A 125,649-nucleotide genomic window follows, 5' to 3' on the forward strand; every position below is an offset into this window, starting at 1 on the left:
CATTTCTTCCCTAAGAACAACCACATCTGCAACTGCTAAACAGCATGACAGCAATGGACCAGGAAAATTACGTCTGCTCTAGCAATCTAGATTTTTTTGCTTCTTCCTACCACTTTTCCCGTTTCTTCCCATGCTTTTACTGCCTTCGCCTGGCTCTGAATGGTGAATGCAGAGACTGTCTCTCTGCACTGGCAGGGTCTGCTTTGCTTAAAAGCTCATGAATTATCTTTGATGTTCTGCAAAAACCATTTTTTTTGACACACATATTAAACTCCAGAACTGCCATGAGTGTCAGAGGAGATATGAATGCGATATGAGAATCCACCCAGGTCAAGAGTGAGCAAGAAGCATATACAGTGACCTTTGTGAAGGTCAAGTCCTGCAGATAAGCCACGATATCATAAAAGCCATTAGCACAAATTGTTTTTCTAGCGAGAATCCCAATCTCTTTCCCCCCTGTGCATTTGAAAATACAACTCACACACATAAGGGGTGAACCTAGAACCGCTATTGCAGTGACACCTGGAGACCTCAGAAGCCAGCAAGGCCCTGTTGTGCTGTCATATGGAGACACGTGGTAAGTCCCTGACCTCAAGTAGGATAAATAGGCAGGGCAGAGAGGGCAGAGTAGGGACAGGCAAAGTGTTGCCCTGTTGGGCAGGGGAAAAAGAATTCAAAGCCCTTTCACTAAAAATTTATTATTGCACTGGCCACAGAGAGGGATTCCTTTGCTGGGACTGATCGGTCTGGCTGACCCCAGACTTCCAAAAAAGCACATGAACTTCTGTGTTTTTAAGTACGCTAAAGGCTTTGACTTTCCCTGATCCAGCTGCAAAAAACACCAGCTTTCTTGACATCTACAACTGTGGTAATGACTCATTGTCAGAGCAAACATCTGTGTCTCATCTAACATATGGTGCAGCACAAAAAGGGACCAAGTTATTCTGTAAAGAAACCAACAATGACCTGCCGATCAGGCCAAGAGGAGGAAGGCTTCAAGCTGGTTTGCACTGCTCTACAGTCTCTAGAGTACTATTAAAATGTACAAGGATGTGCAAGACCTGGAACGGGGATCACATGCCCTTTTGTGACCTCATATGCTGCATCCAAGTTAGAGATACTGAGCACAACTTGTGAGCAGCCAGCTGCTTGGGAAGCAGCTCTTGGATTCAGCAGGAAGGATTAAATCCTGCAGGGCAGGAGTAGGATCTCCTCTGAAAGGTAAAAGTCCCAACAATCACTGTACCGAGACTGCAAGGAGTCCAGGAAGCTCTGCACACCTAATTCTGGCAGCGAGAGCTTCTACTTTCAACCAACCAGTAGAAATAGCAGTGACACTTGTTGGATGTGTGCAGAGTGGTGTGTTTGCTCTCTCAGATGGAGAAAGCAGGATGAGCAGGCAGAGTTACCGTAGCCCGCTGAGATCCTGCTCCATGTCCTTAGAGCTAAGTGATGCTGTGGGTCACACTGGGAAGGGCTGTCTTCAAAAAGCCACTGGTGGTAGTGGGGACTCCATCTACCCTGGGACATGGTTTGAACAATTGCACCATGGGGTGCAATTCAGAAGGACCCTGTACACAATCCACCTGTCCTGTGCTGGCCATGAACCCCCAGCCTCCAACACGGCTCCAGTCACACCAGCTTTGGGGGTGAGCCTGGAAACTGGACTCAGCTATGGCCCAGCTAACTGCAAAATGCCATGCTGGGGGACAGTTGAGTCATTTTGGAGTCTGGGAGCCTGGATATCATGCTAAAGGTTATTTAGCCTTTGGGTACCTCTGGTCAGGGCCCTGGCTTTGCAGCAGGCAAGGAGGCCAGCTGGCTTCAGATCACCAATGTCACCAGAGTCAATGACTGGCATCTGTTGGGAAAACTGAGCCCAGAAGCATCCTGCTGCATTGTCACCAGCATGTTACCTCTGAAGTCATGTCTAGCCCAATCTCCTACTCAAAGCAAGGTCTGCTATGGGAATCAGACCAGGTTCTTCAGGGCTTTACACAGCCTGGTCTTGAAAACATCAAAGGACAGAGACCGCACAACTTTGCCCTGTCCTGTCCATCCAGGCAAAGAGCTGATCTGGGCATCCCACCAAGCAGACCCCCACCTCCTTTCTGCCATCAGCCCAGGTAATGAAGCCATGGGTAGCTCTACTCTTGAACATGGGGCCTACACGTCCACTGGATCTGAGCCTGTAACACCTCCAGGACCAAGGAAGGCTGACACATCCCTGTGTACATGAGAAAAGCTCTACAGACATCAAACATGCTAAAATGCTAAAATGCTAAAAGTCCAATGTTGAACTTGCTAAAAGAGTCCAGAGTTGTACTTGCTGCCTCTGCTCATTGCCAGCCTGGTCCCTGCCTTTCCAAGAGCTCTAATACCCTGCTTGGCTCCCTGCTGTTACTAGCAGAGGAGCTACCTGCTCTTTGAGTCAGCCAGAGCCAAAACACTGCAGATGAAATGAGAACTGCCGTCCCAAAGGATGTCATCTCTTGGTGGCTTGGCCTCATGAGGGAAGGATAATGCAGGAGCAGAAACTCCTGCTTCAAAAGGTGCCTCCACACGGCAGCAGAAGGATCTTGGTAGCAGTGAATTGCCACAGCCTTCAAAGGGACCTGGGAACCTGTCTCGGATACTGCTGCCGGGAAAAGACAGCCTGGACTAAAGGGGACACCACTTTCTGGTTGCAGTGTTGGAGTCTGTGTGGGGCTGGATACTTCTGCTTCCACACACGGGTGTCACATGGAAGGCTTGCGTCCTTCACTTGCAGGTGAACATGGATACACGCAGTCAAAACATAGCCAAGAGTCTCCTTCGGGCAGTTTGATGGACACTGAGGGTGAAAGGAACATCTTTCCAGTGAACTGCGTGATGTTTGCTTCTCCAGCACTAGCAAGGCCCAATTTATGTGGGGTGCTCCAAGTGAAAAAAGCAGAAAGCTCCCCAGACTGCTTTGGGTTGGGTTTTGGAGGTTGGATTGGGTTTGGCATTGAGATTCATGGCCCCAGTGAACCTAAGGACTTCCAAAAACCTAGCAGAGCATCACAACCTCAACTCCCAGCTGCTGCTGCTGAAAACCTTGCTTTGGAGTCTTCAGTCTGGGATGGCCAAACACCTGGCCACATGTAATGAAAGTGTATTCTTAAAGTGGGAAAATCATAGAATCATAGAATAGCTTGGGTTGGAAGGGACCTGTAAAGGTCATCTAGTCCAACCTCCCTGCCGTGGGCAGGGACATCTTCAACTAGATCAGGTTGCTCAGAGCCCCGACCAACCTGACCTTGAATGTTTCCAGGGATGGGGCATCTAACACCTCTCTGGGCAACCTGTGCCAGTGTTTCACCACCCTCACCGTAAAAAATTTCTTCCTTATATCTAGTCTGAATCTACCCTCTTTTAGTTTAAAACCATTCCCCCTTGTTCTGTCGCAACAGGCCCTGCTAAAAAGTTTGTCCCCATCTTTCTTATAAGCCCCCGTGAAGTATTGAAGGGCCGCAATAAGGTCTCCCCGGAGCCTTCTCTTCTCCAGGCTGAATAACCCCAACTCTCTCAGCCTTTCATCATAGGAGAGCCGTTCCATCCCCCTGATCATTTTTGTGGCCCTCCTCTGGACCCGCTCCAACAGGTCCATGTCTTTCTTGTGCTGAGGGCTCCAGAGCTGGACGCAGTACTGCACGTCGGGTCTCACCAGAGCAGAGTAGAGGGGCAGAATCACCTCCCTCGACCTGCTGGCCGCGCTTCTTTGGATGCAGCCCAGGATACAGTTGGCTTTCTAGTCTGCGAGCGCACATTGCCAGCTCATGTCCAGCTTTTCATCCACCAGTACCCCCAAGTCCTTCTCAGCAGGGCTGCTCTCAATCCCTTCATCCCCCAGCCTGTATTGATACCAGGGGTTGCCCTGACCCACGTGCAGGACCCTGCACTTGGCCTTGTTGAACCTCATGAGGTTCACATGGGCCCACTTCTCGAGCTTGTCCAGGTCCCTCTGGATGGCATCCCATCCCTCAGGCATGTCAACCGCCTCACTCAGCTTGGTGTCATCTGCAAACTTGCTGATGGTGCACTCAATCCCACTGTCTATGTCATTGATGAAGGTATTAAACAGTACTTGTCCCAATACGGACCCCTGAGGGATACCGCTTGTCACCGATCTCCATCTGGATATTGAGCCGTTGACCACAACCCTCTGGATGCGACCGTCCAACCAATTCCTTATCCACCGGACAGTCCACCCATCAAATCCATACCTCTCCAGTTTAGAGAGAAGGATGTTGTGGGGGACCATGTCAAAGGCCTTACAGAGGGCCAGAGAGATGACATCTGTAGCCCTTCCCATGTCCACTGATGTAGTCACTCCATCATAGAAGGCCACTAGGTTGGTCAGGCAGGACTTGCCCTTGGTGAAGCCATGCTGGCTGTCTCGAATCACCTCCCTGCCCTCCATGTGCCTTAGCATAGCTTCCAGGAGAATCTGCTCCATGATCTTCCCAGGCACAGAGGTGAGACTGACTGGCCTGTAGTTCCCCGGGTCTTCCTTTTTTCCCTTTTTAAAAATGGGGGGTTTGTTTCCCCTTTTCCAGTCAGTGGGAACTTCACCGGACTGCCACGACTTCTCAAATATGATGGATAGTGGCTTAGCAACTTTGTCCGCCAGTTCCTTCAGGACCCGCAGATGGATCTCATCGGGTCCCATGGAGTTGTGCACCTTCATGTTCCTTAGATGGTCTTGAACCTGTTCTTCTCCTACAGTGGGCAGCTCTTCATTCTCCCAGTCCCTGCCTTTGCCTCCTGCGGCTTGGACAGTGAGGCTTCAGCACTTGCCGGGGAAGACTGAGGCAAAAAAGTCATTGAGTACCTCAGCCTTCTCCATATCCCGGGTAACCAGGTCTCCCATTTTGTTCTGGGGAGGGCCCAGTCTTCCTTTTATCCCCAACGCACCTATAGAAGCTTTTCTTGTTGCCCTTAACGTCCCTGGCCAGATTTAATTCTATCAGGGCTTTAGCTTTCCTAACCTGTTCCCTGGCTGCTCAGACAATTTCTCTGTATTCCTCCCAGGCTACTTGTCCTTGCTTCCACCCTCTGTAGGCTTCCTTTTTGTGTTTGAGTGTGTCCAGGAGCTCCTTCTTCATCCATGCAGGCCTCCCAGCGTTTTTGCCTGACTTCCTCTTTGTTGGGATGCGTCGCTTCTGAGCTTGGAGGAGGTGACCCTTGAATATTAACCAGCTTTCTTGGGGCCCTCTTCCCTCCAGGGCTTTGTCCCATGGCACTCTACCAAGCAGATCCCTGAAGAAGCCAAAGTCTGCTCTCCTGAAGTCCAGGGTAGTGAGCTTGCTGTGCGCCCTCCTCGGTGCCCTAAGGATCTTGAACTCCACCATTTCATGGTCACTGCAGCCAAGGCTGTCTTGAGCTTCACATTCCCCACCAGCCCCTCCTTGTTGGTGAGAACAAGATCCAGCATAGCACTTCTCCTCGTTGGCTCTTCTATCACTTGGAGGAGGAAGTTATTATCGACGCATTCCAGGAACCTCCTGGATTGCTTATGGCCTGCCGTGTTGTCCCTCCAACAGATATCGGGGTGGTTGAAGTCCCCCAAATGACCCAAATATCTCAGATATCACTGCAAAATCCCTCTTTCAGTTTCAGATCCATTGAGGAGGGGAACAGTTCAGAAGTTATTCTTTCATCTAAATCAAATTTGGGTGTTCGAATGCTCCCCTGACATCAAAACCAAGGTAAAAGAGCTTGAACAAAAATCAGGGACATGGAGAAATCTCCTTCCCTCCTTCCCTCCCTCCCAGTCAGACACACAACCGCTGCCCAAAGTCTCAGGCAGTCTTCTTGGACCCTGCACCACTGTCTCTCCCCCACAACCTTCTCATCTGCATCACTACCCTTTGCCTCCTTAAGTCCAAACCCATCTGCTGTCTGGACCAGACCCATAACAGGGCACATGGTCTATGGCCACTTCTTGTCCCCACGTGTTGCCCACCAATACTGAGATGCAGCTGACTTCACACCAAACTCCTCCTGTGGTCTTGTCCTCCATCCCAAGCCAGATCCCCTCCAAGCCTATGGCCTCCTACCTTCTTCTTCGTCCTGCTCACCTCAAACCAAGACCTCAATGCTTAGCCTCTGCTTTCCAACTCCTTGACCCTGTTCTCCCCAATTCCTCCTCAAGAGGAGCCTTCCCTGCATCCACCCCATAAACCTCAGCAGCCTCCTTTTTCTCTTCCATGCCTTCTACATCCTCCATGGCCCAAACCATGGGTGTTTTAGAGCCAGCCCACCCCAGTGTAGGGAACCATTTGGTTTACTCCTGCTCTCTTATGGGATCAGATGTGACAGCAATGAACACAACAGAGGCAATATACAGAGACTGGACTTCAGATCTAATGACTGGGAACCATTTCAAGTGTTAATCATTCTTCTTTGTTGTTCTTTATCCAAGTTGAAGCTAAATCTTAATCTCCTTAATCCCAGTATTTCCATGTGAAAGGTCTCTGGGCAATGTGGGAAATAAACTCATTTATTTCTCTTAGAAGTTATGTCAAGGAGCACGAAGGGAAGATCCGCATAGACAGGAATTTTTAGCTACAGTCCCCCAGGGTGCAAGCACCGTGTTCTTTTTTCAAACCTGATTAATTCTGCATCAGTTGGGCACATTATAGACACCATTTTCCTGAAGTCTACAGTGTATTCCCTGGGCCACAGCTGCTGCTTCTGCCACTACTTGCTATTTGTGGAGTGATTGCGTCTGACAAATAGCAATGGGAGAGATTTCAGGAATGACTCAGAGGCAAAGGCAATTTCACATCCAATTTTACATCCAAGGACAGCTTTTCACTGGTTACAGACGTATGAATGAATAAGGCTTATTCCTGTCCCAGCACCCTCTTGGGATCTTGTTGAATGTCACATTTAAGCTATGGGCAGTCCATCACCCTTCAGCTTTTCTCTACTCCCGGCAAAAGGGACAATGACTGTCAAGTCCTCAGCACATTTCTTGAGTTTCTGCCAGGCTGGTGACAGTGTGCTGGGTTTGGATGTACCCTTTTTTCCCCCTGGAGAAGCTGCCAGTGATGGGTGTCTCCATCCTGTCCTACCTTTGTGAGTCAGCAGGATTTGCTCACTGGCTTTTGTCTCCCAGCCTGGATGTCCTGAGACAGCGCACGTAGATGTGCTGGGATCTTGCTGATTTGCTCATCTAGGCGCCGTTTACACCTGCCGTTTGTGCAACCCTTCTGCTGTTTGTCCCTCCTGGTGCTTCTACACCAATCTTCATCCATTCTTCATTCTTGCCAGTGTCAACATTTCCATTATAACTCCCAACGCACGCAAAATGCCTTCTCCCGCTGACAGCATAACACCACCTTCACAATGGGGAAAGATGTTGCCACACAGGAATCTGCGCACACAGACCGCAGCTGAACCAAACTGGTCTGAACCTTGTCCCTTGTCCTTTCAGGCCCACAAAAAGCAAATCTGGGAGCAACACACACTCTTGTGCCTCTCAGCAACCAACTAAAATGTGGGAAAAGACAGGAGAATGGCATTGCCCGGAAGCAGTGCTATTCAGCTATCTGGATAGATGAAGATTTGCTTGATGGAAGCTTAGAAAGGCATGTCCATATACGCTCAGCAGCAAAATAGATCTGAGACATTTCAAACACAGTCCCAAGCTCCTGTGGGAAATATTGCAGGATCAGCAAATTCAGGCTATTGCTCTTCAAATCTCTTCGCTCGAAACAGCTGTAAAGTTTTAGCCACTATGGTGTAACTAATGTATAACCCTGAGACAGCGTTATATGTTCACACCGAGCTGTCCTAGGGGATCATTTCTCTTTGCTGATAGTGCATTGGTGTGAATTTATCTCAGGAAGGGCTAAGACAACAGCAACCCTCCCTTCCTCCCCTCCAGCACCATTCAGCAGAGCACAAGCTCTCTCTGTCTCATCCTGGGGAGGTCTGTAACATGCTGTCTCCTCCTGTCAGCTCTGTGGCCGTATGCAGCCCTGGCATGGTACTACCTCTTCCACTCCTCAAAAGCCCAACTAGCCTGTGCTCCCTTTGGAATCAAGTTTCTGTGTTTCATCACCAGAGATAGATGTTGGCCTCCTGTGTGCCACCTCGGAGGAGACAGCACGTCCACAAGTTTCACAGCACGTGGCACTGCTGGTGCAACCTGCCAAGGTCAGCATGTGCAGCAAGGGCACGGTAAGAGCATCCTCAGGCTGGAGTGACAAATTAGCGATAGCAAGCAGCCAACCTGGCAATAATGAGTGCTCAAGCACCATCAGAGTAATGAGAATTGAGACTGTTCCCCTTCAAATCTAGTCCTTCCCGGAGCGCTAGCCAAAGCCCATTCAGGAAATAAAGCAGCAAGCGGCAGATGTCAGCAGAGTAGCTTGCAAGCTGCAATGTTGCCGAGTTTCTGATACAATCCCAGAGCTGGCATAATCCTCAAACAATTAAAAATGGATCTTGAGTGCGCAGTTTCCAAAGCACCCAGGATATTAACTACTAGTGACAGAACATCAAGCAGGGTGGTATATAGCCACAGTACTGTCTTCCCTGCACCTGCAGAACCCACCTGCTAATGGAGACCTAGAGACCCCTTGTCCTCCACTGTGGGTAAAGTTGCCCCTGTTACCACGTCCCTGCTAGCTCTCCACCTCTGCCTCTGCTTCTGCAAAGCAAGGAACATCATCCATACTGCATACCATGGGAACACAGAGACCTGGGCCAGACTGTGCCTGCCATCTCAGAAAACCATGTGGACAGGAGCTGCTGTTGCTCCCAGGTTTTAATTTTAATTTTCAGAATCTGGCTTTGTTCCACATCGCAACAATATTCCAGAAGTTTTTGGGTTTGGGGCTTTTTTTCCGTAGAAGAAAATTATGTGACAGGTGATATAGAGGAGGATGGAAGGGGAGTTTCTTTTTTTTAACTGGGATTCAGTTTTGATATGCTAACTTTGTGTTAGAACACTACTATTTCACAAGTTGGAAACAGTCTTCTCGAAACACAGATTCAAAAAATATCTTTCAGAAATACTAAAACTCAGCTTTTCTCTATCATTAGAAAGTGGGCAAAATCCCCCCAGCTCCAGGAACCCCCCACTTTGCAGTGGAGGCGCATTGACCTCCCAGGGGAACATCCTGCTACATGTACATCTATCGCTGCGTGATCAGGCTGATCTGTGGCTACAGGCAGCGACGCACACAAAGCTGTCGTCCAAACACAGGGTAGGAAATTCAGATGGGAAACCTTCAGGGTGAACATGACAAGTGCCACCCTTGCAGTTCTGAGCAGCTTCCCTCCGATGTACTGCCAGAAGCCAACCCTTGACCACCACCAGCTCCTTTGCACTCCAAATATTCCTTATATTCCTGCTATAATTCCCAACCCTGGAAATTACACATTTGTGCATCCCCTTCTAGAATTTGCCCATTCTGCCATTTTTTTTCTCCTCTCAGGAATAGCCTTGAGTACCTTCACAAACAGATGTGCAGTAGGTCACCCCTACCTCTTTTTCTATGGTCTGACTCAGGCTGAGCCTTTTCTTCATGGCCTTTTGAAAGTAACGTGTCTCACAATGCCAAATCACTGCCCTCCAATTTCAGGAGGACTAATAGCAGAGATGATAATTAATATGATGGAGGAGCAACAGTAATTACCAGTAGATATCAACGCCTATTTTTACTGCCATTGTTATTAATATTAATAATAGTAATTGTTGTTATTCCTCTGGCAATTAGAAGAGTAATAGTGTTATTGCTGTTATTATATACTGTTGTCATTGACCTGTAACCCTGAAGCACCTCAGAGTGCTGGTCATGGGTGAGGACACGCTTTCTATGAGCCAAGCCAGCCATGGTGACCCAAGCCTCAAAGGACAAGCCAAGAGGCAGTTTGGGGAGATGCTGAAATGGAGATGAAGGAGGTGGGGACACGTGATGTCGGTGTCAGCACCTTGGCACGAGCAAATGGATGCTAGTGTGAAGGTCGGGGAGTCAGGAGATCCAGGAGTCTCCACCACAACCTTCCCACATGACCTCCAAGCAGGCATTTGGAAAGCCATCAGGGACAGGAGGCAGCTGCAAGTTACAATGCTTAATTGTAGGTGTCTCCATGGGCGTTAGGTGCCTGATCTCACATTACAGCCACCAAGGAGCTAATCAGCACCGTCAGTGGAGACTAATAAGCAATTTAACTGACTGGATGTACAGCTAACCCACTTGCCTAAACATAAGCACCACACGCTATGTGAGATGCTGGGTCGTACCTCTGACTGAAACCCACTGAGTGTCTTCATGGCGCAGTTCCCCATCAGTTATATAGAGAAGTTATGGCTCACTCCTCTACAACTGTGTGTTTCAACATGCCATCCTCCATGATAAGAGGAGTCCAGAGCTCTGCGCTTGACTGATAGACATCAATTATGTCACTAACAACGTAAGAGTTTTGTTTTGTGGTAAAGCCACGATGCTCAGCGCTTGATTTAACTCACAGTGCTGGGCTCCTATATGAATCTTATGTTTGGATGTAAGGTCTCAAGATGAGCCAAACACTACATACATATTTTGCATATATTTGCACACTTCAACCCATCCTGGAAGCCTATGACATCTGTGGATGAGAAGACAGTCCAGCTCTATGTGCTGACCACATCTCTAACAGTAATTCACCAGCTACCAGTCAGGAACTTTGCAGAAACCAGTGTTGGTCCTGCAGGCCACCCTCTGCTCTCCAGGAGTGACTGGGAGAGGGAGAAAAGGGACTCCTTGTCCTCCCCCCAGGTATGAAGCAGGTTGTACTAGAGACCTCCCAGGGTCCGCTCCCACCTTAATTATCCTATGATCGTAGGTTTCTGCAACAAAGCATGGATGTCCCCTATGCGCCCAGTGGTGTGGCCTCATGCCAGGAAGGGCGCATTAAGGGGCAGGTTTTTGTTGATTCCAGAATAACAGCATTTGTATCATTTGTCCTTCGCTCACATCTCCTCTGTGCCAGGAGGCCTGGGGGGCTCTGCCCTGACAGCAAAACCCAGGTTGGACTGGGCAGACCTGGCCGTGGAAAGCCTGCCAAGGCAGGGTGGCTGGGGCACACCACCACCTCAGTCCAACTCTGGGCAACAGCACAGCAGGGCCAGAGCGTTATCTTTGGCCCCTCTCCAGCAGGTGACTGACCTTCCCGCTTCTGAACGGGGCTTTTGCCAACAAAACACATGACCAATATTTATTTGCGAGCCAGGCAGATAATAGCAGTTAACCCGCTGCTATTACAGTCGCTTTGTGAGGATGACAACTTTGAGCCTGGACTATGGCTACACAACCAGACTGGCTCCCCATCCCAGGATGCTTTTTCTTTTTCTGTACCCAGGTTCTCCATTCACTGTATCTCATAGGACAACCTCCCTCTGCTCAGCTGGTCTACCCACACCATGGACAGACACATCATTCCACAGGACCATGAGTGGTGCGGGAGAGGTATAAAAAACAAAGCTCCTCCCTGTTAACGTTGGTGATGCTTGTTACATGGAGTCCGTGATTTCCTCCTCTTGGCCCAGGGCCACGGGAAGGACTCTTTGTTACTCAGCGCCTTGTTTAATCATTTACGCCACGGCAAAGTCAAGGTGGGACAGACACCGTGTTCTCAGGACCTCAGTGCTTGGGGAGGTATCACATTGCCAGGACCCCCCAGCCTTCCCATCCTGCTTCTGCAACCCCACACCAGGCTGACCTGGGGACTCACCCCCTGCTGCGGCAGAGTCCTCCTGAAAGGCCGGGTTATTTGGAGCAGGGTTCAAACCGCTGTTAAGGTCCACACCCAGACACATATCTGCCAGGTAATGCCATTCCTGTGCTTCACACTATGTACCTACTTGACCCACACCCAGTTCCTTGCCCTCCCCACCCAAGGAGAAATTAACTCCTTCCTACTCCCTGTCATACCCAGGGAGTCCTGGCCATTACCTGGTGACCGGCTAACAAACACAATCTCCATGCCACGATGCTGACACTCTCTCTGAGCCCCAAAAGGTGCCACTGGGCATCCTGGTCCCTCCCCTGGGGTCAGGAGCACCTCTGCACTCCCCATCCCCAGTGCCATGCATTGGGGGTATTCACATTTCTGGTGGGTGAGCCCCTGGCCTTGTGCTCTTAGGAGAGCTTTGCAGGAGGACAGATAGTATGTGGTATAACAAAGAGCTAGCACAGCGTGCAGAGCAAACACCTGACGTGGCAGAGAGCTGATACAACATTAACCCATCAGTATTTTATGCAGAAGCAAGAACCAGCAGCAGGGCTTGGTCTAGGGTTCTCTTTGCAACATGTACTGTTGACGCAGTTCAAGGAGCTCTGTGCATCGTACGCTCACAGCCCCAGAGCCCCGAGCACTGTAAACACTGTGGGAACAAGAGCATGGGTAAGACATAAACAGGAAGACTAAGAGATCACCAATGGGAGGGCCTTGTTTCCAAAGTAACTGGGTGTATCTTCAAACCACTGAGAGCAGGATTGGGAAGGACATGAAGAGGTGACCTCTTCCTTCCCTCTGCCCCAAGGCAAGATCAAGCATGCTGAACCAGTCCTGAGAGCGTTCAGTTTAACCTGCCCTTGAACATCCAAGGCCACAACATTTGTTGCCCCCAACCATGCCAAGTCCCTGCCTCAGTTTCCCTACCTGTAAAGGAGGAATGACCAGAACAAGTCGATCCATTGCTGGATTATTTGAGGAGAAGGAAGTAGGGAGGGAAGCCTTTGGCTGATGGTTGATGATTTGCAAACATCTGGTGAAAAGCAAGAAATAAGCATGGAGTATTGTGTACATATGGGTGTTTACACCTGTTGATATGGGTTTGATACAGCTGCAAAGCACTGTCAGTGTCTTATGCAAGACGGTCCAGGTGTGCACACATGTGAACGTTTAGTTCTTCTTGTGCTCCTCCGAGCATAAGATGGACATTTGCCTTGCAGAGGAGTTCCCAGTGACTGTGATCAGATTTCCAAGGGATACCAAGTATCTCCTTTTAACTGTAGCAAACTTTGCTTTTGTATTTTATTGATCATGGAAAAGGGTAGGAATCACAGGGCTGGACTTTTTATAAAAGGTCAATATTTGGTAGATTGGGCCAGCATCCTACTTCAGCAAGGAGAGTGGCAAGAAGATTATTATTTGTGCCCAATACTGCATATGTCTGATGCCCATGTGAGCACGTGATTGCAAGTACACTCAAAAGTGTTTTAAAAAGGGCAGCATTTTTATGGCATTAATTGCGATATCCTCAAGGTTTGGACTCTACTGCTTTGGAAGACATCCTGAGCCTCCAAAGCTGGTTAATGTGGGTCCAGGTCTCTGGTCAAGACCAAATCAACACTTTGCCTGAATTGATAACTCTCAATCCTGTGCAAAATCGTGCCATCAGCTTGGGCTTGAACATTCATAATGCATCAAGGCACGCCTCAGACAGGCTCTGTGTGTAGCAGACATCTCAGAGCGCCTCGCAGATGTCTACCAGCCCCTCCTGACCACTGCGGAGAGACATTGCAGGATCTGCCCAGGATCTACAGGTTCTTGGTGTGATTCTCCAGTGCCCCATATTAAACATTATGGCTTATCCCTGTGCAAGCAAGCATTTACCTTGCTTCTTACAGGTACCATCTCCTACCCAGCCATGTGAGAGACATGGGAAATGGACACCACCTCTCCCATAGGACCTGTCAGCCTAAGCCAGTGCCTCAATGACTATGTTAGATATAACTAAAAGCAAGAAGAGAGCCTATTTGGAGACAGGAGGTGGTGAAGGCTACAACACAGGCTGTGGTTCATAGAGTCCTTTGGGTGCTGGGGCTCATTCAGAGGCACAAGCCTATTTCAGCTGGCTGAAAGCACTATCTGATGGGCTGCACCTTCACTGGAAAACCTGGGGAGCCACAAACAAAGCAAGGCTGAAAACCAGGCTTTTAAGCCCAGATACTCTCCTGCACTGTAACAAGCATTCAAACATACATCCCAGAAACTTCCAGTGACTCCAATTTGCCAAAAGGTTGGGGGAAAAAAGCAAAGACAAGTAGGATTTTTTTCTCAAATTTGGACAATAGTTTTGGCACCTGCGAGAAGACCAGAGCAAACTTAATTGGAGTTGGTTCAGTGTCCTATACCTTATTATGTTCCTAATTTAGCTCTTAAGTCACTGCTCCAGTCACTACTTAGAACACTAAACTTGTGTCATTAAATCATCTCACAGACCTCTGGGGAACGTTAAGACTCAGGATGGCCGCTCAGCATTACTGTGCAATTTAGCTCTGTTTAATTCCTGTTAGCTGAGAAAGATGATGAAAATGTATCTAGGAGACTGGTCATCAGCAATACAGCTTCTATTCTTGACAGATGCACAAGCCCAACTTTCCATTGATAGTAATTGCTGAAAACTAGGACCTCATGATTTATCCAAGGCTCCTAAGAGCTTGATATCTGCTGTTCTTCCGGCATGGAAATGCAGAGTTTAAATATAAAACCTGCCTTTAAAATTTCTGCGCAATCCAATCAGCCAGTAAATTTCTTACAGATGATAGCACACTGATCCTGGCATAATCCAATGTTTCATAAATGTCTTAAAAGATTAAGGCATCATTTTCTGCCCAAATGACAGAGGAGATTCACATCTCTGCAGAGTAAACACTGGCAACAGTCTTGCATAAGAGCCAGCAATATTGCTAAAATTCTCCTCTGTGCTTCCTTACAAGGGCAATTACATAATCAGAAGCCTTCACCTATCAAAAGCAATCCTTTTCATTAAAAAAGATCCTCTGGTTTAAGTGCACAAGCACACATCAAATGGGAAGGAAGGGAAGGTAGCTCGATGACATCTCCTGACAGACCGGGAAAGAGGATTTTTAACCATTTAATAACCCATGCCTGCTTGCTATTTTCTTTCGTTCATTTCTAGCTCCAGTTCTAAGAGTATGTTTGAAGGAGTGCACCAAGACCCTTTGACTCATGAATCATGGTCCCCAACGTGCAAGGCTCTGTGCTTTCAGAGTCGCACGTGCCCCATGCTTCTTTGTAAGACGAGGATTGTACCTACAAAGGAGAAGGGGTCAGAGCAAGACTCTGGCTGAAAGACCGGTGGGTGCAGAACTGCCAAAGAAGCCTCACTTGATCCTTGCCAAAACTCTGAAGAACTAAAGACACCATCCTGCTCAGCCAAGCTCCTTTAGAGACAAGTAGTTCTGCTGCTCCCTCTGCCAAAGGGTCCCTTAGCTCCTAGTTTATCCTAAGCCCTTATGAGATCTGCAAATTAGGGCAATTACTGCTTGAATCTTAAGGTCAGCACAGGCAGGAGCAGGTGTCTGCATCTGAGCTTGTCATCTAGACTCTGTAGCATCCACAGGGAGACAATGCCTAATAAGAGATGTCCTAGTCATGCTTGTTTCTCTCAAAGGGTGAATCTGACACAACCTGTAACACTCCTACTATTTCTCTGCATCAGCTCTGCAAACAGATTCAGCAATGGGCACCATTGGCACCACCTCCTGATCAGTAGAGAGCTCCAGTCAGCAGCTGTCTCAGGACAAATGACATCAAGAGCCATATATGTGTCCTGAAGGACCATGTCCAGTTATAAAACCATCAAATATGCTAACTAACGTGTTACAAAAGATCTCTGCTGTGTTGGTAACAAGAGCCGCTGGGAGAGCTTGGGCTCTAACACAGTTTGCTGCCTCAAAGAAAAGCCATGGGACCTCTTGCCCTTACTGGGGCTTCCTCTTGAGTTGGTGGCTCAGGTTAGGATGCAAATATTGTCCCCAAGGAAGATAAGGCCAAATTGTGCAGGGGCCCTGAGGATGCCCATCTGGGTTTGGGATGGGCCTCACATCTCTGTGCTTATCGCCTCTTCATGATTCATCTGCAAGGGGAAAATAAAGGACTGAAAGGACCGGATTTAATACACGCGATCTCCTCTAAGGCAGCTGAGTGAGGGATGTAATTCACTGAAGTGCCTTCCCTCAGCAGGAGAGACCTTCCTGACTGCTGCTAATGAAATAGCAGGAAACAGTATTTTCCTGCTCAGACCTAGCAAGCAAACAGCACAGAGGGGGGATTTTTGGCAGAGTTCCTCTAAAAGAGCAGAAGGTAACATGGTAATTGGATGAAGGCAAATCAGAAGCAAAGAGAAGGAGGCCATGACAGCAAGGTCGCTAGGGAGGAGGTCAGAGTCTGCAAGACAGCTCGCGACAGAGTTGTGAGCTGGAAAGGGAAGGGAAGGGAGCAAAAGGAGGAAGAGATGGAGCAAGGAAGAAATGAGTCAGGGACGGAGGGGCAGAAGGTGGGTATCCCCAGAGAGTTTCCACCTGGGGCAGAACTGGAAGAGTCCTGACGTACAACACTGCTATGACCTGCTAATGTTTCTGGGCCTCCTAAAGGGACCATCTCCTCTACAGAGCAAAAACGTGAAACCAGATGGATTTTGGTCAGATTTTTATTTCTGAAAAGATCCCACTTTATATGCAGGCTGATCCAGTTGTGATCTAAAAGTCCCACGTTATCTTTCACTGCTGTTTCTTTGGCTTCAATTCAGGCCCCTTAAGTTTCAAGGCTAAAATGATGCAACATCCCCCCACCACGACCCACCCAACCTCAATACGTTTCTCCAGCAAATAAATTCCTGCCTTTGAAGCTGCAGCTCATTCTCATGGTGGCAAAAGGAGTTGATATAACTAGCATAGAGACATGTACCAAGGCTGGAGGATACTGCTGTGGTCCTCCCTCCTATCACCAGTATGACCCAGATCACAAAGCCATCTTCCTGCAATGGTACGGTTTCCGTGCTGTATCAGCTCATCCAATCTAGGACTTACAGAGGGGGGAACTACAAGCCCAAGAAGATATGGGAGAGGACCTAGCAAACTTGAGGACCTAGCAAACCCTTGCAAATCATTCACTGCAATGGACAAGTTGTCCTTGGAGAAATGGAACAATGAAACCTGGTTTTTTAGAGATCGGAGGGGTTTTTAGAGAGAGATTTTGGAGATTTTTAGAGATTTTCTGCTCTGGGCTAATATGTAATGTACTCATAGCATTGTATTTCCATTAGTGGAGGCACTGAAGGAGACTTTTCCTCTATCCAGCAACCAATATTGCAAAAGTGGTAGGAATTTTGGTATCTAAGATCCTTTGCACTTCACCAGACTTGGCTGAAATGGGTAAAGGATTCAAAAATATGGAAGAGTGAAGGGGAAAAAGCACATCAAGAGAAAGCAAGGCAGTATTAGCTTTTTATCTCTAGTATATCAGAAATCAATATCCTTAGCTATTGACTGTGATATTCATTAGCTATTGCAGGATCTGGCCTTGAAAAGCTCTGAAAAGATGGCTCAGTAATTTCAGAGGTTCAAGATTATTTTGCCACTTCCAGTTAGTATTTTCAGGAAAAGCTGGGCACACACTGAGAGGAGGAGAGTAAACACAAGGCAATTGTCTGACTGATTTTTGACATACATTCACGCGGGCGGTTGTGCAGTCAATAGACTCATTGAAAGTGTGTTTCAAAGCCAGGCACGAGATTGGTTGCAGAAAACAAAGTTTTTGTTGGAAAGCATTAGCACTGGAACTAAATACCTGTTGTGCTCTGCCCATGGGAAGGCTGCAGCTTATCTCCCCAGCAGCGAGAAAGCAACCCAACCCTGCCAGCAAAACAGAAGACAGCAGCGGGATTAATCAATAGCGCTCAAAGAAGAGAAAGTGCAGGAACAAGCTGTTGATACTGTACTCAGAGGACAGATATGCTCTAGGAAGCCACTTTCAAATACTTTAGGATGAGACGAAAAAAGGCTTTTAAGATCATTTAGACTTTGCAAATGATCCTTGCGATCGAGTTTCCATGGGTCTGGGGAAAGTAACACACAGGCTGTGATGGGAACTGGGGGCACCACTCCATCCTTTTGAGCCTCAGCAGGGTAAACATAATACTGGGACAGTAGAAATGTCAGAGCCTGCACCGGGCAGAAGAAAAGGAAAACTGCTGATGTTGCAACCAAGGGGATTGAAAAGCTGAACTGACTTAAAGCAGGTCACTTCCACAGAGTTTGCAAACTGCCTTCAAATTATCCGGTCAAATGAACATTAGATAAGCAGAGAGTCTTTTTGGGCCTTCAGGGGAATTCAGACAAGAAGGTTATTCAGCAGCTGGGTGATGACTAAAGCTTTCTGAGGCAGGTGGGGGATAAATCACTGCTGCAAACCAAAGACTCAGCTGGGGCTGCAGGGCAGGTTGGGAGGGCATCTGAGAAAACCTGGGTGGCTGAGCTGGGGCAGGGACAGGGGCAGGGTCCGTCCTGCCCAGCTACCACATCCCTGAGCTCTTTGAGGAAGCTGATTTCAAGAAGGGTTTTTTTTGCTTGGATTTGTTTTTCAGCTAGGTTTCCTAAGTGGCTGGGAAATCCCCTTAAGCAACCACTGTGCATGTCTGTAACTCTCCCTCTACCCAACAATTTTTACCCCATCAACCCAGGGCTTTCAGAAGTCCAGAGGAAGGTTTTTCCTACACACACTGTGAAAATGGGAGGGCAAGGAAAGCGAGGTGTTTGGGATCAAAGGGTTTGAGCAAAACGTCATGGGGTCACAGTCCCTCTGTCCCCTCCATAATGCCAGGAGAGAGGACCAGTCTCTGTAGAAAAGCTGGAGGATGCCCACCCTCAAACACACATCAGATTGTGGAGATGGACAGGAGATGGAGAGCATTCCCATCTGGTGGGGACCATCTCTGCCTGCCTGAAGCCAGGGCTGGACCTGCTCTGACACCCTGGTGAACACACTGAGGCTGTGCACAGAGGGACCTGGAGAGTACCGCATCTGTGGTCTGGCACAGGACTATCATAGGAGATAGCATGGCTGAGACAAAGAGGGATGGGATATAGGAGTCTGGCTTCTGCCAGTGCATCACTGCAGAGCTGGGCAAGCTGCCTGTTCTCTTATGCCTCTAGTTCTGGCAAAAACTAGGATACAGATCTGTCTCCACATTGGGCTCTGAAATCCTCTGAAGGAGGCAAGGTATGTGCGTTAGCCATCACAAGCCTATCCTTGTGACCCTTGAAAAGGGAAAGTGCACAGTTTCTCCTGCAGCCAGCGGTTAGCAGTGCCACATAAGTCAGCTGTTGATGATTCAAAGTATATCAGTAAGGTTAATGAAGGACACTGAAGTCATCGCCTCCCCCTTCTCTTTCTTTTCCTCTCCTTGTCAAAATAAAGATCTCCTTCTTGTGCTATCTGAGAACCACAGAATAATTTAGGTCAGAAAGGACCTCTGGGCATCTCCAGTCCAATCTCCTGCTGTAAGAAGGGTTATCTTCAAAGTTTGATCAGGATGTTACCTAGGTGACTTCTGAGTATCTCCAGGTGTGGACATAGCACAGCATCCCTGTGCACCTGTCCCAGCGCTTACCCATTCTCAGAGTGAAAAATGTTTTCTTTGCTGTGCAGAGGACTGTAACAGAAATGTTCAGACTGGAGTGAATGGGGATGTTTTGTGTGGACGCACCAGAAGGAACAAATGGCAGGGGAAGGGCTACACAAATGGCACATGCTGATGGCACTTAGCAGAACAAGTCAGCAAGATGCCAGCACATCTCCATGCACCATCTCAGGACATCTAGGCTGGGAGACAAAGGCCAGTGAGTAAGTCCTGGTGACTCACAGACATGGGACAGGATGAAGAGATTCAACAGAGGGCATCCCTTGTCCTCCATGGCATTGCAGGGAATCCTTGGACACAAGTGTTTTGGTGGGTGCACTCTTCTTGGTGCTCGTGGGCATGAAGGTCTGAATGCAATGAATGGCAACGTATTTTGTTTAAAAATTAAATCACCTTCCTCCCTACAAGGTCTCACATCATGCATTACTACATTATCACAATGTCATTTCCTATAGCTGCAACTTGTGTTTGTTGCCTCATCCTTTCACAGTGCACCTCGGAGAAGAGACTGACTGTCTTCTCTATAGCCTCCTCTTAAGTAGCAGAAGACAACAATTGCATTCCCCTGAGCATCTTCTTTCCCAGGCTGGTCAAAGCCAGCTCCCTCAGCCTTTCCTCATGTGTCTTGTGGTCTCCACTGGACCTGGTCCAGTTTGTTGGTCTCTCCATTGTACTGGGGGACCCAAAATTGAACGCAGTCCTTCAAACAGAGGGGAATCATCACTTCCCTCAACCTGCTGGCTATGCAAGGAACCTGCAAGGCACGAGTATGGGCCCTGCAGGAGGACACTAACTCCCACTAAATTCAGCGATGGGTGAATCAAAGTCATCTCAGAAGACCCTAACAGTCTTGCTATCCCTTCCTGCACCATGTCTTCGGAAATCTTATCTGAGAATGAGACAACAGATATATCTTGTTACTTGCCAAATATCTGACTGTGTGAACAGCAAGAACAAGCTCTTGCATCTTTGACGGCAAAGCTTTAAGTATTTGCTGACGCGAACTAACATTCCCCACTCCACTCTGTGTGTCTACTCTGCTCTGCCTGATAAATTGGCTCCCACATCTTCATGTCTGCTGAGCAAAATCTGATTAGCAGCAAACCTTAGAGAAATGAACAGTAGAAAGTTCCTGCTGGTTTGGAGATGAAAGGGTGCTTTTAAATCATTAAGAAAATATGATTTTTTTTTTCTTGTTCCAAAGCAGGAGCCCAGATCAGCTCTTAATTATTTCCTCACCCCTACAGCCTCCATCGGCAAGTTATTCCCCTGGCTGATTAAGCTCATCGTGGTCCAGAAGCAAGAGGAGCCTGCAAGACAGGATGTCTGGGTTCCTTTCTGAAGTCTGTCCCTGACCTGCTGTGGGAAACACAGCTCAGCCCTGCTCCTGATGGGCCACGGTTGCAGATGTCGAGACCAAGTCTGCCTGAGAGGTGGTTTTATGCAGCATGCGTCACTGCAGCTGTGGTTTCCACTGCACTTATCATATGGCACTGTCTTATGGAAGTGTCAGGAAGATTAGTTGATGTTTGCTCAGCGCTGGACAGATGCGAGGAGAGGGGAAAGGTCCCCTGCCAGCTCTTCCTTCTCACTGAGCAAATGTAATTCTCTCTCATGATGTTTTCAAGCCCTGCCAGAATCCCTGTGCTTGCCTTTGCCTCCTCCCCTCTGGTGGCCCTTGCAGACCAAGGTCCCAGAGCACAGCCTCTCCACCCAGCACAGCAGGAACCTTCTCATGGGAAAAATCAGCACTCTTAAAAAGCCCTTCTTTCTCACACCTTGCTTTTGTGTCCGTGAGCTCCACTCTGGACAAGCTGAGAAACATCCTTGCCCACGAAGCTGACTTGGCCATCAGCCCTGGGGCATGAAAAGTGTTCCCCCTCCCAGCTCTCACTGCCTTCCTCAGACTGCGCTTGGGCTAAAGCAAGCAGCACAATGTCCCTTTGTCTGAGACAGTGGGGGCGGAATTGAAAGTGGTGACATACTACCACAGAGGTGACACACACCACAGTGCCACTGCAACAGGCTGCAGTTCAGCCTGGCTGCCACTCGCTCTGTGCACACTCTGCAATGCAGCAGCCTTTCTTCTGTGGGTGGCCAGCCAAGAGCTACAGTAGTTCAAAAGCACAAAGCCAGGACCTGCCTCTGGCAGGGACATCCCGTTCGTTTCAGCTATGGTCCCACTGGGTTTTTCATTCTCCATGCTGAGGGTTATCTGCATTCATTGAGCATCTCCTGATGCCTCGAAGTCCAGTCTGAGCTGCCAGACAGTCTGCAGCTGGGCTGCTGTGTCCTGCAGGTCCCTTCTTCTGTCTGGGCACAGATCGAGGTACAACACATGCACAGCTTGTAGGAAGCACCAGACAGACCAAGTGTGGCCGAGCTGGTCACTCCTGCAGCCCCATGAGGCTGGGTATGTCAGGAGCTCCAGCTTTGCGACTGTGTCCTATGCTATGCAGACCTTCCCTTCTTCCCACCATGTTCTGATCTTCTCCCCAGCTGACGTCCCTTCATCTTTCTCTTTGCCCTAGCCCTTTCGCTAGCCACGGCCTAAAGAAAGCACATGCTGCTCTGCCCCACACTGCCTCTCAAGAGAGCTGTGGCCATTTTTCCAAGCCAACGCCACCACAGTGGCAAACACTGTGGTTTTAATGAGCCCCATGGGCAATAGCCACCATGAATGCAGAAAAGCAGCAGCCAAGCAGCGGCATGAGTCTGCACAGCTGAACTACTCTTTGAGGAATGAAGAAAGAAATCCCGTTTTATGTGACCCTGCACTTGCCCTGCTCCACTCCCTCTTTGCTGCCTGGAGTGTAGGCGTTGTGATGGCTTTGTCCACAGGAATGAGAGGCAGGTTAGCTCTGAACTAGCTCTGCTCTCTCACACAGCCCGGTGCCTGCAAAAATCATAGAATCATAGAATCATAGAATCATTAAGGTTGGAAAAGACCTCTAAGATCATCGACATTGCTACCAGCTGAACCAGCTGATGCTGAGTGCTGAGCCCATCTCTGATGCTTTTCTGGGTCACAGACAAGCACAGCTGTTGGGCAGGGGTGCTCCAAGAGCAGAGGGGCAGCAGGGATACGAAACCAGCAGCATCACTTCAGGAGAGCAACACACATCTGGCTGCAGCAGGGAAAAGAGGATGAATAAATGCACTCGCTTCCAGCTAAAGATTGACTTCAGTGAACAGCTTTTGACTTGATGCCAATCCCAGAACCGGCAGATGTTGAGGAAAAAAAAGCAACCCAACAACAAAAGCCCAAAGTGAAGCATTCCCATAGTTGCAAGGGGAAGTTTCATGAGGCCTTGACCCACAGGATTTTTTTAAACCTTATCTTTTAAAATAACCAAAAAGAGGGCAGCCAGGAGATAGGAATCTCAGTAGTTGAGACGACCTTCATCCAACCAAGCTTTCAAACAGTCCTGAAACTTTTCCCACAAGGTACCTGCTAGACTGACCCAGCTGTGAACAGCCTCTCTCCATCCTGGACCCTCTGCTGAGGCAAGGCTCCTGCTGTGGCCAAGCTTCCCAATGGAGTACGGCAGTATGAGGCATCAAGAATTTATGCAGAATGCATCCACCTCTCATGAATGGAGAGCTGCCTCTCAGTGTCACGGCCCAAGCTCATCCAAGCCTGGTTGTGCCGCCAAGTCGAGCAGTAAATTGGGCTCCTGCTTTTAAGAAGAAAAGAGTTTCTGCAACACACTGTGGTGCCTGGCCGCAGCTTGCTAGTTAGCACGGGAGAGGTTGCCATGGCACTGCAAAGTAGGAAAATTTCTGGGATGATTAGGATTAAGCATCAGCTTCCCAAAGACCAGGCTCCCCTCACCAAGCACCTCTCTGGTGTTTCTGCCGGGCCCTGCTCTGCTTTGCGTGGGCACATCCGAGCGCCAAGGGAGCACCTCAGGAAAGGGTCCAGGAAAACACAGGGGTGGGCTAAGCGCAGGACCCCCGCAAGCTTTTCTTGCAGGGAAACAGGTGTGTTGCAGACAGAGACATTGCACATCTACCGGTCTCCCTCCTTTCAAGCATCTCTTTTGCTCAGTGGTTTGTGGCCAGCTCAAAGTCAAGCCATAAGGATGGCCCCCTCATCTCAGTATCAAGTTTTCCCCACATTTATTTGCATGGGAAGCAGAGATTTTGTAAGCAATGCTGCACAGCACCTCCCTCACCGTGTAATGGACCCACATGGCTTCTCAAATGACTCTGGCTAAGAGGGACCGGTGACCAGCTGTTGTTTCACGGAGTCACAGGATTTAAGGCACATGGGATGTACAGTGCTAAGCAATCTGCCCTCTTGCAAAACCCAGCACTGACCGCCTCTGCCAAGCCATCAAGTTGCTTCTGAGCAATAATTTTGCTGCCTTGATTTAGAGATTTCCAGCAATGGAGAAGCTACCGTCCACCAACTACCCCAGGTGGCTGGTCACAGTGGTTTATAGCCTCCACCGGTTAAAAACAGGAGGGCGTCTGACTGAATCTGAACATATCTGGCCTCTGCTCCAGATCACTGGACGCGGTTTGGTTTTCTCAGCGTGGCGGGAGCGTTGTTCAGCCCTTAGCACTTCTTTGCATCAACCTCATCCAGGTCAGCTCCTTTGCTTCTGCACTTCACCACCGCTTTGGGCACAGCTGTGTCTGGTCATCCCCAGTGGCTAAGAAGAGCCGTGCTCTGTTCCCTGCTCTGATCCCCTTGATTTCCCTCAAGGCCATATGTTACACAAGATCTTCGCAGATGTTCAAACAACAGAAGAGCCACCCGAGGGCTGGGAATGCCAAATCAGCATCCTGCCTCTGCCGGGCAGATTTCTCTAAAAGAAATCATAGTGGGGGTGCAGGACGGACACACAGGTCCTGTGGATGGTAATATCTGGGTGTATTTTTAGAAGAACTCAACATCGTGTGCTGTCAGAGTCTCCAATGACCCCCCCACACATTTTCAGTGATCCTGGTAGTGCCAGCAGCCTGGGACCTCAGTTCCAGCTGTCCTGCCTTCTTGCTGCCCCATGGGTAGAGGCAGGTAATCTGTCCCCAGAGCATCTCATCCTTCCAGTAAGAGACTGCTTTCAGCCTGGAGATAGACATTTTCAGTGCATTCAGGTCCAGCATGCAGCTTGTTCTCCCCAGGAGCATCAGATCCCTGGGGACATTCTGGGCATCTGCAACTCCCCGTGCCGGAGGTGGGGGCGGGGGGGAAAGTCTGGGTCTGCCTTGTCCTCGAGTCCAAACCCCAGGCAAACGGGTTGTTGAATCCCGCGTGACCTCAGTGACCTACCAGCTGGAGACCTTACCCCCAGTTTCCGTCTCGCGCATCTCCGTGGCCATTTCATCTCTGCTCTGGTTATCTCACCAATGCTGTTTTCTGATTTAAGTCGAACTCTTCCCCAGTATTCAGTGCTGTCAGAGAAGCCACTTTGCCTTTCAGCCACCAATTTCACGGACGTCTTTGAAATGCCAGCTCCTGCCAGGTGGGACACTGCAGGATCCCTGAGCAATGGAAGAGCCGCAGGGGTGATCCACGTAATGCCTGAGCTGCAGCCGGATCTCGAGAGGAACAAGAGAGGGAACGCTAGCGTGTGAGATCTGACAGGCTCATAACAAACCCAGCTGGCTGGCACACACACCAAGCCCAAAACACCCCAGGCCACCCCCCCTCCCACCCTCCTGATACCATCACACCCCTCCGCATTTAATTAAAAAAGGATTAAAGCAGGCTGTAAGGACGTGGGCGATGGCTGAGGCCAGGGGGTGCCTTGCAAACCTATGCCAAGTCCCACAGCTGGTGCTGGGACAGTGGGCTGTCTGCTGGTGATGCCAGCTTCTCCAAGACTAAGGCAGGTCTAATCTGAGACCCAGGCAACTTATCCAGGCTGCTTGCCTCTGGTAGTGCTGCTCTGCAAGGAGAGCTACAGGGCAAGGATGGGATCAGGGGTATAGGAGCCTGCAGGGAAACGTTTATGCTGCTGGTAAGAGAACAAGCAATGGTTATGGCATTCCTCCGAGGCCTCCACGCTGTCCCGTTGGCCCTTCCCTGGGCTTGTGTTTGGCTGTGTCTCCTTCCAGAGCTCACACCCTTATCCCGTGCGAGCCACCTGCAACCATCCCAGCCTGGCAGTGAGGTTCGGCTCAGGCAAGCAGCTCTGTCGCAACAGTGCAGGCCGTTCCAGCCCGCTCCCCATTTCCCAAAATATGAATGTTTCACCAGGGCAGAGCTCAGAGGCTTTTTCCAGGCAGACAGATGCCAGGCAGGTAGGTCCTTCCCAGATCCAGCCTCACAGAAAGCCCTGGGGACGTGTCTGTGGATGAGGCACAGTGCCAAGGAGTCCCCCATCTTACCTGGCTGGAGCAGCCATAGTCATGGATGGCTGAAAGTCACCTCCGCACAGGAGTTAACCCTGGGATTAAAGCCTCAGTGTCAGTGAGCTTCACCTTCAAGAGGGACACTTATTAACAAGAAGGTGGAGAAAACCCTAGCTGACTCTGAGGCCATTCCTCCCCCATGCAGAGGTCTCTGGGAGCAGAGGCAATGGCATACATGGGTAGCTCCCACATGGAGAGAAGTAGAGGGCAAAGCTCAGCAGGAAGGGTAGGGGGAAATGGAGAGATTGTAAAAGCTGGAATTTGCTAGCACAGAAACGAGGACATGGGTCTGGGTCTGAAACCCACCCCTGAGTGATGGGACACGCTGTGTGGTGGCAGGAGAAGAGACGTCTCAGGCTAATGGATGGACCGTACTGCACCAATGTTCCCGTTGGGAGCCCCTGGCCTCTTGGCTTGTATCGCTGCACAGAGTACTGACCTGCAGGATGCAGGTTGGTCCCTCAGCAGCAGCTTGATGGCCCACCCAAGCCTATAACATGGGGCCAGTCCCTGCAGGGTGGACAGGTGAGTCCGTGGCACATGTAAGTGCTCCCCATTTTACCCAAATCAGTCTCACATCCCCTAAAGCATTTCAGTTCAGCCCCAAACTCACCTCTTTCACAGTGGCTTGGCCATAACAAACCTGAAGAGCTCAAAGAAGTCCCTCATGACCTTTTTAGCTCTTTCTGCTATGAATTCATTGCCTTCCCCTTCTCCTTTTACCTCCATAGCCTAAGAGAGCTCTGCTCCCCTCAGAGCAGGCTGCTCTGCCTAGGATCTGACCCCTCTTTTAGGTATTTCTAAATGCTCTGAGTCCCAGCGGCCTCGGTAATTGCTACTAACCTGTAACCAACCCATCATCCTGTCACCCAGCCTTGGAAAGTTTTCTCCCTCCTTACCTCGCACTTGCCAGAGACCAGCTGATTCATCCACTATCTGCCTCAGGCAACCCACGCAGCCACTGATGATTGAGTTACTTAACAATTAAGCAAAGCCTTAAATCTTTGCAGCACTTAACATGTATTGACTAATTAATCCAAGCACCTATCTGAGGTAGGTTAGTTCAGTCTTGCGTGTATCTTTCAAACATGCCCATGGCTGCCTCGCGGGTCAAAGGCAGAGGCAGTTTTGCGGAGGTGATAGGAGGTCCACCAACCCCATTGTCCACACCTCCAAGGGACCCATGCAGCACTGCCCCTCTGCGTTGTAGGACCCTCTGAGACTTCAGAGGTCACCGGGCCCAAGGGACCATGTCCCCAGCCCAGGACTCTTGCAAAGCTTGCCCTTGAATGGGCTTTTCTCCTGCGTGGTTGCTTTGTTCTCTGGTTCTCCCCCTCTCCCACCACCAGCAGGGCACCCTGCACATCCAACAGCTGAAGCCAACTTGCTTGGACAAGCAACCAGCCGCCTGAGGCTCTGCCAGACCTCGAGCGCAGGTGGGGAAAACCTTCCCCTGGGGTTCCGCTGCAGCCAGCCACGATGCGGGAGAACAAACCTGGCCTTCAGGACGGTGACGGGAGAGCACAGTACGCTGCTCCGCTGCATCCTGCTGCAAGTGCCGTCCAGAGGGAGCCAGGCTTTCCCCGCAGCCCACCGCATGAAGCCTATTCACACAGGCTGTCTCAGCCACATCAAAACCCACGTCCCAGTCTCGGCTGTCAGCGGGGAACGAGGCCAGGCGTGGGAGGCAGGGAACCCGCTCCCCGTGTGGATGAGCTGCAAAGGAGCTTTGTGGAGATGAGCGGGCTGGGGAGATGCAAGGATGCACCCGAGATTGCACAGAGAGACCGTGGCAGAAGTCAGTACCTAGATGACTCCCAGCCCTGGGATTCAGGCGAGGGAAAGGGAGGAGGTTTGCCATAGCTAAAGCTATGGGTAGAGACTGGGAGAGCTGAGCTGGGTTCCCAGCAACACAAGCCTTGGGGCCTGATCCTCTGCAAATCATCTAACTTCTCCCTTTTTCCTCCAACACAGTCACTTTTCACCTAGCCAAGACTAAAAGGAAATGCCATGTCCTTGTGCCACACAGGTTTCCAACCATTAGCTAAGGCCAAGGCAGACATTAAAACTCCTGGCCATGCCATGGTCCTCTTGCACTAATGTGTACAGGATCCCCCCAGCACAAGGACAGAGACCCCAGAGGCATGTGACGCTGTTTGACTCCCTGCCACCAAAAGGTTTCAGCTCATCCGAGTCCTCCGAGCCGCTCATGCCCTTTCCCTGCCTCCCTGTCACCCCAGGGCTTCAGCACAGTGACACTCCCTGTCCCTGACAGGGTGATGAGGCTTGAGAAATGCTTGATGCAAAGGACCTGGCAGCAGAAAGGCACTCTGCCGACCTGGGAAGTTGCAAAGCAGCCAGCTAGAAGGGAGCTTAATCTGAACAACCTTGCTCAGAAAAGCCAGGACCAGCACAGTCAGGATCTGCTCAAACCATGTGGTGTCTATAACAGCAAGGTACTGGCTTGAGTCAAAAAGCATCAGCGTGCGCATTATAAAGGTATCTCTGCTGCTCGTAATGGTACCCTTCATATGCCCTCCAACTCATGCTGCTGAGGACGGGGTTCCTGCCTACCCTGTGGATATACCATTTGCTTACTTTTTAACATGCATCTAACACCACCAAAGGGAGAAGAGAAACTTCCTCTCCCTATGAAATTCACCCCAGAAAATCCTGAGTTGTAAAGCAGAGGAACTTGTAGACCAACACTTTACCTCTGGGTCATAAACCATCACTTATATTAGGAGTGATTTTTTTTTTTCCCCTTGCCTGAATATGTGCTGATCTCATTCATCTTGGGAAAAGCACAGGGTGTTCTCATCCAGGCTATACCTGGCAAGCTGCATACACTGTAACAGAGGGACCCAACTTCTGAGCAAGCTCTGCAGTGGCTGCTGCTGGGCTTTTTGCGGTTTATTTCTTGAGCGAGAGGCCGGCTTCTTCACCTGGCATTCTTGAGAGAGATGAAGGGTAAGTCAGAAAATCAGCTTCATGCACTGCAAACTGCTTTCAGCCATGGCAGAATTAGCTCAGGTCGGGATTTGCTGGAAGCCGGGCGAGAAACGTCTGCAGGGCTTTCTCCCCTCCACCTCCCCTGGAGGGAGAAAGCAAGCAAATGTTTTTAACGTGCTGCATGGAGGGAGGTTGCAGGAGCTGTGGTACCCGGCATGGCTCAGCAAGCACTGCCGGGGAAATCAACAGGGAACGTTCCCGATGCTATTTTAAACATCGGCAGAAAACGCTAGCTAGCAACACTGAATTCGACGGGGCTGCATAAAGCCAAGAGCAGCGGCAGAGGCTTGAGCTGCCTGCCTGTACAGCAGGGATCCCACACACCGCAGAGCGAGCTGTTTGCACCGATGTGCGGGCTGCTCGGTCGGTCGGTTTGTTGATGTATTTGCTAACTACGACGTTGCTTTGACATGTCAACCGGCAAGCCAGCATCTGGATGCCTCGGCGTCGTGCAGGCACCTCCGTTTCAGCCCTGGGGAGAGCAGCTTAGATCCGCTGGCCGGGGTTAAAAATGAATCGCAGCTAAGCTGTTCAAAGGGATCCGCGCTGCCGCCAACGTGAGTGCTCCGCGCCCGCCAGTGCAGGTGGAAGTTGCATGCCTGTCTCCCAGGGGAGATGCAGCTCTTGCTGAAAAACACCCTTGCTCTACCGGCTCTCTCTGGAGCCTCTTGCCTTGCTTGCCTGGGAGAGGATGGAAAGAGGGCATGTTGCAGGATTGCCACAGCCGGTGGGTGCTGCTAAAGGCAGTATGTGAGATTAAAGGTGGTATCTGAGAATAAAGATACCGCAGCAACCTCTAGATTAAGAATAATGAATATTGCAGGTCTGGCTACTGCAGGAAAAGTCCCCTTTGTAAATCGTGCTGTCTGGAGCGAGAAGAGCAATTACGTGGATTCTGCTGCAGCTCATTTTAGTCGGGTTAATTTGGGAAGAGGATGTTTGCTGGCAGCTAAAGGAGATGCAGAATTACCAGACCAGGCTAGTGTTTGGAAATGGTATAATAATCTCAAGGCAGAGGAACATGGTTCGGTATGATTTATCTTCTGAGATAGTCGGGAGAGGAGATACCTTAGCTTAGAAAAATATTTTCAAAGACAGAGCCTGTTTTGCAAATCCCAGATACCACGATGATGGGCATTGCTAAAACCAGCTGTCTTGCCTGCCGTCTGAATGCCAGGCCTTTCCAGAAACAGCTCTCAGAGAAAACACTCAGTTGCAGGGGAGTTTTTGCACGCCCTGGTTTTGTGGTGGGTACGTGTGTGTGTGTGTGTGTTTCGGGGGAGGAGGCGTGAACTGCTCGTTGTACCCCGAGTCTGACTTTGCAGCCATGGTATTACTGTAGCTGTGACAATGGGTATTACACAGGGCTGTGCATTTAACAGGAGAGCCCCGGCTGGGTTTAACGTAACGATCGTTCCTGGTGCTTTCAGTGCTCACAGTTTGGGGCATCTCATAGCTAAAACTGGTGCCTGTTTCTCAAAAGCTGGTGTCAAATGCCCAGTGCTACCAGGGGACCTGGATGCAGCAAGGACGCGAGGTCTGAGCTGACAGGCAGCTCCAGCTGGGGTGACGTCGCGAAAATGCCGAGGAGGGCGAGTTGGCAGTGTTGATTTGGACAGACCGGAGATCGGAAAGGAGGGCAAAGAGCAGCGAATCCTCCCGGAGATCGGGGATCCAAAGGGAGAGGTGGCATTTGTGTGTGCTGGGACGGTTCCTGGGGTGTGGAGGGGGCAAGTGGTATGTAAGTACACAGACACGGACATGTCTGTGTACTTGGAGCGGTTGGTTTTGAGGGTGCTCACGAGCCATGTCCGGGACAACCAGGGGATCAGGCCCAGCCAGCACGGGTTCATGGAAGGCAGGTCCTGCTTGACCAACCTGATCTCCTTCTATGACCAGGTGACCCGCCTAGTGGATGAGGGAAAGGCTGTGGATGTGGTCTACCTGGACTTCAGTAAAGCCTTTGACACTGTCTCCCACAGCATTCTCCTAGAGAAGCTGGCGGCTCATGGCTTAGACAGGTACACTCTTCACTGGGTAAAAAACTGGCTGGACGGCCGAGCCCAGAGAGTTGTGGTCAACGGAGTTAAATCCAGTTGGCGGCCGGTCACGAGCGGTGTTCCCCAGGGCTCAGTGCTGGGGCCGGTCCTGTTCAATATCTTTATCAATGACCTGGATGAGGGGATCGAGTGCTCCCTCAGTAAGTTTGCAGATGACACCAAGTTGGGCGGGAGTGTTGATCTGCTGGAGGGTAGGAAGGCTCTGCAGAGGGACCTGGACAGGCTGGATCGATGGGCTGAGGCCAACTGTATGAGGTTCAACAAGGCCAAGTGCCGGGTCCTGCACTTTGGCCACAACAACCCCAGGCAACGCTACAGGCTTGGGGAAGAGTGGCTGGAAAGCTGCCCAGAGGAAAAGGACCTAGGGGTGCTGAACATGAGCCGGCAGTGTGCTCAGGTGGCCAAGGCGGCCAACGCCATCCTGGCCTGTATCAGAAATAGTGTGGCCAGCAGGAGTAGGGAGGTGATCGTGCCCCTGTACTCGGCACTGGTGAGGCTGCACCTCGAATCCTGTGTTCAGTTTTGGGCCCCTCACTACAAGAAGGACATGGAGGTGCTGGAGCGTGTCCAGAGAAGGGCAACGAAGCTGGTGAAGGGCCTGGAGCACAAGCCTTATGAGGAGCGGCTGAGGGAACTGGGGTTGTTTAGCCTGGAGAAGAGGAGGCTGAGAGGAGACCTCATCGCGCTCTACAACTACCTGAAAGGAGGTTGTAGCGAGGTGGGTGTTGGTCTCTTCTCCCAAGTAACTAGCGATAGGACAAGAGGAAATGGCCTCAAGTTGCGCCAAGGGAGGTTTAGATTGAACATTAGGAAAAATTTCTTTACTGAAAGAGTGGTCAGGCCTTGGAACAGGCTGCCCAGGGAAGTGGTGGAGTCACCATCCCTGGAAGTATTTAAAAGACGTGTAGATGAGGCCCTTAGGGACATGGTGTAGTGGGCATGGTGTGTTGGGTTGACGGTTGGACACGATGATCTTAGAGGTCTTTTCCAACCTGTATGATTCTATGATTCTATGTGACGGCAGGGACTGCCCCCCATGCTAACTCATCGGTGTATACAAAGCCACAAATGAGAGATTTTGTGCACTTGCAACAAAAGGGACCTTTGCGGCTTCCCCACTTCTCTATTAAAGTTCGCATTGCAACTCTGCTTTAGCTCTCCCTCCAGAGGGAAAAGAACAGTTGTTGTAAAGGCTGATTTTTTAAAAGCAGTAGCACACGGAACCTAAAGCACAACCTTCCTCCTGCATAACTTTACTCTGTTCTAAATTCCCAGTTGCTGTTTCAGGACTGATCATAACCAAACCATTTGGCAGCGTAAGGGCACTTCCTCTGCAGAAGTAGCAGTCTGCCGTGGATTGCTACTTCATTTTCTTTCACTACAGTTTTTTCACTAAATTTATGTATTATTTTGTTTAATGCTGTTAAGGACAAAGGGCCCTCTGTACTGAGCAATCACATTAAAACATGCCTATTAAACCTCACCCTGTGAAACCACAGGGGCTGACTGCTGCAGGCTTTGGTGGCCGTCGTGCTGATGTTTCTAGTCTTGAAGATTCCAGGAATCGAGCGTAGAACAACGTCGCTATGGTCGGAAAGGCTGGAGATCTGGTGGTAGGAGAACGAGAACGGTGCATGAGGAAAGGCTTGCAGATCTCTGGCTTGCAGGAGACCATCCAGTTGCCTTCACCTAAGGTGGAAAAGGAAACAGAGTGAGGGCTGTCCCTCCACGGCTTGTTGATAGTTTGTCAAGCAGGGATTGGAAGGAGGCTCCAGTGAACAATTGGGCATTCCTGCCATTTCTGTCCTCCAGCACCCAACGCTGATTCATAATCTGGATCTCCAGGAATCCCTTCATCCATCTCTGAAGCATGGTCACTGCTTTGCCTTGCAGGGATCGGAAATTTGGTTATAATCTTCTATAGAATTGGGTGTAGCATTTTAGCCCTCCCTCCTTCCCACCATGGAGGGACTAAGCATCATTAGCAAACTGATCTTGGCTGAGCTTCTCTCCTGGACTGACATCCACAGCGTGCCTCTCTCTACCATGAAGTCGTGTGTGAGTGCAAGCTGCTCTGAGAAGATGGATCCAGACCCAAAACTAGCTGAGGGCAAAGATCTCCAACATCGCAGAGCAAGGGGGATTAGATCACATGCAAAGCAAACACCTTGCCAGTGGCTGCACGCATACGCTGAAGCAACCACATATCCCACAGCTCCAATACAAAAACATTGACCTGAACGGCAGCCAGGTCATTTTTAAAGAGAATGCACCGTTCTTGAGCAATTTTTCCAGCACAGCCCACGCAAACAGGTTTTCCTTGAACACCGCACGGCAGCATTTACCATCTCATGCCAGCTTTTTTTTTTCCCTAATTGTAAGGGGTGGGAGGGCTGTCACGTATCACTTAGTGTCTCCGTGCTGGTGAGCACAGAGTGTGAGTGGTGTATCCTCAGGGACACAAAATCCAGCGCTAAACCATTTCATGTGACCAGTTCTGCCAAAGTCAGACAAGATCCCACTTTTCCGCAGAAATCTGAGGCCTTCAACTTGGCACACATATACCCGTCTAATAACATGGCCTTCCTCTTCTCATCACCACAACAGCCTTCCCAGGAAGGGCACATTGACTCTTCCCAGTTTGCATGCAGTGGGTTGCACTGCAGAAGCGGCGTTGATCCTTCAACACTGGCACTAGCTATTGGTTTCTGTGATATTTTGCTAAATTAGCTACATTCTTGGTGGTAAAAATGGGACGTGGTGGGAAAATAGATAGTGTCTGTGAAGTCATGGGCGTAGCTAACATCCCACGCATTTCTGGCCCAACGTAGCCTGTGCCCACTCTGACCTGGAGTTTAAGCTACTGTGAGAACAGGGAGTTTTTAAGGCCTTATTTGGCCCAATTTATCAACTTCCACCGCACAACAGTACCTCGGGGCTGTATCACCAGATACGTTAATTGTACTTCTTGGTTAGTGGTGAGTGATGAACCTGTGTTATTCCTAATTAAGAGAATTATATGGGAGAGCTGGAGGGGTGTTTCTAGGAGAGCAGCTCTGCTCCTTGAAAAACACCCCTCTTTGATCCAAGCTTGCGATCTCATCACGTCCCTCATTTTTGCATGCAGGAGGGACGGGGAAGCGAAAGCAGCACTGCCTCTCCTGCTGTCTGCCCCTTCGAACCCTGTACATTGGCCTGATTTGAAGAGCGGCAGAAAAATTGTATTTATTCTAGACAATCTAATAAAAATCTCCCATGTTGTCTCATTCAGTAGAAAACTGATATTCTATTTCTTCCTTGATCAAATTTGATCACCCTGAAAAGTCCATTAATTTTAACCTGCCAAAAAAGGACTGGGGGATATAAAACTTCAGCCCCAAACAAACAAACAAAAAATTAGTAGAAATTGAGTATTTTCCTTTATTCGCACTAAATAATGCTCAGAAGTGGCAAATGCCTAGGGAAAACTGTTTCATCACACAGTTTTACAAGGGAGAGAAGAAGCAAATCCTATAGTCATGCAAAGGTGGATTGAACCCTGTCCCTATGCAATGCTGGAGGCAGATTGAGTAGCCTGCTAGGTCTCCTGTACCTCTCCTGTACTTCTCCTGTACTTCGTCAGACCTGTTTCAGGGATTTGACATAATTCTTAGCTAACTGTCAGGCACAGGAGCAGCTTCTGGCTAGGATCACGACTGTGTCTTTAGCTGGGACTCCTGTGTTTGCTGTATTCATGAACATCGAGCAAATACCTGTTAGGAGAGAGAGAGGATGAGCCGGGTTCTTCACAGTTTGTAGTCCGCGGGCCACTCATCACTGCCAGAGGATTCACTGTGCTTTGGCAGGGAGGAGAGGGAGTTTCAGATAACAATTCTCACACGCACAAGCCAACAGAGAAAACAATGATAAACACACAAAGAAAAACACGGCTTAACTTTGCTTTAGCGACCTATGAAAACCACAGCAGCAGTGCTGCACAAGGGGGGATTTGCACACTTAAGTCCAAAGATTAAGTGGCCGCGGGAGTGAAAAAACATTGACAACTGCTAATATATTATGCACTATTTGTCTGAACATCCCGGGCATCTGAATTTTCCCCTTAGTGAGCTACATTAGGCTGCAGAGCAGCCTGCTGTCAGAAAGCTTTGGCAGTAACAGTGGAGAGGCTGGATGCTCTTGGCATCCATTTTGACAAGTCTATTGTGCAGATGGATTCGCAGACCCGCACTAGGTACCGAGAACAGTGGCCTCTTCTGTGACCGGGCAAGAGCTGTGGCTCTCCACACGTTGTGCAGTATCCGCTTCGGCCTCCGGCACAAAGCCCTGTGAGCAACAGAGCTGGGACCACGTTGCCTCTTTGTATGAAGTCTGGGCAGACACATCCAGGTCACTCGCTCCAGACAGCATTCATGACCTGCTTTTTTGCCATCTTCCAGTTGCCCGGAGGGGAGCTCGGTGCCTTGGCAGCAGCCCTGCCTCTGTCCCCACGGTCCCTGGGCTGTGCTGCCTGCTGGAGCATGGCCGGAGCGTGTGGCAGCTCAGGCACTTGGGAAGAGGCCACCACGTCCTGCTTGGATGTGATGTGCCTCACGCCACGGTGCCTTTTGAGTTCATTTAGGCACACAGCTCATTCTTCACTGGCTGAAGGGAGATCCAAGAATAGGATTTAGCTGTAGCTCACCTTCCCCTTCCTTTTCCTCCTTGATCCTTTAGGAGGAATAAATGCAAAAGAGAATGAAGGTCATCCATGGCCAAGGCAAGTCTACGCTAATCTCTCTCTGGAGCCTTGGTGGAGTCCAGCATTCAAGCTCTGGGAAGTGTTGGGAAATGGATAATTGAGCAGGAAGGGCCAGATTTTGGTAGCTGTGAAAAGGAAAGGCACACTTTACCCATGCCATAGAGTGAAAGGTGAGGATTTCCCTCTGCTCCCAGGCTTTGGACACTAAGGTACGTGGGTTGGCAGACTGGAAGACAACAGACTGTGCCACGCTTCTTGTCAGGCTAACAGGGAGGGACCACACTGGAGAAAACACAATGGCTCGAGGATGACTTTCACACTCATGGGGCAGCTCACTTCTGTGCATACCCCTCCTGTGCTTGCTCCCGTGGCATTTTTAGTAGATGGCCTTGTATGCATTTGAGAGGGAAAGAAAATCTGTATGATACTCCATTCTTCTAGAAGATCTTCTCTTTTGTTTCTGAGGCCAGCTGTTCATCTCAAAAAAGACTTTTCTCTGCCATCCCAGAGAGAGAACTGGAAATGCAGGATCAGCTGAAAAAGATGAACTTGCTGCAAGCAAACCCAACACCCTCTGCAACATCGAAGAGACCGGAAACTTCGTTTGCTTTGTTTCTACACAACTGATCAATTGAAACCAATCGATGAAACACTGTTCCTGCCTCCACCCCGCAAGGCTTGTGGTGCCGCCTGATCTGAACAGCAGATCGGCGTTAGCACACACACCAACAGACTCTCCTCCAGTGAGATCCCAAGTCCTCCTGCAGGCTTGTTTTGGCTCTCAGTAAGGAAAGGCCAGTTCAAAGCAATCATCCCAGGTGACAGGATATCTCATGGATGCCTAAAGTTCAGCTTGGATAAAACAGAGTTTTTGACATCCCTTTCCTCCCAAGCCTTCTCCCTAAATCTTCTAAAAACAGTGGGCAACACAAGGTGTTATCTGCCATGCAGACATGGCTCCTGAATGCCACCTCACACCTCTTTTTCAAGGTCCATGAATTTAGACTGCTGTAGATTTTTTCAAGCCCAGCTTCTCCAGTCCTGCAGGTAAATCTCTTGCATACCTCTTCCTTCCTCTGTTACTAAAGTACCTTCCATGGGCCCTGCTCACGCTTCACTCTTACCCATTCAGGATACTACCGTGGAGATTTTTCCCCTAACCTCTCCCTTTTGTCTTGCTTCCCAGTCTGTATCCCTCCACTGGCTCCTCCCTTCCCATAACATCAAACTCAGATCTTCAGTCTCTTCTCTGACCATGGTGATTCCCACCAACAAGCCCACGATGGCAACCTCTGTGGCCAACCTCCTCATACCTTCTACCACGTGTCTTTGGAAGGGCTCTTCAGAAACATCCACAAATCAACCCCATGACAGCCCCCCCAGTCCCTGATAGAAACACATCTTTGCCCCCAGTACAATGCTCAGGTTGCCACACAACATATTGACAAACATCGCTTTCCTTCCCGTGTGCCTCTCTGTGGCTGAGCCCACCCATTTTCCTATGTCTCAATCTTGGAATAGCAAACGTAAGGGTTTGTTGCATAGCACAGCTTAGCCCAGCTGCAGCTTCTCGTCCTATGGCAACAGAAACCAGGAATAATAATAGCAAGGTGGTGACTCATTAAAACCAATAACCTCAATAATTAGGCTTACTTAACTTTTCCAATTGTATAAACAACTAAAAAAAAAAAAAGATCTTAAGCTTTTCCAATATTTTTTATTTTTCCGTTTTCTCACACAGAAATTGTCAGCATTGGGCACTTGTCTCAATCAAATTTCCTCTCTACACAACAGTAAATTCTCAGAGTGAGGTGAAACGTTTGCTTTGCCCATATTCTGTTAGTGCTAAAGACTCTCCAGCACCTCTTTGCTTCTGAGCAAGGAGGAGCCCAGCTGCAGCCCTGCCTTGGTGCAGACACTGTTCCAGCTGCCGTTGCTATAGGAAAAAAAAACAAAGGCAGAACTGTCCAAGTTTCAAGTTCCTGAAAAATCTGTTTAAATCAGCACGGATAGAGTCTGGATGCAAATTTCTTTCCTGATCTGATGCTCGGTGGGTGCATCTCTGCCATCCACCACTGCATTCAGCTGCTGCCGGTGGTCCAGCCTCTTTTCTGCTATCCCTGCTACCTGCCCCGCTCTAAATAACTCTTACCTGCCTATCACCTCTTGCCAGAGGCAGAGAAGAAGGCATGGACCAAGACAAGAACTGCCTGTGGGATTAGGAGAGCGTGTTTGTGGGACAAGGAGCCATCAGGAGGAGGAAAGCACTTGGGAGAAGGCACCTGAGGGACAGATGGAGAGGCAGCCTGGGGGCAAGTGGGGCAAAGAGACTGGGACAAGGTGGCTGGTGAGATAAGGAGGAGTCCGGATGGAAGGGGGTGGAACAAAGGAGACAAGGAGCCAAGGAGGAGGATATGAGAGAACTGGGCTGAAAAGGGGACAAAGGGACCAGACTGGGAAGAGAGATGGGCATCAGATCCCTAAGCAGAGCCTCACGCTCCTCTGTCCTTCTCCTTGCGTTTTGGGCACACCAGGACCTTGTGTTCAACTTTGTCTTTTTTTTAATTGCGAAGGATCTCAGTACCCTGCAGCTCCCAGGCAGACTGGCAGCAGGAGTGGCTACTGAACCAGCTCTGCCCTGGAAATGGCTGCTTAGACCCCAGCAGGGCAACTGCCCTGATGCCAGCATTGGGGAAGCCTTAGTGTAGACAAGACCTCAAGAACTTGACCTCCAGGCTGTCAAACCTGTCCCATAGCCCTCACCCTCCCCCCAAAAAAACCCCAATGAGTAGAATAATATGGTGTTAAAAATGGAAAGTGCTTATGGAGAGAGATCAGCTTGCTTTGTTATGCAGTTTTATGGAGTTCCTTTTGATGTAAATGTGTGAAATTACACATTTACTGCAAGATTCCAATGTAGCCATGGCAACGTGATTATCAAACAGTTGCATATGGAAGTGTAAATCCATACAGGTTTCTGTCTGGCGAGATTAAACTGCCTAGGGACAGGACTCAATGTACACGAAGCCAAGGCCCTCCATGTCCAAAAGGAATCAGCTCTGGCTTCTGTGCCTGGGAAAATTTCATTTCTTTGCATCCAAATTGTCTCCATTCAGCTGGGTTCACCACCAAGCAGATGCAGAAGGGCAGCTAAAGAAGCCAGTACCCTCAGCAGAGACGTACCCTCAGCAGAGACGCAGCATCATGCACCTCCCTGCACACTGCTACACGGGGCAACTCTGCCTTCAAGGCTGGTTTAAACAAACTCCTTTGCTCATCCTTGCAAGGGACAAAGAGAGTTCAGCCAGGAGCTGTGTCTCCGAAGAGTAGGTTTAAGTTACACCTCGAGCAATCATCAGGCTGTATTCATAGATTTACCATGCAAGAAAACAGGCTGAGCAGCCAACAGCACCGTGCTCAGAGCTGCCAGGGCATTCCCCCACCCACAGTTCGCTTATGTGACAGCGATCTGGTGACATCCGAAGAGGGGATGAGCAAACCTTGCATGCGTACTGGCTGCAAGTAGAAAAAGGCTGTGCCCTTACAGCCTCAAAACCGTGACCTTGCCGGTCATTCCTTGGAAACAGAGCCCGTCAATTAATTTTCCACAGCCACCAGTTACAGACTAAGGCACAGTATCGCAGCCAAGGAAAGTTTGTCGCAGTCTTCTGCCTTCTCCCCTGGACACGAAGCAGGATCCAAAATCTCATGTAGTGGTGTTTGCACGTGGACCGTGCGCAGCTCAGAGTCCTGTCATGTCCAGACTGATGAAACAACCGCAAAACTGTTATTAAAAGAAAAAGAAAAAAAAAAAGGGATGTGCTCCCCAGCACGGAAACAGGCCAGTGGGGAGGAAATAAAAGTTTTAAACAGACCTGCAAAGTTTGGCTGAACTTGGCTGTAAATGAAAACAGTAGTGGAAGTGCACAAATTCGTCCTTGTTTTGCTTTTGTCCAGAGACTGGAGGTGGCTCTTTCACGAGAAACACAAAAGTAGGGCACAGTCCTCCAGCAGCCACCCAGAAGGTATTCACAGCCCTGAGGTTTGGGCATCTAAGGCAGGAGCCCTGGCATCCCTCTGTAATCAGCAGAAAAGCAGGTTATCTCCACGACAAGGTGGTAAGCAGCTTACTTGGACACCTAAAACATCTGATGGCAATGCCCTCGAGCTGTCATATAGGAATTCACAGGATGGCTTCCTCGGTAGGATGTTCCTATAGTTAGTTAACCTCTGATCCTTATTTCCAGCAGGAATATCTCTTGTTTCTGTCTCCAGCAAATGGCTCTTGCAGGGCTTTGCCTAATAGATTAGACAGCCTGCTCAAACCTGGCATCTTCTTCTGCCACAGGTATTTCTGAGGACCGATCAAATCCCTTTTAACCTTCCCTCCTGCAAGGCAAACATACCGAAGCTCCACCACGCTCTTGTTTCCAAACCTTCCCAGTATGTGAAATCCCAGATCAACTGTCCTCCTCAGTTTCTCTGCATCATGACGTTTTATAGCAGAACCTCTTTAGTTTTTCTCAGGGACTATTTTAAATAGTACTGTTTCACAGGAAATTTTTGGCTTGAATAAAATATAGGCTCTCGTCTCTAAAGACACCCCTTTCTCAGTAAACACGAGGCTTTTGATTTTAAAAGTGACGAATATTGTTTCTTAATTTAAAAAAAGATTAATTTCCCTAAGCCGTTTTAGAAAATTTATAAAAGCTATTGCTGTGCTAATTGCTATTACCCAAACAATTTTCACATCAGCTCCTGCCTGTGGCCATGCAGATATGGGTCATTCTGCATACGGACCTGCCATTCCAGGCTGCAGCAGATTAAGTATCTGATTTTTGGTTAACCATGAATTATCGCTAAAATAAAGGCACCACAGCCCTACCGTTAACGCTGCCTGATACAATGCCCAGACTCCCACAACGTCGGAGTGCCGGTGTACTGCTGAACCGTCCAAGCCATGCTGCCACGGCATCTGCTCCCCAAACTTGGTCTCTGCTGCTTGAGAAGATGGACCAAGCCCCTCTAAGAGGGGAGGCGAAGCTGCTGCCTGCATCTCCTCGTTTCCCTCACTGCACTGCCCTTTGTAGTCCTTTGATCTCCATAACCGGAGAATACTAATGGGAACGCTAGAGTCTGAAGTGGCTTAAAGCCATTTTCTTTATTGCTGGATTAGTGCTGGGAGGGTATGAAATCTGCCAGCGCTCGGCTCAGAGCAAGTCAAGAGCTTTCTGCTGCTCGCAGACATGAGTATGCTAAGCGTACTGGCCTGCATCACTGCAGCAGCACGGCTAACTGCTTTTATGAATGGAGTTAAAAACAACAGATGCTGTGAAGCTGTTGCTAAGAAGCTTTTTTTTTTTTTCCTGGTGTCCTGACTGCTCCGGCCAATGTAAGCCACAGCACTCCCGAGTACCGCACAGCCCTGAAATCAAGGAAGTGGGCAGGAAAAGAAAAGCACAGGTTCCCTATCTGTTCTCAGCCTGCGTTTAGTTGAGCAATTATACAATTCCTGATCTGCGATTATTCCTGGCAAGGTTTATTCATCTCATGGGAGACTTCTGGAATAACACGGTGCTTTTGTAGGGAGTGTCAACCACCAGGCGAACGTGCCTTCCAGATCTGATTTTTTTTTTTTTAAATATGTAAGTAATTGTTTCTTTAGAGTTTGGTCTTTGCCTTTTAATGACTCACATTTCTACCTTGTCAGCTTTCAACACAGGCCCTGCCCTCCCTCCCAGTACTACAATCCTCCCAGATCTCACCCACTGTGCCAGGTCACCCAGGGTGAAATCGTGAAAGACGAGAATCCATTTTGTCAGTGCCCTGTCCAGATGTTCTGCTTACGGGGGCTGCTTTTAGGGGGCTGCAGAGACTACGGGCACGGCAATCAGAAGGCATAAAAAACGAGGTGCAAGCCTGCCTCTAACACATTCAAATAGAGGTTTGTCTGTAGTTTATTATTTGGACAAATCCAGATGCATTTTCACGGAGACGGCGACAGACTCTGATCCCCAGTACTGCTTCTGTGCCAAGTGTCTCATTCCTGTTCCAGCCTCCCGCAGTGCAAAAGTGCTCTTCAAAATAAAGAGGGAGAAAGCTTAAACATTCATAAAACTAATTCTTTAGCTTTAACCTCAGTGAAATATGATTGCACCTTTTTAAGAGGCTTTTTTTTGTATAACTTTTCCCCCTTCACTCCTCTCCGAAAAATGTATTCAGCTTAAGGCAGGGAGCAATTATGGAAAATTTCAGGCTGAATGGTTAAAGCATGGCCAACTTGTAAAGTAATTGGAAACATAGAAGGGAAAGTGTTTGGCAACATGGGATAAAAGTTTGCTATGTAAGTGGAGGATTCTTTTTTATTGCAAGCTCTCCTCTCTCTGATATGTTAATTGTGTTTTGCCTGATCCCTTGACAGTTCATTAATTTTTTGTCCAATTGCAGGCTGTTGAGTGCAGATAAATTTCAGGCTATTATGGGAACACCCTAGAAGTTTGTATAGAAAGGAAATTCTCTGTTTCCTGTATCATCCTTCTGGGGATCTTGAAAGAGTTCACAAAAGCCACTTAAGCAAACTTTCTTTGCTGGATAACGGAAGGAAAGGAAACTGTGAACAAGCAAACACCACTCAATTCCATGAGACAAGAGATACTCATAGGTCATTAGAGAGAAAGTAAAGTCAATGAATGCAAGACACACACACACACACACAGAGAAAGTATTTTGTACTCTAAAAATAATGGGAATTTCTGCACCTGCACACTATTTCTGAAATATAAAAAGGTAAATCATGCCAACCGCCAGTGAGACGGGTGGTGGAATATCCGTCCCTGCAATGCGTGAAATCTTTTTGAAGTGTATCATGGGCTAAGTTGGAAATGCTCGTGGATCAGCTGAACAGCTTCACTTTCTCCTGTCATTAACAACACAGTTGCCAAAGGTCTGCTACAACCAGCTCTGTATTTTTTGTCACGTACAGATCGAAAGCAAAGGTCTGAACAGCTGTAAGTTTTCCTGGGGCTGGCTTCAAGCACAAAATGCAGATGGAGCTCAGAGGGCTGGGGTAAAACACAGCTTCAGGTGTGCAAATGCAGCCTCTGCCTCCAAACCCTGGAAATATTGGGGACTACAATTTATAGGCTTGTCCCTGTATCTGAATTTTACGCCAGTTTTCTAAGGATGTGAGATTGGTCCAACAGTATTGCTCCCTTTCCTTTCAAAAGGACAACTTTTAAACCTCTTGGCTTCAGCTGCATTTCAGAGGGAGATCAAAACCAGAGAGTGGATGAAATGGTGCAAGTTTGTTAAAATAAGTGCTTAGAGGAGGAGATTTGCAAGTGGCTCATGTGGAATATGGATTTTGTGGTATTTGATATGAGGAAATCCACATGGTGGAGAAAGCTTCTACCTGCTTAAACCACAGGAAAACTTCTGGTTGAAGTTTGCAGTCAACAGCAAGGCACAGACCTGTAAGAAGAAATGGTTTACAGGAATACTTGGATAACAGTAAGCAGAGCAAGGAGGGAGGAAGGGAGTGAAAGGGAAGCAGTACAGCAGCATCTCTCATTTCTGGGAAGTGAAGTTCAAAACAAGCCAGAAGGGATGACATGAAGCTGACATCCCCTACAAAACCCACTAACCCCTCTCAGAAGAGGAAGAGTTTGTCCAGCAGGGTGACTGAAGATCAATATGAAAGGACGAGGCCATCTGACAGGTCATTTTCAGGACTACCTGTTAGGAAAAAACAATCTAAATTTCAGCTCAGTTCCGTGCCCCATAGTCCCTGAATACTCCTCTGAATTTCTCCAGCCACACTCCAACCAGAGCCTCACCAAACCACACTGAGAGGTCGTGGGGAGCAGTGTTGCTCGTCAGGGGTCGAAAAATAAACCTCTAAAGGCAATGTCATGGGCTTGTTGGGCATCTCAGAAGGGAGGAGAAAGACAGAGTGAACTACGGAGCCAGCACCAGCAGGTCTCCAGTTCGGGTCTGATAGATGATAAAAAAAAACGGGAGGTGGCTGGTATCTGCTCTGTACCTGTTGTATCATTGAAGAAAGGATTTCTGTCTCCAAGGGTGCTGACTGGCAATTCCTGAAAGGCATTTAAAAAAATATCAATTGTGAAAACATTTTTTCTGGCAGATTCTGCAACATATGCTTCTGGTCTGACCAAAACCACTAACAGGGAAAAAAAACGGAGTGAGGAAAATACATGAAACTTTTGCCAGCTGGAAAAAAAATATTTTGTTCAAATTTGGAGCAATCCATTCAGGCCAGTTCTTGTTTAATTGGGACTGGGGAGGGCCTTTTTTTGCAGAAATACAACTGATTACTTGTCAGGAAAAATCCAAACTCCTCAAAAACATTTCTCCTGGTCTCTTCTCAAAGTTCTCTGCAGCAACAGTGCTTCCCTGGGGAGCTTGTTAAACCGCCCAAATAACCTCATTGCTAGGAACTTTCTCTCCTCTCAGTTTTATTAACTTATTTATCTTAAGCCATAATCTCTCGAGTCTGCTCTTGAGGTTGCAAATAATCTCCATTCAAATACTTACCTTTTGAGCTTCTGTCATCTTTCTGTGCTTTGGCCCAGGTGAGCGCTAAGACATCCTTATGGAGAGCATCCGTCTGTACCCAGCATAAATGCATTGCCAGTCCAGAAAAATGGGCTGAGACCCATTCAAGGAGAAAGGATCTTTATTTCTGTTCTGAGATATTCAGAAAATACTCCCTGCTGCATTTTATTCACTAATAATAGGAGAAGAAAAACAGTAATACAAAACTTTTGGTCCCACCAAAGCAGCCCTGGGTCTTTGAGGTGCTTACGTTAGGAGCTTAGTCGCTAGGCTCCCTTTAAAAATAAGAAAAGAAGCTGCTGAACTGATAGGATTGCCCAAGTAAGAAGAGCAGCAGGGAAGCACGTTTCTATTACCTTCCTGGTTTCTTTGCTGTTGGCACAGTGTTCACACACAGAGCTCTACAAAAGAGCAGTGCCACCTCCAGGTCCTCCTCCAGCAGATTGTGTCGTAGCCTTGGGAAGATCTAGGAAGTCTTTGAGGAAGATGATGAAAATGCTTGAGAAGGAACTGGAAAGTGCAGCTGTTTTTATAGGGGTCAGAAGTGAGAACTGGAGGGTGACTTACCCTTGAGTACTGCATCCAGCTCTGGAGCCCTCAGCACAGGAAAGACATGGACCTATTGAAGCAGGTCCAGAGGAGGGCCACAAAAATGATCAGAGGGGTGGAACACCCCTCCTGTGAAGAAAGGCTGAGACAGTTGGGGTTGTTCAGCATCGAGAAGAGAAGGCTCCAGGGAGACCTTATTGCTGCCCTTCAATACTTAAAGGGGGCTTATAAGAAAGATGGGGACAAACTTTTTAGCAAGGCCTGTTGCAACAGGGCAAGGGGGAATGGTTTTAAACTAAAAGAGGGTGGATTTAGTCTAGATATAAGGAAGAAATTTTTTACAGTGAGGGTGGTGAAATGCACAGATTGCCCAGATAGCTGATAGGTGCCCCATCCCTGGAAACATTCAAGGTCAGGTTGGTCGGGGCTCTGAGCAACCTGATCTAGTTGAAGATGTCCCTGCCCACGGCAGGGAGGTTGGACTAGATGACCTTTAAAGGTCCCTTCCAACCCAAGCTATTCTGTGATTCTATGATACCCCAGGAGAGACAATATTATGTGAAAGGACCTGACCGTTATCTGTCAGCCTCTGCAAGCTGAAACAAGGTTGAGGACTGTCGCATGAGTCAATGTGTGTGGTTTATCCAGCAGAAAACTATTCCTTTTTTTATGTAGGGTTTCCCACCAAATCAGTAGATGAACTGACTCATCCTGAGCATATACAATCAGTGGATGAGAAGGAAAGGAAAAGTTTCTCCTTTTGGGAGAAACTAGCTTTTAAATCATTTTAGCTGTGAAGTGAAACTAGACCCCAAGAACAGCAATGTGCAGTATCCACACTGTCCTTCAGGTAGAGGGACTTCCCCAAATCAAACACTGCACGAAAATTGATGACTGGGGTGATATTCAGTTCTAGGAAAAGGGAAAAATTGTTGAACACAACTATTTTAAGTTAATTCCAAAAACTGTGAATTTGTCAGTTTCCAGCCAACTTTTAGGGGGGGAAGCCATTAAAAAAATCTCAGTATTTTGCTGGGGATTTTAATTTCCACTCCAATCAACTTTGGGCATTGGAAATGCATTTTATTTTTTCCTCAAAGTTTAAAATCACTGTCACATGAAACACTTGGGGATCTGCAGTTATTTGGTTGTGTTTGGAAATTCAAGCAATTAGAATAAAAAGTATTCACCCAATTCATTTCAGTTTCTCGGTCACAACTACAACAACAGTCTGCTCGGGGTTATTCTTGAAACTTGGGTTGCTTAAGTCATTTAAATAGATTTCTATTTCAGAAACAAAATGAGAGCCAACAATTTCACAATTAAAAGCTCGAGGGCTATAAAACTTGGCTTCACCTAAGACTCTTAACATTGTTTTTATTATCTTAATCACTAGGTTCTTTACATACTAATTTTCCATCCCATTGCCAACCAGTGCCAATCCAACTCACTTTTCCATCACCCAGGTGAGCGTTACTCATGTTTTCAGGGGAATGTTAAAAAACCCTGAATATAGTCAGCACAACAGTGTCTATTTTTGCGACTGCTCATGGACCTCTGCTAACACTGAGTCATAGCTGCAGAAGTCACTAGCTTAGGTGTAGCTCCTTCTGAGTTGTTTCCCAGGATTTTCCAAAAATACAGAGAAGGCTGTCGGTTTTCCAGATGCAGTTTTGATGACACAGGGCTAAACAATGTGAAATCCTGTCTATGCTGGGACCCAGAATATTACAAACACCAATTAGGTATGTGACCGATTAGGCAAGGGGAGAGATGAGATAAATCACAACACGTGGTTGTAACAGGCCTTAGCAGAGCAAAGAGTAAAGCGAGTCCTCCAGGAAGGCTATAGAGGCTTCAGGTCCCACCTGGGTGATCAAAACAGACGTGCCCAATAACACCTGCATACTTTGAATCCAGCTGTAGCTAAAAGGCTGCAAAACAAGAAGGCAGTGTGAATAGGGATAAATGCTCAGTTAACTAGAGGTCATGTTTTAGTGTCTAGAGCTATAGACTAAGCATTTGTGTTGTGACCAGATAAAATACAGTATTTTATTCTGCACTGGACTAGCCCAACTGGCTATCATCTATAAATTAAACCATGAAACGTTGTGCTGTTATGAGAAAGCATTAAGGAACCAAGATCTCTCAGGTGAAACTTCAATAAAGTTGGCTTTCCGGCAGGCTGCAGGAGCCTGTGCAGCCAGAAAACTAGCCGGTCTTTTTTCTGTATTCACCAGTGTAAACTGGTAATAATACCGGCCAGCTTTCACCAGGGTAAGGCTAATGTGAATGAAGTCACTTGAAAATCATCCCAGACTTAAACAGCCTCCTGTACTTCAGGCTTTGGTTCAGGATTTTGGTCCTTTGCAAACCCAACATGATGAAAATGTATCCATTTTTCAATTTGGCTTTGAGTAAAAACAGAGAGACCAAAGTACAAATATCCATGTGCAGCAATGGAAACCTCATAAACATCATAGTCATGGTTTAATATGAGGCAGCTCGGAAGGAAAACTGACTAATCTCAGCTCATTGCCCAAGCGGAGAGAAACAGAAAGAGTAAATAGCATTAAAAAAAGAGAGGTTCCGATCTCTCCATTGCAAGGGAAGAAGTAACTGAACAAGCCCTGCAATTCTCAAATGCTGTCTAGCAGCATTTTAACTGCTCTTGGTGCTTAAGTGAGAACTGAAAGCCGCTGTTCTTGAAGGCCTGTCAAGTCATCCCTTGTCAACTATAAACTGCACTGGAGCTTAATTCCTCACAGTTTTATTGTGAAGATAATTATAGACCACATAAATTCAAGAGGCAGGATAATTTTGCAGCTGTTAATACCACTTTTTAGCTGTGCAAACCAGGAAAATAATGACAGAGAGCTCTCATTCTTCAAATCATGAACTCATGATGAGACCTCAAAAGTGGGAGCAGCAGCAAACGCATCTTACAGCCTGTATTAGCATCTTGCCAACATAACTGCTGTCAGCTTGAGTCTCCACCATAAGCCGTTTGTTTTCCATATGGGGATGGTGTGGGAAGGTATAGCTACTGCTTTTATTCCAGGTTTCAGCCCAGGAGAAAGGCAAAGAGATCCTACACCTGCACCGCCCTGTTTGCTTAGGACTGTTGACATTGACCTAGGGTGACATGAGCCAACTGGCTCCAGATGGGTAAACTTTGGGCACAAGACAGGGCAAAGGGCTGGGTCTCACTCTATAGCTGCAGGTCCTGTCTGAAGCCATTTGGCTCTCAGAATTCAAAGTCAATTTTGGCTACCACGGGCAACCTAAATTGACCAGCAAATCTGCCTGTCTGGGTCCCAGTCACAAACTCGCACGCAGTATCCTGCTGTCCATGACTTGCTTGCGTCCAGACAAAATATCTTTAGTTGGCTTGCTGTAAGTCTACAGCCCTCATCCGACAAGCAGAAACCAGAAGCATCCCAATGTTTTTTGGGGGGAAAAAAAAGCATCAAGGGACAAGGGCCATTTTACACAGCCATTAAAGTTCCAGTTTAATGACAGCATATGTTGGGAGAGGGTGCGAAGAAGGATAAACAGCAGTTTCAAGCCCAGAGCACTGGTTTCCCATCTCACCTTTTGTGAGAGAGACACTGGGGATAAGTTACAGACCAAACGTGTAAAAGTTGAGACTCATTTTTCATGTCCTGTTTACAAGTGTCCTGGCTGGGAGACCTCACCTGGGCTTCTGGGTGCTCAGATTTGCTTCAAGTCTAGCCTCAGGCTTCCCAAATCCATGGCCGCTCCCCATTAGGAGACACCTCTAAGAGTTGGCTGTGTCAAACATCATTAAGTCTGAAAGCAAGTCAAAACAATCCCATGGGCTTTTGTCCATCCAGATGAAGAATTACCTTTTTTTAAAGTCACAGCTTTCAAGGGCTTAGGAGCAGCAGCAGTCTCATGAGGTTTGGATAATCTAGGAATCCCTGCGTTTCATATAAAGCAATTCACACTAGATCTGAACACTGGCAAACAGTCAGCTAAATCCATTATCGCATGATAATGCTCAAACATTTCATTAATTCCTAACCAGCTGTCCTCTGCTCCCTTACCCCTTTCATCATACAAACATTTCTTTAACTGTCTGAGGGAGGGGAGAGGGAGGATCAGACGCAGCCTCGTAAAATTCCTTCACCCGCTTTGCCTGCGGCAAGTTATTTCTTTTGACACGCATGTAAAATAATATTGGGGGTGTTGTTTGTTTGGCTTGGCTGGATGGTAATTTTCATAAGAATTTTGTAAGCCAAGTACCTGTGAAATGGAGTAGAGAGAACTCACGGCAGCTTGTTGATGATCCTGCCATCTGGTTAATTAACGTATGTCATTAAATAGGGAAGACCCCTTGCTCCAATTTCTATGCCAAGACAGAGGGCAAGGCTTTTAGATCAGGATATTGCTCTCCAGCGTTCAGAAGTCCCGTAGATATATTTTTTTTAAAGTCCTTGGGTACTGCATGCCAAACAAACCAGTGGAAGCAAGGATAAGTGAGGGATCAGTACCTTGGGGGTTTCTCCAACTACATGACTCACAAAATGGAAACAAGTATAATAAGAGACATAGAAAAATTTTAAGGTGACTTCTAGATGCTTTCTTTAGGGAAAGCTCTCGCTGAAGTGCCTCAACTCGCTATACATTGCCTAGGGATGCACCGAGGAACAGGACTCAAACACCACCCTGCTGAGCAGGGAGCCACTAAAGGCAGACCCTCCCGAACACTGGGAAGGAAAGCGCGTCTCCAACCTCGCTCTCCGCCACAGTTTAGGGGCTTTTCTCCCAGTCCCACAAACATCAGTCCCTCTCTCACGCAAATGTAGCACACGTCTGGACAGCACATCAGTCTCTTGACTGACACTTATTTCTCCCCTGCCAAGACTTGAGGATACGTTTATTTATTATGGGTTAAATATTTGGAGTTGAGTAAGAACCTCAGAGGGAAAAGGTGGGTCTGCTTCCTTGGATTTTTTTTTCCACCCCCTCACTCTCGTCATAAAAAATTGGATTTTTTAAACTCAAATGCACTTTTTATGGAAAATTACCCTTTCTGTCTCTAGGCTCAGCTAAGAGCTGACAGTTAACAACTCTCAAGCAAAAATAACATGAGGAAATACAATGGAGAAATATCTGGACACGTCTGGACATGTCTGGACATTGCTGGAACAGGTCTAAAATGTCAGGGCGAGGTAAGGACCATGCTTCGCCACAACAGCAGGCAACAAAAGGACAAAAAAAAAAGGGGAGGGGTGTCACTTATTTTAAAGCGAGGTGTCAAAACATCAAGGTAGCCCAGACTGCCACAAATCTATGAGTAACAAGAAGCACATTTTAGAAGTTGTCACTACACCACATCTTGAGATCCTTTCTCGGTGTTTTCAGTTGTGTTAGGGTCTCATGTAATTTCCACTAAAGTCACTGAAGTCTTTTCTCTTACCACGAGTCATTAGACTTTTCTACTACTATAAATATAGGTATATTTTGTTTCTTCTGTGGAATAAACGTTAATGTTTTATTAAGCTATACTTCATACATTCAGTTGTGACACAATGGATGTCGTTTTACTGTCAAGAGTAGGTGTTACACTGGGCTGTCGTCAGTATGGTAGCTTTATCTTTACCATTTGGCCAATTAAGAGAATTATTTCACCACATTTTTTTTCAAAAAGCTAGCAATATCATTATAGTATTTATAAACTCCAGTAGTATGTCAAAAACCCCATCATTCTTTGAATAGACTTTGGGAATCCTCACCAGAGGATGATTAATTTAGTGAGTTGTGCATGATTGTGGTCATGCATGCTTTTCAGTCCTTGGTCTGAATTAGCCTAAAAATAAATACATATTGATAATAACATGCTGGAATAAAAGATTAATGCCATTTTTTTTGTTTCTTTAGGGCTTGCAATCACAGTATTTTTGTTAGACTCAAGATTCATATTGCTTTTTAATAGTGCGTAGATGTGTACAGTTCTTCCATTTTGCCTTCTGTGGTTTTCCTTTTTCTTAAGTCTGGTATGCTTCGTGGTTTATTTATTCATGAGCTGCAAAGAAAGAAGTTCACAATAAAAAAAAATTGTTTTGGAATATATAGTTAACGGCGTGTCAAGAAACAGAAAACAATTACACTTATGCAACGGAACGTGCATTTTTACATGCCACTCACACACTACTTTATGCATCCCCAGTTTATGTAAGTAATGAAAATTAAATATTACGCTACCCTGCCTAATGCAGTCAGCACAATTAAGGCTAGGAGACGTAAGTAATTGGGAATGAAAAACCACACGCCCGTGCTAAAAAAATGTATTCTTTTATGGCAAGTTTGCAGGGGGTGTTTACAACGCGGCAGGACTATGGCTGCAATCAGGACTGAAGCATTTTAATTTCCTGGGGGTTGCTGGATGTTGTATATTGAGCATTGCATATTATAGACGTGACGAATGCTAATTGCACCCTTGCACAGAGCGGGCGATGGTTGCCTGGCACGGCACACCCCATTAAAGCGCTGGGCTGGACGTGTGGAGAGGAGGCTCGCGGCCTCCGGTGGGTGTAGCGCAGCAAAGGCAAGGTGGGGAGGCAGGATGGCACCTCGCGTGTGGCCAAACCTGAGGAAAAGGTGTTATTTTTCCTCACGATGAAGGAAACTTGCGACAATTTTGGGCCGGCGTGTTTGCAGTAGCTCAGGTAGGAAAGGGCATCCGTTCCAGCACTTTCAAAGTTGTTACGTTTGGAGCCGTACTCGGCACAACTTTTTCGGACAGAGGAGAGGAGCTCCGCACCACATGGCCACCGAGTTTCTGTGGAAAACGCGCTCTATCTCGGTGGGGGCTGTTCAGGTGGCAGCTTCCAACCGCCCTCTGGTCGCCTCTCGGCGACTCAACGGGCTCCCTTTCCGGCCAGGAAACCCCCTTCGGCCCCAGGAGAGGTGCCGGCGGCCTCGTCCTTCCCGCCCGGCAACGGCCGCTACACCTGACCCGCCCTCGGCAGCCGCCCGCTGCCCTCCCCGGCTCCCCTCAGGTGGGAGCGCCGCCCGCGCCCCCCACCCCTGGGGGGATGCCTGTGCGCCCCCGTAGCCCGCCCGCCCGTCGCCCTAGCAACGCCCCCCGCCCGCCCGCGGCCGCCCCCCGGACCACGCCCCCTCGCTGCATATTCATGACCCCCGGCGCGGGGAGGGGGCGGGGGCGGGGAGGGGGCGGAAGCGGAAGCGGGAGACGGTTTCCGAGGAGCCCGGTATAAAGCGGCCGCTGGTGCCCGGTGTCGCCCGCCGCGCTCGTGCCGCCGTGAGTGACCTCGCCCCTCCCTCCTCCCCCTCCCCCCCACCCTCCCCGCGGGCTGCTGCGGCCACCTCCCGGCACCGCCGCCTCCCCCGCCGCACGGAGCAGGTCCCGGGTGCAGGGGGAGACCCGGGGGCAGGTAAGGGGGTCGGCGGGCGAGGGGCCTCGGCGGGCGGTTGAGCTGTAAGGGGTGCCTGGAGTGAGGAGGCGGGGTGTGAAGGTAAAGAGTGGTTGGGGAGCTGTGGGGTGAGGGTTTGGGGCGAGGGGGACGAAGGGCTGGGGAAGGTGAGGAGGGGTTTGGGGCGAGGGGGACGAGGGGCTGGGGAAGGTGAGGAAGGGTTTGGGGCGAGGGGGACGAGGGGCTGGGGAAGGTGAGGAAGGGTTTGGGGCGAGGGGGACGAGGGGCGGGGGAAGGTGAGGAAGGGTTTGGGGCGAGGGGGACGAGGGGCGCGGGAAGGTGAGGAAGGGTTTGGGGCGAGGGGGACGAGGGGCGGGGGAAGGTGAGGAAGGGTTTGGGGCGAGGGGGACGAGGGGCTGGGGAAGGTGAGGAAGGGTTTGGGGCGAGGGGGACGAGGGGCTGGGGAAGGTGAGGAAGGGTTTGGGGCGAGGGGGATGAGGGGCTGGGGAAGGTGAGGAAGGGTTGGAGAGCTGTGGGAGAGAGATGTGGGTTGGACTGAAGGTAAGGAAGGGATGAGGAGCTTTGGGGTGAAGGAGTTATGGGGCTGGGGAGGTGAGAAAGGGATGAGGAGCTTTGGAGTGAGGCGTATGTGGGGCTGTAAAGATGGGAACGCATTGAGGAACTTTGGGGTGAGGGAGATGTGAGGCTGCATAGGGGGGAAAGGGATGAGAAATGAGGAGGGAGAGTGAGATGGGGGAGACATGGGGCTGCAGAGGTGGAAACTGGAAAGGGTTGAGCTCTGTGGGGAGGGATTGGGCCAAAGGAGATGTGGGGCTGCAGCGGTTGGGAAGGGATGAGGAATGAATGATAGGATGAGTAAGGTGGGGGTTGGAGAGGCTTGATTGGGGTGTCTGGGTTAGTGAGGTGAAGATCAGATAAGAAAGAGGTGGTGAAGTACCTCTTTGGGATTATGTTGGGTGGTGAGTATGCTGGAAAAGGACTTGACAAAGGGACCAAAGATGGGAATAGTGTAGCTTTTCAGACTATTAAACTTCACTAGTCTGTCATTTGAATAATTCCACACTTAATCTGTAACCTGATCTTGATGCTTTACCATAAAACAGTTGAGTCTCACCTCACCTAGTCTGATATGATGGTGGGAGAGTACTCGGGGAATACATTACTTAGCACTTAACTCTTAAATCTCCCATGAAAGCTGTAGTTTTCCTTAAGATCATGTTATCAGTGATTTGCAACTCTAAGATGCCCTAATTTAGCACCTTTAGCAGGTGCAGAAACTATGTTTGACCTTGAAAAATACTCTCCCTGTGGGGCACTTTCTGTTGTAGTGATTGGCCTCCAGTATTCTCTATGTATAGAGGAAAAAAGGAGGGGAGGAAAAGATCTAGCCAATGCTCTGACTTGGCACTGGGTGCAGTGAGTGAATCAATGTTGCTAGAGCTTGGCTAATGCAGTGAATTACAAATGGGAGAGTATAGGAAAGATATTGCAGGATGTTGAATGTTGGACAGAGGAGGTGATTTCTCCTTCAGGAAAGGAGAGATTACAAGAAGTGGACCTACAGGTATAGGCAGCACTGTAAGTGCAGAGCACAGATACTGCAACATTATGAGGATTTGTGAGAAGAAATTGCACTGTTACAGCATGTATCCTTACTGCTCTCTAAAAACTGCTCCAGTATGATCTGCGTCATGTTCCACTGCCTTGATCAGACAGTTCTACTAAAATATTTAATGAAATATGGCTTGAGCAGGCACTTGAGCTCAAAGAAAGAAAGAGCTGGTGAATACTTTCTGTTTCCCTCCAGAAGTCAGGCTTTTTTGTAAATATCTGGCAGAAGTGGTTGCTGATGTGATTATGCTGACATAGCTTGTGTGTGCCTTCTTCCCCCACACCAGTATTGCAAAAGATAAGGTCTTCCTCGCTTGGTTTGTTTAATGATTATACTGGATTGACGAAATGTTCAACAGGCCCAATTTTTCCCTTCCTAAATAAGGAAAAGGACTTCAGATAAGAGATTAAGGTATTTAGTTGACGCTCTGGCTATAAATGCTTCCAGAAATACTTTTTACTGTAAGTTCGAAAAGCCGACACTACCTTAAGCTCCTAAAACTGCATCCAGTAGTCTCTGAGGCATCCAAAAACATCTATGAGTTCCTATGTCTGTAAAGGTAATGGCAGCTGCTGTCTTGGAAGTGAGAGCTTTATTCCTGTATTAATGAGATTAAATTGGGTATTTAAGGGAGTTTTCATGACAAAATAACAATTTCCGTGATGTAATGGATGGGATCAGTGGAACAACTTCTATTTTAGTTAGCTATTTGTAATATCAGAGGACAGTTTACATGGGTTGGCTCATGCCTCTCTGAGCAAGTAAATGATAGCAGTTCTTACACTCAGTTATGTGTGACTGAGGCATCTTCAGTAAAATTGAAAACGTATGGTTTTATAGATAACCCTCTTGCGTAATGCACGTTAACTCCTGTGGGAACCTGCTGCTCTCTGGGAGTTTGTCATTGAGAAAGGGATGAGCAGTATCTGCTGACATGATCTTGTTTGGATGCTATGGGGACTGCTTGCAATCGAAAGCAGTTCTCTCCCTCAAAGCTGAAATGTCTTAGCAATTCAGTCTGTTTTAAATACACTTGTATTGTACTGCCTTAAGCTGACAAGGGAGGATATCTTTTGCTGGAGGTGTCCTTCATTAGTGGTGAGAAGGTGGTTGGAAGACTGACACAGCTGGTGAACTTGCTGCTCCTGTGTCATGTTACAACAAAATTTATGAAGTGCAACTTTGTTCATGTGCCTTTTCAGTGGGGCAACACAAGTGGAATATTTACGTGGCTTCCAACAAAGCATGGTGTAACTCTGACTGAAACAATACACATGCTTGTATGTCTCAGTACATGTGACATAAATTTTTCAAACTGAAGCAAACGTGTAGCCTATTTGAGGAGCTTTCTGAAGCAACTGCCTTTATTCTGCCATCCGGAAATACAGGCTCTGAGGAGCTTAGAGAAAGCAGGCTGAATTTGGACCCATCTCAGAAGGCTGTGACCTCAGAGGTTAATTACCTTTAAACTCACTCCAGTCCTGGATTCATGGACAGCTAGAAAGCTAGGTCTTGGTAATTTAATATTGCTCTGCTTGTGTGCTAAGGCTGGAATGTGTGGACTCTGCCTCTACCCCTGTATAAACTTGTTTTAGATGGATCATTCCTAAAAGCTATGAGAATACTAACATTGGATGGTACCTGCAGAATATTTCACCAGCGAAAACTGCATGTAATGTTCAAAAAACCTTCTTGAAGTCAAAATGTGTTGCCAACTGGGTAGCTTAGAAAAGATGCTTAAGCTTTAAGAGGCATCTTATAAATGCCTAGGTGGGAAGCTGACGGCTGAAATGACCTACTAGTTGCCAGGTAATGCCTGCAGTTGTGAATACAGCTGTATGTAACACTTCTGTACTTTCAGCAGACACTAATTTAAGCAATAAACAGTTCCTTTACACAGTACCATTTGATCTTGTCTAGTTTAATCTGTAAATTCTGCCTGTGATGTACTGCTGTCGTTCTTAGTTGAACACCTCATGACTTCAAGCTTCAATTCCTAGAGAAGGTAGACAGTCTTACCCACAGTATGTGGGCACCTCTACTTGTGTGTTAAGCAAAAGCAGTGAAATCCTTTCTCACTGCCCATCACACGAAGCTGCAGCCGGCAGTTCTTTTTGAGCTTAACTAGCAGTCTGTACTGTTACTCCTAACAATAGAAGCCACCCTAAAATACTTGCATCAAATGATCAAGCAGTGTGTGTTGAGCAACAGTGCACATGCTTGAGATAAAAACAAGTTTCACTTGCACTTCAAATTGACTATAATGTGGTGGTTAGTGTAAAAGCACGCTGAAGAGAGGCAAAGCTACTTGAGTTGAAATGGGGCTTTCCAGTTGATCTGCCAGGAGAGCTGGTGGAAGTGATGAGGCTGTCATGTGATGGAGGGGGAAGCTTCAGCAGCTTGCACAGTAACTGGTAACATGAAGAACTGTTTGTGTGCTGCACTTTAATTTTACAAGGGTCTCTCCCATGACCTTTACCTGTAATACTTGCAAGATCCAAGGCTGCGACCTATTCCAGCTATAGGCATAAGATTCATCAAAACTATGCTGACAATGGCATAGCCTTGTGTGCAGTTGTTTCCATTACAGAAGGCTTAACTGATTTGATAACTATTCTGTAAGAGCTCTTGGCCCTTCAACTTGCAGCACATTGTCAGCCTTACTAAACAGCTTCTATTCAACAGTGTGGTTAACTCAGGGAATACAGAGTGCAATGATTGTCACTTGGCTTAATATACCAGCGCTAAACTGATATGAGTGTTTGAAACAATACTTTTCCGAAGCAGAGCATTACTCCTGCCTAATAACTGCTTTAACGAGCCCAATAAACTTTCTAGCATGGCTGTGTATTTAAGTTGCCATACAGAAGCAGAAAATACAAATGATTCTAGCAAATCCAGTTCCCAGAAAGTTGAAGCAGAATGCCTGCTGTCAGGGTGAGTGACACAATGTGTGTAGCTTGACAGATAGCTGGTGTTTCAGTTCAAGAGTCACCTTCCAGATGGGAGATCCTGGACAGCCCAGGAACCAAGCCTGGAAGCAGACTCTGTTAAGCTGCGGAGCTCTGTGCTGTGAACTAAAGACTTTACGTGCTTTTGGTAAGCTGCTGCTGGTCAGGTGACTGTTTTACAGTCAGCAGCTTATCAGTTACCCACACATCTTGCATTTGGGTCACAGCCCTGCTCGGAGTAACCACCCAAAACTTCCACTGGTAAAGGATATTACATCCTCCAGCTGGGACTGTGAGGGTCTCTTGAATCTAACACTGAATAGTTATTGCTATCTTGAATAAACTGGTTATTCTGTCATGCTTCTGTAACACAGTTCACTCCTCCAAGTGGAATAAGATACTCTGTGTATAAAAGAGCTGAGTTCATACTATTAAATCTAGACCTCTGATAGAGTTGCCGGAGACTGAATTTGCCTCAAGCTAAAAGCTGAACTTCAGGCATCTCAGCAATGGATTCAGAGCACTGCAGCGTCTGAGTCACGGAGTGGTTTGTGTGCTGTGAACTGCCATCTTAGGGAAACTGGCACACAGTAGCTTAACTAAAGCCCCTTAGTGCTGGTATTCTGACAAGTGCTGTAAAGTCATTTAGACTGCGTCTGGCCTACTGCATTATAACAACTTGGGAGAAGTAGCCAGGTTTCTCATCAAACTTGCTCTTGGCAAATGACTCTGGCAAGCATCAGGACACAAGGCTTTCGTTGGGTAATGATTTGGTTTGGCTTAGGAGCTGCTGCTGACCTTTGTTTGGCTCTTACTGGCATGTAGTCTGCTCAAACATGATTCTCCATATATAGGTGATGTGAAGTTGGTCTCCACAACATGGACAACTAATAAAACTCTCAAAACGCAGTTAGAGCTGGGGAAGACTTGCTTTCCAGGACTCCCATCTATGAAGGATATTAAACTTGTCTCTTTAGCTTTAGGACACCTGGCTGGCTTGACACTTTAGGATTGACTAGCGGTCTCTTTTGGAGTGTTATTTGAAGACTGACTGATCTGGAGGCCTGAGGTGCTCTGGAAGTGGACAGAGACCTACTTTCCTTGCAAGACTGAAATTGTCAGTCAGTAGCTGCTCCTCATATAGCAAGGCATAAAAGGGTAGGAGATAAACAAAACTTAGTCCTAAGGAATAGACTGAAGATGCTTTTAAAAATATTAGTGTGTAAACAGCAGCAGGAAAGCATTACCCCTGAATTGTTTTGCTAAACTATATCTGAGGTGGATTTTATCAATGTTCTGGGGAGAGCAAGACTGGCGCTCTTAGCAGAGTGGAGAGAGAACCTAGTTTCCTCATCTTGTTTTAAATGAGAGCTCTAATGTTTTTGTAACTGAAATTGAAACCAGTGTTATGCTGACCCTGCATATTTTCTATCCTCTGCTGGCTGGCCTGGACTACTTCAGCATGCAGTATAGTTCATTTATTTTGGAGACTTGAAAACAAGCCATTATCACCCTTCGGTGCTAGATAAATAAATGATCTAACTGGGAGCTGAACCCAAAGCGCTCTTTTACAAAAGCACAACTCCATGTCACACTTATCTTCTTCATTCTCTCCTTGAATATATGATCAGTCTTCCTGGACCACATCCAGAAACCAGTGGCTTAACCCAACAAGCGATGACTACAGAACAGTCAGATTTCTATGCCATTTAATTTGCTATCATCACTTATACAGAGCAAGCAGTCTTTAAGAATACACTTAATCTGAGGGCTGTTTAACCTACAACTTGCTTATCAATCATATGGGAGTACAAATAGGAGGAACAGGAATCAACTATTAAAGTAGTGTCGATGCTGGATCTTTGCTTCCAGGTAACAAGAGCTTCAGGGTTTGGGATTTTTTTTTTGTGGAGAGGGAGAAGGCATGCGTGCAGGGTAAAAATACTCCCCTTTTATGAGGTGAATATCTGAGCAAGTACACTGGCCTGTGCAGTCTGGCTCTGGGTACTCCCAGAGGAGTGATCTGACAGTCTGAACTATTGCTCCTTAGAGTAGTGTGGCTGGCCAGCTAAATCCCAAGAGTTCAAAAAATAACCCAAAACAAATGCACAACTTGCTTTAACACCAACAGGTCTAGTGCACATGTCCTGTTTGCTGTCTGAAATGTGTCTGGGGGAATCAGCTCGTGATGTAGGTTTGTTCTTTTTCTTGGCTCTTGTTCTGCTCCTAACTTTGGTGGAGAGAGGGAAAAGGCTTACACTTCTCAGTACAGGAGTTATCCTGATTGTTTCCAACATCATAGCACTTCTGTGGCTCCGGCTGCCATTCACATGGCAGATTGTCACAGCCTTAAAGTCAAAACACTTAGCTCCTTCAATGGGCTGAAAAGGGGAGTGATCTGACAGTTATCTGTACCCTTTGCTCCTACAGTTATTGCTGGCCTTACAGTTGGAGCTTTTTCTGCTGCTTTGCTTTCAAATCACCTTTCCAATTTGTCATCTTCTAGGTATGGTCTGTTTAAAACTCTCAATATGCAGCTGTGCATGCAGTAGACTCTCAGTCTACTGGAGAAATGGCATTGAACTAGATAATGTGTGTCCTCTTCCAGATGGTCACTCTTGGGATAGTTTGTGTGGCAATTTAGGATGCCATTTGAAAATAAGCCTTTTGACCCTATAGTACTAGTAGGATCTCTAATCTTTGTATGCATATGAGCTGGACTGGAGTGCTAGATAAAAGTATATCTACCATGGCCTTTCAACTGTGTAGTAGTCCCCAGTTAAGCTGTAATTAAAAGGGTTTGGGTTCCCATCCAGTAAATCTTGTGCTAGCATCTTCCATAGATGCCTATTCATCTGGTGGGCTTGATGTTAAATTGGTATTAATTCTTTACTAGTTAGGAACAGTAGAATATATTTGTGGGCAAGTAATAGTCTTTGGTGTGATGACTTAAGATAGAGCCTTACTACTCTGTTTCAGAGTATTCTTAGCCTGTTCATGGCTAGATCTAATTAATAACACTTTGTCTATGTAAAACCTAATGTGTCTCAGGGATGTTCAGTATAAACTTGACTCTATACTCCTTGAACAGATTTCTTTGCGTCTTCCTACCTCTGCACAAGTCACTTCATGGAAAGCTACACAAAAAAACCCAGTGCTAAATAACTACAAACTACTAAACATAAATGTTCATCAGACTACAAACTTCCAGCTCATTCCAGCAGCCCAACACTGCACAGTATTTCCCTGAGCTGCACTTAGCAGCTTTCTCTTCCTCTTTAACTATGCTCCTAAATTAACACTTTCCAAGAGATCAGTTCCAGTTCTGTGTTAAGGCTGGTTACTGAATAACTGGTTGTAATGAATGCCTAAATTTATCATTGGTACAATAATAGCTACACTGTTCCCTTAACTTCAGCCTCTTTCAGAAGCTTTTGGTTAACAGACTCACTGTCTGGGTGGCTTTGTAAGGAGTCTGTGTAGGTATTTCTAAATATCTCACTTGCAGGATCCTTCAATGAACTTAGCAACAAGTTGCCTTGATTGTGGATCACAACCTCATTCTGCCTACTCGGAATTTAGTAATTGATGTGTCCCTGATGGCATTCACCAATCTTTCAAGTTTTAGGGGCTTTTCCACTGACAAAGCCACAGGCTGGTAAGTGGCCCATGGTCAAACATTCCTATTAGACAAAGCTTTAAGTCCCTGCATAGCAATTACTGTATTAAGATGGCACATACACCACAGCTTATAAAAGACAAATTCTTTAAGTGAGTAGGGAATATGACTTCACATTACATGCAGAATTTGCTGCAGTCCAAATGATTTGGAGATCTTGCCTCTTAGGAAATGGAATAAGAAAGCTGCTGCAGTTCTGTGCTTCAAGCATTCTCAGTAAAATTGCTTTGTGGTTGAAAAGAATAGGCTGACCTAGAGAGGTGTTCTAGGAGAGGTGTTGGTAATAGTTAATTACCCAAGCTTTAATACTAAGGGTATATTGTCTAATAAGGGCAGGGTCTAATGTTAATGTGTTTAAATACTTCAGCTCTGTATTTATAACAGCTCCACCATGCAATATACTTTCCATCTGGCATCTAAATTAGTGTGGTCAGGGTGGAAGTACTGTGCAAATGAAAGCAACACTTTGTTTATCTCCAGTAGCTGCATTCAGTTCATTAATATTGCATCTACCTGTAATTTAGAAAATGAGTGGAAGCCTGCCAGTGACAAATATTAAATAAAAATGTGTTCCTTGTTTTTGCTTCAATGACTGTCCAGCATTCTTTCTAATTCTTACGTGGTGTGATAAGAATGGCGCTTACCTTAGTGCCATTATAATGCTTCATTTTCTTGCTCACTGTTGATGTAGGGATTAAATAACTTCCTTTTTAATTGTCTGGGTAATAGTGATATCTTTTCAAATAACAATAAGAATACTGGCCAATTCTTGGCTTTCACTAAAGAAATCTTTAAAATATTGGACTAGACTGAGAGCAAACCAGGAAGCCAAGGCTGGAAACTTCTCAGCTCCTTCGTATTTGATAAATCAAGTAAAAGCCCAGAACTTACTTTCATTAATTTGTTAGCCTCACAGGACAAACTGTAGCTCTATAAGTTGTTTGATGTGAGCAGCTAAGACTAAAGCTACACAAGTCTGTCTTTTTGCATCCAAAAAGGTTTAGGCTTGTAATAATGCTGTCACCCTTCCAACCTTGCAGGAAGGAATGAAAATATAGAAGGCTTACATGACCAATGAATACATCTCAAATTGTTTATATCTGGGCTTGTAGTTTAATGTTAGATCTGCATTCCCCAGACTTCTAAGTAGAAGGTTAGGGACAGACTTAAACTGCAGATTGTGCAGGGAAAGCCTGAAAGTCTGGGTAGCTTTTTCTCATCGGTTAGGTGCACAGTTTCACTCATAGCATATATGGGGAGGATGTATCCAAAGTGACAGACAAGTGTCACTGTTCACAATCTAGTGGGATTTGGAGTATGACTTTAGTGTATAACTGCCAACACTTTTGAAATCAGCTTAATCACAGCAAATGGTAGTCACACCTGCTCCACATGGTAGGAAGTGTTTAATAGAGGCATGTGAGAAGGCACATACATGTATTCAGTTTATTTTCCATACAGCAAAGAAATCTGGGATCAGGCCTCTCAAGATCTGAAGGCTGATAACGCTTTATTTGCATTGGGGAAAATTTCATTGGGGAAAATAGAGGATATAGTTGCACATTTTGTATTCATCCTGTTTCTCCAGACTTCCTGTATGATAAGTGGTGAGCAAGGGCATACTAAGTCCTCAAAGGAAGGTGAGTTGAGAAAGTCTTCTTAGCCAAAACTTTTTTGGGTTATCTGCAGTCAATGCAAACTGCAGTGTATAAGTAGGAAGAACTTTACAGACACCACATGAATTCTTTTCCTGCAGGATTTATTTTTTCCTAGTAAAACAATAATTCGTTATTCCCTAACTGTCTACCCCAATTAAGTTAACTTAAACTCGCTGCAACTTGATTGAAAACCAGAATGCAAGCTAAGGATAGTAATGTGTCCCATCATGGCTGTTTCAATGTGGAATTGCAACTTAGAAATTTAAGTATCTTTTGGCTTAAAAATAAAGGTTTAAAACAAAATGGAAGTGACCTTTTGAGCTATGGCTGTTTTACTATATGGTAATCTGTACTTCTCCAGAGAAGTTCATGGGTGAAAAATCTGCCCATTTACTTTGCAGAAATATTTTTATGGAGGAAATGCGTCGGACTTAGAAAATTGCTACTGGAAGAACAAAAACTTAAAGCTCTTGCAGGATAATAAATGTATTTCACTTAAATGAGACAACAGGGATGTGGTGCCCCTGTTTTTTCTATTAACTCTTGACTGCTACACAAAGCAACATTAAGAAACTTAAAGTCTGTTTAGGCTTTTAAAACCTAAAACATTTAAGAATATGCTTAACTGCTCATTGCTTTAATCAAATCTTATTCCTCCCAAAAATCTGACAGGTGATTGTTCAAACAGTAAACAAATTAGTTTATTGCATAAGCTGGTACTGTAATTGGAAAAGTAAAATGACTAAGCACAGCATTCTTAGTAAAGCTGCCAAAATAAAATACAGCTCAGAAGGGCAAGCTACACTTTTCATTAAAAATAAGCTTCAACAACCATGAAACTTTTCACCCTAAGTGCTTCCTCACTCTGACAAGTGACTAAAATGTATAATGTCAAATACTTCCATGTGCTGACCAATAACTTGGATCAATGTTAAGATCTTTGTCAGTCAAATACTAAATGTACTTTCTTGTTCACAAGCTACAAGAATCGAACCGTTTTCTTCCTCAGTTTCCTGTGTTATTGCTGAAGGCCCACAACTACACATGCAGCACATGTACATGTCTGTGCCTTTGTGGAATCTGGTAGCTAGGCAATTTTGTGTGTGTGTGTGCTCACAATTGAAGATGCAAGAATTGCAAGGAGCAACCTCAGCTTGTAGAGCCATGAGAAAGTTATCAATGAGTGTGGCAAGGAAGGAGTGAACCTGTTTTTTGTCTTTTTCATGATGGATAACACATCTGTTACTGATAGCATGTAGAGAATATGCTATAATCCTGTTTACAACTTGGGCCAATCGTTACTTCTCTGATGGAGAGATCACTTCATGTTGTCCTTTCAATGGCTTTTACATTTGAAACCTACTGTCAAGCCTTTGTTTAAATAAGTAGCATAATCTATGCCCTTCAGACTTGTAGTCATGTCTTCTGGTTCTTGTCCTTTCTATTATTTCCTCCCCCAGCTTTTTCTCCTTGGCTCAATCTGTTTATGTACAGCATGCTTTGCTCACTGAAGTGGTCAGGTTGAATGTTGTTGTGTTTGATGAGGAATCATTAGTCACGTGAGGTGATCCTTACCTCTAGTATAACACTAGGATAAAAGTAAGAATATCTGCTTTCAGTAGGATACTGACTCGGGTTCTGTTCTCTGCTATAATCCACAGGTCTTCCTGAAAAATGTGTAATCCCTTCTCTAGTTAACCTGCTAGCAGGAGCAGTCTTTGAATAACTATTTGCAGATTTTCTGTTTTTATTTCAGACTGTCCTTTGCAGTCCTTACAGATCTCTGTTCGGTAAGCCTGCTCTCAGTGCATGAGCTGATGATACTCCTGGACTAACACTGGAAAGCTCCTGAAACCCTACTTAGAAATACTATTTTGGAGTCAGCTACTCTTCATAGCAAAAGTTGTGGAAGCTGTTGTAATGTTCTCTAAGTCCATCTGAGTGTCCTACCCACTTCTGTGGCGGTTTCATCTAAGGTTGCCAGAGCCTTAATATAGGGATGCATGGCACCTACTACTGCTTATTAATAAGACCTGTGAAATCCTACATAACTGCTAATTTATTAAAACCTTCATGTGTTTCAGAGTAGGATTCTTCCTGGAAGACTCTTGAGTGACCAAATTCAGGCAATTCCAGTTGTCTAGAATCGATTCTAAAAGTCTCTAACTGAAACCAGAGAAGACCTATAACAATCCATCCAATAGCCAAAGTGCTTGCAACAGGCTTTTTAGAAATTCTAGGCAAAATGAATGTCACCACAGTCTGACCTGGATAACTCTGCCAGTTGTTCAAAGCCTGTCACTTGATATTTTTGGTTTGCCTGTTCTTAACAGCCATCTACTTTAAGCAGGTGTAACACTTCAAATACTTAGGACTAATATGTACATCGCTATGTCAAGGACTTAGCTCTTCAAGGACTTCGCCAAGTAAAGTTGTTCCTTAACCTGAATGACAAGTCTGTTAATTCCAACAAACTGTTGCCTATAAACACCTTGCAAACAGTGAGGGAACCAGCCCAAAGCAGCGAAATAATTCGGGGCAAATGTGCTATCCCTTATCAACTCTGTGTGTCATAAATGGATTTAGTAAGTTCTGATGTTAAAGAAAGGAATCCTGTAAGTACTAACTATCTTCATGGGAACTGGGTTGGAAGCCAAGCCACTATCTTGTACCAGAATAAATTGATAAGAGAAAGTATTCAGTTTAAAAGTAGAGCAGTTCTTTAAAGAAATAGTCTGTAATCTTTGAAAATATGAGATTGGGTAATATTATGCAGTATTCATTCAAATACTTGCAGTATTCATTCAAGTACTTGCAAAACCAAAACTTTGGTTTTGCAACTTCAGCTCATCCCTTTGTTGTAGGAATTATGACTGTCCTCCTGTTTTCCCCCATGGATGTAAGCCTGTGATTTCCTCTGCACCACAGAAATAAAGCATCTGTTTCTGAAATTTATCTAGTCAAAAACACCTAACAGCTTCAACCAGGTGCATGTGTGCTCACATCATACTTTATCTGACCTCTGCATATGATTAGGTGTTGGTCTCTTCTCCCAAGTAACTAGCGATAGGACAAGAGGAAATGGCCTCAGGTTGCACCAAGGGAGGTTTAGACTGGACATTAGGAGAAATTTCTTTACTGAAAGAGTGGTCGGGCCTTGGAACAGGCTGCCCAGGCAAGTGGTTGAGTCACCATCCCTGGAAGTATTTAAAAGACGTGTAGATGAGGCGCTTAGGGACATGGTGTAGTGGGTATGGTGGTGTTGGGTTGATGGTTGGACTCAATGATCTTAGAGGTCTTTTCCAACCTTAATGATTCTATGATTCTATGATTAGTGATGCTCCTTACTTGGGTTGCTGCTGTTGTCATCTCCTGGAAGATGAACATCAAGTCAGTTTTGAAAATGGAGAAATTAGTATATTATAGCAAATAGAAGCCACCAAGAGTTGATCAGGGAGCTGGAAACATAACATCTAGAATACTGTAAGGTCAGGCTCAGCTTTCTTGAGGAGCAGTGAGAAGACTCCGCATCCATTATACTTTTAGGATCAGAGAACAGAAAGCAATGAAAGCTTAAAGCAAAGAGCTGAATGCCCTAGCTTGTGATATGCCTGTTCTCAACAGCTTCTGCTGAACCACAAAGAAGATTAAACCAGAGCAAAGAGCAGAGGCTAAAAATTTTGTAGCAGTGTTTCTTCTACCATACAAGCAGAGCAGCAGAGGTGAAGCCAGACTGAATGCGAGTGGAGCAAGATGAGGAAAAGTCAGTGGTCCAACCACAAACTTTAAGCAGCGTAATAAAGGTGTGTGGATGACAGAAGATGAATGGAGAGCTATTTAACTATCTTCATGAAGCCCATGCTGTTGCTATGTGTTATTACTCAAGAATGGTCTAATAGTTTAGAGAAGGCTCCTGTCAAACTGTTGAGATGCATAAGCGGATAGCTTCAGTGCATTAAAGGCAGCTCTCAATTTGGTCAGTTCTTCCTCTGATATGTTCTGTGAATAGCCATACAGTCCCTGAGATAGGAGGTCCCTTAATGTTAGGTGCCTGTTAGACTAACCTTAAAGACTTCTCTGAGCAAGACATTGCTGTTCCTGTTTATCCTTCAAATCAACACTCAACAAATTTCACTTGCTAGTCTTCAAGCTGTAGTTGGTTTGCATTTTAAAAAATTTAAAGGAGATACTCAAAGTCTTCATCTATATTCACTTGACCAGTTCTGGGGTCCTGAATTTAAGTTGTAGTTGATATTTACATTGAAAGTATACTCAGTAGACTATGGAATCCCTTTTATTTTCCTTCTGAAGATGGCTTACACTAATTGCATGTGTATTTTGGTGTCTCTTTAAACAGTAAAGGCACAAAACCAAACCTATTTTGTCAGGTGTTCAGGTTGCTACTTCTTTCCCTATCTGCCAACTGATTTCCTACTTGGCTTTGAGACTTCGGGATCTATCCAGGGTAATAGAATGAGAAAAATTATTGCTTGTTCTCTGACTCTAGTAAGTAGATGATCTGATGCCTTTCTGAGGATATTAGATGTCTAGCAGGATAACCTGCCAACTCAGCTGTTGCACTGAAGTATCATGCTATTCTATATACTGAAATTCTGGCATTTCCCTCATTGTCCTGCTCTTCTCATATGCTGCTTTCAGTACCTGCAAGTATTAAAGCAGCTCTACCTACCTACAGAAATACCTGTGATACTATCTGACCGCAAATTCATTCTGCGTCTGAGAATGATCTCGAAAGGTACTTTAGCTGGTATGCAATTAGCTGTGTGTAAAGAAACAACCACTAGATTAGCTTTGTTTTCTAAACAATCAATCATGCTTGTATAGGCTGAACTTCTCACTACCATGTTCTTTACGCCAGCAACCCTCCATCTAGAAAATGACTCAAGTGCAATCACTTTGAATCTTGCAACTAAATTAATGTTGGCTATGATTTGTTGACTTTAAATACCCTTTTTATGCAAAGAAACTCTCCTCCTAGTAGAAGAAGCCTGCCTGGTCCAGTAGAAACTATTGCAAAAATATTTTGTCCTCATGAGCATTCAAGAAAAGATGCTTTAGCATGTGTAAGATTGATTCACTGAGGATGTTTTAGGTAATTTAAGGCTACATATCCGATAGTAACCTCCAAGAGAAAATGCTTGTGAGAGACTAGATGCTTTTCAAACAGTGTGGTAATAGTTCATAAGGCCAACCAATATTCTAGCTAGTTAAATGTAGGTTAGCATCTCTACTGCCTGCATAGCCTGCTTGCGGTAGCCCCAGCTGGCTTGTAACAAATAGCTATAGTGCAGCTGACAAAACCGTTATCCTGATTCCTCTTAACCACTCTACCCCTGGAAAATGTCTCTGTGGGGATTTAAAGGGGCACAAGATCTATGCTGTAGGTCATACAGTAATACTTATAGTTCCATGGATGAGATCTGCCCCCGTCTCACAGTGCAGCTTTGTCCCTAAAGGATTCCTTAGGTCATATGTAAAACTTCCCTTGAAGGATGACAGCTGTATATTTTGCAGCAAGCATACAGGAAAAGTTGATGGACTGACAGAGCATGATCAAATTGTCTGAATGTGACAGGACTAAGACTAGACTGTGAGATGTATTTACTTTCATTTTCACCTGCCGGAGGTGACTGTCAGCTGTAGAAACGACTGTAGTGATTGCACTGATACGACAGCAGACTTCAAAAGCGTTTCAGCTTTGGTACAGAACTGCTGCAGGTCTCATCCCGTAGTGGTCCAGATGTATGCTGTTGAAGTGGCATGGATGCTGCAGCTTGTGGATCCTATAAGAGGAGAGTGGCTGACAGTCATTCCCAAATGAGGTAAAAATGCCAAATTCTGACAAGCCTTTGCCAAGTGCTTCGTAGTTCTACAAAGTCACAAATGGAAGAGGTCTGTGTCCTCTAAATATTTCCCTGCTAGCAGGTCTTTATGTATCGAGTCCAACTGCCAAGCACTTGTAGCCTCTTATTATTTTAGTGTGTGTGTCAGTAAATATCTTACCCTGCCAGTTCTAACAGGGTTACAGCCTGGCAAAACATTACTAAGATAGCATTCGTTCATAGTCTAAAATCAAAATATGTCCTGATCAAGCTGCTCTTAAATGTGGCCGCCAGCTTTCTACAGGGCTGCTTATAAACCAGCTGTCTAAATCCTATTACTTGTGCTAAAATTTTCTAAAAAGGATGGTTTGTAAATACACCGTATTCGCCAAAGTGCTGTCCGTTCGTTACCTGTATTTCTTTCTCCTAGAAGATGTAACTCTAAATAGTATGTTTTGCCTACTTTGCTTAAAGTACTGTTTGTGGAAGTTCTTACTGTATTGTGTTCCTAAATGCTGTAGATATGGTCTGAAATCAGTGTGGTGATGCAACCCTTCCAAGCACTGATTTATCCATATCATTGACGGAACAGTATTCTTCTGGTATTCTTAAGATTTATTAATTTTATTAATTATTGGTGTTAAGAGCGGATGCTTAATTTTGGTTCTTTCTTTATCTTACACCTTACTTAAAATATATGGGCTATGCATCACTGCTAGGTCAGTTCAAATGTTTATTTAAATAATTCAGAAACTAAATCAAATAGCTATATTTTATGGCAATGAACATAAACATGTCTGTCATCCTGGTATTTGGGACAGTCTGAAAAACTGGAGCAGGGATCTGCTTGAGTGCTTTAGCTATACTTTTTATGGAGTGTGCTTTCTCAACGCTTGTTTGTAATCACTTGTGCTTCAAAAGGCAGGCACTGAAGATGTTTACCAAAGGTGCTGCACCCTAAAACTGCTGCTCTAACCTATAGCTGTTTCCTTTATCAGCACCACCTCATGCATCGCAGGCTTGAGGTCATGTGGCTGAGAAGCTGCTATTTTACCGCACCCTTTGCAGCATGGTTGCATTAGAAAGAGTCAGGCCTTCTTGGATGCCAGGGAGAAAGTAAGTAAGAAATAAAAATTTATCTCTAAACACCTTTATTCCTTTCTTTCAATACTATAGTGATCAGCTCCATTTAACACCTCATCAGGGGATGTTAGAATATTTTACTTGGCCCAGATGGAGGGAAGATATGCGAAGTTGGGGTGGGGAAGGGGCGGAAGGGAAGAGATCTCTCTCGTTTATGCTGACAAGAGACAGTTTCCAGCAATCCTGCTGAATCTGTGTGGGCTCAAACTGCAGGCTGTAAACAGTTGCTTATTACCAAGCTATCACAGTGATGATGCACCAGTTGATATGTGAGTCCGCTCAAAGAAGGCAAAATGAGAATATTTAGTGCAAGATGATATAACCAGTTATAGTTGTTTACAAATCCTTCAGAGAATCTGAAATGTGAGAAACCCTCTTCCGCGTTGTTTTGGTTTTCCTCTCAGGGAGTAATTATTTCCTCAGACTTAGTAAAGTCTGGCCAAAACCTAACTTCTCCATCTTTGTTGGAGGGTGAACAAAATTCTGTGGATGCTTTCAAAAGCTTACTTTAACAGAGTTTTCCGAGATTGAATGATGGTAATGCGTTTAGGGACTGGTAATTGGAGATAATTCCAATGAATTAGACTTTGCAGATGTTAATGATATGCTAGAGGAAGTTAGCTTATGAAGAACTATGCTGTGCTCTTTTTTGTCTTGATCTATTGAGTAGCTTCTGTAATTGTCTAATACATATTCTGGCAGTATTTGGGTTTCTTAAGCATTTACAGCCTGAAGAAACCAGCCTGCGAATTTGCAGAGCAGTGAATATAATTAGTTCAAATGCCAGTAAATGAAAATAAAGTATTGCGCTCTTCATCGTAGGTACAGTAACATCTGCAAGGAATATCTAACTTTGCATATACAGACTAAGTAATCAGTCCTGGCTTGACTATTTTTTTATGGATGAATATTGATGCAAAACGCTAGTCTCAGCCTATTGTATAGAAAGTATTGCTCATTCTGGAGAGTAATTTGCAAATGGTTGTGCTGGTATACTTCATTTCCCACACTGTGCAATCAGGAGGACAGTCTTGGTGAAAGAACTTGCAAAAAAAATGCTAGTGGCAACGATGTACTTATAGGATTATTCTTGCACCACTGGCCCCACTGGGTTAGACATTGTCCTTCCTTCTGCAGGAAGGTAAGATTGTTCCAGTTAATCCACCTGGTAATGTATTAAGATGTTCCTTGATGATAGCCTTAATTTTGTTTTCCTCTGTTGTCCTACCTCATTGAGACAGAGGGAATGAATCAATTTAATTCTGATGGGAGATAACTCTTGTGTTCAACATGGTTTAAAAATTTGAGGATCTTCTAGCAGGGCATGCCTAAGATAGGCCATTCTTAGCTTGTGCCAGACTGAAGTTTGACTGTGCCTATCTGACCAAATTAGTGGATTTTCTTAATGAAGGTTGTTACTCACAGCAGTGTTAGACCGTAACAGCATATTTGCACACTGGCCTGAGTGATCTCCATCCCCATGAGTTTTTGAGTTCTTTGTGCTTGTGTGGTGACTAGGTGGTGGTGTTTTGGTTTTGAAAGTACTTAGCTGTTAATGCTTGCTATCTTGCCCTTAACCTTTATGTAATGTTGGGGGTAGAACCTGCTACTTGGTGATCCAGCTTTCATGAATAAGGCATGCCTGTGTCATTGCTGTAGTGTGGAACTGTTTCTTAGTGCCTGTTTTACCAGCATCACCGGTCACAGCTGTTATGTTTTCTGCTAGCTGGGAAGACTTCTCTATTGCTATTTATGCCCATACCACCTTAGCTGTTTACTTCTTTAAGGTATCTGTATTAATAAACATGCGGGTAATGGGAGCATATATGAAGTTTTTCACCTAGCAGTAAAACAAAAATAAGTTTAATCAGATAATGCTACCTCCCCAGTTTAAGAAAATGAAGTATTTCCTACTAAAAACAGCAGCAGCAGTGATTTAACAATGTAATCTGATCTAATATTAGTAACAGCCTGTGCCTTTAGGGAGCAGTATAATATCCAATCCACTGAATAAAGTCTGTCTCGCATTAAATTCTGGACCCCTTTTAAAAAGATGGCTTCCCAGAATTGTTTCAGTAATTTCATAAAGATCCATGGTTTCCTACGTCTTTTCCCCAGTAATATAATCAGGCTGGGGAAATTACATTGGCCCCCAAAATATAAAGAATGGGGAAATAATGCTGTCTTATAAAGATGTTCTCCCTTCTCCCTGATGTCATGAGGACCTTCATCTCTCCACCTTACGTCTTAAGCTTTCTGTTCCTCCCCGCATGTCTGGGCAGGAAAAAGCCCATCAGGGGAGTTTGTCATGCACAAATTGCCATCTGTGACTGCATCACCACGACTTCCAGCATGAGCCAAAATCTTACTCGGTCATTTTCTGAGTAAGCTGGAAGGGGGTGGGAAGAGGGTCCCAAGAAAGCAAGGGGGCTTCTAGTCAAGGTCATGCTTTACGGAAAGAAGTAGTCAGGACACCTTATGGAAGATTTAATATTGGCAGGGCTGGAGTTGGAAGCCTGTTTATGTCAGGTTTTAATAATTTCTGGAATTCTGTATACATACCAAGGAAAGGGCGCAACAAGTCTTCATTAACCCTTTCATAATGAAGCAGCACACACCCTCGCTCTTATATTTTGGGGAGGAATTGTTGTTTGGATATTTTTATGGATTTGTTGGGGGAGTCAAGGATGTCAGGCGTTCAGCCCTAATAGTAGGAGAGCTGCCAGAATCATCTGCTTCTCTTAGATGAGTATATTTTTCAAACGTTATGCCCTGGCTTAAACAACAGCAAAGCAGAGGTTGTAAAAGACATCAACTGGATTACAGTGTGTGAAGAGTCCTGAGGGCAGGCAAAAGTTTGCATTGCAAGAAGTGGAAAAAATGCTGCTTCTCCGTGTGAGGTGGATTGCTCCATATCGTCTTCATTAGCAATGTGCTGCAGAATGATTTCCCCCCTCCCAGACTTTGCTTCGGTGGCCTAAATTGTGTGGTAGCCTCAAAAGTAGGTCATGATGCAAAAGCACTGTGCTGGTTCCAGTGGCTTTTTTTTTTAACCCAATCTCAGGTTTCAAGATGAACTTGTTAAAAAGCTCATCTAAGCCTTCATTAGGTGTCAGTCGTAGGGTTGCTTAGGCACAGGATCCTTGTAGAACAAGCTGGTGTATGCTGTTGTGTTTCAATGCCTTTGATTACCTGAATGATGGATTAAATGTTAGGACATGTCAAATGTGGTTCTTTATTGCACCCAGTTAGCCTTAACCTTTTTCCTTTGGCAGGCTTTTAGTGATTCAAAACAGGTTAGTCCAGTTTAATGTAAGATTATTTTAAAATTAGAGGTTGACTTTCCTCTCAAGATCTGGGGTAATGTTGCTCACATATGGGACTGTTGTTAAGTAATATGGGGTATAATTGCATTTTTTAAAAATTATTCTTGAACTAGTCTTCCCCCTCTGATAGGGTTAATGAAGTTCTGTTTTTAGAAAGCAGTAGCTAAAAATCTGTGTTTGCATTTAATATGTGAGAAGTCTTAATGGGAATGTAAACAACTACCTGCCTATAATTGATGCCTTTTTGAACCAAAGGCCTCGTGACTCACTTATATGATGGTGCTTCTAGAAAGTCACAGGATTTTTTGAGTCTAAACTTGTATGAAGGAAGAACATAATCTGTCCACGGAAGGATACAGTCCCTTTGCTGAATTTCAAGTAAAGTAGTTGCACGCATTTGTCCAGCTGGGCCAAAAACTCCAGGTATGTTTTCTAGATGCTTTTCTTCCTACCGCAGTGGTTGAACACTTCAGTGTCTTGATATGGGCCAAAGAAACTTCCCCTGTGGCCAGTTCTGTTACTATAAACAGCTGCTAATAATTAGCAACAGAGCCACAAAACAACCAGGGAGAAAATAGCTGCCTGTTGGCTAAGCAAGTGGTATTCTGCCTTGCATCTGGCAAGTACTAGGAGGCAGAATACATGATAGCTCTCACAGCATGACTGAAGGTCCTTCTTCTGCCTTCTGAAAAGGAGGTGTCTTGAGCTGGGCAGGTGAGTCTGCTTTTTGACCTTGTAGCCGCAGGGATCCACCGACAACTTCTCTATGTGAGCTGCAATTTCACACTGCCTTTGGGTATTGCTACCCAAAGTAATACTTCTAGCTGCCCCTATTCCTCCCTTCCCCCGTTATGTTGGTATGGATCCATGCAGCCATGCAATCAGACAAAACCAACCTGACTTTAAAAAAATATCCTTTTTAGCTTCTTGGATGTGTTCTGTCAGCTTAGTTTTCAACCTAGATCAGTTACACTGTCTGGTTCACTACTTAGATGCTTGTGTGGCTGTGCAGGAAGGGGTGGGAGTAAGGAACCTGGGGCAAAGAAAAGGAAGAACAGACTGCTGCTTTTAGAGGAAATACTTGTTTATGCCAGCTTAAAGCAATTGAGAAACCTATAGTGTAAGCAGTATAATAAGCTGGTAATGTATTTTATGTGATATTCCCATGCAAGCAGCCGATTGTAAAACAAAACTACCCTTGCTAGGAAAACAGGCTGTCCTAGCAAAAGTATAGTTTGGTGTTACAATTTGAAGCTGCCATCAGGTTTGTACTGCAAAGAGTATCTGTCTGGTTTCAGCTGCTACTATCTCTGTAGTGGAAGCTGCTGTTCCTAATGCAGATCTGTAGAACAAAATCAATCGTGGGGGAGTCATCTGTACAAAATAGGTTGGATCGGCACATTATGGAATCGTTTTTAACTATTTTGAGAATGGACAAATTTTTGTGAGGTGGTGTAGCCGTGCTTGCAGAGGGATGAAGGACAGCCTTGCCTTTTAGAGCTGCTCTTTCACAGCAACATGCTATTGCTCTATTGGCATGGTGGAGCACCAGAGGATTTGAACTCAAAACATTAGTAATTATCCTTGGACAAATGCCATTTTACTCTTGAAAAGGCACAAGTCCAAACGATGTATCATTTTGCAAGCCAGTCAGATGTTGAAGCAGAACCCAGTGTCCATTTTGCATTTAATCATAGAAGGAATAATAAGTCATGTTTTTCTGCAACATAGGAGTAGAAGTGTTCAGCCAAACATTTATTTAGTCTGAGGAAAGCCAGATAAACTCAGAATGTCTTTCTTTCCAATGGTAATATTAAAGCTATACTTAAATCAGTCTAGATAACTTTTCAAGAGATGGCCAGATTACTTGAAAACCTTAGCATAACCAACTTGGCAGAAAAGTTAAGTATTTGACAAATAAATGGAATGACTAGGCAATTATAGGCTTGCCAGCCTAACATGATTCACAGGTGAAATAGTAAGGTTACTAGTGTGTATGTCTGTGGGATGTACTCATTGAAGGACTGAAGGACAGTAAGGTGTAAGACTCTGGGAGGAAAAAAATCTTGTCCTATTAGACTGGCAGCTTCTGGACTCTACACTTCTTTTTTTTCCAGTCAAACATTTGAATATTTCATAAAGTTGAAGTACACCTACCTTGTTTTTTTGTTGTTTATGGTTTGCTCCATGTGTTATGCCGAATGTCACATTAACACAATAATTATTGTTAATGTCAATAATATGACATTAACATTGTCACTGTTAGTGATCCAATGACAACTGTGACCAGAATCATTAAAGCCTAGTTAAATTCTGGAAGACTTGGTTCTTAGCTATTTTTCCTTATGAAGTTAGTGGTAAACAATGAAAAGACATTTGTACGCAACGATGGCTCAAGGTATCTCTTCATCCTTCCTTTCAGTGACAGGAAGGTAAAATTCTTTTAAACTATAGACTCTTTGTTTGAGCTAGAGTATTTCCTACATCGCTAGAAAACAATTCCTGTGGAGCAAAACTCTGAATGCAGCTTTTCACTATGGTTTGAGGAGACTTTGATCAATCTGTATACTTGCACGTAAATGAAAGTAATGATAATGGAAGAGGCAGATCTTGAAGACATGATATGGCTAAATAAATTACTGGAAGTTAATGCAATAAACTGTAAAGACCAGGATGAGAGAAGGGGGTAGTTTGCCTCTGCTCAATTCCCCCCTTGTTCCCTTAGATATTCAATAGTGTTTGAACACAACTGTTTCCACCCTTTTCAGTTTGCTCATTCCAGTTTTTCTTAGGCCGTGCTTATTTTTTCCTTCAGAATTTAGGATTTTGTAATGCATGCACACCTACCCTGTTGAAATGAATTGTTTCTTAGCCCAATAAATGCCTTAAGCATTGCCTAATGGCTTCAGAGGAAGAAAGCCCTCCCAGAGAGTTCAAATTTTCTTATGGTATCCAGTTCGGCCCATTTAACTGTATCTACAAGCCAAGCTTTATTACTGCTTAATAAAGTACGTTGTGATTACCTGAAACTTACTGCATACTCCACAGCTTAATTAAAGTCATATGCTTTGGCACTGGTTCAGAAAATCTAGTTGCGTGTTGAACAGTACATTCCTATTCCTTGTAAGCAAGAGATATCTGGAAACATGCATTAAAAATAGTCCAGTCTTAAAAGATTTGGGCAGGATCATTAACCCCATTTATTTTGGTATTGATGGGTGTACCACCAATATTCTGACCTCCAGATGATGGTATCACAAATGCAAAAACACTGCTTGTCAACCTCTAAGTCCTAAACTTACAAAACATGTTGAGAAGTGTGATAGAGGTCATTTGCCTGAGGTGTTGTGTTGCGTAATTGTCTAGTGTGAGCTTTTTGTATGTCTTTAGCATCTTAGTGCTCGCTAGAGAAAAGAAAACCACTGAATTTTGTGGGCCACAAATATGACCTATATAACTCTTCCTCTTTGGAAAACCCTAAAGAAAGGCAGTAATTTTCCTCAGGTTCTTTGATGATTCATGTGCTTTGTCTATAAACGCTACTGATTTGAGGCACAGGATTGTTGTGATATAGCCTTGTCAAGCCTATAACATGTTGTTTTGTACTTCACATAGTCATGTTATGACTTATGCCTAGATGGAAGATAGATAGTAAAAGTATAACAGATAAGATTACAAGCAATTTGAAGAGCTTTTATAAAATTTTGCTTACAGATTAGTTTTCAGAATATATTACTTGCCTGTTTTGTTGAAATATTAACTACCGCTTTATAGGGTTTGTCGTTGTCGCAATGTGGCCAAAGGTCAAAGTAAAACGTGCAGTTAGGTTGAAGAGCTAGTGTAATCAGTCCCCTCCTCCCATATACACTTTGCAAGATCAGGAATATTTCTGTATCTAAACTTTCTTCATACCCAACCTCTGTACAATGCCCAACATGAACCCCTTTCCATGGCTGAAATTCTTCATTCTACTTCCTTATTCTTTGTTATTCATGAAAATGCCTTTTAAAACTTTATGGAAAATATAGTGAGAGTGCATGGCAGAATGGGGGACATGGTCTCAGCTTCCTGAGATAAATGCTGTCTCGTGTGCCACTTTACATTTTTAAATTATTTTGTTTAGCTGCTGCATGACTGGATGGTCAGAAAGGTACAGATGAAAGGGAAGCTGTCTTTCTGAAACCTTCTGCCACCATGCCTCTTGACATCTGTTTGAGGAAGGGATGCCAGCTCTCTTAGTACCTAGTCTGCTTGAATGACAGGTAAAAATGTGAACCTAATTCATCACTTCTTTAAAAAAAAAAAATAATAATACTGGCACGTTTCTTAGGTGGACTCCTCACACCATGAAGCCTTTGAACCACACGAGTAAAGGGAATGTGTTGGAAATTACCATGGATATTCAATGCTACTATTAAAAAAAAATCATTGTCAATTAAGGTTTGGTTTTACTAGCCAACAAACATGAAAAAAAAAATTTGTGCTAGATGCAGGCATGGGAGCATGCCTTCTTTGGTATTTTAATCCAACTCCTCTTTAGATACCATTTACTTTGGAGTTTTTTGCTGCATAAAAGCTTCTGTAATATTTATTTCCAGCAGGTAAATGAATTTGTCTCCCTTTTTGATAAGGAAGAATGCCACTATTCAAACTTGCCAAATTCAAAATGAACTTGGAAAAAGCAGCAGCAGAATCTGGATGGGTCTAAAATGAGTATGAACACAATCTAGCAGGACTTACTAAAGAACTAGAAGACCTTTCTGAAAGGCTCTTGTTATTCTCTGGCTCTTGTATTAGACATGCACTTGGAGTCAGATGAAAATGCTGCAGAAGACTAGCATTATGCTTACCACAAAATTGGCATAATGGAACAGTAATTCTGTGTTCCTTCAGATCAAACCTGTCCATTGTGCCTCTTGCTATTGCACTTGAATACTGTAACTGCTTTTTCTGGCATGTTTAAAATATACTGTTCTTATCTGTGTCAATTACAGCTTCAAAGTCTACCTCCATCTATCATCCATTATTCCTGTCTCTTAAATTATCTGATCGCTCCTCATCATCTTTCACTTCAAGAATAACTTTTTCAGTCATCCCTTAAGAGTGTTGCTCAAAAGGGCTAAATCTCAAATATCCTCTTTTGTCCTTTCCAGTGACAAATGCTCCCAGCCTGGTGTCATCCTGCTTGCGTATGCAGGCTGCCCCAGTGCATCATAAAACATTCTGCTGTGATGAACTGCCTGCCTCTCCGTGCCTCATTCTGCTACCCTGTAACTGAGTATTAAATGAGGTGTTTAGGGAAATTAGTTAAATCCTTCATAGACAGTGACAGGAGGGGAAATTAAACATAAGAAAATGCTAGAGATTTTAAAGCCATCTTGTACAGGAGTGTTATCCATGAACCTTAGTCTGTAATACAACACGCATGTTCTGAATGATTTCTGAATAATAAGAGCTGATATGCAAACTTCTGAATTCTACTGAATTCAATTTTGCCTGAGTCTGCCAGCAATTAAACATTTTATGACTAGGCTGTAATTAAAATAATTGCTCCTACTCTAGAGCCTGTATTTTGTAGGTTTTACTCACCCAAAACTTGTGTTATGAAAAGTGGATGGGTGTCTTTTTAATACACACAGTACTTAACTTCATATTTATGATAAACTAATAGCTCTTCAAGGATTGTGTTGAAACCTCAGACACTAAAGCAAAGTAAGAGAATCGCATCACTTCCCCTCCTGATGCAAGTTCAACACTGCACTAACTACTGGAAGGAGGCAAATGAACTCTGCCACATGTAGGAGCTTAGCAAACCCAAACCTTGACTGGTGGAAAGAAAAACCTTTATAAAAACAAGGTGCTTATGAAGAACTTGAATAAGTACCTGTCTGTGCCATAATTCAGTAACCCTAGGCAGTGCATCTCAACTCCTGTTAATTCTGAGTGGGTGGAGAAATGCTTTCTTGAGTCCTTTTTGTTCTGAGCAATTTAATGCTTATAGATTAAAACTTGGAACTTAAAACTCTGCTTATAGCACTTGTGTTCAGTAAGTTATTTTAACTTCTCTCATGTGATTTAAAGGTTTGACTAGCTCAGAAGCAAATTATAGTATTAAGTTGTTATTGAGGTGATCAAATCTGAGAACTCTGGTAATCTTGGGGAGCCTGGGAGGAGAAGCAGCCCAGACCAAAAAAGATGCTTTTGAATGGAAGAACAAAGTACACGCAATAAACCCACTGGGGGTACAGCTCGAAGGAGGGTATCAGCAGGAGGGAGTGCTCAAGGTGATGTTTCTGTGCTGTAGTTTTAGTAGAACAGTGTGTCGGGTCATGCTGAAACGGAGTTGCTGTTGTGTTGTGCTTTAAACCCCAAACATGTCATCTTATTTCTTAAGGCTCGTTTTTAGGTTCACTGCCTAATGATCTGGTTTATGCTCTAGCCCACAAAGAGTTTTTGTTGCCACAACTGAAGGGGCAGTGAACTGCAGCGCAGGGACTTCTTTGGCCAGCTTTGTTGCCAAAGCCAGCATCTTGTGGAACCATACCCCCGAGGGGTTTTGTCCTGGGATGCGAGTTCACACTGTGTGCATAGATGTGAATATGCATCCTTCTAGTGCAAATGTTTTTGCATAGACTTTTTATAAAATGCTTTCTTTTTTTCTCCTAAGTACTTAAACACATTTTGATTGACATGGTACAGTATGTATGTCTGCTTAGACTTTGTGGCACAAAGGACAGTGAAATACAGGAGAAGCTTGTCTTACCTGGTTGGAATATGTTTTAATGATTTTAATGTGTGGTGGAAGATACTGTACCATTCTACTTTCATGGACTTCAGAAGCCTCATAGGATGTGAGATTAAGATGCTCTGGTTTTGAGTGCAGAAAGTGAAGATGGATACATATGCTGTATAGAACTTCATTAGAAGTTTAAATATTTAAATATCAATCCTCAAAGTTATATTCCTAATGGCTTGCTTTTGCTCATGCTTGCTTGAGGAATCTCTTCGTTATAAGATGGTGTCATAGTTACTGCAAGGTAACTGGCAACTTCCAAAAGTCTAAACGGAGATGTCTGTGTGGCCAGTGAGTAAATGGTAATCGATGAATCATCTTCCTGGCATAGTACTGGAATATCCTACGCCGTTTCTGAAATGGAATCTGGATTAAATTTCCCAGAATTTGTTAGTCTTGTGCTCGATGTTCTGAGGATCTCAGACAAAAACACTGATATATTCTTCGGTGGCTTTGTGTAGGACCACAAACTGGAGGAACTTAGGAGTACAGTTAAGCATCATTTAAACATGAGGAGTAGCTGCATTTCAATGGAAAGTCCAGGGGTAGGAGGGAATGTGGAATAAAAGACCCTACACTAGGCAAGGACAATGGAAAGCATTAAGCAGGAAGTAGGGTATATAGTTAAGGGGGGGGCACAATATCCTGAAAAATGCTATTGAAATTTTTAAATGCTTGCTTTTTGTTGCAGATTAATCAGCCACTCGATGGGGATTAACAGTGGAGCACCTCTTTGTGTCGCCTTTCCACCTCTCTGTAGCAAGAATAACAACTTCAGCACTTCTTCAATAATAATTATGAAACTGGTATTAACTGAATGGCAATTATGGATTTTTAACTCTAACTCACAGTAAACCAGCAAGCCATATGTTGAAATTCCTACCAAATAGCTTTTCATTCTTAATGTCTCATATCTATACCAGAAGTTGCAAGATACCTGTTTGTACAAGAGGAGTATAAGCATTACTTGCCTGAGGAACAGAAGCTGAAAGAGAAGACACGCTAACTTGTTCGTGGAGTTATGGTAGTATTATTTATATAGATATAACAAATATATATATTTTTATGGTAATGAAAATGGCTCCCCAGAATGCTGACTCGGAATCTATGCAAGTTCAAGATCTACCTGTGGCACAGCTTCAGAAACCAGAAAACAAGGAGAATGAAAGTAGGGAGGAGACCATTAGTGAAGGATCCATAGACCGGATACCAATACGCCTGTGGGTGATGCATGGTGCAGTAATGTTTGGCAGGGAATTTTGTTATGCCATGGAGACAGCTTTGGTAACACCCGTATTGTTACAAATTGGTAAGTAATTCTCATTTCTGTAAATTGAAACTTTATATATCTTTTTGCATTGATTGAAGTCAGAGGAAGAGGGAAATGGGGTCTACCAACTAAAAATAGACAAGGTAAAAAAGATTTTCTTTTTTTGTTATTGGCTGTGCCACAGATTCAATTTTGTGATCATGTTTAAGCGGGGAGGATTTCTATACGCATTCATCTTCTGTCTATTATTGCTTCCCTCCGTAAAAATTTTAACCTGATTTAAGTTTTGAGTTCCCATATAAAGCTAGCAACCTCAAAAGCTTCTAAAATTCTTTATTGAAAGGTAAGTGTCCTAGAAACTAGAAACAACATTAGACTATAAAGGATTGCAATGAAGCTTTTTTCGTTTATGGAGAGATGCTTCAAGTTACAGTACTTTAGAATAAACAGTTAGATAAAAGCTTTTCCAACTACTAGTGAAATATTGCATTTATTTCAAACCACTAGTGAGTCTTGTTTTATGTGATTAATCTGTCTAGATTATAACACATGAATATATATGAATAAATCATGATACCAATAACTTTAGATAATAATGGGGCGTAATGAGGTTTAGAATAGGAGTAGACAGTGTTAAATTTCATGGTGAGTACTGTAATTAGGTTTCCAATAAAATGCTTACAGTATTAACAGTGTCTGGTATTACCTTTATCAAATCCAGAAAATCATGTTCTCTATCAGATACCAGAAAATACTACATGAAACTGAATGAAGTGTCGGACTGAGCATGCTTCCATGAGTGAATAAATCAACGATATACATACAACAATATATATACACTGTATAAGTGTATATATAATATATGCATATTATATGTTTGCTAATGTTTGCTTTGGCTTATACATGCAGTTATACCTTACAGCATGCTCAGTTGTGGCCAAACAGAAGCACTTGACCAACTCTCTAAAATAATGTTCATTGAATACTATTTACAACATGGTTTAAAAATTTTGAGGTTAGCATCTCAAATGAAACATCTGTATTTTTATATTTGATATGACAAAAGGGCATAAGAGATTGAACTCATGAGCATGCAATGTACAAATTCTCATGTGCAGTCTTCCTGCAGTTAAAAATGTGGTTTTGTATGAAATTACTAGTTGGCTTACTTTGAATCAACAGAGGGTTCAATAATCAGTGCAGCTGATGCCATGAGAGATGCTGATAAGTTATGCCTCCAAGTTTTCCTGAAAATTGTCATTTTCAAAGCTCATCAAATTTCCTTTTTGGATCTATTCGTGGCATAGTTAAAATAGATTGTAAGTGTTCCCCAAATAGGAGCTTTCTGATCTATCTGACTTGCTGAATAAAATACATGCAACTTCATCTAGAAATGTTTATAATGTCCATAACTTGTTTTGAGGTTTTGACTTTTGGGTAAGTTGAGATTTAGAGACTTAAGTTTGTACTAGCAGCATTGGTTCAATTACTGTCTACCATGAATGCAAAAACTTGCATCCTGCTTTGCGTGGAGAAGACTCCCAGTTTTGTAAGTGACCTGTACTTTTTTGTTCGTTTTCTTGTTTGTGCTGGCACTTGGATGTTTAAAATGTATAGCTGGCTAAGCTGACTTTTACCTTACCATAGAGTAAGGTCAGACAGTATAAATAAACCATCCTCTTAATTACTGACCAGTCTACTAGTTTACATTTCTTTTGTGAGCTCTTCTAGCAGATCTGTTTCCTCCAGATAATTGAGAAATATCTCTTCCCTTCCTTCCCTAACCCTACTGATCAAAATAACATTGGGATTTGGGGGAAGGGAAGAAAAGAGCTCTCACTTCTAGAAAAGCTGGCAAATGGCAAAGTAACGCAAAAGCCTGTGGGGATGCAGTGATGATGTTCCATGCTGTATAGACAAGAAATGGAGGTAGCTGGTTACAAATGTTAGCGCTTTGGGAACTAATTGAAATCTTTCGTGCTCTAGCTCGTGTTCCCTCAGCAGGGGAATAAACAATGCTGGATTCAGTGAAGGGTTAAGTTATTCACGGGTGACTTATCTAGCCTGTTTGGTAATTACTTCTTACATGGTTCTGTTTACCTTTATCAACCTCAACATCTGTCTGCCTCAACATGAGGTATATTTATTCCTCACTGGAGGGGGTTGCATATAGCTGTAGAACTGCTGTAATATTCCCTTTGCTTCTTGTTTTGGTAAAAGCAATATTCAGTTACTTTCTGTGAGATTAAATTGGCTCAAGAAACTATTTTTGGGAAGTGGCACCTGGGGAAGTGTGGTGACTCAACCAACTAACTTTGCTTATAGTAAATTGAAGAACCAGAAGCCTTTTGGGTATGCAGAAAAGACTCTTTCTTACAGATGTATGTTGAATATTAACAATTAAGCTTTACGGTGTGTGCTTGTGTTCTATATCAGAGAAAACTTTGGTCACTGAAATAATCTGAGATTCTTATCTGATACCTCCATTAAAACCTTAGGCACATTAGTATGGTGTTACACGCTTTCTGTTTGCAGGTATTTTACTTTCCTAGCTGTTTGTGTACCCTGGATCAGAGGTGTAGTTATGATTTGGCAGATCAATGACCTGTCCTGCTTGTACTTTAAGCCATGAGATTTCAGCAACTGAAGGAGATAGTCCTTTGCATAGTCCCTTTCCAATTCAACAGTGGTTGAATTCTCGATGTGTTTAAATTTCCTGACGTTTTGAATTCTTAACAAAAGAACGAAAGGCAGCATTGAGAGCCGCTTGGATTGATGGATACTCTGAATTGGAAAGGTCTGGAACTGCCCGAGTTGCTATACCCCTACTGAAATAAGTTCTGATTTGTGACTTTAATCTTTGTCTTTATTGCTCTGCTTAGATTGATGTTACATTGCCTTGTCAGAAATGCAGCTACAAATCTGTAACAGCCTTGTAGTCGTAACTGGGCTTTAGTAGCTTAGCAACAAGAACAAGCCAAATATATATTAAATTTTTTTTATTCTAACTTGCTCTTTGATTTCTTGCTATCTGCAGCTTAAGAATTCAAAATGAAGCCGCTAGCTTGTTTAGAAGAATTTGGAGGATATAAAATTATGCGAAATGTGAGAAGTGGCAGACTGGCTCCAGATGACATTATATTAGTTGGCACTTTCACAAGTTTTGATCTCTAGAAATCTTCATTAACCTTTTTTAGAGACCCGTTTAATCAGCAGTTCATCCCAGCCGGCGTTAAAACTTTACTAGAAAATAAACTGTCAGCACCTTCAGCACTCTAGGTTTACTTGTTCATCAGTTGAGATTTTTGAGAAACAGTGATTGCTTGTTACTGTTGAGTATGTTCTGTGCATTAACACTACTGTTTGCTTCCCCTGTCACATTTCAGCCACATACTATAAACTCCATAGGAGAAGGATGAGGCCTTTGTCTTCTGAAACATCTGGTACTTAATGCTGCTTATCTGTGGGAGGGAATTAAAATCCCTGCTATTGTTTATAAATGACAGTGTATTTTCTCCCATCATTAAACTTGGTTTCTAAGGATTAAATCTCTAAATCTATTTCTAGTTCATAACAGTTCATGGAAAATTTGGATACATTTTAGAAATTATTTTGCAAGGGATTTTGAGTGAATAAAAGTGAGGAGAAACTATTGACTGGTATAGTGTAAACTAAGAAAAACTTAGCTTTTTGAAGAAACTTGTTCAGTGAAATCACAATACATGGCTTCTGTTAACAACACTTTAAACCATTAATAAATAACATAATTTGGTAATTTCAGATTGTTTCAGTTGTAATTCAAGCACAATTTGGGTGGTGACGCAACCAGTAAATCCATTTCAGTTCTTCTGAAAAGTGGGATCCATGTGCCTGTTTCATTAGGACTATGGAAGAAAAAAATCTGTGTTCTGTAACTTAGGGTGGCTGCTGCTTTCAGCATGAAAAACTTGCTGTCTTACTAATGAGTAGAGGTAGCTGTAAACATGAAGTTTCACGTTTTATATTTAATATGATAAAAGCTTTGCCAAGCCTTTACTGTTGCTTCAAAGGATCTTTCCAATGCTATTGAGTGTTTTATGAATAGTTAATAGGCACAGAAGTGACTGTCAGCACCAGAACTGTTCCTCATTCCCATAAATTAAATATATTACACTAGTGCTTTTAAAAAGAAACTATGTACATTTACAAAAGGAAAAACATGAACAGTTTACAAGTGCTGCTTACCTTTATAATGTCACTTAAATTTAGGGATGTTTCTCTGGTACGGTAGAGAAATAGCCTTGATTTTTATGCATTTCGTATCTGAGCGCCTATCTGTGATGGCATTACTTTGTTTTGCTGTGAGAGTTAATGGGCTCTTGTAGTAAACATTAGCTAGTCTAGCATTAAATATTGAAGTTGGTTGTTTTAAGCTTAACCCTGAGCATGGTGTTCTTTTTAGGCAACAACACTAAGGAATAGCATTTCTGGAAACTGCGTATTTCGGTGCTAATTAATAGATTTTAATACAGAGAAAGGCTGAGCTAGGCCCTGCAGAACAAAAATAGGTTATTTTTGTTTGGAGAAGAAATTATTTTTCTCATTAAATGCTTTTGAATCAGCAAAATACTGTAGTTGCTCATGTCTCATGAGACATGACACATTTCCCACGTGTCTCGTACATGTAGAAAAGCTGTTCGGGGATTTGGGCTGTCATTTCTCAGTTAAAGCATTTAGACATAATATCTCAGAAAAAAATTAACTAACATTCAAAATTCTTCCAGCCTAAAGCTTAGCAGACCATGCTTAAAGGGTCTTGAAATCTATTCATGTGAAATTGCTAGTATGGAAAAAGTGTGTTAAGCAATAATTCAAACTGCTGATTCTGAGAAATCTCAAAGTGGTAGCTGAGAAGTCATTATGCTGAAGAGATTTAATATTACGGAGTGAACTTTTAGTATGAAGTAGTGAATCTCCCCGTTGACATTTAATGTTGATACCTGTCTGAGAAGAATGCATGTAGGTAAAGAGGAGATTATGGAGACACATTTAGAAACCAAGCATGAAATGTTACAGATTAAGTTAGCTTTTAGGTATGTTTCTTCAAAGGAGTTAAGGTAACAATTGCTGACTCAGTTCAGTGTGGAAGGGGAGAGTCTTCCTAGGGCTAAGCCCGAGATCAAAGGAAATCTGAAAACCTTAAAGATCTGGTGGGGGAGAAGGGAACAAAGGGATTGGATGAGCTTTTAGAGGCTGCCTATAATTCAACTGAAGAAAGGCTGACTGGCTGGAAAAACTTTTGCAGATGGAGGAAGCTCTTCAGCATAAAGCGGCACTGACTCTTTATTTCAGCTCAACTTAAGTAGTCAAGTTTATTCCTAATCTCTGCCAGAGGTTACATCTATGTTAAGGTTATATGTATTTATAACTGTCTCTCTACAAAGCTGCACCTTAACCATTTGAGCTGTGCCTTACCTTACCTTGTCTTACCAGGAAGAAACTGTTTGAGTTGCTGTAACCTGCTCTTTGACTCTCAAATTCCTGTACGATCCAGCTGCATCTGGGCTCCCAGGCGTAGCTGCATTTGATGCTGAGAGTGAATTGCAGGATCTGAATTCCCCCTTGGAAGAATTAATGGCTTGAGAGCTGACCTGTCCCAAGAGGGGACTGTAACCCAGCTAACCTAAGGATAAGAACTGAATTTACAGTGGATGCAGAAAACCTAGAATAATAAACATGTAATTAAATACAGTTTTCAACCTTGTTAGCTTTGAAGTTAGTCTTTAAGATCATGTAAAGTTTGTATTCAGATCTCAAGTGGTGGAATGTATAAAACTGCAAATATTGTGCCTGAGGCACATGTTAATTTCCCTATAAAACCTCCCCACCCATCATTTTTTACTTATTGACTAATTTTATGCCCACTAAGGGGTTGTGTAAGACTAATTTTACTGTACTTTTTTTTAACCAATGAGCAAGTCAGTAAGGCTTTCATATCATGTATCACTGTTCTCTTACATAAAATACCTTTTGACCTCAAATCAATAGCAGCACACTTTTTGAACACATGTAGTCCTTAGTGGAAGGTTTGGTTAAGGATATGTTTAAGGCACTTTTAAAAGAAAGGTGCTATGCAACTATTAAGATTTTTAATCCTGGGGGCAGTAGGAGCACATGCTTTATTTTCATATCAGGGCGAATGCCATGTGGTCTGGCAGTTTACAGAGCTTTTTTTATATCAATGTTCTGTTTTTCTTTAAGTAACACTGAATCTGGCCTTCAGAGGCACAACTGATAACACATGGCAGATTTTCAGCTGGGGTAACATGAGGATTCGTGCTGGCTTTAGGATTGTACAGACTGTGTGACTTCAGATGAATAGCCTTACTAGGAAAGGGAAGTTGAGTGTGAAGGAATTCGGAGGCTTCTCCCATAGCATGAAACATGTTTCCTATTACTTAGCAGTAGGTAACTTTTTGTTCCCCTTTTTTTGGCTGAATAAGGTCTGCCGAAGAAGCTGCTTCTAAAACAAGTCTCATACTTGCTCTGGTGCCCGTCTTCTCCTATTCCAAATCTTTAACAAAAGGACTTGATCTTTTAATTGTATACTGTAGGAATGTTAAGACTTCTCCCGCCCCTGCGTAAAGAGTGTTTGCAGTAAAAATTGTGTGTGAGAACTTCTTTGAATCCTCCGAAGTTTTCCTTTTGAGAGCTTGTGTGATCTGAGGTTAGTGTGAGTGACCATATATGACATGCAAGAAACGCTAATAGGTCTGAGAACTGTGGACCGATAGAAAAAGCACACTGCAAGACAAAGCAAACTGTATAAAAATGCAGACTGTCAGCTCTTATGTGAGGATGGAGGTTTAAAATCAACTTTTAATTTCGTTGTCATCTCTGTTCTTCAAATCCATTTTTTTTTCTTAAGCATTTTAGTCTGATTTGAGGAAAGAGCTTGAGGCCTCCAAAAATAATCACTCCCTAAGAAGAAAATGGACATCTCTACCCTTATGTATTTGCTTCTTTCTACCAGTAAATCTTTCCTGTCCAGCATGCTGCCTCCTTTTTATCTTGAATACCCAAGGTTTAAGAGAGACTAAACTTTTTGGAATTACTTAGGAGTACTTTGGTATCTCTGTTCCCCTTCCCAAATCTCTTGTTCTCTCCCAACACAAGGAGATCTAGTAAAACAGCAGGAATAAGGTCCAGTTAATAACACTGCTACAGGCTAATAGTGCTGAACTGGTTATGGGACTATTAAATTATAAGCAGATTTTTTGGTTGTTTTTAATTTGCATAGCAGCCAATAGTTTTAAAATTTTCTTTCAGTCTATTATAAATGTACTTTTTACTTCTCTCTTACGTGGGGTCACTGAATTGTCTTGCAATTCTTCCCTCCCACACATACTGGACCCACCTTGTTGCTATAGCCAAGACAAGCCTATACGTTTTCTCCTGCTTTCAAGGGCAGCTCTGGAGTAGAAAGGGGCACGTATAGGACTCGAGGAACTGCAGGATCCCTGTATTTTTAGTGCTCCCTTATGAAGATTTCCTGCGGGTAGTGGGGGAAGGATTGGGAGAAGTGGGGGGCAGACTTTGGCCTCCTGAAAATGTGTTAAAATTGAGTGGTTTTAATCACGCACTTTTACGCAACCTCTTTCCTAGCCTAAACCCTTCCTCTTAATCTGCTTTCTGCCCACATACACTCTCAGCCAAATTTACAAAGTCCACATCTTTTTATACTTCTGTCTCAACACCCTCTAGGAGAGCAAGATGTCAGGTGAACCTGTGAATGTATGCACGCACAACTGCCGTCTGAGTTTCAGTTTTCTGTTCAGAATTTGAGTTTGACCCTCACCTCTGACCGAGAGGTAACTTTGCCGTAGCGATAACAGATGAAACATGATAGTGCTTCCATGCTCTTTATTACGAAGTAATTGCCACCAGGGCAATTTTCCAGCCGGCAATTGCCTGTTCTTTATTGCAGAAAGAAACCTTTCAGCTCTTTGGGGTTCTGGTGGCGGAGACTTGCAGATGCAGAACCGAGATTCGGGCACCCAGCTTTTGAAACTTGCAATGCCAGGACTTCACTCAATGGTTTTCTATTGAGCATGGATTGTGAAACAGGTTATGAAAAGGGAATGGCTGAGAACTCCTTAATGAACAGGAGTCTTACTTTTCAAGGAAATAAAATTAAGGCCATTTTTGAACTGAAAAGAATGTCAACAGGCTGTTGCCAGATCACGTAATGCTTTAATAAAGCTTGCTTCAAGAGGATTGTCAAAGCTGCAGCCCCTTAAGCTCTATTCTCCTCTGAGTCTCCTGTGTGCTTGTTGCAACAGTATTTCTGTTGTGATGTACCCTCTGGGACTCCATTTTAATCATCCTCTTTTAACCAAACAACAGTTGAGAAGGTTTCAGATATGTTTCCTGCAGGCTATTTTGCAAGAAATTATTGGAAAAGTTTTGAGCTGCTGATTCAGTTTGACGATAAAATTTAATACGAGTCCATTTAACTAAACAGGGAAAAACCAGGTCATAGATTTTATTTACATTGGTTTGGACAAATCCCCAATAGCTCATGTCATTCCGTAAACATATTCCCCTCTGAAGTCTTGAGCAACAGTGGGTACAAAGCAGCACACATGCAGATTTTGCCATAAATAGATAAACCCAGCAATATACCGTATTAACATTTGGTGATCTTCAGTGGATTTTTTGCAGCGTAGTAGATGCAGAGCATGTAAACTGAGTATGACCTGTTTTTCTACAGAAGTAAATTGGATTTAAAAGGGTTTCATCAGACAAGCAAGCATAACTTGCCCACAATCAGAATGACCTGAAAGCTTAAACTCTGCAAAGAAGAATAGGATGAGTAGGTAGAGAAGGAGATGGAAAGACTTTTAGCTGGGGGCAGTGATGGGCAGATAGTGGCTGGCAAGAGCACTTAAGTGCTTAGCAAGTGCTGCTAGACCTGGTAGGTGATTTCACTTGTGCTTTGAAACTGAGAAGAGATTCAAGTCCTTTATTTATTGTCAGTCCTCATTTGGGGAAAAACATGTAACATAATCCCCATTCCCACTGCTGGGGAGGATGTCTAGCAAACAACATTTCCCCCTTCCAGTCGCAGTCTTTGGAAACTTCTACTTTGTGTAAAATAGCATAAAAGTTCGTGAAGGCAGGTCTTCTGAATAACTGTGCTGTCACTGTAGCACCTGTCTCAGCTGTCCCTATTTATATTGAATCCCTTTGTAAAGTAGGTTTTTTATGAAGTTGTTTAAACCTTGAAATGTCCCATGTCCTTGTGGCTTTCTGAAAAGTAAAGATTTGGATGCAGATACCTTCTTGGGAAGGTAAACAGAAGGATTTGAGTCCGAGTTTCTATTATATAGAGAGAACGGTGACTGCTGCATTACACTGCTCTACAGCAAAGTTAGATGCCATCTCACTGGGCTGTGAGGAGTGCTCTGTGTGAGGACGGAGCTGATGTTTTGCACAGACACAGGTACTGGGCAGCTGAAACCATTCAGACACTCCTGCATCTGACCCCACCAACATTTTGCATAGCAGCTGGAGGGAGACTTTGGAGAAAGTCAGATGAGCTTAAACTTCGGAGGTAGAGCAGTTGAATGCCAAAATCACAATTTCATCACCTACCTCCAGATTACTTTACTAAGTAAAAAGCATTTTAGGGAAGCAAACTTTCTGCAAATAGACTGAATTACCTGGAAGCCAAAACTGTGGCCATAAAGTAATGTCAAAACGTAGACATTACTGTGACAAGCAATCTTCAGAAACAGCTTCCACACTCAGCCCAAGAAGCCTTAACGCACCTCCAGGGCAAGACCACTTTTCCCTTCAGAAGTGTTGATATGGAGAACAGTGAATGGAAAGGATCAGTCCCTACCCTGGCCTGGTCCTGTCCTCGGTATCAGTTTTGTCTTTGGCAAGTGTCCCACCATGAGGCAGTGCAATCTCTTTTAATATGCCGATAAATTTTGTATAGCTTTCTGTTCAGATCATCTTAACCTTGAATTTCTATCCTTTTCTGGATCCCGATTTATGTTCTCTCTGGCTCAAGTGATAAACAGAGATGGATCATTTTCTACGTGTTCTCATGTGTAGACTGTTTAAAAACATGAATTTCCTCCTTTTATCAGTTGTGCTGCTCTGTAAACAATGGTCTTTCAATAATTCAGTCTGTCAGAATTGAGGCCCCCCCAGGATAATTTGCAAATTCCAAAAATATCCTTCGGGCTTTAAATGAGCTCTTGATCTGGAGGTGTTTAATGTTATGTACAAATGTTATATTTGAACACTTCTGGAAATTAAGGCATTTCCTTGGAGAATGGAGATCAAGTTCGCACGCTTCAGAGTTCATGTAGGTGGCAGGAAAATTAATACTAAATTACATATTCTAAAATTAGTATTAAACTTTGACACTCTAGGAGACATCTTCAGAAACCTAAACTGAACGAAATGCCGCGGGTGTTCAGATAAATGATTGTTTACCAGGGTAGATTAGTTGTAGTGGATACGGTTGCAGCATTCACAGTGTTTTCCTTGCCTGATTTGGAAAGTCAGGCATAGTGTCTTACCAAGCCAGACATTTTCTGGCAAGGAAGAGCCATTACAGGCATACCTGCTGTCTTACGTGGACTACATCAGGTGACTTAAAAATGATTGTTTACCGTATGCTGATGCAAATTAGAAATTCATGTAGCAATGGAATGCTACTGCAGCCTCGGAAACATCTGATCTGGTGTTTTGTTCCAAGCTACAACAGAAATAAAGAACAGACGCACTGTGCTCTGCTCCTTATGTCTCCCCTTGAGTCATTATTCCGTAAAACTTTACAAAAATAGGTTTCTGGTTGCTAGACGTCAGTGTCAGTTTATCACCTCTGTAGTGGTTCTGCACTATATTATCTGCCTTTTTAGAAAAATTGCTTATTCAAAGGGTTTGTTTTTTTTCACTAAGGGATATATTCCTAATATTAATGCCTTTGCAACATAAATCGAATGATGCTGACTTTATACTGACTTTAAATGAGAGCAGAAGGAAACTGTCATCTGTCTGAAATGAAAATTGAGTTTAAAATTTTTTCTTTTGTGTTTGGTTCAACAAACAGCAGTATGCAAGAAACACGGTTTACAAACCTGGACTGGCTAGCATCTCAGAGGTCATCACTAGCAACCTGTGGTGAGCAGCAGTGTTGATACCCCTTCCCTAGTGATTTGCCGGGTCCCCCCAGGTACGGACACACTGTATAACGGTAGAGAAGCTGAAGAAGTGCATGGGGGAGCTTTCAGGATAGCCCATTTGGGGATGGAATGAGAAAATGAGATGATGTAATCATTTAAAAAGCTGACAGTGGCACTCTCTCTGTAATTTAATTAAGGAGTAGTCTTAACAAGTGCTCCCCCCTTCTCTGAGGTAGTCAAAGTCATGGGTCATGAATCTTGTGCCAGGGACTCCATCAGTTTGGATAGCAGTCAGCGTGTGTGACAGGTTATGGAGATAAATGAAGGGGAAGGTTATTTTTCTGCACTATGGATTCCTATCCCATTGTCATGGCAAATGTGTTTAAAATGTAACCTGCAGGGGAGGGGTTTGGTACAACTTTCTCTCCGCCAGATGTGAAAAGATTGCCAAATTCAATCTTGAAAATTATTTAGGTTTCAATCTTAAAATTTATTTAGGTTTCCTTTGTTGGATGACTGAATAATGCTGTGTTGCTGACTACACCTGTAACATATATATATATAAAACTCGTTCCATTCTTTCCTAAGTTCAAATGACAAGAAAAAGGTTACAAGCAGAGTGATGTAGAGTAAAACACAATATGATAAAAATACTTGTCTGGTTGTTTGGAAAAGAGTTCTGTTCTACTTTGTCCCCATTAGGGCCTAATTCTCATAATTTGCACATTTGGAAAGGAAATGTTTGCTGGTTTAGTTGTTGTGTGCTCCGCTTGTTTAACTTCAGATTTTATTGGTAAATTTATCCTTCCATGCATAGCCTCACTGATTGTGAAACATAACACGTGCAAGTAAAGATTGCATATAAAAGAGTCTGCGGTAAGAAGTCTGTTTCATCTTGTGTGATTTCATTTTATTCCAAACTATCAATTCCAGTTATTTGGTGCAAAGTTACTCCATGGATCTCATTATCCTTCATGTAGAAATGCAAGTAGTATAATTTTTAAACAGCTCAATAGGGGGACGCGGAAAGCTTGTTATTTGGAGTGGTGGCTGAGACTTGGGGGTTAAGTTCTGCTCTAGTTACTAAAATTTCCCATGTGTGCAACTTTGTAGTATGACCCTGCAAGCTCAAAATACTAAGATCAAGATTTTTATATAGCTAGAGTTTAGAAGACTTCAATATGAAAGGAGCTCTGCTTTTATATCTCTCTGGTATGCGTGTAGAACGTGTTTCATGTAAGTTAATGTTCAAGCCAAAACATACAAGTTTATAGAAGAAGGCATGTAGGAAAGTTGGAATGTTTGAGGCAGGCTACATGAACACTAACACCGTCTTTTTAATCAGCCCCCATAATTTCATCTGAGGGGATGGTTTTCTATAACGCTTTACCCACAAGGCAGGCAATTGGTGGCATGGATGGCTATAGAGGAAGACCACTTTTTTGCGAGGGGGGAACCCTTAGTTGAAAATTCTCTGTATGGTAGTCCTGTTACCAGCATTCATGTGTCTACAGATTGTTAAAACAACTGGTGAACTGCAATGTTTTTCCTGGAGCAATGGTCTACGTGGAAAAACATGCCTGCAAACTATAATCTGCAGTTCATTTGTTGAAGCAAATAGGAAAAGGACTAATAGGATTTATGTTTCACTTGATATAACCACATGAGGAATTAACCTCAATAAAGGCAACTGCGTAGAGGAATGCAGTTTCTCTTTAGGAGCTTACTATGGGTTATTTTCAAAATTACTCTTTTTTTTTAAAGTATACGATGAATAATGAGTTAGAAGAGTAAATACGTTTATTTATGTATAATTCAGCAACGTTTTTAAAATAGCAAACATAAAAGCAAATGCAGTGTTACTGTTCTTTGCTGACTTTTAGCTGGTAGGGCTTCCCAGTAGCACAGTTGTGACAAAAATGATCGCAGGCAGAGTGTTTATTCCTATCATAAACAAACCTATAGTCCCAAAGACTTTAGAAAGGCCACAAGGTTGATTTTGCAGTGTAGTAACAATTAACAATACACTTTTTGTAAGTCTGTTATGGGAATGGTGGCTTTTTGGGAGGCTTTGCATGTTGAAAAGAAGGGGAGTAAAGCACTTTGAGACTGCATGAATGGCCTAAGGAGTGTAGGTAGGAGCAAGTCAGCTTTTTTCCCCTCTGAATAGTTTGGGCATTTCTAGCTGGAAAAATAGCTTTTAGAATATGAAGTTTATATGAGGTACCTATAATGTTTATTAGCTATTTGTCTTGCTTTAAGTCAGCTAGAGTAATTATAGAAGGAGCTGCCTGCACCGTTTACTGACCCTTAAAAGGACTATGCAAATGTGATCCCGGTTGAAATTTAGAGATCAACTGTCTGGTCAGTAATCCCCAAAAAGATGAAGGTTCTCAGATAATATCTGCAGGGGCACGCGGGCCAAAAAACACCTTCTTGAGTCACCACTTTCATGTGGCTTCCAAGCGTGTAGTCGAGCTTAAAAACTGGGGGAGAAGAGGTTGATTTTTATCAACGTGCGAAGACGAGCTCCTTGCATTTTACTCTGCTGTACACTTACTGAATTTTCTAATAAATGCAACTTGAGGCTGGAAATGAACTCTTTTCTTTGCTGCTTGCAATGCAAGGGCGTGAATGTTGTGCTGACCATACTCTGCCTGGCTGCCTGCTCAACAAAAAATACTTTTTTGGCTACTTTCAAGTCTGCTTGCCTTCCTTTTTCAAGTTCTGTTCCTGGATACACTGACCAGATGCCATGCTGGGCTAAGTATATGCCAGTCATTTGTTTGGCAGTGTGAACCAGATCCTTTATGGTTTCCTAGGGCTTGGGGGTTGGTGGGGTAGAACGGACACATCAGGAGTAAACTTCTGCTGCAGTGAATGGGAGTTTAATATCTAGGGGATGCCTTCTAGCCCAGTGTTTCCTTTGCTGGAATGGTATTTTAAAAGTCTTAACTCTGAGCGAGTCTTATAAAATTTGGGATGTCCTAGCCATGCTCTTCATCTTGCCCTTGCTTAGTTATGTTAATCATGCTTCTACCTTCCCTTGAGGTCTAGTTAGAGCAGTGCAGAAGGGTAGTCAAAGCCTCCCTTAGACGCAAAATCCGTGCACCGCAGAGCAGCACAGGACCAGAGCACCCAAGCAAGGGCTCAGGCTGCACCTACTGCTGCCTTGTGATGCTGCTGGGCAGCTCCCTCCCAGCTATGAGCAGCCCCATATTGAATAGGTCCCCATTAAGCAAGTATGATTTTAATTGAAAATTTGTTCTTAAGCAGAACAGAAAAGTTGTTCGTTAACCAGATTTTTTTAGGGGGTGGGAGAGGGTCAGTTCAGTCTGAGATGAACACGGATTTCAGAGTTAACAGTTCAGATTTGGCTCTACTTGGAGGAAAAAATAGGTGTTAACACCAGTTTCTGGTTAGGATTTGGTTCAGCTATGTAAGTAGACAGTCATATTCTGGGGTATTAATGTGTTAATCGCTGCAACAAAAGCTCCACTGTTGATAAACAGCACAGGCTTGTGAGTTGGTGCTGAAAGATTTTCTATTGTATATGTAAGAGTCTTTTGAGTTTGGCAATTTTAAAGTGCGTTTGAGCCGAAGTGCCTTTGTTTATAAATTTGCCAATATTCTGTAATTGGTGACGAAAAAACCCTATTGAGCTTTGGATAAACTGGGATGCTGCATATCTTCAGGCAACACATGTCACAGTAATTGATGTCTGATCTTGCAGTGAGACGGAGCGGTGAAGTGCTGCAGTGTTACGTAATGCGCGGAGTCGAAATGGGGCATCATGTACAGCTGATGCATTTTAATTACATCCCGTAAAGGCGAGGGAAGGATTAGTGTGGCAAAACGATTTATTGATTGCTGCATTCATATACGTGCCTGCGTACATTTAGACACTTGTGAGTGATGGGAAATGGATGCTAGCGTAGTTGTGTGTGACCTTTGAGTCTTTCTGTATCTGCAGGTTGCTTAACTGGCCAGCAACAGGAGACAGTGTTTGCAGCCTGGGAATAAATACACTGACATTGTGAAGTTAGCCTCCGGTGGTTATATGATATACATGTATAGTTGAATACAACCTGCATTTTTCTGGGATCGTGAAGAAAGTTCTCAGCTTTTTATTTGAAGTAAACACCTTTGTTATGTCCCTAAAACTGCTCTTCGGTGGAGGTTAAAAGGATTTTTTTTTTATTACTGCTGGGTCAGCACACTGGAAGTTGCATCAGATTTAATCTATATTCAATTTCAGGTCGTTAAACACTGTGATGCAAATTCCGTATTAGTGTCAAAGTGATATATTTCTAAATATTGGTTAAGAAGTGAGAGAGGAAGAAAAGTTAAAAGCAAGTTTCCCAAGAGCCAAAAAGGACAGCACAGATAATCTAGAAAACTCCAGTGAATCAGTTTCAGCAGTTGATAGGAGCTCTTGGCAATGTTGTGTTTCCTTGCCCTCTCTGGAGCTTAATTACCTGCTGCAGCATGGAGAAAGCTTGTTTGGCACTGTCAGTGTTTTGAGTATAAAAGGTTCAGCTTCTGGCTTAAGTAAACCTGGCACTCTTCACTGGTCTGAACGTACCCTGGCAAAAATAAGTACCATCATTTTGGTAAGGATGTCATTCTGCGCAACCTGTAGGAATTGCTAAGCATTTTTGCTATAATTAAAAATCTACAACAGCAATTGATTCTCTGGTCTTTCCCTGAGCAGGGCATTTCATATGTCTTGCCTTTGATTCCTCCTCTTCAGCAGCAGCAGGAGTAGCTAATATTGGCAATATGTCTATTAGTAATTGCTTGATATATTGGATAAGAAAGTAGAAAGCTGGATTGCTATACGGGCAGTAAGCTAGAAATAATCTTCTGAATTACCACAGGTTACTCCTGTGGAAGTAGGTTAGTAGGAAGGTTAGAAACTTAAAAATAAATAATTAAAGCTTTAAAAGCATTACTTGACAGCATTTGTGATCACGCTAAAAGGAAAACCGTATTTGCCTGCCTGCAGATCAGTGCATGTGTTCTTTCTCCGATGCCTCAGACCCCAGTTGTTCTCAGGCTTTTGCTTCCCCTCTCCCCCTTCCACACATACCTTTGGCTCACTTCTCTTAACATATGCTTCTCCTTCCTGACACAGCGCCATAAAACTGGGTTATAAACTAGAAATTGTCAGGGAAGCCACATAAACCTTTCTACAACTTTGGCAGAATGGCAGTGTAGCAGCAGAGCTTAATGAAACACTGATGACTCCCACGGCTGCCAAATATGAGAAGGGGAGGACAGTTGTAGGAGGTTGAGGAGCAATAATTGAGCTGAGACAGAAAATGGGAAAACTGGATCATGAAATCCTTTAAGAGGCCTGTCACTTATTTCCTTAATTCCATTTTTCACAAGTGTTGTTTAACCTAACATGGTTGCTGCTGGCATGGGATTGCATGGGTAATTTCAAAAGCTATTGCTGTACTGAAAGGCAGAATAGCTTTGCCAGAAGGGGATATTACTCTTCTACAGCTTAAGAACACCTCTAGGACTCTGTATGTGAAACACCGCGCTAATATTTCTGTACTGAAGCTGTTGGAGAGCAAGAGCATTCTTTTATTACCAATTTGGTAGTTGTTCTTTCAAAATGGGTGGCTGTAGTCTAGTTGTAGGCATGGCATGTAATAGTTGTAATAGTTTCCAAATTTTTTGAATTTGTTTCTGTGGTAAAAGTGTGACTTGTTTGCATCCAGCTACTAAGGAAATTTAAAATTTGAAATACAAGTTTTAAGGAAATGTTGGACAGTTTTTTGAGCATCTCTAGCCTAATTTCATCCTTTCAATATTCCTATTAATTATTTGTTCATATATCTCAAATCTAGATCCAGCTTTTGTCTATAATCTTGTCCTTATGACTGGGAGTGACTACAGGAGACATGTAGGTACATTTTAAAGGCATGAATCTGCTGTAAAAGTTTTGGATGTCACAGCAATGCAGGTAGCGGATCCCCATCCTGGAAGAGGAAGACAGACAGTGCTTCAGCCCTCTGCCCTGCAAAGTGTGTCTTTGGTCCTGTAGATTTTTCCTGATGCATTCAGGGTGGGCTGCAGCTGACTTTTGCTGGCAGCTTTGGAAAGAATTGTCTGCATTTTGCCCTTGGATATAGTCCTTCGAAGTACCGTACTTTTTATGTCCTTGTACTATTCCTATTAACTTTTTGTTCTCTTGATTAACACTCCCCTCAGTGCTAATAACCCCATCCAAATGGGGGAATTGTGCTTTATCCCTTCACTCTTCTTTCCCACAACTGATTCCTCATTCGCAGTGAAGAGGCAGCCCTATCCTCACTTCATATCATCCAGAGCAATAACAGACCAGCTGAGTGAGGCCGAGAGCCCAGCACTGCCAGCCGTTGTGCAGACATCCCTGATGACGAGAGCTAAACAGGAGGGGGAAGGAGAGGATAGACTTCTTGCAACTGGGTAATAGTTTGTGTTCCAGAAAAGTATGTTCAGATTGCAGAGTGCACGTACTCCTGCCTATAAGATGTATATAATGTGCTGACAGTTTGTGAATGTTGCAGGCTAAGCAGAAGAGCTCTTATTTGACAGGCGCAAGAAGAATTTCAGGATGTGGATTTTACCAGTGGGAAGATTTAAGCCACAGTTTTGATATTGCTCCTATTTTATGTGGTGTTTATTGCAATAGGTCATTTCTAAGACACTGAGAGAATAAAGATGCCTGACAACTTGATAGGCTATCATTTTTATGTAGAAAGCTAGCAGCAATTAAAAACCTCATGGTACTGATTTTGTTCTGAGTTCTTCCACCTGCATGCTTGCAACCAAGAAGATCACACATACTGGTCAGTATAATTTTCTTCCAGTATTGTGCAATTTGCAGCTTGTTAAGAGCGACCTCTGAACAAGCACTTGGCTTGAGCAGGTGTCATCTTATCATACAGGCTGGGTAGGCATAATTTGATGAAGAGCAAAATTTTCACATAAAAATGAAGTCCAGTATTGGGCTTCATTTCTTCTCACACCAGCAATCGTAAGATGATGTAGCATTAAGGGTGCAAATTAGAGGCTCTCTCATCTCGTATGATATCAGACTCTGATTTCAAGTAGTACTTAAAATTATTTCTTTCTTAAAAGCTTGTGCTCCCACATTTGGAAGCTGCTCAAATCATGGTAATGGGCACCAGGAGAAATTACTGTGCTTTTTCATATCCCTTCCATGTTGGTCAGAGTTCTTATTTCAATCCATAAGTTAGAAGGTGGTTTCTCATGGGTGCAATAAACTCAACGTACAAGTGCTGACTGTACTGCAACAGTGCTCAGACCACCAGTCAAGCCTATTCCTATGAACCAAGTGCATTGGTTCAACATATATTGGCTCAGATATGGGTTTTTTGGCAGCTGGGAGTCCCACGTGAGCTCTAAGCCATTGGAAGCCCTAAAATCTGAGGGGAGATAGCAAGAAGAAAAAGGATTTGTGGTTGACGTTTCATGGGGATACAGTTGTCAAAAGAGGCATGCAGCTTGTTTGCAGTTTGTCTGGGGAACCCACGTGTGGCAACTTTGTATTTTTATTTTAAATATAAGGGAGTGGATATCGGGGTGCATTTATGAAATTATTGCAGGTGCATTCTGAAATCCCTGTTCCTCATTTAGACGCTCCAAAGCTAAAATGCTTGAGTTTGCGGTGGTTTCTACAGTTCTGTTGTAACAAGATGAAAAGCAGATACTGGGGTTCTAACTTTTTCACAGTTTTTTGACAAGCGTTGTTTTTGCATGCTACTCTCTTTAAGAATATAATCTAAATAAAGCAGCTTGTATAAGCCGTGCATTTTAAACAGATCAATATAAAATATTTTTAGCAGCACACAGTGTTTTATGCAGGGATGAAATTGCAGAATACAAAATATTTGCAGGGCATGACAGCTTCTTATGTTAGTTCAGAAATTTGTCTGGTGTTTACTTTAAGAGTATAAACAAGTCTCTAGGTGATGATTTCTGACAAATGAAAATAGGAGCTTAGCATCCTATTCCCATATCAGATCTTATTGTTAAGCGTATAAAGAACTATTTTTCCCCCAATAGAACTTATCAAAAAGAGGTTTTGAATAGAAACTGCTGCATGTGACTTAATCTTTCTTCCATGTAACTCGTGACCTCACGCAGCCCTTAGACTGATGGTGACACAGTGAGCATTTCCTGTGAACCGTGAGCAGTGCTGGTCCCACTATTGTTGGGCACTTTTTTTGTCTGGGAAAAAACAAACCCTTATTTACTAGAAGCCAGTGTCCTGTTTGTTTGTAGCTGGCTGGGAAATGCCATATTACAAGGGTCTCAGTGGCAGTCGTCGCTGCTAACAGAAGCTGTTGTTGTGTTTTGCTCTTTTTCTCACTGATTTGTATGAGACTTCTGAGTCTGCCTTGTGACCTGCTCCAGATTCAGTTCACGGCACAAATACTAACCTTGTTTATCCAATATGTTTTTTTCCTCCTCGGTGTTTCCTCAGATTAGCTGTCAGTAAAAGGCTAAATTATAATCCTGCAGTTATTATTCCTCCCCCAAGAGGCCACCAGGTTACTTTTCCAAGTTGGCGGATGGTGGTTCGCAGTTAGAGCTGCTACCTGGCAAGGCAAGCACAGTGGTGGAAAATTACAGACAAAATAAACGAACAGCATTAAACTGGTAATGGGATGCAGCTGCTTTGGCCTTCAAGTCCGTATTTGAGTCTCAGCAGGCTCTGGTAAAGTATTTGCTGCATGATACTTCTCTTGGCCATATGAAATTGGTCCCAGCCTAGTTATAGCCTGTTCCAGGTGGATATAGCAGCTCTCAGCAGTTGGGACATTTTACATTTGGCTGTAAGAGGTTGTAGTGAGGCAGTCATACGGATGACCAGCTTGCTGTGCGGTACTGCCTTGAAACCTAGTCAAAGCCAGCACCCGTACATCTGTTCTGCACATCAGAGACTGGATGCTGCAGGGTTGCTGGCCGGGCACATCACCGTAGCCAAGTTTATTTAAAATACATGCTGCATCTGAGTCCTTGCCACTAGATGAGGGTATCAGAAGGAACTTCTTGGTGTCAAAATATTCCCTTTATCTTTTCATTTCTGCTCATTGTCTTCTTGTCCTGGCTTGGATGCCTTCTTAACTGTCGTCCCGTTTTAAAATATGGTCAAGTTGTGTATGTATAGCAGCATGTATATACACAGAAAGGAACCATTAGGATATGTAATTATCTTCCTTGACTGCCTCGTGCTCTTCGCCGACATAATTTCTATAAAGTTTTATTTTTAGAGCTCATTCTTGTTGTCAGGCAGTAAACATTTGGAAGACTTGTATTTTTTATATATATACACAAAGGTATACACACTATCTCTTAAGTATTTCAATTTTCAGTCATCTTATTTATTTTGCTTCTACTGCCAAATCATGCACGCCAACCTAAATATGCATATCATGTATGCAGACATTCGAGATACTAAAACCAGAACAGCCTCTTTAAGGGAAAAAAAGTATTTTGGAGTTGGAGTTCTCTGCGTCTGTCTGGAACTTTCTCATTTACATGAAAATGTGTAGCGCTAAAGCAAACCTACTGTTGAAATCATGAAGGTCCTGTAGACTCTGCCAGTATGAAGCATGAATTTTAAGAAAAACATCTACAAGGTATGTTTTGAAGTCTTGCTTCATGGGGCAGTGGAGGGTAGTGCTCAGTGCCTCGGAAAGCTCTTTCCTGGAAGACCCATGGTAGAACATGGCTGTGAGCTTTATAAGTCTGACTTTCCAGCAACAGTGCTAAGTGCAGACATCAGAGGTGACAACTAAATCTATACAGAGAGAGAAGGCTCTTCTAGGCACCAGAACTGTTGTCTCGCAGAGTTTTGGTTCACTGGGCAGACTACAGCTCATCAATAACACATCTCAACTTCAAGATATAGCAAGCAAATGCAGAAGGAAGCTTTGGGTAACTAACTTTACTACCCATTGCTAAAATGATTGCTCTGTTTGCCTGCCCATACATTGTTCAGGTAAGGAGTCTGCTGTCTGTCAGCCAGGTTCAGGAGGGAGTTCTCCCGCCAGCAAATTTTTCCTGTGCTGTTCTATTTTAGCTTGCATGTGCACCAGTGTCCCACCAGGAATCTTTAACCCCACTCAGTATTTTTCCACTTGAGTAACCAGCTAAATTCAAATGTGACGATAATCACTGTTTACATACTTATGATAAAGAAAAGTCATACACTTCACTTAATAAATTATAACTATTTTGAATTCTACATAACTGTATATAAAACACATATGATGATTTTATAAACTGCTAGCTTACACTTGGAATGCAATTTATAAGAGCCCTGCCACTTAGGTTATGGAAGTAGTCCTATAGCATGACTTCTCCAGCAAGAGAAAAAGCAGGTTGTGCTCATGTTGATGGTTTCTACCATTATACAATCTGTGGGAATTGCTCATGTTTCACTTAAAGTTACCCCTTTCCTGTTTACTTGGAGGAGCACTGAAAGCTTTTTAGAAATTCTTCCATTTTTCTTGGCATGGGGCTATTAATTCTTGTATAGATTTTTATCGTGGTCTCTTTTTCTAAAGATAGATCTTTTGGCCGCTAAAGAGTAGTTCGATAAAAAAAATCAAAGTGGTTTGTCTAAAGAAGGATCTCCAAACATACTGTTCTTGGTTTTTTAAGTGTCCTTTTTACCCTTCCATAAAAGCTACATCCCTAGCTCTGTTCTGAAATCATTGAGATTCATGTCTTTTGCAAAGTAAGCCATTTTCAATGTAAATATTTAGATTTAGGCTTTTATTTATAGTACTTAGATGTTAGGAAGATCACCCTTTTCAATCAGTGAAAATAAAGCCTTCTCAAGAAAGTATTTCAGTCTCTCTCCTCTGACTCATACGTGGAAAGATAAGACTCCCTAATTGTAGGCATGTCACAGAGGTTGGGTAAAAACCCTTTTTTCCTTTCTTTTACTGGCCTGGAAAATCAAACCAGAATGCAGGCCTTAATCTGATTTTGAGTTATTACATGCAAAGTTGACCTTGAAAGTACTGAAGTCAAAGTAATGCTGGCAGTAAAAATCACTGTGTTTTTTAATAATCTTAGGACATTTTTATGACAGTTGGTTAACTGTGGCTATAAAGCATAAAAAAACCCTATCTTTTCAATTTAGAAATGTGCAGTTTTTACAGTTGAAGGAAGAATATTTGTAAACAGGTTTTAATTCTCTGCAGAAGTCACCATTTCGAATTCAGTGTTTCGAAAACTTTTTTTGTTAAAATTTGTATACACGACAGAGAAGTGCCATTGTAGACTGGAGACAAAGTGGTGGTCACTGGAGACAAAGTGGTGGCCACAAGGACAGAGGGATAGTGAGCTGTGCAAGCCCGTGGTGTCCCTGAATATACACCCCTATTGCTTGTCCCTGCTGTACTAGAGTTTCCTTGTTTCCACTCAGTCTCCATTAAAATGAGTTGGTTGTCTCAATGGATGTTCGAATATTAAGAGTCGCTAATTGTATCCATTTTACTTATATCTATTTAAGGTTGTCTATTCATATAAGATAGGATGATGCTTGTAACACTAGTAACGGAGCTCTTGCTAGCCTTCATCCCCTGTGTTTATTTAAAGCAACTGTATGATTTACTGCAAAACATTCCCTATGTCTCTCAAGTGTTTACTGATGGATGAGCTCGACTGAGATGTCCCAGCTCATAATTCACAAGTCACAACATAATTCAGAAAAGAAACTTCTGCTCTCAACATACAGCCCTCTTGCAGTGATATGACATCAAATTACTTCAGTTGTTGGTGATCACTACAGTGAAGATCAATGACTTTGGTTAAGCTATAGCTTCTAACTTTGTTTAAAACAGACTCGCTGCAGTGAGTTGGCATAACACAATAGCAGCCTCTGATGCATAACTGCTGCTCACAGGATGGCTCTGTGGAGACAAACTGGGATGAGTATTTACACACCATTCCTGCAGAAAAATCATTCACCCTAAATGAATCATAACCTGCCTACCAATTAGTTTGGCTTGCCTTGAACTAAATGTTTCCTCTTTCCCATCATTAATTTTTTTTTGAAGCAGATCCCCCTCCCATCTGTATGCCAGCTCAGGCATTGATAAGCGTTAGCATCTTGGAGCAGGTGAGGTGCCAGTTAAACATGCAATGCCTGAACCTGCTTGCTTGGGAAGGCTGTTGAACTCGGTGAAGTTAAAAAAGGATGTTAAAACCACAGGGAGATGGAGGTTTTTCTCTGCACTTTTATTTGGATTACTGGCTTGTTGACTTGCACCTATGATTAGGATAGCGCTCATTAAGAGAAGCTGGATGGTGCAACTGCAGGTTGGGATCTGGAGGAGCGGTGGTTTCCTGAACAAGAGCTTTAAACCTAATATGCCTCTCCCAATCTTAGTGTTCCCTACTAACTATGTCTCAGCTAAAACTTCCATGTCAGCCAAGACATCACCAAACAGCTGGAAAAGCTAAGCAAGAGGTAGTGGTTTGAACCATGATGTGAACAAGGTGCCATCTGTACAAACACAGCCCTGTCCTAGAGATCTAAAACCTGCTGCAAAAGGAGTCAATAGTTGTTGTATGGTAAGTGCCCATGTGGAGTATTGGCCTCAGGTACAGGCCTTGCTACAGGTAGCAAGGAAAGATGGCTAAACTGTGGTGCTTTCCCTGTTCCCTGTGGGCAGAGTGCTCATGGGCCTGTTTGGGCCGAAAGCAGAGGTTGAGCAGGTTCAGAAGAGGCAAGTCTCTTCCAATAACTACTCATTGAGACAGCTGTCGCCGTTAGCTTGTTCGTTAGCCAAGGTTGAGTCAAATCACATAGACCTTGGCCTCAGACCTGGATTTTGAATCCTGATAGTGAATTTGGTTATTTATGGTAAGTTGTGGGCAAAAAAGTCTTATTTTCCTATAATATTTCTGTATCACTGCAGAGTGCACCAGTCTCAAGGAAAATGTGATTTTTCTCATGGAAGAAGTCAGCATTGTTAGTCAAGATTTGATGGAGCTTTAAACAGCGGGAGATTAGACTTCCAAATTTGCAGCATAGGCTATTTTGGGCAGGGATCGGTATAATCCTGCGTCGTAATGGATGCCTTAGTGCGCTGCACAGGGAGCCCAGGTTGATCTCGCCAGCAAAGCTGGAATACTACTCACACTCACACATATGTGGTTTTGAATAATAAATGGTTTTCCTTCCTCGGGTAAAGACACTGAGTTTTTCAGTCTTGGCATCAGTTGGACTGCAAGAAATTGATTGTTTTGGTTTTAGTGCTTTACTAAGAAACATGTCAAAGTGGTTATCTGACCTGTGCTGATAAACTGCGAGGGAGACAGATCTCCAAGGACCCGAGTGTAGCTGCTCTTCTGGGCCAGTCTGCCATCTGCAGGCCATTGCTCTCCATGCTGGGGAGGTGTAAAGCAGGTCTTTGGGGGTTTCTTTCCTTCTCCAGAAATTATTTGTAACAAGGTTTTTTTTCTAGGTAAATATTACATAATAAATCAAATTTGTTTCCATTTCATCCTATGAACAGTCAGTTCAGTTCTGAAAAAAAAGCAAGGCTGGTAGAGATGAGCAAGCCTCTTTAGCTGCTCTCTAAAGGTTAATGAATAATTGCTTTTTCTTTTATTGTCCGTTGTTCAATTTTATAAGTAAACATTTTTGTGCTTAGAAATGGGACATTTCGTATGACAGTCAAATCCTGTCCATCATTCTCAGTCCATTAAATCTTTAGTAACTCTTTATGGTGGTGGTCTTAGATGAACAGTACCACTATAATGTTCAACTCCTGTTGAATGTTAGAAGTTTTGCTGAGAAGGGGATAAGCGTATACGACAACCAGGTAGCTTTCCAAGCATCCGGAAGATCTTTTTTTTTTATAGTCCACAAATGGATAGAGGATGCAACAAAGCTATTGGGCTTCCACGCAGCAGACCTTGGCTGCTACTTCTTCACAGAGGCCGTGAACCAACACGCCCATCAAAAAAAAATTCGGTACAGTCAGCAAAATTCAGCAAAAGTGTGATTTTTTGGACAGTAGTAACTAATCTAGATGTATTGGGTTTGCGTGGCAAGGTTTTGGTAGCTGAGGGGCTACAGGGGTGGCTTCTTTGAGAAGGTGCCAGAAGCTTCCCCCATGTCCGATAGAGCCAAATCCAGCCGGCTCCAAGATGAACCCGCCGCTGGCCAAGGCTAAGCCCATCATCGTCAGTGGTAGCACCTCCAGGATGATGTATTTAAGATGGGTAAAAAAACCCTGCGCAATTGCAGCTGGAGAGAGGAGTGAGAATATGTGAGAGAAACAACCCTGCAGACACCAAGGTCAGTGCAGAAGGAGAGGGAGAAGGTGCTCCAGGTGCCGGAGCAGAGATTCCCCTGCAGCCCGTGGTGAAGATCATGGTGAGGCAGACTGTCCCCCTGCAGCCCATGGAGGTTAATGGTGGAGCAGATATCCACCTGCAGCCCGTGGAGGACCCCACACCCCATGCTGGAGCAGGCTCCTGACAGGACCTGTGGCCCCATGGAGAGAGGAGCCCACGCTGGAGCAGGTTTGCTGGCAGGACTCGTGACCCTGCAGGGGACCCATGCTGGAGCAGTCTGTTCCTGAAGGACTGCACCCTGTGGAAGGGACCCACGCTGGAGCAGTTCATGAAGAACTGCAGCCCATGGGAAGGACTCACGTTGGAGAAGTTGGTGCAGGACTGTCTCCCATGGGAGGGACCCCACGCTGGAGCAGGGGAAGAGTGTGAGGAGTCCTCCCCCTGAGGAGGAAAGAGCAGCAGAAACAACATGTGATGAACTGACCACAACCCCCATTCCCTGTCCTTCTGCGCTGCTAGGGGGAGGAGGTGGAGAATTTGGGAGGAAAGATGAGCCCAGGGAGAAGGGAGGGGTGGGGGGAAGGTGGTTTAACATTTAGTTTTTATTTCTCATTATCCTACTCTGATTTGATTGGTAATAAATTAATTTTCCCCAAGTCGAGTCTGTTTTGCCCATGACGGTAATTGATGAATGATCTCCCTGTCCTTATCTCGACCCACGAGGCTTTCGTTGTATTTTCTCTCCCCTGTCCAGCTGAGGAGGGGAGTGATAGAGAGGCTTTGGTGGGTACCTGGCGTCCACACTAGTCACACTAGACTAGTGATTCCACTATTAGATATATCTTTTTTTTTTTTAGCTTTTATTTCAGTAGCTTAAATATACCTGTTGTTGCCTTCTTATTGCCCAGGTATTTGAAAGATATATGCTCTGTGCTTTCCTTAGCTGTTTTTTTAGCCACTGATAAGAAATCTTAACTGAGTTGTTCAGTTGGGAGGGAATTTACTGTAGGTAAATTACTGATCAATTTACAGTTTTCAAAGGTATAACAAAATTTCATGTATAAAGTGAAATGTTTGGTGTGTACCACATAACCTTTAAATCATTTTTGTCTTTGTTTTAGGTCTTCCTGAACAATACTACAGCCTCACTTGGTTCCTTAGCCCTATCCTGGGCTTGATCTTCACTCCGCTTATAGGTTCGGCTAGTGACCGCTGCACACTGAGCTGGGGCCGCCGGCGGCCTTTTATTCTTGCTCTCTGCATTGGTGTCCTCTTTGGAGTTGCACTTTTCCTTAATGGCTCTGTTATAGGTAAATAATGAGGAAATCACCTGCATATATCTCCTGCTAACATATCCGCTTTAAGATTTTTATGTAGGAAGTAAAGATAATGATATGCAGTTGATTTAACTTATGTTTAGTGTTAAAATCATTAAAAATCTCTGCAATGCTGCATTTGAGCGATCCATCTTGCATGTTTTTATTCTTATTTGAAAGTTACGGTGCTGTACTAAGTATTGTGCAATCATAGCTGTAACTATTAATACAGTGTTATTAATACAATGGTTGCCAGCATAATGTTTGCAGTCACTGAGACGAATTTGGTCGATCCTTGACATGGGAAAATTGTAGCAACCTGTTCACAGGGAAATGTTTCCTGTTGTGATCCATTTTCCCTTTAATGCATATCTGGCAACACATCCTGTTTCCAGCATTATTTCAAAAATTATCTTTTCACTTTTTCTTGTGCTTTTCTTAGACCTGGTATTGAAAAAGTCCAGAACACAGTTAATATTTGTTTATCAAAAACTATGTGGGAAAATAATTTTTCCTGAGCCCCCATCAAAGCTGGTAAAAATAGTTTCCCTTGAACATAGTTTACTACCGAACTTAATCTACAATCTCCAATCTCCAATCTCTTTGTAAATTTAGTGTAGGAGAGGTGACAGCAAGTACATTTGGGGAAATGTTTACATCATGGTTGGACTGATGCAAATGAAAGGAACTTAGCACCTAATAATATCCTCTTGGCTCTCTTTTTTTTGGGTTAGATGCAGCTCTATTGTGAAAAAGTTTTGCTAATTGAGGGAAATGAGTGGAACATTACCTTGGCTCAGCATGTTTGCTTTTTAAAGCCAGATCGAGGTGCCATATGATGGTTTTCAATTTTCTGCAAACTGCAGTGGACAAACTGTTCAGATGAATGACATTTAGCTTATGGTTTTTTAATTTACCCAAGCAATAAATATTAACTATTTGAATTGCTATCACATGGTATCAATTGTACTTTGTAGTTGTGTCTCCAGTACTTATTCCTCCTCATCCAGATGCCTGCAAGATGTTAGACTGCAGCCCTCTTACAAGATTTTAATTGATAGGAAGCTCTTACTTCCACACAGTGGTTTAGGTCAGTAGCCATTGATAGTGGCAAGCAAAGTTCATATGCAGTTTATAGGTTTATTTTGCAGTATCTCACCTTCTAATAAATCAGCAGAAAATACTGTCTTTGATTCTTTGTTACACAGTAACACAGTCTATTGCATAGCTTTCTAGAAAACCTGCGCTTTCCAGATACTCCAGTGGTACTTTTGTGCAATGAAACTTCTTATAAACACAGAGGTTGTTGCAATGCAGCGCAAAAGTGAGCTGTGTGCTTTATGCATCTGTTCCTGGGACGTGGTTGTGGTGGATTTTGAACAAAAACCCTCTTCTGAACAGCACTTTAAACACTGCTGTGCCTCTCCCGAGGGAGCCTGGAGCAAATTGAAGTGAGAGCCATTCCATGGTCTTCTCTTAGACTTCTTCTGTACTAGAAAACAGAGATTTGCCACTAACATTCAATTTACATCACCATAAGACAGCACTTGACATCAGCATAAGACAGCACTTGATCTATTATTTAGAGCAGATGCACAATATGATAAAGCAATATTAGTCTTTCTTTAACTGAAGTTTTTGAAATGGTGGCTTGTGTCACTTTTCAGAGAGAAAAGGTACTGCTTACCAGTCTCTCACAAAAGAGGGTCTCTAGCGGTTTGCAGGAAAAGACCTCATTTGTAACCAGATTTTCTTCTAGATGGACCCTGTATGCTTTCACTGTCTGTCGTCTTCCCATTTTATGTTCACACTTTCCTATCCTTAGTCTCCAGTTACTTGCACTCCTAATTTCAGTTTGGGGCTACAGAAGATGCTGCAAAAACTGAGGTGGTCATTGTGTTGTACCCTTTTTCATAACCTGGCCTCTGGCAATAGGAGTCATCGGGAGAGGAACAAGGAGCACAAGAGCATGCTAAAAAAGAGGTTCTCCAATCCTAATAGTAATACGACCATGTCCCAGGAGAACAGCTGTGTATAGATCTTACTCAACTCTTGTTCTCTCCACTGTATGCACTGTTCAGGTTCCCAGCAAATCTAAAGCACTGACACCATTGGTGTTTTCTGCTGTAAGATTCAACCGAGCGTGAAACACGTATAAACTTCTTTAGCATTCAGAGGACTTGGTATAAATGAGGATTGAATATGCAGGAATCATAGCACTTGAGATTTAGATGATACTTGGTGGCTTAGCCAGTTCATCTCTTTCCACAGTCATTTTCATCAGTTACACTAATAGTTTTATCAGACTCTTGCATGTGTAACATTTTAAATCTGATTCAAGTAATTCATGTTTTTGTCAATGGTTCGTTTCGTGAAAAATTCTCCAGCTATATACTAATGCTGCTTTTCTACTCTGTAGACGAAAAGCATTTCATCCTGTGCTATCAACAGAAGCTGACTGATGCTTTTTGCAATGCAAAATACCTTAATGTTTCTTCATCCTTAAAAGTTTTGCTTGTAAAAGTGATCTAGAAACTATGAATGTTTAAGAAAAGCAAAGAGAGAGGTGAGGGCCTTAAATTTCACTTTATGCTGTTGTGCTATGACCATTACATGTTGGGCACCGTGTCACGAATGCAGTCAGCACTGCAGTTACCTGTATTTGTAACTGACAGATGAGGTATGACAGTTTAGTTTTGGGTGCTCACCTCTCTCACCATGGCTGTCTTTTATAAAAACAGCCTTCAGCATTTGAAGGAAAATACACGCAAGGAACATGAAATAGTATCTAATGCTCTCAAAGGTTTAAGAGATACTTTTAAAATAACATTTTGAAAAATAAATGTCAGTCCTAAAAATTTAAAAACATAATCTTCTGTCCCAGATGTTCCATGAAGCTGTGCCAAAGAGCTGAAATTGCCATTTTACTCTGTAAAGGAATGTTTCCAGTGAGTGTGTTGGCCACCTTTCTCTTAAGGAGTTGAGCTTGCTCTTAGTAGTTTTCCCTTTTTGAATGACATGCTCAGATTCCTCTTCCGTTTTTCCTTAGGTCTGGCTATTGGTGATGTCCCAGACAAGCAGCCCATTGGTATAGTTCTCACGGTGCTTGGTGTTGTGGTGTTGGACTTTTGCGCTGATGCAACAGAAGGGCCAATTCGGGCCTACTTGTTGGATGTGGTGGATAGTGAAGAACAAGACATGGCCCTTAACATCCATGCGTTTTCAGCTGGTATGGAGTTAGTTGATATGTTTTTCGCAGCTGTCAAGTCTTCCTGATGACCAAGTTGTGACTGAATGGATTTTTCCTGAACTCACTTCTCGTTTTTCCTCTTCCACAGGTCTTGGAGGAGCAATCGGTTATATGTTAGGAGGGCTGGACTGGACACAGACCTTCTTGGGTGGTATTTTTAAATCTCAAGAGCAAGTCCTTTTCTTCTTTGCAGCCATTATTTTCTCTGTCTCCGTTGCTCTCCACCTTTTTAGCATTGAAGAAGAGCAATATAACCCTCAGCAGGACAGGATTGATGACGAAGGAGACACACTTTCCAGTGTCAAATTCAGTGGTAGTCTCCCCCCTCTGAATCGACTCAATGTAATTAGTGAGGAAGAGCCGTATGGAGCCTCTATGTTCCACGATGAGGTTCAGTCAGAGCATGATCTCAATATGGAGTTCCTTGAGGTGAACATTGTAAGAAGTAAGAGTGACTCAGTTCTGCACATGCCCGATGCTACATTGGAAATTGAATCGGAGCTGCTTTTTCTGCATGACATTGAACCCTCCATATTTCAGGATGCTTCATATCCAAACACTCCCCATAACACAAGCCAAGAGATCATGAAGTCCAAACTCAACCACCTGTCTGCTTTCCTCAGGGACAATGAGAAAGAGGAGGAAATGTTGCTTGATAATCGCTTAAATGAAGATAAAGTCCCAAACATGAATGGCTCCCTACCAAAAGAGTTCCTCAATGGACACGCTAGAATAGGCATGAAGCAATCTAGTACTTCAAACTCCATGCGAAGGCGGAGGCACATGTTCTACCGTCAGCCATCTTACACCTTCTCGTACTATGGCAAAATAGGCTCTCACCGCTATCGCTTTCGTCGGGCCAATGCCATCGTCTTGATAAAGTCATCACGCAGCATGAATGATATCTATGACATGCAGAAGCGGCAGCGACAGAGGTACAGACACAGGAATCAGAGCGGCACGACAAATTCAAGTGGAGACACAGAGAGCGAAGAGGGGGAAACTGAAACCACTGTCAGACTCTTGTGGTTGTCAATGCTAAAGATGCCAAAGGAGCTGCTGAGACTGTGCGTCTGTCACCTCTTAACTTGGTTTTCAATCATTGCTGAAGCTGTGTTCTATACAGATTTCATGGGCCAGGTCATCTTTCAGGGCGATCCAAAGGTAAGAGAGCAGTTACCATTGGCCAACCTGCTTATAGTTACTCGTTACAAGAAAATGGTTTTGTGTTTGTGTTTGTTGCAGGCCCCTTCTAACTCAACTGAGTTACATGCCTATAATGCTGGAGTTCAGATGGGATGCTGGGGACTGGTAATTTATGCTGCTACTGCTGCCGTTTGTTCAGGTAAGAGACTGCCCAATCAGACAGTGGAATGCACCTCATATATGTATTTGCAAGTTAAAAATAGCTTTGCTTCAGTTAGTGTCCGCCTCCTTGTTTGGGGTGAAGGATATTTTGGAAGAGCATTTCACGTGGTCATAAGGGAAGAGGCTTCTTTAAGAATCAATATTAAAAAATTCCTCCAAATGTAGAGGTGGAAATATGAACAGATCAGTTAAGTGGCATAAAGCACAAAATGATATCAAAAGATATTGAGTGGCATTTAGCTAGTCATCAGGAAACTGAATTATGCTGGTTAGAAGATTCAAACATATGTAAAAGGGTTTTTGCAAAGACTTTTTAAAATCAAAATTATAAATACATATTTCTGAAAGTATCTTTCTTGCTCTCTAATAACAGATAAACTAACTACAGACAATTTAGGCTTGGAATACAGACTGAAATTGAAAGCTTTTGCCAAAGTTAAGTTCTGCCTTTTGCAGCACGTGTGCAGGCAAGTCTGCACAGATCAGTATCGTGGGGGACTGCCTCTTTGTTGAGACATGTCAAATTGAAGTTCAGATGGGCAGCTTGTTTCTGAACACAAACTGAAATGTGGCTATAAACATGAGTGATCTGATCGCTTTGTTTAGCGGCTGTTCTTGCATTAGAAACAGAATCTCCTCTGTGCTCAGAGCGTACCTGCATTGAGAAAGTTAATAAATAGGTAAAATTAATGAATGGACTGAGTGGACCATGGTATGTTTGAGTCTCAAAGCATTTTGTTCTGCCTCAGACTTGTAGCATGGTTTAGGCAAGCCTCTGAGCTCATTTGTGCCCCGGTTTCTGAAGTAGCAATACATCCTCTTCCCAGTGAGGGCTGAGCTATGCTGCTAAGCCAAGGCAAATATGCAGTGAGCATCCAAGTCCCAAACAGCGTATTGAGCCGCCACGGCCACATCAATACCATAAAACTTCACTGAGTAAACTGATATTTATGTTTTATTCTTGATCTCTGCAGCCTTGTTGCAGAAATACTTGGACAACTATGACCTTAGTATAAAAGTGATCTACATCCTGGGCACGCTGGGTTTTTCTCTTGGCACTGCAGTGATGGCTATGTTCCCCAATGTGTACGTCACCATGATAATGATCAGCACTATGGGAATAGTCTCTATGAGTATCTCCTACTGCCCCTATGCGCTTTTGGGACAATACCATGATATTAAACAGGTACGTGGAATATTTTGAATATTTTAGTCAAGGCAGAGCATTCACATTTCTCTGAAAATCACAGTGGCAAAATGGATTTATTAAATCCCATTATTTGAGATACCTGCTTTGTTGGGACACCTGTTTGTGTGCCAAAGCACAGATTCATCCTTGATAGTAAATAGCAAGAGCTGCTACTTAAATCAGATGGTATTAGCATCAAGTTTGCTCAGTGGGGTCATGATTGCTTTACCCTGTGCTGAGGTATAAAAGGATTTGGGTGCATGTGGCAGATGAAGAGAAATGAAATAATTATTGGAGTATTTATAACATACCTAGTTGTTACTACTGTTCCCGATGTGTTATGTTAGCATTACTCAGGTTCTTCACAGTCTTAGATACTGAGATACGTCTGGAAATGCAGCTATAAGTTTGCGGAGACGTAAGGCAAACTGATTCTGCTGGAAACAAGGACGGATTTACTTTCCACTTTTTAGCACTGTTCCATTTGTATAACAAATTACAGGAGGATCATTTATTTTAACATTTCTGCATTGGGATTGGGAGGGAGATTCCTTTTTCTAATCATAAAAATAATTTCCACTGTTTCATGTAAATTTTTTTTACAAAACCTAATCTTGGAGCCAATTCACGCTAGGAGTGCCCCAGTAAATATCTGCCTCTTGGTATAAGCTGAGGAGGCCATTGATAAGTAGATAAGGAGGCTGTTGCTCTGGACTTGTATAGCCTGCGTGATGCACAAGGATGGCGTAAAGTTGACCACATGGCTGAGAAATTCGAGGAAGATACTAGTGTTTAAATATTTGATTTCATCCATTGTTTTACCTCCTAACACGTTTCTTGTCTTTTTTCAGTACATTCACCATAGCCCCGGGAACTCAAAGCGAGGATTTGGCATAGACTGCGCTATTCTGTCATGTCAGGTTTACATCTCCCAGATCCTCGTGGCCTCTGCGCTTGGTGGTGTGGTGGATGCGGTTGGCACAGTCAGAGTCATTCCCATGGTGGCTTCAGTGGGATCCTTCCTGGGTTTTTTGACAGCTACCTTCTTGGTGATTTACCCCGAAGTCAATGAAGAGCCAAAGGAAGAACAGAAAGGACTAGGTCCTCCAGAGACAACTGAGGGCAATGGCACGAGCGCAGAGAAGCCGACTGTGCTGAAGCTCACGCGCAAAGGAGCTGCCGCATCGGAGCTGGAGAGCGAGTCAGCCGTGTGAGGCCGTTGCTTGTTGTTCACCCACATTCCAGGGAGGGCAGGTGCAGGATCAAGAACTTTTTTTTTCCCCAGGAAAACAAATTAGGATCTTCACTACTTGTAGCTAAAATTGCAGAAGAAAAGGCAGTTTCGTGCAAAAGTGTAAATGAAATTCTGTAGTCCTTAATATAGGCTTGAACAGGTAGCTATGATGCTAATTGCTTTCTCTACAACTTAGAAATGTCATTTCTGAACACTTTTTTTATTAAGAATACATTTAGATTTCGAATAAGTTTTATTAATCTGCATGAGACTCACACTGTATACAATTAGCAGTTAGAAAAATTAAGTTTTCGGCTGTTTTTAAACTAACTGAAAATGGAAGCTATCTTGACTTATAGTCTCTTGCTATTTTTTTGTCTGAACATTTCAGATTTCACTAGTGTAACAGCTGAATCAAACGCTTAGACATCTTGATCAATTTTTTTCATAAGCATGATATTACTGGTCTGACAGCTACAGTTCTTTAACGTTAATTTTAGACTTCATGTTTTTGTTAGTGCAATTACTACAGAATAGTTTTATTTGTAATTATTTTCAAGAAAAACAAAAGCAATTACTGCGGTTTCTAAGAAACTGCTGTGAATCCTTTTAGTCATACTGTTCAGCAACTACTCCCAAGTCTGCTGCTTGTCAGGAGAGGGTGACATTGGGTGCATGATGTGAATTGTAGATGGAAGGAGCAGCAACTGGGAGAGGTGACCAGCACTGACAGGTTTTTATCACAAGTGCTGAATTTTATGAATGTCATTGGAATACGCTGTGACAATTTTTAGCTCAGAGTTTTGTGTGCTGGTGAATTCGGGGGTTTTCTTGGCATTTAAACCTGATCATCTCTGGATGAAGCTGCCATGGAGAAAGGGCGTCTCTGGGGTCAGCTTCATGGGAGGGCGCGTGTGAATTCTCTCTCATGGGGAAAGGAAATCGTTGATTAATTGCACTTTTGATGATCCTTTAACCTCCTGGCTGGGAATGCAGCAGCCAAGGTAAAGGCACAGTGTCAGTACAAGGTAAACCGAAGGCCTACCTCCATCACTTTATGGCATAGTCTGGGTGTATAAAAATCTATCAGAAACAGTTTTTAGGCCTTAAAATTCAATCCATTAGCATGTGTTGCTGTTCCAGTCCTTGTGTTGGAGGAATTGTAGGCTGGAGCTCTTCCGAGCTGCTGTACCAATGTCATCGGCGCAACCTCCATGCCCCCTTCCTTGATTCAGGACATAGCTGCAGTGCAAAGACATTTTTCTGTGAAGAGCTTGAAAGAGTTGTGCTAATCTGATTTAAAATAGTGTTTGGATCGCTAGCAGTGTGGCCCAATCCATGGGCAGCCAAAGCTCAGAGATCCAGCAGCCATTTAAAGAAACTTTAGAAACCGAACTTCGTTTGTCATCTTATTGGAAGTGTTTGTGATGCTATTTACTCATTTTCGCATGGACCTCTGGGCTGCAGTCAATCCGTGTGCTAAACAGACAAATCACAGCTCGTAAGATTTCTGCTGCCTCAAACTTCTCATACTACAGTACTTTAAAATGCATGTGTAAATCATGCTGCAATATAGTCATTCAAAAGAATATATATTTCAAATGAAAAGCAGTTTTTAATAAATTACTTGAATTGTCAATGTATTTAAGAAATGTATGTTTTGGTGTATTTGAAGTTGACGCGCAGTCTTGGCCAGCATCGTTGACGAATTCCTGGTGGCATACATGGGTTTCTTAGCTGAAGGCTTTCAGTTGGTGCCGATGTTCTATGCTATCAAGGGTGACAATGTTGTTTTTAGGCTGGTGAAATCGCCGAGCACTAAAGTACATGTAATCGCACAGGACTTAGGGGGTTTTTTTTGTTTGTTTCAAGTGTCTTGAGAAAGTCTTTTTTTCTTTAAGGTGAATATTTTTTTATTTAGAACACATACTGTGAACTGTGTTCAGACAGGGGAATAATACTACTGAAGAATATGAGACCTTATTGAAGAAATCAGTTGTGAGAAATACTTTAACTGAACTTCTGCCGTGAATTTTATCATCTCAATTACATTTAATATATTCTGGTGATGATCATATATAACAGAGATGAGTTGTATTTCACCCTATAACTGGCATTCATGTAAAATACACACTGAGTTAGACATTTTAAAGTGGCTTTATTTTATTTTTAAAGCTCCTTGAAGATTCTGCTTTTGGTTAAATGAACGCTGTCAAGTACTCCTTATTTTAATCTCTGTTTCTGGAAAGGTTCTTCTACAGTTTAAAAATCTGCACCTTCCAGCAGAAGGTAAGGTGCCAGCCTTACCCTTTTCCCCATAAACATCATGGATCAGTGTGTTTCAAATCACCATTACTCCACATAGCACCTTCGTAAGCCAGTATTTCTTTCACAGCACCATCGAGCTATCCAAGGTCTAGCAGCAAAGAGGGAGGAGAAGTTGAAGCTCCCTCTCAATTCACACCCAGCAGAGGGAATGTGAAACCGTTTTGGGGGTGAGCTCACACACATTTATTTAGCTTTCTCAGTCAGGGGAAGGACAAGGAGGGACGAAAGGACGTTTCGAACCCAGAGGGTTTCAATCAAAGGTAGGGCAGGTCCAATTTTGTCCCAGCCAGCATTTGGCGTAGCCTCATTTCTAAGAATTGGATGTTAAAATCCATATTTGGAGTTGTTTATGGGGCTGTTTAATTACCGTTCATAATGCATGAATATGCACGCTGCCCTGTAGCAGGAAGCTCTATTTCACTCCCCTGTAAAGCCGAAGGAAATAATTATCCATTGTAAACGTGCTGAAGTATTTGTAGTATTGCCAGAAGAATTAACTTGGGGGAGCCCCTGCCAAAGTATCTCCTCCTGTACCTTGGCCAGCCTCTGAAACCACCACGCTGGCTTCCACTGTGCTGCCGGTGCAGGCTCCTGAGATCTTTCATAGTAATGCTTTTTTCTTGAATTTGAGAGAGTTTTCTTTCTAGCCCCGGCACTTCTCAGGGTAGAGTGGGCAGTGATTTATTTCTTCATGTGTCCCTTACCTTATCTTTTCATACAGAAATGATTTTTTTTTTTGTCACAATTAAAAGGTAAAGTAATACGATCTTATGTATTTATTGCAGAAGTTGTGGGAAAAGAGATTTGAAGGGGCTTTTTTTTTTATTCCTGGTGACAATAAGCATCATTGTTTTGTTTGTCGGTATTACTGTATAGTCAAATTCATCCCACATGCTCCATCTCTTTGGATCTTTACTGCAGCAGGTTTAAGGTTTAGCGGTTTCATTCTGTGTTGCTCTATACTGTAAACAATTTTAATATATTCTGCTGCAGTCATTCTGGTGACATGTAACACCTCGGACATGAGATACCGTTAGTGCTCAGGTTCTCGAGTGCTGTAGTTGGTAAGCTGCACGTCTAAAAATACTTCACATGAGAGCAGAGAAGCTCAAACTTTAACCACTCAGAAAGGCGTGGTGTGGATTTTGCACCATTGGGTTATTGCAAGAGTCCAGTCGGATCTGCACTGTTTGTGGATGGCAATTTCAGACTCCAGAAGCAATAATTTCTTAGGAATGTTTCTCTTCCTGCTGGCTAGATGACTTTCATAGCGATTTATTACCTAAATAGCCTTTTAATAACATGAATCTGGTCGTTTGCTAGTGCTGGCAGTAAGCAGTTACGGAAAGATGTGGGTTGTTCATCATCAGAAGGGAGGAAGCCAGTAAATCCAACGGAGGTTAGCGCTCCTTGAAACACATAATGTCCTTTTCCCCTTTCACTTGGAGCCTTTTTCTAGACTATGAAATATTCCCAGCTCGGTGGGTTGAAAAGGAGGCAGCTGCAAATTTAGCCTCCCAGTTTTCTTGCCAGTGCCGGTGCTGGCATGCAGACCCCGTGATGAAATAGGCTTGCGTGAGGTTTTCCACAGAGGCATGGAAGCGAGGGCTGAGCCTTTCTCATTCCTCTCCTGTCTGATCTGAATCCCCCCAGCACTTGGAATGACAGCAGCAACGACAGTGATTATTGCTAGGTACCTCATTAAAACCTCCGTTCCATCACTAGAAGGGCATCCGCCTGCCCTCAGTTTGTGATGAGCTTGGCCTTCCTCCAACGTCCACCATTAAAGGCAGGATTTTCATGGCTACCAGTGGGGTCTTGCAGCCAGGCGGGTTGACGTCACATTTACGAATAAAGGTGGATAAAGTCACAGTTTGTTCCTGGGAGAACTCCCTCCGCGTCCGGGCAGGAGGGGAGTTCAGGGGGGGCTTCCTTCCCAGAGGCGTGTCGCAAGGGTCAGCTTTCGTTTTTGGTGGTCACTCACGTTTTCAGTAATTTTGCATAGATGCGTAGCCAGGTTGCGCAACACTCCGTTGTTCAGTCCCTGCGATGAGTTGTAGTTCAATCACTGAGAGGCTGGGTTTTTTAGGTGTGTGTGCGTGTGTGTATATGTATCTGTGTGTGTATACGTTTATATACACACTGCTCGGGCCAAAATATCTTTGGTGGTTGTATGCTCGTCGTCACTGTACTCAACAATGTTTTCAACTGAGTTCTTCCAGGTTTCCCTCATCCTAGTCCGATGCAAGACGAGCTCAGCTATAAATATGTATCCTATTTAAATGAATAAGTAAACTCCTGCATGATATTCCAAGCACATGTAGCAACTTCGGCATCTGAAGTATCTATTGTGAAAGAGAAGTTGGTTTTATTTGCAGCTGTTTTGTCCTTCTTTCCTTTTAATAGGCCAAATAAATGTAACGAACACCAAATGTTGCACAGAAATGTTATTAATGACTGTGTAGAAGAAATACCAAATTTTATTTTTCTTTGCAGAAACTTTATGGTTACAGAGAGTCCTCTAGCTGTTATTCTTCCTTAAACGACAAAGCTGAACGTTTGTAAAGTGTGTTGAAAATGGTCATTTTTAAAAAGTGGAGCTACCCAAAGTTTTGTTTCTCATGTTGCATCCAGAACAAGCCATTGGCAAAGGCGAGCTGCAGAAGCTCAAATATCAACTGGCATTTTGTTTCCGAGGCTCAGCAGCCCAGACAGTTAGGAAATTGTGTTAGATAATAACAAAAAGGCTCAATTGTCTTTTCATAATGTCATACTAACATCTTCCAGGGCAGCAAGGTCTGCTCATTAAGATGTTCCAGTTTTTCCTTTAATTTAAATTAAGATCACCTCCTGGAAAACCTGTTTTGTTTGGTTCCTCAACCCAAGCAGCCCTGCGGCTCACCGGTCTTTCAACCTCACCTTCCCTCGCCCGGGGGAGCACAGAGGACCGCGAAGGGTGCCCAGGAGAGACAAATCCGCCCCCAGAAGAGAGCATCTGCTAAAATTAAAAGGCTTTCAATGTCCTTGTGATCTGCTAAAGTGAAAACCCAGGACACTGGTCAATTTGACAAGCTCTGACACATTTTTTTCTTAAATTTTGAAGCTGGGGTGAAGCTCTAGAAGCGTTTAGCCAAACTAGGCATCACCTTATTTAGTCTGCACATACTCAATCCTCAGTGATAGCCAAATTGTAGTAAATAGCCCCAAAAAACAGTAAGACTTTTCTCTCAACTAATTGGCAGTTCCCAGTATTATTTTTTTTTTCTGATGTAACATGAACACTAAGCCCTTGTGGTAGCCAAATGACCAGCTTATTTTAAATGCCTCATATTAATAGAAAGCTGCATATAGGCATCTCATAGCAAAAAAAAAAAAAAAAAAAAAAAGGAGAATATTTAGTTCCTTTGTGAACTGGCCATATGACAACTACTTTTTTATCAACTTATTAAGTTGGGGCACTATAATAGCTCTTGCTGAGTTTAGCAATGTTTATAAGCATGTGTTAAACACATAATGTTAAGTTTTATGAGGAAAAAGGGATAAAGAAAAGTAATGTCACAGATGAATGTTTGAGTGCGTAGACGGCATAATGTATGTATGTTTTTTATTTCTACACTGTTGAGCTTATTTTCTGTTTTAAGGTTAAAAAAAAGAGATTTGTTGCATGAGAACTGTTTTGTTGTGTTCTGCACTTTCTGTTCTTTTTGTATAATCTTGATTTTTTTTTCATTTATGCATAGAAAGGAAAAATCAATTTAGAAATATTCTACTCCACCAGACATTGTGTTCCGATCCGTTGTTCTGAAGTTTGATCTTAATAAACATTTCAGTAAGAGTTGGTGGCCCGTGTTCCTGTGTTGTTTGTAGGGAACATGAGTAGAATCATAGAATCATTAAGGTTGGAAAAGACCTCTAAGATCATCGAGTCCAACCGTCAACCCAACACCACCATGCCCACCACACCATGTCCCTAAGGGCCTCATCTACACGTCTTTTAAATACTTCCAGGGATGGTGACTCAACCACTTCCCTGGGCAGCCTGTTCCAAGGCCTGACCACTCTTTCAGTAAAGAAATGTCTCCTATTGTCCAGCCTAAACCTCCCTTGGTGCAACTTGAGGCCGTTTCCTCTCGTCCTAGTAGAGACACACGTCCTTTCTGTGATGCACCTGCGGGGCTGGCAGCGATGCAGGCTCCCTGCTCCAGGCCGAACACTGCTGCTGCTTCTCCTCGTCCCTAAGCTGTACAAGCCCAAGGCTTAATTAATATTTCTAAAAAGGCTACTACAAAGCATAACTGACAAAAAAAACAAGTGCTACAATTCGCAAACACTTTATAAACTCACCTGACACATGCAGGGTTCAGGTGTAACAAAGGAAGGAACACAGATGGAGGCGCAAACCAGCGACGCCTGGGAGGGGTGATGTCCCCAACTGCAGACTCTGCTCTTGCCCTGGTTGCTCTGACCCATTCCCAGGAGACGAGGGGTGGTGGCTGTCACCTGCTAAGCTAGCAAAATCCATCATCTCTCATGCCATCACTGAAAGTGCTACCAGGGCTGAGGGGCTGTATGCAGGGTCTTCCCTTCGAGTGGGTGGCAGGGGGCTCAGGCTCTTGCCAGTGCAGCAGGGAGGGTCTCATCTCGCCTTTGCCAGCACATCGGCCTTTTCCCACTCCTCTGCCTTACCGTTGTGTGGGAGCCCTTTGCACCAGAGGGCCTGGGAGCATTTCAGGAGGAAGTAAGCATAACCGGAAGCAGCTTCCAAAGAAATCAGTTCATCTAAACTACTTGGGCCATTGCAAGTGGCAAGAGAGGGGGAGAGCCCGAGGGACCTCTGTATCAGATTACAATGCCAGCTGACAGGGTTAACTTGCAGTGCGAAGAACTCAGTTGTCCTGCTTTGATTTCTAGCAGTTTACTTGACAGATTTGATCTGTGATGTCTCCTGAAGGCATTTCTTCAGAATCAGCATCAGCAGCTCAGAGAAGTTGATGCCCACACAGTGTTTGGTTCATTTTTGACTAAACACAGCTCAGCTGTGCTCTTTTCTCACTGGACCTGAGGTTAAAGAAGAAGTGAAAACATAAAATGCAGTAAATCTGACTTTCGGCCTGGGCTATGAACTTGCTTTTTCACCAGCACCAAGGGGAGAGCATGGACACTGCCACTGCCTCGCTGGGAAAGTAGCCACTCCAAATACCTACAGAAGACCCAGAGGAAGGCTGTGCAGGTTTTGGCTGGGATAGAGTTAATTTTCTTCATAGTAGCTAGTACAGAGCTATTACGAAGTATGGGGGAGTGAGCAGGTGGCTGTTGTGGTGCTTAGTTGCTGGCTGGGGTTAAACTATGACAAGGGCAAGAGCCACCCCTCCTCATCCCACTTCGCTCAGCAGAGTCCTGGGCACTCGTCCTCACCACGTAGCACTCCGACCACCTGGCAGAGCCCGAAATGAAGTGGGGATAAAGTGGCAGGGACTGTCCTACATCCCTGTCCTCTCCTGGCATGATTAAAAGTGAAGAGGCCAAAGGGATGTGAAAGCAGCAAAGAAAGAAACCTGAACGTCCCTGGGCTGGGTCTTGCATCTCCTCCCGAGTATCTGCGTATCAGCCCTATCCCCTGTAGCAAGAGAGGGGGCGGACAGGGCAGCCCTCTTCATCCTTTCCAGTGCCATGGCAGGATGTGGCCAGGGGAGAGCAGCAGGAAGCAGAAACGTCTCGGGTGGTGTTGTTCCTGCAGGGTGATCCCCAGCAAGGAGGAGAGGAGAGAAAGTGCAGTGCTCAGCTCAGGAGATGTGGCACATCCCCTGGCCCTGGGAGCGGGACACTGCGATCCCCAGCCAGGGGCACTGGGTCCCTCCTCGGGGTGGGAGCAGGGCCTCGGGTCTGGGTGGGCCGGAGCATGCCGAGGAAGGGGTGAAGACAGAGGAACTGCGTCACTCCCAAGCTATTGTTCAAGTTAAATGCAGCCCTTGTTACAAAATAGCTCGCAGTGGCCTTGAAGGGGCTGGGAACAGCTCGGAGAGGAGCCTGCTCCAGTGCTGCCCGCTTCCCAGTCTGGACCAAGGATGGAACAGCCAGCAAACCAGTATCTTCCCCCCAACCCCAGTCTGCCCCTGCATCCCTCAGGCTTTGCAGCAGCTGGGTGGCATCTCTCCCATCCTGGAGGGGGGGGGGGGGGGAGTGGCATATGGTCCCCATGTCCATCACCAGCCCTCAATGCTGGAAGGGGAGGTAATGCCACCAGCTGCCAAGAGCGATCATTAGGTATTGACAGAGGAAAACCAATGGCTGCTCGCCACCGCCTCTGCGTGGCTGCTGCTGCTGGATGCAGGGTCTCCTGAGCAGCCCCAACCCAGCTGTGTCCCGCAGGATCGGGCCCTATTGTGCACACTGCGTGGATGCCCCCACACAGGCACCAGGCAGAGCTAAGACCTCGTGCGCTCCCAGATCCCCCACTACCACCCACTCTCCAGCAGCTCCAGCCTTGCTGCATGTCACACTCATGAGCACAGAGCTCACTGGGGACATGGGATGTGCCTGTGGGGTGTCACCATTTTCCAGCTGGTGACACCACAGACACACACCCTTGAGTTGGGGTCCCATGTAGTGGGCAGACCTTCACATCCCAAAAAGGGGCAGGGGGCAGCCATCCACCAGGGAACCAGCCCTGGTGGGCCACAGTGATAAAAGGGGAGTTGCAGCAGGACAATGGCCCAAATCCTGGGGCCAAGGGTGGTGGGCAGCTGTCGCTCCAGCTCCCAGCCCCGAGCAGGCAGCGTTTGCCTCCTTTTCTGGGCCTGGGAGGCTGCACTGGTGCCAAGTGGCATTTGTGTGGCATCCTCCCTGTCCTGACACCTGGGGTGGCACAAAGGCCACCCACCTGCTGCCAAGAGCAGGGGACCTGTGCCGAGGCACTGGCGTGAAGCACCATCGAGGGGGAAGCCAGACACCAGGGGGAATCCTGCAGCTTACATCCTACCTTGTCCTTGGCCCCCAAACGGCAGCTGACCTCATCGCAGCTAGGACCCACATCAATGCCACGCAGTGAATGACAGCCCCTGCCATAGGGTGTGCTGCGCCCCTGGGCAGTCGTGGGGAGAGGGCTGGGAATGCGGCAACTGAAATGGATGCAGGAAGAGCAACAGAGGTAAGTAATTCATGGCAGAGGGGTGAAGATGGCTTTTTGCTTCATTCACTCTAAAAGGCTGACAGTTCAAGGCAGGATTTTATCGGTACTGACGGAGGAAGGGGCCTACGAATAGACCCACAGCAGCCCATGAACACAGGCTGGAAGGCAGAGGAAGGGACTGTTTCCTACCTCACTGCATGGCCCCCATCAGGGAGATCACAGCCAGGACAAGACAGCTGAATTTCCAAGCAGCTCCCGTCTCCCCAGCCAGGTTATTTCTACAAGCAAATACTGCCATCCCTTGGTTTGAATCATAGAACATCTCAAGTTGGAAGGGACCTATAAGAATCATTGAGTCCAACTCCCTGCTCCTCGCAGGACTGCCTAAAACTAAACCGTATGACTAAGAGCGTCATCCAGATGCTCCTGGAATTCTGACAGGCTTGGTGCCATGACCACTTCCCTGAGGAGCCTGTTCCAGTGACCGACCACCCTCTCCGTGAAGATCCTTTTCCCCCTTTGAGACAGGTGTACGCCACCTGTCACCAGCACGCCTGGTGTTGTGTAGGCAGACCCATGATCAAAGAACCCAAAATTCTGCTGGTGACACCAGGTATTGATCTGCTGGCTCTTCTGTTTCTTCCCTCATCATTCCCTGCAACTGGAAGGATAGAGGAGAACACTACTTGTGCTCCTGATCCCTTAACCTGTTGTCCCAAGGCCCTGAAGTCTCTCTTGATCGCCCTCAGACTTCTTGTTGCAACTTCATCACTGCCTACATGAAAAATCAATAATGGATAATAATCCAAGGGCCATACCAGGGTAGGACGTTTTCTCATCACATCTTTAACCCAGGCCCCAGGGAGGCAGCAGACTTCCTTAAGAACTGGGTCTGGTCAGCATATTGGGCCTTCTGTTCCCTTCAGAAGGGAGTCTCCTATGACAATGACCCGTCTTTTTTGCTTTATGGAAGTGGTTTTGATGCAGGACGTAGGCCAACTTAACCTCACTGACACCTGCAAGCTAGATGAACCATCGTCCTCGTCATTGTTCGGTTCCACCTGCAGAGCCTCATACCTATTATGCAAGGGCACCTGGGAAGGTGGGGTAGTCACAGAGGAGACGCGCCTGCTGCACGAGACAGGAACTTGTCACCATTGCCCCTATCCCTCAAGTCCCTGTGTTCTGCCGGGTGGAGAGAGGACAGCGAGTCCTCTGTATCATGTGTCCTGTCTGTTGGGCCTGCCTCAGGGATGGTAGGGTGCGGTTCCCGTGGTCTCTCTCCCTCTCAGACTCCCTGATACTCCTCAACCTACTCACCTCCTCCCGGAGCTCTGTCACTAAGCAGAGGAGCTCCTCTACCTGGGCCACCTCCCTCAGGTGTGCTCACTGCTGCCGGCCGGTCCTGGCGTTAAGAGGAGAGCACAACCTGCAGCTTGGCACCTGGGCGGCTGCGTGTTCCCGCCGGAGCTCTGTCTGGGAAGCTGCGTCAGTCGTGGTGGGTGCAGAGCTTAGGGAGGACACGGCCTTCTGCCGGGTGGATGCCATTTCTCCCTGGTCGAGCTGGCAGAGCTTCAGCGCCCTTCCTGCGCACTCTGCCACATGAGCTGCCGCGCCGCGCCCTGTTTCCCGCCCTGGCCGCTAGCGCTCCCCAGGGGTTTCTTTTATACGTGGAGGGGGGGGTTGGCCGCCGTTGCTTCTGGTCCCGCCCAGGTCTCCTCAGCCGCCGAGGCGCGAGCTGCGGGCTCCTGGTGAGTCTGTCCGCTCCTCTCAGGTTTCCCCGGTTCAGGAAACCCCTCTGTGCACCGCACTAAAGCGCTCCGCTACC

General features: G+C 44.4%; 1 protein-coding gene across 5 annotated transcripts; it reads left to right on the forward strand.

Annotated features, from left to right (window-relative positions):
- The first annotated feature begins 51,968 nt into the window (after window positions 1–51,968).
- Window positions 51,969–120,527, forward strand: SLC45A4 (solute carrier family 45 member 4). 5 transcript variants are annotated; one of them, XM_075141077.1, is made up of 8 exons: window positions 51,969–52,067; window positions 79,897–80,514; window positions 107,129–107,317; window positions 110,373–110,552; window positions 110,662–111,737; window positions 111,819–111,918; window positions 112,916–113,127; window positions 113,982–120,527. In XM_075141077.1, exons 2-8 carry the CDS (start codon window positions 80,271–80,273, stop codon window positions 114,342–114,344), a joined length of 2,364 nt encoding a protein of 787 aa, XP_074997178.1. In that variant the 5' UTR covers window positions 51,969–52,067; window positions 79,897–80,270; the 3' UTR covers window positions 114,345–120,527. The 5 variants fall into 5 exon arrangements, with proteins under 5 accessions (XP_074997178.1, XP_074997177.1, XP_074997180.1 ...); XM_075141076.1 differs by lacking the exon at window positions 51,969–52,067 and adding an exon at window positions 52,090–52,200; XM_075141078.1 differs by lacking the exon at window positions 51,969–52,067 and adding an exon at window positions 52,218–52,281.
- The last annotated feature ends 5,122 nt before the right edge of the window (window positions 120,528–125,649 follow it).

Source organism: Calonectris borealis, chromosome 2, assembly GCF_964195595.1.
Source record: "Calonectris borealis chromosome 2, bCalBor7.hap1.2, whole genome shotgun sequence".
In the NCBI taxonomy this organism is placed as follows: domain Eukaryota; kingdom Metazoa; phylum Chordata; class Aves; order Procellariiformes; family Procellariidae; genus Calonectris; species Calonectris borealis.

Bases quoted from the DNA above. Each gene is read 5' to 3' on its own strand.
- SLC45A4 (XM_075141077.1), top strand. From the start codon at position 80,271: ATGGTAATGAAAATGGCTCCCCAGAATGCTGACTCGGAATCTATGCAA. The intron at 80,515-107,128 runs GTAAGTAATTCT...TCTTTGTTTTAG, and splicing joins ACCCGTATTGTTACAAATTG to GTCTTCCTGAACAATACTAC. The intron at 111,919-112,915 runs GTAAGAGACTGC...TGATCTCTGCAG, and splicing joins TACTGCTGCCGTTTGTTCAG to CCTTGTTGCAGAAATACTTG.